The sequence below is a fragment of the Myxocyprinus asiaticus genome, chromosome 24 (assembly GCF_019703515.2).
Source record: "Myxocyprinus asiaticus isolate MX2 ecotype Aquarium Trade chromosome 24, UBuf_Myxa_2, whole genome shotgun sequence".
In the NCBI taxonomy this organism is placed as follows: Eukaryota; Metazoa; Chordata; class Actinopteri; order Cypriniformes; family Catostomidae; genus Myxocyprinus; species Myxocyprinus asiaticus.
In genome coordinates this window covers 13,780,119-13,924,297 of record NC_059367.1, presented here as the reverse complement: position 1 = coordinate 13,924,297, position 144,179 = coordinate 13,780,119, and the positions used below count along the sequence as shown (strand labels likewise).

Here is a 144,179-nt window from a genome sequence, read left to right as displayed (position 1 = left end):
CTCCCCATGCTCACTGGAATTAGAGACAGGTGTTACACATAATCTAGCTCAGGTGCAAGCACCCTTACCGCTTTCTCTCCGGACGGACGCTCGACCATGCCCCCGCTGCCACATAGGCGCTTTTGGTGGTGGACAGGGGTCAGCATGGGCACTCTGACCGGTCTGCGGCTACGCAGCCCCATATGCAGCAAGCTGCGATGCACTGTGTGTTCTGATACCTTTCTGTTATGGACAGCATTAAGTTTTTCAGCAATTTGTGCTACAGTAGATCTTCTGTGGGATCGGACCAGATGGGCTAGCCTTCGCCCCCCACGCACATCAATGATGCTCTGACCCAGTCGTCCAGCCATCACAATTTGGCCCTTGTCAAGTTGCTCAGATCCTTACGTTTGCCCATTTTTCCTGCTTCCAACACATGAAGTTCAAGAACTGACTGTTCACTTGTTGCCTAATATATCCCACCCCTTGACAGGTGCCAGTGTAATGAGATAATCGATGTTATTCACTTCACCTGTCAGTGGTTTTAATGTTGTGGCTGATCATTGTGTAATATATATATATATATATATATATATATATATATATATATATATATATATATATATTTATTTATTTATATACTCACTGAGAACTTTATTAGGAATACTGTGGTCCTTATAAAGTGCAAGACGTGGTCTTCTGCTGTTGTAGCCCATCTGCCTCAGGGTTCGACATGTTGTGCATTCTGAGATGCTATTCTGCTCTCTACAATTGTACAGTGTGGTTATTTGAGTTACGCTAGCCTTTCTGTCAGCTCAAACCAGTCTGGCCATTCTCCGTTGACCGTCTTTTTCTGAGTAAACTCTAAAGACTGTTGTGCATAAAAATCCCAGGAGATTTTTTAAAGACGTTTATATTAAGTTAACGAAAATATTTTTTAGCTGCTGGTTTTCGTCTTTGTAATAGTTCCACTAACCATAATAAGCTTGTTTAAGGTACAATGTGTCCCATTTCAATCAGTGCCGTTTGATCCTAGCAGATTATCTCAACATTTCAGTGAGTTTATGATCATTTCGTCACACATTCTGCGTGGAGAGGAGATGGTGCCGGACCCCGACAGAGAGAAAGAGATGTGTGGGAATAATCCCCTCCCACACGTCCGTGTAAAGATTCTCTGTGCATCTGGATGGGTGTGCATGTGTAATTGGTTTTCTGCTACAGAGACGAACTTTAGCATGTTCTGCCAGGCAAGCTGCAGCCAAACGTGTCACACCTCACTCTTTGGAGTCAGTTGCCCCGGGAATAAAAAACACACATGCAGAGCAACTGGGCACCAATTAACATCTCTTTTCCCCCTGTGTGTCGTCTTTAAACTCTCTTTTATGTCTCTCTTCACTTTTGTTTTGCCATTACACTGCAATCCATACGTTCACAAGACAGAGTGTATTGCTCTTGGGGAAAAGTGAACTGACGTAAATCTAAGAATGGCAGAAGAGTATTTGCAAAGGAGAGGAAAAGGGGGATGAGAGAAAAAAAAAAAGGAAATTGAGATGTCAAGTTGTGCATCACCAACACACAACCTCAAAAGCCAGCAAGATTTACACAGGCAATCGCATAAAATCTTGTTGCTTTTTCTCTTTGGCAAATCAACATAAGAGTCATGAATTAACAATCTAAACAGAGAGTCGACTATAGTGAAGCAGAGAAAAGGGGCCATCTGTTCGAGTGGAGTGGAACACAGCAGGATCAATACAGAGAGATAATGTTCGTGAGGCAAAGAGAGTCCACAACGTGAAAACAAACCTTATCTGACCTGTAGTGTTGACGACCACAGAATCTGTCCGTTCTGATGAGTGCATAAAATTATCTCAACCCATAATAAATATGGCTGTCCCTTTCTTACTTATATATATATTTCATGAAAATTCTTTCCCTACCCCTCGCCCCTTTGTTTTGTCTTATTTTCTTTTATGAAAAACACTCTGAGGCACTTCAGAACTCATACGGACTGAAGTGTCCCTCACACAAGGGCTGTTCACCCTCTTTCATAAGTGTTTTTAATGGCACAAGTAATGGAATATTAGTCATTACCGACCTTGAGAGATCATTTAAAAATCTCATCTGTCCTGCATTCTTTTATCTGTTTTTTTTTTTTCTTGAACACAATTGTCACAGTTCAGCAACCATTTACATACTGGCTTTGTTCCGAATCCTGATGACCTTCCTACAAGCAATTTAAGGCATCATAGGTGCATTACTGATGCAAAAGCTGTTCCAAAACATAGGCAGAAAAATTATGCTGCCTTCTAAGATACATCACATGTATCCTTGGAGGAGAAGGCTATCCCAGAATAGAAAAATTAACCCGAGATGAGTCGAAAGAAATGTTGACAATAAATAGCTTAATACTTTACATTTTGAGAAGAATTAATTAAAAGTTTAATATATTTATTTAATATATCTATTTTACCCAACATGTTGTGTGCATTTATCTTTAACAAAGCTATCAAAGTGAATATCAGGCACAACAACACCACCACAACATGGGCCGCAATCTTAAATGTTTTGGATTGAATGGATCACATGACTTTCACATGACAACAAATATGTCATCTTTTTCAGATATCTCAGTTTTCCCTGTCCAAACTACAACGTGAAGATGACGTTTTCAATTGTATACACTTGGGAGAGCGTTTTCCATTTTTCACTGGACAAAAACGCAGTCTCACTGTGGACGGAAGGCCAAAATGTAGAGAAAAAGATCAGTGTTTTACCCTCCTATGGCATTCAAAAATGGCACCTTCCTTTGGTATTCGCAGTCATTTTTGACCGGAAGGTTTAGATGTATAACCCTTTTTTTATGATGATAATGATACAATTTTGTCTTCCCTGAAGTAAGTTTTAAATTATGCTTTTCATTTGTGATTTTATGCTATTTTTATATTATTAACAACATTTCTATATGTTACCTTATACAAATAAGCACATTTTGGGAAAAAAATTAACATTTAGAACCTACAATTCTATAAGTTGAAACATGAAGAAAATATGAGAATGTGACATAAATTGGAGGCAGATTGTTGCTATCTTGTGAACAAAATATAAATAACATGACTTGAAAACCATGTCATGCCAATAACAGCCAGTAGATGACTGTAGCCACCTACTTTATAGTCTGATGCCTTGTTGTAACCTAATTTAATATTTTAAAACAAGATATACATTTGGATATATATTTAGAAATTATCAAACTATTATTTGTCAAAGTTTAGCATTTAAAAATTGATTTGAAGTGTCAGTTTTTGTAGTTTATGTCATTATGCTTGTCATCAAACCTGACCATGGTGTTACAAAGAGAAGACACAGAATAAGCATTTTTCTACAAATAATTAATTTCAGACATAAAAATGTAATAACTACTAATAATAAGTAAATGCATAATAACGTCATGAAAATGAACATAAAGAAACAGAAATAAGCTGCAAAATTCTGAAAATTCAATTGGAGTATAAAACAGAAAAATCAGAGTAAACATTTTGCAATTTCAAAATTTCTGTAGTAAAAATGTATATGTGTGTGTGTGAGAGAGAGAGAGAGAGAGAGAGAGTCAGATTGCTGTCATCAGCTGGAAAACAACAGATGTCTTGTAATGCTAACAATGATGGCAAAAGATGGCTGTAGAGCTCCACTTATTGATGCCCTGGTTCTGTGTGTGTGTGTGTGTGTGTGTGTGTGTTCTGCACTGTGAGCAGAGGTGGGTAGAGTAGCCAAAAACTGTACTCAAGTAAAAGTACAATTACTTTAAAAAATAATTAATCAAGTAGAAGTAAAAGTACTAACATATTACTTGAGGAAGAGTAAGAATCTATCCAATTAAAAGAGTACTCAAGTAGTGAGTAACTCGTTACTTTCACAAATGACATAATAGACGTTAACTCCCCTATATTTCATTACATAATACACATTTAACTTGTATTACAGAATTATTATTATTATTAATGGAAATTCTGTCATCATTCACCATCATGTTGTTCCAAACCCGTATGACTTTCTTTCTTCCATGCTACACGAAGTAGATATTAGACAGAATGTTTGCCTGAGTCACTATTTACTTTCAATGAATTTTTTTTCCTCCATATTTTGAAAGTGAATGGTGACCGAGACTGTCAGTCCCTAACATTCTGTCTAACATATTTTGTGTTCCACATAATGCAAAGCGTCACACTGGTTTGGAACAACATGAGGGTAGGGCAATGATGACAGAATATTAAATTATGGCTGAGCTATAACTTCAATGGAATAGTTCACCCAAAAATGAAAATTCTCTCATCATTTACTCACCCTCATACCATTCCAGATGTGTATGACTTCCTTTCTTCTGCAGAACATAAATTAAGATTTTTAGAAGAATATTTTAGCTCTGTAGGCCAAAATGTTGATGCTCCAAATAGCACATAAAGGCAGCATAAAACTCCAGTAGTTAAATCCATATCTTCTGAAGTGATATGATAGGTGTGGGTGAGAAACAGATATGCAGTGTTTTCTTTAATGCTGAATGTATTAAATTATTTTTTGACAAATTATTACTTGATTAAAATAACATAATAACATATAGAGAGGCAAAACATACAGATCCATTTTAAAATGTACTCTTTATTTGATCAAATGTGTTTACTCTTTATATTAACACGCAGTATATATTAAAAATGACAAACAGAATGAAGATTTATTGTATTAATATATTATTAAATCAGAATAATAAGTAAGGCCCAAGTATTTTAAAAGTTCATATGTGATGTTGTTTCTGTGACAGCCCCAGAGATCCGACGCTTTGTGTATATGTCAGTGTCCAATTCACTCACTCACTTCGTTCACTCACTGCTGAGATATAGTGCACTCACTGCCATTCACTATATAGGAAATAGTGAATGAGTGAACGATTTCGGACACAGCCACTCTCTTCGCCATATGATCGCCTCGCGCCCGCACATCTCTCACGCGCGTGCCCCACGCACCTCGCTGTGCATGCGCAGAAATGCTGTCTGTTCGCGCTCCAGTTGTCAATCACGCGAACAGCAGAGCCAAGGCATTTATTTACACTTAACTTGGATGTTTACATGGATTTATAGTTAATCCGCCTGAAGTAGCTGCGATAGTTTCCAGTACCCACGCGAGGGCACGGGATAAATGCGTAAATACAGCTCATGACATGCGGGACGTGGGACAAAGCGCACTGATATATTGCTGCACTGATTTAAAAATTTACACTTAAAAACTGATGTCATAAGAGCCCAGTTACAGAATCACCCTGAAAATTACCATCACATTTACACAGAAAAGCCTGTGTTAGGATTAGAGCCAAATCTTACCTCAGCGTGCTGCCTTAAATTGGAGCTGTGATTTTAATCTTGAAATATCCACTTGTCTTGGTGTTAAATGAAGGCATTGCATGATGAAACTATTCTTTTTTTCACTGTGCGGAGCGAAGAAAGTGTTTAACTTTGAAGAGTTTGATGCTGCAGCAGTGACTGAGTGACAGTCTATGACAGCAGTGCACGCCTCTGTGTGAACTTCCGCTGTTGTAAAAGTCCCATTCAGTAATCTCTTAATAAATTATGCATTAATTAAAATTAAACCCAGTAATGTAACGACAGGAATGCCACCCATTGTAAAGTAAAAGTAAAATTTAATTAGCAATTTACTTGAGTGAGAAGAAGTACCCACTTTTAACCCACTGTCTCGCCAGTTCATGTTTGCGTGTGTGTGTGTGTGTGTGTGTGTGTGTGTGTGTGTGTTTTTTCCTGCATTGTGGCTGATTTATTGATTGTATTTGACAGATCAAAAAAAATAAAATAAAGACATAATAGTTTCCACTAACCATAATAAGCTTCCTTAAGGTACATTGTGTCCCATTGCAATCAGTGCTGTTTGATTCTAGATTATCTCAACGTTTCAGCGAGTTTACGATCATTTCGTCACATATTCTGCATGGAGAGGAGATGATGCCGGACAGAGAGACTGGGACTGGGTCTATCCCATTCATTTTCAATGGTCAGTCAATTTTGGCCACGAATACCAAAGGTGCCGCTTTTTTTGTTTTAACGACCACTTATCGAATCATGCCCAATTTATTTTTTATTTTTATTTATTTTTTTTTAACGTTCAGATGACAAATGGAGGAAAAGTCACCAAGTCTTGTACTGCTCAGATAAAGGAAACCATTTTTATAAAAATGTTTCAATGTATTTTGGTCAAAAATGACCAAATACCATAGGAGGGTTAAATGAAAACGTATTAGTGTGGACGTGGCCTGAGATGTGGTGCAATGGTCAAAGATGTCCATCTAGCGCATGTTTACATAGAAAAGCTATTTAAAAACAGTGCAGACGGATTGAAAAAAGTGTTCTGTGTGAATGACCCCTTAGAGTTTGGAAAAGAGCTATAATCACTTACCTTGTATAGTTTAATCAATTGTATGTAATCTCTCCTGATCATGGGTATTGATATTGTAATGTTGAAGTGGATTGTGTACCAATTTTTTTTCACATTTCTCTTCCAGCTGGAACAAAAGCAGGTGACACCTCCATTCAAACCTCAGATCACAGACGACTACGGTTTAGACAACTTCGACACACAGTTCACCAACGAACCCGTGCAGCTCACGCCAGATGACGAGTAAGTATTAAACAAATGTATCCTTATGCCAGTGCTTGCAAGGCAGCAAAAAATATTGTTAAAGTTTTAGGTACAGTTGTGGCCAAAAATATTGGCACCCTCGGTAAATATGAGCAAAGAAGGCTGTGAAAAAAATGTCTTTATTGTTTATCCTTTTGATCTTTCATTCAAAATATTCACAAAAATCTAACCTATAATTGAAGTAAACTAATTGAAGGGGGGGGTCTCATATGAAGTATTTTTCTCCAAAACACATTTACCACAATTATTGGCACCCCTAGAAATTCTTATGAGTAAATATATCAGAAGTATATTGCCATTTATATTTTACATTTTTTAGTACACCTGGGTGACGAGGAACATGAAATGACCCACTTTATATTAGGTGGCCTTAACTACTATGTACTTAACCATTTGATACAGTGTACTTATTATGTACATACATGTTGTTGAATTGTAATTGCATTTAAAGTACCTGCATTTAATTACATTTGTAGTTACACAGTTAACTTTACCCCTAACCCAACCCTTACCCCAAAACCTAACTCTAACACCTTATCCTAACCCGAACCCTACCTTTACTCCTAAACCTACCCGTACCTCAACCTCAGTATCAGAAAATGTTGATATTTTGCAGAACAACATGTAGTTACACAGTAAATACATAGTCTTATATGTATTTAATGATAGTACATAGTAGTTAAGGCCACCTAATATAAAGTGTGACCCATGAAATTGTTCAGCCATAACTTACTGTTTGACAGGGGTATAAAAATGAGGTAACACACCAAATGCCAAATTCCCCTAGTCGTCCATCACAATGGGTAAGACCAAAGAATAAAGTTATGATGTGCAGCAAAAGGTTGTTTAGCTTCACAAAATGAGAAGTGGTTATAAGAAAACCCATTTCCACCATCAGGGCAATAACTAAGATGTTCCAATCAACTGGAGATGTTAAGAATCGGCCTGGAAGAAGACATGTGTCTATATTGTCTCCACACACGGTGAGGAGGATGGTTCGAGTGACCAAAAATTCCCCAAGGATCAGCTGGAGAAATGCAGAAACTAGTTGGTTCTTGGGTGTCAGAAAGTCTCCCAAACTACAGTCAGACGTCACCTACATCACCACAAGTTGTTTATGGGGGTTTCAAGAAAAAAACTCTGCTCTCATCCAACAACAAACTCAAGCGTCTTCAATTTGCCAGACACTACTGGAACTTCAAATGGGACCGGGTTCTATGGTCAGATAAAACAAAAATATAGCTTTTTGGCAGCAAACACCAGAGATGGGTTTGGCACACACAGATAGGTAGCCATATGGAAAAGTACCTCATGCCCACAGTTAAATATGATGGTGGATTTTTAACATTGTGGGGCTGTTTTTATGCCAGAGGTCCTGGACATCTTGTTCGGTTACATGGCATCAAATACCAACAGATAAAAACCTGACTGCCTCTGCCAGAAAGCTTAAAATGGGCCCTGGTTGGATCTTCCAGCAGGACAATGATCCAAAACACACATCAAAATCAACACAAAAATGGTTCACTGACCACAAAATCAAGGTTCTTTCATGGCCATCCCAGTCCCCTGACATGAACCCCATAGAAAACCTGTGGGGTGAACTAAAGAGGAGAGTCCACCAGCGTGGACCTCAGAATTTGATGTATCTGGAGAGATTCTGTATGGAGGAATGGTCTCAGATCACTTGCTATGTGTTTTTCCAAGCTTATTAGGCATTATAGTAGAAGACTCAGAGCTTTTATCTTGGCAAAGGGAGGTTGCACAAAGTATTGAATAAAAGAGTGCCAATAATTGTGCCACACATATATTTGACAAAAATATTTGTTGTTTTTTTTTTTTATAAAAATTTTGTTGCATTTTCAATTGTTTGATATCCATTAGAGGAACGATCAAAAGGATAAACAATTAGACATTTTTCATAGCCTTCTTTGCTCATATTTACCAAGGGTGCCATTATTTTTGGCCACAACTGTAAACATATGTTATAGGCTTTGGCTCAGTAAAACTGTTGCATCTGAATCGCTTTGCCACATCTTGTTTTCTGTTGGCTGTGTATGAGAATCAACACACAACGCAGCATCATCTTTGTGGTGTAAAGGCGCATATATGGTTAAATTTATACAGGAAAAAAAATACCATTCACAATTCAGTGTGCAAATACATGAAAGATAGAAGACCAATCCAAATTCAGTATGCAAATATTAAGATGAAGTCAACGCTGTCCATTAGGTTTTGAGTGCCGAACATTCTATCATGTAAGTGAATGAACAATTTGCAAATTATCTACAAACAGAGTTCATATTTAGGTTTAAGGGTTTATAAATATCCCTAAACAGAATGTTTGAGGTACTGTATATCAATACAGTGCTCTCTCGCAAGCACTGTAAATATGTTAGTTTTTTTAATGTGACATTTTTAAAGGATCATTAATCTGCGACAAAGGAATCACTTCACCTATTTTCCAGATATCTGTTCGGTTGTTAAAACCATGATGCGATTGGACTGTTGTTTGGTAAAATCAGTCCAGATTTATGAAAATACAAATTGGCATCTCCTTACACAGTGTAACATCTTCCAAATGGAAGTTAAAGTCAGTCATCACTTCTGCAGAATCCATCTTAAGAGTGATTGTGTAATCATTTAACGACTTCAAAGTTACACTACCAGAAGATTTAAGCATTTAATAACGGGGCTTTCCACTCAAACTCGATTCTGGTGGTCAGGATGGTGAGGTTTATGTCTAAGATACCCCTTCAGAAGTAAATGGTTTCACCATCTGGAGGCTATTGTCAAGAGGTGATGATGTCATATGGAAACTTTCCCTCCAGAGTTTCTGATTGCTTTACAGTATGAGGTGTGCCAAAAAGGGCCACACTGAAAGGAAGGACAGAAAACAGCTCTTAAATGGCTTAAACCTGATGCCAAAAGGCTTTGAAAACCACAGATTCAAATAGAAACTGGCTTTAATCAGTGTGAACTGAGTTCTAGGGGGTCTTGAAAGCATTTCAAGACCCATTGAAAAGCATTGAAAGTCTTTTCTTCAGTCCCTCATTCATAAACCCTGTCTTTTTGAATACCAAGAAGGTGATTAAAACAAGTGCTAAAAATAAGAGAAAGGCAAGTCAACTCTGTGCATAAAATGTTAATATATTTGATGGCTTATGGAAGGCAGAGGACTTGGATTAGGGATTGGGGGTTAATGCATTGCATGCCTGAATACATTAGGGTCAATTGTTGTGGCCTCACCCCAATTCTTTCAAGAGATTCTTCAGACATTCCAGTCATTCTGCGAGGGGAACAATCATGCCAGGCTTTGAGATGTATTGTTCTGTAGAGGTGTATTTTTCTGGAGAGGGACTCTGGTCTTCACAATGACTTTTGTATCTGGCAAAATTTGTTACTCTGATTTGATCCATAGAGACAGGCAGTACTCAAACAATAAAGCCAATTCCTGTTTTTACATTACATGCAACTTCGAAAATGCAGCTCAGAGAGAGAGACGAAAGAAAAAGAGGGCAGCATCTTTGATTAATGGTGTGATTTGGTACTGTGAATGATATTTATCCCTTAGTGCAAGAATTTGAAGGCCATGGGCATACCAAGATGCAATCTGCAGCCTTTTTTTAATTATTTTTATATTTTATTTCTGGACCTATATTGGTAATATTTTTTTAAATGAAACTGAGAGTACTATGCTCTCCTACTAATGCTTAATGCTATGTTTGCTTAAAGTATAATACAATTACACAAAATATTTATTCAAGAAACACGCAAGGAAAGATGATGAGGAATGATGGGCACTCCAATTTTGTGGAAATCGGCAGCACTTTCTGTGAAGTTCTGCGTGCGCAGATTCCTTTTGGGCCTGGCTATGGGTTAAAAACCTACCAGCATTATGAATGAGGCGATCTGATATCTTTGCTCGCTATGTATCAGAAGATGCACCTTACGTTGCATTTGTTCTCGTTGAAGACAGCCCTTGTTTCACAGCAAAAACAAAAAAAGTTGCATACACAATCAGTTTGGTCTAGAAGCCGATTGAAGTCAAATTGTTGGTAAACCTGCCATTCATAATTAGCAGAAAGCAAGTGGGCTGCAGTCTGATGAACTGACAGAGAGTAATCTATAGAGCCATGGCGGGTTCTTAGTTCAATACGAGATTTTCCAACCCGGCTTCAAAGGAACGCAGCAGCCAGACACTTCAAAAGCAGAACGAGCTCTGGAAAAGCCTGACGTCCCACACGATGGAGGAGAGGAGGGGAGGAAGTGATGGAAGCCTTTTTTGTGTGAGGGATCTGGCAGTCGAAAAAAGTGGGGGGTTGGGGGGTGAAATCCTTCCTTGTAAGAGACTTAGTCTTTTGGATTAAAGGAAAGTGCGTCCAGCATGGGCTGAGTCTTGGAGCTGAGCGGAAAAGGATGAACTGGAATCCACTGCGGCTAGAGACATTTCTTTTTTACACTGCACAAACGGCTTATAAAGGGAAATTTGTGTGCCCAGTAGATGCCAATTATTCTGATGTTTTTTTGTTTTTTGAAGATCTGACTATTAGTAGTCTGGTTTTAAAAGAATGTAAATGAACTCACAGGCCTTACATATTATATTCTAAATGGTTAAAATCTTAAATTTTTTTCTTTGTTCTCACCAGAGCTAAAACTTTCTAAGCTTAAGGTTTCAGTTATGTTCACTAATGTCATCCGAGGTTTTCATTGTCGTTCCAAAGTAAGCGGTAATAGAGAGCATTTTCGAGTCTCAGTTTTTGCTGGAGGACAACACAGTATAAATGTAGCAAAATCAATGCATTTTTTAAATGAAAACATATTAGTGTGGACGTGGCCTAGGTCTTAAGTTAAAAAATGACAAGTTCAATTTAAATCTATTCTAAAATCACATTGGTAACTAAACAGATAATATATTATAGAGGTAGGATGTTTCTGTAATGCAGCCCTGGGAGGGATGCTACTCTCTTAGGCCACGTCCACACTTATCTATTTTCCTTTAAAAACTCCCTTTTCAGTTTCCTAACATCATCGTTTTCCAATGTATGCTGTTACGGAAAGCTTTTTTGCAAGTCTCTGTCAGACTTTTCATGGAGGAAACATTGAAAAATCAATGCGTTCTCAAACAAAAACGTATTCTTGTGGATGTGGCTGTTCTATAGTAAAACTGCATTGCTCATACTAATAAATTCTGGTTCACTGAAGAGCATTTCAGATTGAAGTAGTACCTCCATCCACTAAATGTATACGTCTTTATATTTTTTTCAATCTGCCAGATTATAAATATTTCCTTAGTCGGGTTGCTCCAATACCAAAATTTTGGCTTCAGTTCGATACCTGCGTTGGTACCTCGGTATCGATACAAAATCGATACTTTGGCAACAAATAAATAGCCTCAGGCTTCTGATGAAATTACAGAGAAAATTACATATTTAAAAGATCTGCATAAAGTCTTGCAGTTAAAAATTCTGTTTTCCATTTTCATTTTTCTGGATTCCATGTTTTATGTTTTAATTATATGTTATCATATAAGTGTTATGTTTAATCAAATGAAAATATAATAATTAATTGTCAACAAAAATTGCTATTTTATTTTTGGTCAAATAAAATGTTGCACAACAGAGCTTCCCAGTGTTCATGTTTTTTAGTGTGCTGATATTCAGTACACTTGCTTTTGTGATATTGCTTACATATTATTATTATTATTGTTATTATTATACAACCTATACAACAATTACTATGCAGTGTGTGTTTAAAAAATTATTTTTATTAATTAGTAGTATTAATGCTACTATTTTTATAAAATAGTAATATTTTTCTTTCGCAATGTCTTTGATTTCATGCATTCAGTTGAATAGAGCTTTTATTTTCGCAGACATTTGAGTTCCGCTTGTTTTTGATGGTTGTTTTTAACAAGCTCCCTATTCCAAATTAAATTTTGAAATACTCGTGAGTTGAAATCTCAGAACTGCACTGGAAAAGGAGTTTATGTGAGTGTTCACATCCGCTTATACACTAAACACACATTATGAGCATCACGTGCATTCTCTGTTTGTTTGTCTGTGTGTGTGTGAAGTACATGACAGAGACAGCAGCACCTCTCATTCATTCTGAAATGTGCAGTGCATATTATTTAATGAAATGAAATCCTTTCACTGTTTAATGATCACACTTGGCCATTTCAAGATTTGAATTTGATTAATTGTCAAATTGTCGTTGATTTTATCTAAAAAATGTCACATCCCTTAAAATTTTGCTAATAGCAACATACTATAATGTGGCAACAAGATGATATCATAATGTTTTTCATTTTTTGGTATCACGATATTTTGTTAGTACCGGTATACAGCACAACCCTATCCCTTAGTATAATTTATATATTTACTTAGTATAATTTTTGTTATACTATTATTATACTTTATTATACATTCTACTGTTACTAAGGTAAATGCTGCCTTCAAGTAATGTTGTAATTATCATATTTATGTTGTTCTTTTTCTTATCCATCCTCTTTGAAATGAGCTGCATCTGGTCATTCTTTTTTTAAACAACATTTGTGCAATTAAGAGGATTGTTTATTTTGGTCAGTGCCCAAAATGTCCCTCTTTCTTTGTTTCTTCCTCTGTGGCATCACATATTCCCCCCTGCACTCCCTTTGAAACACGAGCTTGATATTACAGCATAGAGGTGTCATTCATGTTATTTTAGTCCCTCCCCACACACACACAGTAAAGTGGCACTCTGGGGACTTTAGTCAAATAGACAGCACAAACACAATTCAGCATTGAGCCCAGTTCTGGTGAAATATCAGTTCTTACAGAGCTTGTTGGAGAGGAGAATTGTCCTCTGCAGACCGTGCTTGACAGAAAGTGATAAATGAGTTTTGAATCGTCCCAACATTACACCATAGAAGAGGTGGTGCATTGCAGTAATGAGGTATCCTCAACAGGCTAATAAAATAGATCAATAGATTCTTGAGGCTCTTAAGGATTAGCCAGAAATGCAAGAGGTTTATGATTTCAACAAGACTGTTGCCATCTCCTTAGACCAGTGGTTCCCAACCCTGTTCCTGGAGGCCCCCAACACTACACAATTTGGATATCTCCCTAATCAAACACACCTGATTCAACTCATCAGCTCGTTAGTGGAGACTCCAAAACCTGAATTGGGTGTGTCAGAAAAGGGAGATACACTAAATGTGCAGTGTTGGGGGGCCTCCGGGAACAGGGTTGGGAACCACTGCCTTAGACATTTAAAGGATCATTGCTGCTGCAGAAAATAGCCAAAAGATGGAAGACACCACTAAAACTCTGAATTGGATTCTAGCGGAATCCTGTCTGCCCACTGCTGTAGTAAAGGCCCCTCTGTGGTTAACCAGCCCCTTGAAGCAGACAGGGAAAGGCTGTTGTTGTTTTTACTGGGCAGGCTGCATTGTGTTGCATTTATGCACACACCAGTTCTGATTTCACTGGCCACCTCAGTACACCTAGAGCTGATTACTCTGAAGGTGTTGCATATTTAATTATGAATGAGCTGGAATGGAAACACATTTAACACATTTAATGCATGGATTTGTATTGTACTTTAGTACAGTCTTCTACTGATGCTAAGTTATACACAAAAGAATAAAGCATGCTGGGTGGGAAGTTTCAGATTCTTTATCCCAATGAGAAAAATGAGACTAGGGGAGCATCACTATGCCTTGCATAGCCAAAGTTTGGCATAAATAAAGGCAAAAATACTGATCCACTTAGTAGCTTATTCTACACAATTAGTCAGGAAGGTTCCCAAACAGCTATTTTCTATGTGTGCAATAGGCATACAAGAACATATCCTATCTACTTGAATGGAGAAAGACCAAAATCTCCAAAACTGTTTGTCAAAATTACGTAAAGGATAACTTACAGTCAGTCGGTCATTATCGCAAATTAAACCCCAACAGGGTGGTCAGGACTCTGACAAAGCTGATTGTAACCCATGGTGCTTGGGCCCATCATTGCTGCTTGCAGCTATATTTGTTATTATTATTATTATTATTATTATTATTATTCTTTTGAAGGTTTTCAGTACTTTTGGGGTACTTAACATGTGTGAAAACTCTTGAGATTTTGCACACACATCAGAGTCGTCGGCCATTTGGGCTGGGCAAAGTTGCATGGGGGGCATGCAGGGGGGGCTCTGTAGCACCCCCATTTTCACCTACAGTCACCAAAATTGGTACATATATAGTTCTCATCAAGCCGAACAACTTTCATACTCAGTCATTAGCTCCGCCCATCAGGAAGTCATTTTGGATTTTCTGAAAATCACAGGCTCTGAACTTTTAAATACTCCTCCTAGGGGATTCATGTGACTGGCACTAAATTTGTGCAACATCATGCCAAGACATTGTAGATGCTAAATTGCAAACAGATTTTTAATATTTTGAATGGTGTTGCCATGGCAAAGCAATACATTTATGGCAAAAAATGGTAAACAGGAAGTGCCTTATATTGTCTGTGCATTTTGATGAAAATTCAGCTGTATGTTTGGTAATGGGGATGATTACATTGATGCAACTATTATGGGTCACGGTCATAATGCCACCAACTAGCAGCAGGAAGTATGGCAGTTTTAACAGACTTTGAAATAGCCCTCGTGTTTACATGAATTGCTTCAAAATTCTTTAGATTAATGTCAAGACACTACTGATGTAAAATTGAAAAGGAATGTATGATGTCTTAAATACTGTTGCCATGGCAACACATTAATTGTTATTATTCCTTTCTTCCTATATTTGGGTGTTTTTAAGGCACTTGGCATGCTTAAAATTTCATGAAATTTTGCAAACACATCAGAGTCATCGGCCATTAGGACTGGGCATAAGTTCACACATAGGCATGTAGGGGGGGCTCTGTAGTGCCCCCTTTAAAATGGGCATGCAATGGGGTCTCTAAAGCACCCCCATTTTCACCTAGAGTCACCAAACTTGGTACATATATTGTTCTCATGAAGCCGAACAACTTTCATACTTACAGTCATTAGCTCACCCAACAGAAAGTCAGACATTTTGTATTTTCTGAAAATCGCAGGCTCTGAACTTTTAAATACTCCTCCTAGGGGATTCATGTGGCTGGCACCAAATTTGTGCAACATCATGCCAAGACATTGAAGATGCTAGATTGTGAACAGATTTTTTATATTTTGAACGGTGTCGCTAGGGGTGTAACGGTTCTCAGTAAAAAAACGAACCGTACGGTTCGCCAACCATGGTTCGGTAAGCATTTGCTCCATGGTTCCTCTCTAGTTTAATAACGTATCTGGATCATACAGTTTGTTGAAGAAAATAAAGCGCAAAATAGACATGCGCAATTGTAACCTCCGCTAATGCACCTGTATGGCTCTGTAGATGGACACAATCTGCCGGTGTTTCACGTGGGTCAACTTTCTACAGTGAGAAGCTGTCCTATTAACTGTTAGTATGTTAAATAAGTTGATGACATCACAGTTCTGCACGCGTTAGTTGGCAAAATGGCAAGCGGAGAAAACAAGCCGCAAGAGAGAAGCCCCTGCATCACTTAAGTCTCCTGTCTGGGAACTTTTTCTTTATGCAGTCAATTACAACAGTGATGGTCAAAAAATGTGTACAACACAGGCACTGTTTGCAGACATTGCTCAACGTGAGTGCCGTATACTGGTAATACATAGATATTTGATTAGCTATTTATGCTGACATCACCCGAGGATGTATAGCGCGTGGTGCGTACAGAGCCGCTAGTGAGCCCGAAACTGCACACAGACACACTCCCTTCCGTCTTTAAACAGGCATTCGGTGCTAGTTCAGACAGACATGAAACAAGAACTAAAGCACTTGGGGTGTTCATAGCCAAAGTTATGTTGCCCTTACTCCGTTGAGGAAGATGTGGAATTTACGTGTATTATTAAAATACTTGAGTTGCGTTATGACATCCTTTCTCATATTCATTTTAATAGCAAGTTTATTTCTTCTATAGTGACATACAGATTCTGAATGTTGAATATACATTGAGTTGAGTTTGAAATGCACTTTATGTTGATGTATGTAGCATAATAATGCAGGTATTAATTTAAAATGCTGAGTTACTAATTAGAGAAAGGTTTTTTTAGTTAAAGACCCTAACAAAAATTAACCATGGTTGTACTATAGTAATATTGTAGTAACCATCACTGTAATAACAAGGACTGTTGTCACCATGGTTTTCTTAGCAGAAATTATGGTTTTGATAGAATTAACCATGGTTTTCATGTAGTAATACTGTAGTAGACGTATAGTAAACATGGTTTTACTATAGTAATATTGTAGTAGCCATGAATGAAGTAACAATGACTGCTGTCACCATTGTTTTTTTGGCAGAAATCATAGTTCTGATACAATTTACCATTGTTTTACAACAGTAATACTGTAGTTTCAATATAGTATCCTTGATTTTACTATAATATTGTAACTATGACAGTGACCATTTTAATTTTGTGGTTAGTATGATTTTACTACAAATACAATGTTTAAACTATGGTTACTGTAGTAAAACCATGGTGATTTGTAGTGAGGGCAAATCTCTTGAAGTGTCTGTTACCAAATAGAATATTTTTACTTTGGATTTGGCAGTAATATTATTTTCCCTGAACATAACAAATACCAAAGCGTACCGAAACCGTGACTCTAAAACCGTGATACAAACCGAACTGTAATAAATTTTAACAATTACACCCCTAGTGTCGCCATGGCGAAGCAATAAATTTATGGTGAAAAATAGGAAACAGGAAGTGTCTTATATCTTCTTTGTGCATTTTGTGATTTTGATGAAAATTCAGCTGTATGTTTGGTAATGGGGCCTGATCACATGGATGTGGCTATTATGGGTCATGGTCATAGTGCCACCAACTAGCAGCAAGAAGTATGGTACTTTTAACAGACTTTGAAATAGCTCTCTTATTTTTATATGAATTGCTTCAAAATTCTTTAGAATAATGTCAAGACACTGCTGATGTAAAATTGTCAAGGGATATTTGATATCTTCAGTAGTGTTGCCATGGCAACACATTAATTGTTATTATTCCTTTCTTCCTATATTTGGGAGATTTTGATGCACTTGGCATGCTTAAAATTTCATGAAATTTTGCACACACATCAGAGTCGTTGGCCATTAGGGCTCGGTAAAAGTTCACGCATGGGCGTGTAGGGGGGCTATGTAGCGCCCCCTTTAAAATGGGTCACCAAAATTGGTACGTATACAGTTCTCATCAAGCCGGACAACTTTAATAATTATAGTTATTAGCTCTGCCCAACAGGAAGTCGGCCATTTTGGATTTTTTGAATATTGCAGTCTCTGAACTTTTAAATCCTCCTCCTAGGAGACTGTCACCACATTTAGACAACATTATGCCAAGACACTGAAGATGCTAAATTGTGAACAGATTTTTTATATATAAAACGGTGTTGCCATGGCGAGGCATTAAATTAATGCCAATAAATGGGAAACAGAAAGTGTCTCATATTTTCTGTGTGCAATGTGTGATTTAGATCAAAATTTAGAGGTATGTTTAATCTTCGGGGCTAATCACATGGATGTGACTATTTTGGGTCACGGTCATAGTGCCACAACCTGGCAGCAGGAAGTGTGGCTCTTACAACAGACTTTAAAATAGTCCTCTTATATTTACCCAAATTGCTTCAAAATTGTTTAGAATAATGTCAAATGCATGTGTCCACCTAGCATTGTTTTCCGAAAACCACCGGGCCCGTGGGCCCTTCATCGCTGCTTGCAGCTATGTTTGGTGTTTATATTGCGAAAATGAATGCCTGACTGCTCATTATACCATTTATTATACAATTAATTGCCAAATAAATAAATAAATGAACATGAAATATTGATTTGAGTTTAAATTATTGTGTTAACTATTGAAGTAGGAGAGATGACTCACAATACCCAGTGAAATATCACTTTATCTCTTGATGAACAGCCATTATTCAGAAATATCAGACAGCTGGATGGCGTGATTGACCAATCAGAATCGAGTATTCCAAGAGCTGTGTAGAGTTTCAATAACATTTAAAAAAAATGTCAAATGTCAAAAAAAAAAAAAAAAAAGAAAAACATGACATCAATGGTATTATATATTTTGCTGCTTTAGCTTAAATCACAATAATAATAAAAAAATTTTGAGGCTGGTCCATTTAATGCATAAATATGCAGCTATATTTGTGGCTCTCAAGCCATCTTTTGCGGCCCGCGTTATGATTTCATCATCAAAAATATATTTATCAATAGCCTAAATGTGTATGAATTTTGATGTGTCCATTTTCAGGAGTATTTTACTGTAGTTCTCCGTATAGGTGAATCACAGCACAGCTAGAGAGGAAAATAAACTACAAAAGGATGCAATGAATTAAATAAACATCAAAGAATAATTGATGTAACATGAGAGCGGCGGCCAGTCTGCGCACGCATTCATAGAAACAGTCGCTGCGTCCGAATATCCTTTCCTACTATACAGTATAACAAAAAAAAGTATGCCAATGGAATAGTACTGTATGCCAGAATCCTCAGTATTCATGAAGCAGTATATGAGAAATACCCAGATGACCTACTATTTCTGGTTACATTCTGGGTGCGTCTCAATCAGCTCCTTAGCTTCTTATTTCATGAATCAGTATATTGTGAACACGAATTCAGGCACTGGCAAGGGTGTTCATCCACTGAACATTGGAACACTTATGACTTAATTACCTGATAATGAGCTTGCGCATTCAAGCACAGCTGTTATTAATCAACACCATCGCTGTATAAATGACACTATCGTTCATTTTCGTTGAAGATAATCATACGTACAGTGATATTATGAGAGATAAATGACATTAAATAAAGAAATACAAATATAAAGGAGTGTATTTTAAACCTACTTTTATGGATTATGGATTAAAGACATTAAACAACTCTTTTAAAGAGAAAATAAGTCTTTGGCATCATATTTACACTTGTGCTCATCTTCTAATGATATGAGAGACTTAAGAAGACATGACAACGTTTCCGGTAAGGGAACATATTGAGCAGTGATGCTCCCTGGCTTTTAAGGTGCAGTGTGGAATTTTTAGGGAGCCAAAATTTCAGTGCACTAGAACAATTTTGCGATTGAGACAGCCCTTCAAATGGCTGACTCCCTGATCAGTGCCCTGACTACTGAACTAGGGAGCAGATTGAGACGCACCCTCTGTCTTTCTAGCAAGTCAGTCCACTCGTCGGCCATCTTTGGAATGCTCTCAGGCAGCTATTTTTCTATGTAAATAAGTGGCATAAAAGAGCAGCTCTTATCTACTTGAATGGGGTAAGATGGAAATTTGCAAAATGGTTGGTCACGATGGTACGATCAAAGAACATATTTCAAATCAGCAGTAACATCTGACTACCCTGGAATCATAAATTGTGCTTCTTTACATCAGATTACACACACAAAAAAAAAAAAAACATTTTCTCGGCTTGTATAGCTAACGGACATGCGCATTCTCGAATTGATTGACAAGCGATGTCTGTATCTAAAAGGTGATTGGCTCTTTTACCTGTAAGGTGGGACTTCCTTTCAATACCCTTTGACGTTCCAATTTCTCCAATTAATTTTAATAGAAGTGGCCCATCTCTGGTGCTCATCATGATGACAGTCGTAATAGGAAAAACATCCTGCAATAAATGTGTTGAAATGCCTTCACGTAAATGCTTATTAGTGATCTGTGTTAAACGCAAAAGATGAAATTCTTTGCAAAATGCTTTGAGAGCAAAAAACTAACAAAAAATTAATGAAATTGTCCCCATATTCTGGAAATACACAGTTGCATTGTAACTCCAACATTAATAATGTTTGTTTTCTCTCCTCAGGGACGTGATAAAGAGAATAGACCAGTCTGAGTTTGAGGGATTTGAGTATATTAACCCTCTTCTGCTCTCCACTGAAGAAACCGTATGAGGGAAGAACACGGCCGATATTTATCTTCCTGCGACTCTACGAGACTACTGCAGCTGAGTTTACCTCAGACTATGTGTTTGCAAAGACAGCAGGATGCCCCTCTTTTCCTGTGTTAAAGACAAAAAGTAATACTAATACTTCAAGATTCCAATTCTCCCCGAGTTATTTTGGGGTTACACTGGAAGAATAAACAACTGGAGAAACTTTGCAGAAAACAAACTGAACTATTCCCCAAATTTCAGTCATTGATTGTCTTCCTGCTTCCCAGCATCCTCTTTGATTTTGATGCCCATGTTTGTGTGCGCACACTGTTGCCTGGACCTCAAGTAGGTTCCATCATTGTGTGCCTGCATCCATCAGAGACTACATTCCCCATCAACCCTAGCTAAATATGACAGTTCTAACTTATGTGCACTTTTATTTTCGGTTCAACTTGTGTTTTGATTCTCTTTAATCTTGTATGAGGTGCGACCTCAAGCAAAACAAGAATGTACAATGTTTAAAGGTAAAAAATAAATGTTAAAACTTGTATTATAGTGTAGGTAGCCAATCAAAGAATTTATGGTGCCTTCTATGATGCAAGTGGCACATTTTAATTCATGACCATGATGGCTTCATCCACAGTGGGTAGCTGTGCTTCAAACAGCTATGATGCTTTTAACCATTCATGTTGATTTTACTGAGTAAATGGAAGACAAAATGTTTTTGTTTTTTTTAAGAAGTGCCTCAAAGATACAAAATTTACTATGCTCCAAACTGCACCATGTTAGACCTGAGTTAATTTTTCAATGCATCATCCAATATGAATGTGGGCCGCAGGTGTGATTTTTGCATAACACAAATACATTGATACAAATTTTATGTTGAAACCTGCAATCCGTTAAACAATGCTGTACAAAATTTAGTACCACAAACATGAAGGTTGGCCACTGTATGATCTTAAAGCCCAAAAACCGACAGTTTATTTTATTACAACCACACACTAAATTACACAAATGGCTGTTCCTCACTGCGATGAGAGTGTTTTGTGTTGTTGTAATCATGTCAATAATTATCATGTGATCTGTCATTAGCGTGCTGTTGAGGGTTAAGAGTTCGTGTACATCATGTTGTCACTTATGTGGTGGTAAAATTGTGCAACAGAATCTCAAAAAAAGTGACAAAATGTCACATGACCTGAATACAGGATTCAAATTCCACCCAATACAATACTCAATAGGAAAAGACTGTTGGCATAGAAAGTCAACCTTTCCAAACCATTATATAATTTGATGACAAAGGCTATGTTCGGAATGGAATACTAGCTTACTGCTTAATGAATACTGTGACGTATACACTGTATTCTGCTTTCTTTTTTTCAATAGTAAGTGAAACAATGAGCCGAAGTAATTTGGATTGTTGTCACATATGAGTGGGATTCAGTTATCATCCTGGACATAATATGCAAGGCAATTGAAATATTGTGGATATTTATTTCAATTTTGTTTAAATATGCCTAATATAAATGAGTAGAAAACAGATCACAGCTGTAATTACTTTCGTTTCATTCATCACACTGGAAATGTGAGCTCATTGTATTGTGCTGTTATTCACTGCACATTTTTGTAAATGGAGCAGGTCATCCAAGTATCCCATGCATACTGTACACAGTATACATACTGCAAAGCTAGTAAGAGAGATTAAGTTATGCTATTGTATGCTATTCCGAACATAGCTATACATGCCTACACAGATCTTTTCCATCTGGAAAAAAAGAAGGGTATATTTAAATTCCAGGCCACACAAAAAAGGTCTTTATATTTAATTTGAAAACCTGTATTTTTCCTTTAAAGAATCAAAACAACCAATCACAGGCTAGCTTGACTGATTAAGCCCTCCAAGTGATAAGAAATTGTGTTATCAAACAACTAGATATGTTTTTTTAATTTTTTTATCTTCCATTGCACTTAATCTCCAAGGTTTTCTTTGTTTTATTTCCCCTTTTTCTTGGTGAGAGAAGAGGAAGACCACTCTAATGTGAATGCTTTGATGATATCAGACCTGTATGAAGAACCACTGCCATGTTAACAGGATTAATTAGCTTCTTTTGTGTCAAACAGTAGTGAGATTAGCAGGCGGGCGAGGAACAAAGAGCAGTCCAGGAGATAACAAGCGTGTCGAACGTAACGATAATGAGGCAGAGAGCAAAAAGCCAGATTATCCCACCGACGTAAATGAAAAGCTGGTACAAAAACAGGCACGAAATTTGTATAAGGGACACTCTTCTTTATGAATGATATATGGATGATTTTGACTGTTCATGACAAGAACTTGGATGCAAACTATGTTATTTTATGAACTGGCAACAAGTGGTATTCATATATAGGTTGACAGGCCCGATGCTGGTGTGAATTTTCAGGGTTTTTAATGTAAACATGGTCCTACATCATTGAAAAAAACATTAACATCACATTAGAAAGATGATGTGTGTAATATTTTCTATTTTTTCTGTGTGTAATTTATGCTATCCCAGTTTTGGACTCCTGACATACAGTAGTAACATTGGCTAAAACAATGGCCTAAGTTTGGCGCGGGACTATCAGTTTGGTTGACCAATGGAAACCTGTTTGAAAACACTCCCTTTTTTAAGCCCCTTGGTCGTTTCGCCATCCGATTAGGGGGGCCCAAGAAAAATCTAGCGGGGCCCCCCTAGCCCCCCCCTTAGACCCGGCCATGCTCTGATGTAATATGCATTTTCCAATTAGTGTGGGTAACTGATCAGATCTCTATCCAAGCACATTGGAGACGCATTTGACTGCAAGGTGTAAATGCAGTCCATCTAAAGAATAACCAGATACTATCCAGGCATGAAACGCATATTAATGCAAGGTGTAAATGGGGCCCTAGTCTTTCATTGGTCAGAAACAGAATTTATTTTTGCAATTCCATTTGGTGTAGCTTGTGGCAAAGAAATTATATCTTCACCTTTAAAATTTGCTTCATTTTAAATAAAACCTCATTATAATGCATTCATTCAAACAACCCCATGTTTGCAACTGTATGAGAACAGGTACTATAGTATTTTATAAAGGACCAAGTAATAAAACAACTGCATTAAATTTTCCACCAGCTCGAACTAATGTACAGAATCCACATAAAATGTGTCAGATGATTGTGCATTGTTCTTGATTTTATTCATGTTTATTTTTTAACAAGAATGAGTTTGGCATAGTTCATCTTTGTAAATATCTGTAATTTAACCCTTAATCATTTAAAAAAAAAACTAATAAATCTGTTTCTGCAGTGCACTATAATAAGAGATATCTTAAGTCTCCCAACCACTAGTCTCAAATTCAGAGCCAAAAACTGCAATAAAATACAACATCAGATCCCTAAAAGCATTTGTAGTTGCTTGTTTGAGCGACTACCAAAAATTTAACAACTTACCAAATACAAAAGCTGTTGCAAGCTGCTTTTCTTTGGTTCTTTCCTCATGTTGAGTCCAAAGCAAATTACGCTTTTATCAGTGTGCTACAGGGGAATACTTTTATATTTGAAGTGTGTTTTATATATTGTAAATGAAAGCTATAGTAGAGTGGGACAGAGATGTAAACATGTCTTTGGTTTATAAGGTTGTCTTAAGCATCTTACATAACTGTAAATCAAAACATTTTCATTGTAATGACTTTAGATTTCCTGTCTCATGATTTCTGGGTTTGGAAACACAATTTGTGAGTTAAAAAAACAAAGAAAAACAACATTGTTCTGTGAGAATCTGGAGAACACATCAGTTTGGTACTTTATTTGTCTTCTGGTTTGAGGCTCAGCATAAAGGAATTCCAAAATTGTATTCCAATTAAAGATCCAAAGGCATCCAAATTAAAGTTTTGTAGCTTTTAGTCCTTGTCTGTTAGTTTTGAGGTCATATAGTTTAGTGTACCCCTAAAAGTTGACAAAAATTATATATTTTAGCAGATGTAAACTAAAGGCTATTGGCTATTTTAATAATAAAGAAATAACCTTAAACTTCCTTTTTCAATATGAATTCCATCAAAAAAAGGAAAGAAAACTGCACTCGTACAGGCATCTCATGGGATCTTTATTTTAAATTCCAATTTTGTATATAATGTTCAGAATAATTATGTATAGAATCTCTGTACATATCCTTGGGATGCAATGTAAAGATCATATGGAAGATAACACAGGGATCCAGCAGACTGGTTTATATAACATGACTGTTATCACCAGACAATATCTTCATTCATCTCTGATAAACACTGTGCAAGATGACTATCACATTCCATTTGGGAGAACCTGAAAAAGACCCAAGAACTCTTTTAAGTCTTTAGGAAAACATGATATTGAGCAACACACACAGAACACTGGTGCTCCAATATAAAACAGTGCCACTGTCCTGTTGTAATTTTTCAGGGCTGATAAAAGTTTGGCCTGCCATGTATCAAACATCTTGCAGCTAGACCATAAAAATATCTAACTGCTTAATACATACTGTACAAACTGGACTTGCCAGTAAGCTGTGGTTTATAAACCTAAAACACGAGGGTGCTAATGCAATATCACTGATTTCTTGCACAATGAGTTTTGGAAAAATACTGTTTTTGAGTCCTGTTAAGTTATTGATCTCTCGTTTTCTTTCATAAAACATTTTGGAAGCAAAGCATGTTGACGTAAGGTTTGGAATGTAGAGAAAAGTTGTTTCTAAATATTTTACAGTTTAGCTTATCCCCCAGTGTTGCTCAAGAAACATTTATCTGGAAACATTTCAATAATTTAAGCTCCTTCTATTTCATTCCTCTTGCTATCCAACATTTCTACCTTCTTAACATGTACTCACTGAAAACATCTTTGTTAGAATTCATGCACTTTTCCAGAACTGACTTGTGCTGGTTTTAAGTTAGAGGAGACCAGGGCTAGTTGTCACTTTTTACTCCAGTGAGTAATTTTCAGGTTTATTTTTGAAAGTCATTTTCTGTATAGCAACATGCCTTAAAATCTTGGTTATAAAATTAGGCTGTATGGCTAATATCCTCCATTATTGCACAAGAAAAAAAATATTGTATGCAGGGGTAAGCTGACACAATGGGAACATGCCATTTAATGGCCTACTGTACACTTTTGATGAAGATTTAAACAGTTAAACAATTATGAAATGCAAAACGATTAATGCAACAGCATAAAATGGAAAAGGTAACAAAAATATAAAACCACTGTTTAGAAACAACAGATATTGTACTTATAAATATGTGAACCTTTTGGAATCAGCCGGTTTTCTGCATTAATTGGTCATAAAATGTGATCTCATCTTTATCAAAGTCGCAACACACGACTTCGACAAACACGATGGTGCTTAAGCTAACAACACACAAACAATTATAATCTTTTACATCTTTATTGAACACATCCCATTAAAGATTCACGGTGCAGTGGAAAAAATACGTGAACCCTTGAATTTAATAACTGGTCGATTGTTTAGAAGAAATTTTAGACCATTCTTCCTTGCAGAACTGCTTTATCTCAGCCATATTCTAACGATGTGTGGTGTGAACGGTTCTTTTGAGATCATTTCACAGCATCTCTATTGAGTTAAAGTCTGGGCTCTGACTGGGCCACTCCAAAAGGTGGTTTTTATTTTTTTGAAGCCATTCTGTAGTGGATTTACTTCGATGTTTAGGGTAATTGTCCTGCTGCATCACCCAACTTCTACTGAGCTTCAGCTAGCATACACCCTGACATTAATCTGCAGGATATCTTGATAAACTTGGGAATTAATTTTTCCTTAGATGATGGCAAACAGTCCTGGCCCTGAAACAGCCCCAAATCATGATGGTCCCTCCACCGTACTTCACCACTGGGATGATGTTTCTGATGTGTTCTTCCCAAACAATTCAACCTTAGTTTCATCAGTCCACAAAACATTTTCTCAGTAGCGTTGTGGAGTGTCAATGTGGTCTTTGGCAAACTTCAGGCATGCAGTTTTTGTTGGAAAGCAGCGGCTTCCTTCGTTGTGTCCTGCCATGGACACCATGCCTGTTTAATGTTTTCCATATTGTAGACTCATGAGCAGAGATGTTAACCAGTTTAAATGATTCCTTCAAGTCTTTAGCTGTCACTCTAGAGTTCTTTTTTACCTCACTGAGCATTCAGCTTTGTGCCCCGTGAGTCATCTTGGCTGGATGGCCACTTCTAGAGAGAGTAGCCACAGTACTAAACTGTCAATTGTCAATTTGTCTAACTGTGGACAGATGAATATCTAAGCTCTTTGAAATACATTTAGAACCCTTTCCAAAGGAACAATTCTTGATCATAGGTCTTCTGAGATCCCTTTTTTGCTAAGCATGGTCCATCTAAGCACATGCTTCTTGTGAATAGCAAACCCGAAATGTTTGAGTGCTTTTTATAAGTCCAAGTATCACTAACCCACACCTCCAATCTCAATCCATTAACTGGATGCCAGGTTTGCCAACTCCTGACTCAAATTAGCTTTTGTTAATGTTATTAGCCTAGGGGTTCACATACTTTTTACAACTTACACTGTAAATGTTTGAATAATGTATTCAATATATACAAGACCAATACAATAATTTGTGTTTTATTAAAACAGATTGTGGTTGTTCATTACTGTAACTTAGATAAAAAAAAAAACATACCAGATTTTAAGACAAATTTATACATAAATGCCTGTAATTCCAAAGGGTTCACATACTTTTTCTTGAACTGTAAATATAACATTTTAGAAATGTACAACATTTAAAAGACGTGACAACTTTGACATTTATTAAAAATACCCATCCTGAGAACAGTTTTCCTTTTCGGTTAAAATCTACCTTGATTGTACTGTATAGTTTGCCCCTGCCATAAATTATGGCAGCGTGGTTTTATTCTTTTTGCCTGTTTACCCAAAATCTATTACAAAAATACGATGATATTGAAATTATGATCATATTATTCAAATTTAGAATCATTCAAAAATATAATTTGAAAGAAGTTTGAAATAAACATTTGTATAATGGACTTTTGACTCAAAACCTTACAGCTACTGAGATATAGCCCCTGTGACAACTAGCCCCCTATTTGTTTTTGAACTTCTCCTACTTGTTTTCCTCACTATTGTAACGGCAGACACTGAAAACTATAACTGAATAAAAACAAAAACAACAACAAAAAATTCAATTTATTATAGTTTACTGATGTGGGGTGCATTACATACTGCAAAAATACAGTACTGAGCAATGGTTTCTTGTAGTATGTTGCAGGCTAAGAAGCACACACAGAAACTGAGAGGTCACCAGGTATAAAATGTAACTTTTTTTTTAAAAAAAAACCGTTTATAATACATTTCCTTTCTCACCCCAAAAATACCCTCATTTTCACTCACATTCATTTGTTTGTATTCCCTTTCCCTAATACTCTTTCCTTTCCTCTTTAATCCTTTTTCCAACCAAGACGGCTTGCTGCTTCCCAGCAGCAAACCTCAAAACCATTCTGTGAATCTACACGTGCCAACCCACCATGAAGTTCCTTCATTCCGTCCATCAAGATTTCCATCTCTTCACCCATTTTTTCCTCTTTGGCCCTCGGCTCATATCTATGCCCTGGGAAACTCACTCTCCCACTCTAGACAAGAGTCTTCATTGTGTCTCTCTCCTGGGGCTGCCTCTGTTCGGCTGTGCTCTACAGTCTAGCCAATGTACACAAGCGGGCAGAGAGCGGGCAGGGCGCACGCCATCCCTGCTCTCCCAACAAAGTCCTCCCTTGTTCTAGGACGTTCTGCGCTGCCCACCACACTGAAGCGCGCAGCGCTCCCGGACCTCGCAAGAATCTGGTGACTTTTTGACCGATTTTGATGAATAACTGTCCTTCTTAGAGTTCCTCTTCCTCCTCTGCAAAAGCACATTCACAGTCTGTCCTCTTTCTGAGAAGTGGTCTAAAGTTTACAAGCAGGAAAGTTCATAAACAGCCTGAAATTTTGAAGGGTTTTAAGTTTGCATCAAGGTAAAAATTATGACTACAAAAGCCTGTATCACTGGTAACTAACAAAAAAATGAAAACATCATTAATCATTAGTCATTAATTAATTAAATGTGAACACAGTTTGCAACCAATTTTACTTAAGTAAACTTAATAACTTATTGTATTTCTGAGAGCACACTGAATACATGGATATTCAAAGAGAGATAAAAGTAGGGTGAGATGATTTTATTCATAGTGAACTTGATTAGATCGTGAAGAGTGTGTGTTACATACCAGAATTCAGCCATGTGGTTGAAGGAGATTAAAAAGTGGGATTTATGATGTCATGCAAAAAGGAAAGTAATTTCAGAGTCCAAACAAGTTATTATATTTTGATAAAAGATTACAAAGACAAACATCTTTTTTTATTTGGAATAGCATGTACTGATGAATTGTGCACAGTAAGACAAAGAATATGTAAATACTCTTAATTTTCTATTTCATCTTGACATGAATCTAGTTTGTGTACATCTCAACAAAATAAAATAATAATAATAATAATGGATTAACATAGCTTTCAGCAGGGGCGGGTTTACGATTTCTGAGGCCCCAAGCAACCGACCAAGCTGGGGCCCCATTTCGAAAATGTTTGCTTAAATTACATAAAATGTATTTTAAATCATAATTTTAAATTCATCCCATCAACCACTGTAGCCAAGTACATTCAAAATGTTTAATGAAATAAAAATCTTGTTAAAGTTATTTAATGCATGTTTTCCAGTTTTTCCACAAGTAATTAAAAAAAAACAATATACCTACATATATTTTCTTACATATAAATCTTTTGTGTGTGTGTGTGTGTGTAAAACCTACCACTTCACCCAGTAACATTTTGGAATTCAGTTGTTATTTATTAATATTATAACCCAACAATTATTATTGTTTTCTAGTTTGTCATAATAATATGATACAGTATTATTATTACTTTGAGGATTTGTTGTATACAATAGTAATATATTCCTGTCTTATTACTTTACTTTCACCTGGAGTTTATATTCTGATGCTGAGGCTGTATTTTATGTAAGTATCGTAGGCAACGTTTGTATTATAACAATAAACATACAACTACAGGCACGGTGGCCCCTCAGCACACTAGAGCAGAAGGGAAAAAACATTGTCGTTTATCAAGCGCTGAAACTTTGCTTGTTGCAGAACCATCTGGAATAATGTTAAACATTGTAACAGTCCCCTCTTTGCAACCTGTTCTTGTTCAGAACGTTAAATCTTTGTGACACCTGTTCTAAAAAAAAATTATTTTTTAAATGTAAAAAAAAAATCTAGACAGTGCAACGACTGATACAGAACGCAGGTGTCTCGGCATGCATTTTTGAAACCTGAAGCTCTTATTAACTTGACACAGTGTCTAAAAATGTGTCAGTCCTCCGTGAGACACTGAAGAAACAGCGAGACGTGGTGCAGCATGTATGGACATTCATCCAGCGCGTTTACACAGGAAAACAATGACAAAACAGAGCAGAGGCAGGCAAAAACAGGTTCGGTGTGAACGGCCCCTAACTCATCCGTTCGCGCGTATCTGTGAGTGAGAGCGCGTGCGCGAAACAAGTTCGCACGGCCTATATATATATATATATAAAAAACTCACCTGTCCCGACCCCGGCGGCTTCTAACATGAAACGCTCTAAGAGCGCTGACAACAGCATATTTGCGCATGTACCCAGAACATCATGGCTGTGTCTCGTTTGGAAGGATGCGTCCTCCGGAGGTCGCATTTGTCGACCGCATACATCATCGAGGCTGTCTCATTTCAGAAAAGCGAGTAGGACACTTCAAATGCAGCCTTCGAATGCGACCTTCTTTCATGGGAATTCGGAGGATGCATGAGGTGTATCCTTCGTGGGCACTCATAACCCACAATGCTTTGCTTCAACGGAAATGTCTAAAAACAAATTATGCCAATTTGCCCATAAATATGATGTTCAAACGCAAGGAATGTTAATTCTCAAGTTGAAGTACCTCAGTAGATGGGTGCAGAGTACATGTATAATTATATTAATATATATTTAAAATAAAGTATTAGACTACAAGTACATCTGTAAAATCTATTTTCTTTTCTCTTTACATCATTATAACTCTTTATAATTAGAACTGCTGTCATAGCAACCATGTTACATTCCATTTCCGTTTGTCCTACGAAGGACATCTTGTTTAAACGAGGCTTGTTTAGAGGAGGACGCTCGGTATACCGCAGCCTTCAAAGGACACGTCCTACCTAGCATGCAGCCTTCCAAACGAGACACAGCCAATGTCACCCCTCAAGAATTTATTTTGTAGAGCTTTCCTACCCTGGCGGGGCCCCCCGACATCCGGGGCACCATGCGTGGTGGTTAAAACCGCTACTGGCTTTCAGCATGTTGTGCCATAATACCATGGAATTATCTGTACCATTTGTACTATTAAAATATGAAAATGTGTAAGGCAACAGACAAGTTGAAATTCTAGGTAACACCAACAAAAAGAACCAAAAAGTTCTATGGTATACTATACTGTATCGGTAGCCAATATTTATTGGCCAATTATTGACCAATCAGAACAAACCATCAGCATATCAGTAAAAAGCATAAAAAAAATGCAAAAAATAAAAATAAAAAGTTTCATTATCAGTTTACTGATAATTATGTAACTTAATTGCATTCTATAAAGTTTACAATACATTCACTGTGTGTAATATAAAGAAATCCCTACAAAAATTAATGAAATCTGAAAAAGAAAAATGGCGAAAATGTATATTTTTAATGTTCTATTATAATATGTAAAATGTTTAGAACTCAAAAAACAGAAGTGCAAAAATGTTTTAGAAGTGCAAAATAACCTATTTTATGTTGTCGTTTTTATTTTGTATTTTATCTTTCATTGTGGTCCTCCTAAAAATGTTGGCCTGTCATGTTATTGACAGGCCGAAATTATTTATTGTTAATACATTTGTATCTCTTTGCACATTTTTTTAAAGCATAATTATTAATCAAAACAGTGATCTGAAGACAAAATATGGTAAGTGGCAAAATATTGGTATCAGCCTTTAGGTTTTTTTTTTTGTTAAAATTGGAATCGGACAAAAAAAAAAAAGAAAGAAAAAAGAAAAAATGTATATTGGTGCATTCCTATATTTTACCATGTTTTATTTTATTTTTATTTATTTTTTTGGGATATGGTACCATAGTAATGCCATGTATATTCTAAACTTTGAGTATCATGTAAAAACAACTGTCCATGAATTTGGTAATAATTCAGTGATATATGATTCATGATATACTGTATATAAAAGTACGAGGGTATTACCATCTGATATCACCACTGTACACAAAGTACCAACACAGTATTTTTATGTAAGGAAAATGTCTCAGAAATCAATGATAAGTGTTGAATAATTCTTTGCATCTTGCATGATGTGTACACAATAACAGATGATTAATGTTGCAATGTTTGTCAAAGAGAAAGATTCATATAACTAAACAAATATAGATCCCATCTGAACCAAGTTCCTCTGCAGTGACGAGTTCACATCCAAGAGTAGGTTACATAACCATGGCTGCATTATCCATCCAGCACCCAAGGCGCAAACACTTAAAGCCATCTGATATAGGGAAAATAAAACGTCTTTCTCCAAAACATCACTAATTTTAATTCTTGGCCATTTGAAAGAGGTAATAAAATGCATGATCCTCTACACCATCACTTCATCTTACAACCTAGTCAAAATGCTTACTGACAATGAATGTTGGGCTTGAGTGAGCACATGTATGTTCTGGCTTTACCTTAAGGAACAGCTAAACATCTCTTACGCCAAAGATTACCTCAGTCTTGCCTCTAGAATGTGTGCCTACCCTTACAGACTCTCTTACTCCCCGCTAAAACCCTGAATGTGGTGGAGTGTTGTGCCTGTGTAATGGGGGATCTTTGAGCAAAGATAACTTTTATGAAGGACAGGTTAAGCTAAAACAACTCCATCAAATTCGAACAAAATCTTCTTCTCTGACTATTGCTCTGACAAAATAAGCTAAACGCAACACAAAACTGTTCATTTTATCGAGGAATGTAGGGATATCTTCAGTTTTCTGTAGACTATGATGTTGTAACCTAGGCATGGCTTATTAATATAAAAAAAATTATCAATCTTACCCTGCAGGAAACGGCTTTAGACACATAGGGCAGCACTCCAGTCCTGAACCAGGTCCACCTGCTTCTGATTTTGCTTCCAGCCCGGATCTAGATCCTGCTTCAGATCCTCCTGCTTTTGATTTGGTTCCCAGCTCTGATCCAGATCCTCCAGGTCCTAATTTTTCTCCCAACTCTGATCCACATCCTCCTGTTACTGATTTTATTCCCAGCCCTAATCGAAATCCTCCAGGTCCTGCTTTTGTTCCCAGCCCTGATCCAAATCCTCCTGCTCTATATTTTGTTTTCCGACTTATTCCAGATGCTCCTGATCCAGATTTTGTTCCCACCCTAATCTAAATCCTTCTGCTCCTGATTTTGTTTCCTGACTTAATCCAGACCCTCCTGGTCCTGATTTCTTTTTCAGCCCGGATCCAGACCCACCTGGTACTGATTTTGTTTCACGGTTTAATCCAGATCCTCCTGCTCCTGATTTTGCTCCCAGCCCTGATCCAGAACCTCCTGCTCCTGATTTTACTCTCAGTCCTGATCCATATGCTTCTGCTCTTGCTTTTGCTCCTAGCCCTGATCCAAATCCTCTTGCTCCTGATTCTACCTCCAGTCCTACTCCAGATCCTCCAGCACACACTTGCGTTTCTGACACACTCCCCTCCCCCACTTTTCCTTGCCATCCTGTCATGGCTGAACTGTCATGTCTGTACCTGTGCACAGAAGGTGTCTTTGTGTTCAGTTTAATTCCCTCAACTGCTTCACAGTTTGGGACTTTCTTTAACGAGCTGCACCTCTTTACGGCTGTCTTCCCATGATGCTCCATCTCACTACATTCAGAACCTTTTTCTGCCGGGCCGAGCTTGTTACTTTGTTTGTCTGACAATGCATTACCTTCACAATTAATTTTTCCATCTAACTGGTGCTGCTGAGAAATTTGAGATTCATGATTTTCTTGATTAGTGAGTGGTGATGGTCCAGATTCCCCCATGTTCTGTACTACTGGAGGGTGTGAAGATGGGTTAAAGTCATTCACCTGTGGTGAGTGAGTGAGGAAAGATGGAGCAGGCAGACCAGGAGGAGCATTAACGTCTTCATCTGGACTGTACCACCTCCAATCATTTACTTTTTTCTAAAGGAGCTCTCTGAGGGAACTTAGAGAAAATAACACTGCATTGGAACAATCAAATGTATGATGTAATGATAGCAAACATATTTAATCCCAAATTTACAAGTAACAAAGAGCCAAATGAAAATGCTACATTTTACAACATTTTCCATATAATTTCCTAAATAAATGTAAATTTATTAAATAAAAATGCAACTTTGGACTAGAACTGCAATGCTGAACAACCGATTTCAGTGCTGTCCATCATCTCATATCCATAGAAAATTAGATCAAGCCTACTTTTCCCATGTACAGAAGAAAACAAGGAAAATGTGAGAAGTCTCACAATTAGAGGGTGGAGTCCTGCTTCCAAAGACAATGATTTATTACTGGCTATTCATTAGTGACATTTTGGGTAAGGGAATGAAGTCTTCAGTGAACTAGCCTCATTATCACTGCTGACAGTATGAGATCACCTTTAGACCTTACAGTGTCTGTTTGCATGTGACATCCATTTCAGAACACAATACAGGAATGAACCTCTTATAAATCTCTCGGACAATATGAAATGAAGCTATATAATAGCTACCATCTACCATGTTAACCCAATTACACTGGCAGCCAAAACTTTGGAATAATGTACAGATTTTGCTGTTTCGGAATCAAATTGGTACTTTAATTAACCAAAGTGGCATTCAAATGATCACAAAGTATAGACAGGACATTACTGATGTACAAAAACAGCACCATCACTATTAGAAAAAAGGTCATTTTTGATCAAATCTAGACAGGCCCCATTTCCAGCAGCCATCCTTCCAACATCTTATCCTTGAATAATCATGCTAAATTGCTAATTTGGTACTAGAAAATCACTTGCCATTATATCAAACACTGCTGAAAGCTATTTGGTTCGTTAAATGAAGCTTAACATTGTCTTTGTGTTTGCTTTTGAGGTGCCACATTATACAATAGACTGGCATATCTTAAGGTCAATATTAGGTCAAAAATGGCAAAAAAGAAGCAGCTTTCTCTAGAAACTCATCAGACAATCATTGTTTTGAAAAATGAAGGCTATACAATGCTTGAAATTGCCAAAAAACTGAAGATTTCATACAAAGGTGTACACTACAGTCTTCAAAGACAAAGGACAACTGGCTCTAACAAGGACAGAAAGAGATGTGGAAGGCCAAGATGTTCAACTAAACAAGATGATAAGTACATCAGAGTCTCTAGTTTGAGAAATAGACACCTCACATGTCCTCAGCTGACAGCTTCATTGAATTCTACCCACTCAACACCAGTTTCATGTGCAACAGTAAAGTGAAGACTCAGGGGTGCAGGCCTTATGGGAAGAATTGCAAAGAAAAAGCCACTTTTGAAACAGAAAAAGAAAATGTTAGAGTAGGCAAAGAAACACAGACACTGGACAACAGATAACTGGAAAAGAGTGTTATGGATCTTAACCCCATTGAGCTTTTGTGGGATCAGCTAGACTGTAAGGTGAGTGAGAAGTGCCCGACAAGACAGCCACATCTATGGCAAGTGCTACAGAAAGTGTGGGGTGAAATGTCACCTAAGTATCTTGACAAACTGACAGCTAGAATGCCAAAGATCTGCAAAGCTGTCATTGCTGCACATGGAGGATTTTTTGATGAGAACTCTTTGAAGTAGTTTAAGTTCTGAACATTTTTTTCAAATTGTAATAGTAATTTTTCATGTTATTAATGTCCTGACTATACATTGTGATCAGTTGAATGCAACTTTGGTGAATAAAAGTACCAATTTTTTTTCAATAAGAGCAAAATCTGTACATTATTCCAAACTTTTGGCCGCCAGTGTATTATTAATATCCTAACAACTCCCAGCAGATGCAAAAGGAGATGTCCCAGCATAGAAGCCCCCCTCCATACATCCAGCGTCCTGTCATTGATAAATTATGATAACCTGGTGTCATACCATGGATGAGGATGGAGGCAGCTGTGGAACACATTCTTCCTGGTCTGGCTGCAGGGTTGGGCAAAGGGCCCACCAGGTAAGAGCCCAGATTCTCTCCACATCACTTAATTCAGATCTCTCCAACCATGACACAGCATCAGCAGTAGAACTGGACAATATAGTACACAGAACAGGAATAAGACACAGTAATTGCATATAATGTAAACCATTATAATTGTACTCGATTTTTATCATTTTTATATAATATTATATTATAATAAAGTACTGTTGTGGTACCATGGTACATTAATGGTAGAGCTGCACAATATATCGCAAGTAAACTTATCACAGTCAGCATATCACCAGGGTTGGGATATGCAATGCAATATTATTTTAATGCATTCATCTGTAAAGTTTATGGATATGCAGAGATATGCTCATCTTGAGATGACATTTTGCACTGTAAATTTGTAATTTAGCCTACCCTTTGTTTAAATTTCCATTTGATTTCCATTGCTGGATAATACTTTTAACAGAATGACACTCCATGTTTCTTAGATACAGCATTGTTTTCTGGCTTTAAATCTACTTGAAAATAATTCAATTGGATTTTGACACATTAATTATATGTTTATCGCATTGCATAATATAGCATTATCCAACAAGTTTTTTTGCATTTTTCCATCATATCCTGCAGCCCTAATTGATCATATTAGATGGCAATACTTCGATATGCACTACCAGTCAAACATGTGGACACACCCGCTTTTTATTACTTTTTCACATTTTAGAATAATAACCTACACTACAAAATTTCACAAATGTTAAAAATTCACTTGGAGATTATACATTAATAAGCTTTTTTTTTTTTTTAAATAAGTTTGGAGGCAAAAAATAAACATTCTTATATATATATATATATATACACACACACACACACTATACAGGTGCTGGTCATATAATTAGAATATCATCAAAAAGTTGATTTCACTAATTCCATTCAAAAAGTGAAACTTGTATATTATATTCATTCATTACACACAGACTGATATATTTCAAATGTTTATTTCTTTTAATTTTAATGATTATAACTGACAACTAAGGAAAAGCCCAAATTCAGTATCTCAGAAAATTAGAATATTACTTAAGACCAATACAAAGAAAGGATTTTTAGAAATCTTGGCCAACTGAAAAGTATGAACATGAAAAGTATGAGCATGTACAGCACTCAATACTTAGTTGGGGCTCCTTTTGCCTGAATTACTGCAGCAATGCGGCGTGGCATGGAGTCGATCAGTCTGTGGCACTGCTCAGGTGTTATGAGAGCCCAGGTTGCTCTGATAGTGGCCTTCAGCTCTTCTGCATTGTTGGGTCTGGCATATCGCATCTTCCTCTTCACAGTAGCCCATAGATTTTCTATGGAGTTAAGGTCAGGCGAGTTTTCTGGCCAATTAAGAACAGGGATACCATGGTCCTTAAACCAGATACTGGTTGCTTTGGCACTGTGTGCAGGTGCCAAGTCCTGTTGGAAAATGAAATCTGCATCTCCATAAAGTTGGTCAGCAGCAGGAAGCATGAACTGCTCTAAAACTTCCTGGTATACGGCTGCGTTGACCTTGGACCTCAGAAAACAAAGTGGACCAACACCAGCAGATGACATGGCACCCCAAACCATCACTGACTGTGGAAACTTTACACTGGACCTCAAGCAACGCGGATTGTGTGCCTCTCCTCTCTTCCTCCAGACTCTGGGACCCTGATTTCCAAAGGAAATGCAAAATTTACTTTCATCAGAGAACATAACTTTGGACCACTCAGCAGCAGTCCAGTCCTTTTTGTCTTTAGCCCAGGCGAGACGCTTCAGACGCTGTCTGTTGTTCAAGAGTGGCTTGACACAGGAATGCGACAGCTGAAACCCATGTCTTGCATACGTCTGTGTGTAGTGGTTCTCCCCCACATTTTTGAATGGGTTTTGTTTCACAATCCTCTCCAGGGTGCGGTTATCCCTATTGCTTGTACACTTTTTTCTACCACATCTTTTCCTTCCCTTCGCCTCTCTATTAATGTGCTTGGACACAGAGCTCTGTGAACAGCCAGCCTCTTTTGCAATGACCTTTTGTGTCTTGCCCTCCTTGTGCAACGTGTCAATGGTCGTCTTTTGGACAACTGTCAAGTCAGCAGTCTTCCCCATGATTGTGTAGCATACAGAACTAGACTGAGAGACCATTTAAAGGCCTTTGCAGGTGTTTTGAGTTAATTAGCTGATTAGAGTGTGGCACCAGGTGTCTTCAATATTGAACCTTTTCACAATATTCTAATTTTCTGAGATACTGAATTTGGGATTTTCCTTAGTTGTCAGTTATAATCATCAAAATTAAAAGAAATAAACATTTGAAATATATCAGTCTGTGTATAATGAATGAATATAATATACAAGTTTCACTTTTTGAATGGAATTAGTGAAATAAATCAACATTTTGATGATATTCTAATTATATGACCAGCACCTGCATATATATATATATATATATATATATATATATATATATATATATATATATATTCTTTTTTTATTATTATTATTCCGCAAAAATAACCAAACATCAACAGAGGGAACTTTTCAAGCCAGTCAGCTTTCAGTATCAATTGAGAGACTCATCAAGCATTCGCGACAGGTAAAGCGATAAATTCAGCCAAAATATTGATGAAATCCAAATTACTGAAGGACCTAAAAACAAGTTAAAGACTCACATGAGCGGAGGACTGAGTTGCTTCTCAAAGGTCAGTAGATGCTAGACGAAATGGGGCCCTCCATTCATTTGTTTTGGTCCTAGTCTGTAGATGGCACTGCATGATTGATTATTCCGTTTGTTTACTATAGACGAATGTTGGGTGGGTGATCGGAAATAAGCTTAACCGTTAATTATCAAGACGACTTCAAGATATCAGGGAGAGATGGCCTGTGCACAGAAGCATAATTATAAGCCAAACGATATATGAAAATAAAATGTACTGCAATCTTTTATTGGTTTGATCAATCAATACTGATTTACATATACATATTTGCCTTCACAGACAATTTCCACTGCATTTTAACATTAGCTTATTTATTTATTTATTTATTTGAGAAACATAAATTCAGTTGTGTCTCAACATTTTGTTGGTATAATCTGAACCATTACCATATTCATATACCATGGTATTTACATGGTACTTTTCTATACTGCATGGGAAATTATATACTGTAAGGGAAACATGTATCTTATTCAAAACCACACAAATACACTCCATTCATATCAATATAAATCAGTGTAAACAGACTTCCTACCTGCCCGTAGATGTTTTAATGCAACTACTTTCAATGGATTACTCTCATTTGTCTTTTCCTCAACAGATTGATTTTCCTCTTTAGTTTTGACATGTTGGTCATTCGCTTGTTAACATAAGCATATCTAGCAGACGCACATGGCTTTTCCAAACACCACAAATTACGCGGGAATTTCTTTGAACTACTTCCGTGTTGGGTCTCAAAAATTTTGGGGGTTAAAGCTGCGCGCGAATTGCGCAGTATAAGTGACATGATAGCTACAGTATTTCGTTGGTCAAAATATTCAACATAGGGTTTCTATATCAATACAAATACAATACTAATTCTGCTTTTATTTGTATTAATATGTAAAACCAGTGCATAATTGTTTATTTTTTTAGAAATAAAAATGTTTAAGTTCTTTAACCAGAACAACCAAAAATAAAAAAATAAACATATTTTATTTTGTAAAATAGAATAAAAGCAAAACAGTAGCATTCACTGGTTTTCTATAACTTTTAAGGATAAAAACTACTCCAGAACTATAGTTGGAATTGGCCTAGGCTACACCAAAAATATCAACTAAATAGCTTTCCAGTGGTCATGGCATGGATGAAACACACACACACACACACACACACACACACACACACACACACACACACACACACACACACTATTAACATCAGCATAAACATCATGATTACATTATAAGGAAACGTGGTGGTAAAACAAAAACAAAAAAAATGTAAACACATTTCTGAGCTCTGGAGAGGCTGAGGAAAGGATTGAAACCATCTCTTCTCTGGATGAGAATTCCAAAAGGTTCTAATGCTGACACTGATGGTTCCATAGCCACACAGTGAGAGAGTACAATAGCAGACGAGTTTGAGTAAGACTGGGCCGTCTGTTTGGGGATGGAGCCGGGGAGACTGCGTCCAGGAAAGAGCGCTTATGTCGTTAGGATTGTGTGAGGCAATGTTGTGATCCGTCGCCATGGTTGCCTGATGAACAAAGAAAAATGTAAAGTCCTTCAAAACGCACGTTTCCTCAATGCACTGTGGTTGAAGTGTGAGATGGAAAGCAAGAGCATGAGTAGATTAATGGTGTAGTTCACCCTAAAATTTAATTTCTGTCCTCATTTACTCAGCCTTCTGCTGTTCCAAACCTGTGTATCTTTCTTTTTCTGGGGACACATAATGAGATGTTGGCAGAATGTTAGTCTCAGTCAGCATTCTTTGTCAATGTATGGGGGGAAATGCAGTGAAAGCAATTGGTGATGACTGAGGCTAACATTCTGTATAACATATTTTCCATTCCACGGAACCAAGAAAAGTAATATGTCTATGGAACAACTTGATCGCGGTTATTTGATCTAACCGCGGTTATTTCAAATATAATTATTACAAATAGATTGTTGTGCACTTTAAATTCATATCACATTTTACTGTCCAAATAATGGAATGAATGGTGAATTTGAGTGTCGTCTCATGAGCCGCACCGTGGACCGCACTAATGCAGCTCCTGAAGAGCGCGTGAAGATTAACCGCTCCTGAACCGGACTTTGATGCACGTGCTGGCTGCGGAGCCAGCACGTGCCTTCAATAAACAAGGATTTTAGTAAATGCAAAGCGCTCTGGTTTCACTTTAATTTAACGATTGTGTACTGACAAATGTCAATTGTTGTTGTTTGCGAAATACACGCAGTGTATATGTCTCGCATTGACACAGAGAAGCCCTGTGTCATGCCCGAGATGATATAAGAAACACAGAATTTTAAAGGTCTTTCTTCATGTTAAATAAGGACTCGTGGGTTTAATCAGAGAGCCTTAAAGTTATGTGTAAAAGTGTAGAATTTTGGATAGAAATGTTTTACTATTGCACTGCCTGGCCAAAAAAAAAATTAAAAAAAAAAAATTAAAAAAAAATGCTGTTTGGATTTAAATAAGCATATACTTAAGAGCCTATGATTGGATCATTATTGCATTGATTAATATGTTTCAGCTGGCAACAATTCTTTAAACCCTAACTGATGCTGTGTGTAGCTTCTTATTTCTTAAACAACCATGTCAGAAGATGTATCCCGTGGTCGTGGAAAAGATGTTACTGTGTTTCAGAAGGGGCAAATTCTTGGCCTGCATCAAGCAAAGAAAACATCTAAGGAGATTGCTGAAATCACTGGAATTGGTTAAGAACTGTCCAACGCACTATTAAAACCTGGAAGGATCGTGGTGAACCATTAGCTTCACGGAAGAAATCTTGAATGATCGTGATCGGAGATCACCCCACGCTTGGTGAAGTCACATCGTAAAACATCAACAGTAGAACTCACAGCTATGTTTAATAGTGAAAGTAAGAGCATTTCCACATGCACAATGCAACGAGAACTTACAGGATTAGGACTAAACAGCTGTGTGGCCACAAGAAAGCCACTTGTTAGTGAGACTATTCGGAAAAAACTACTTCAGTTTGCTAGGGAGCATAAAATTGGACTGTGGAGTAATGGAAAAGGTCACGTAGTCTGATGAGTCCAGATTTACCCTCTTCCAAAGTGATGGTGCGTCAGGCTAAGAAGGGAAGTGCATGAAGTGATGCAACCATCATGCATTGTGCCCACTGTACAAGTCTCTGGAGGCAGTGTAATGATCTGGGGCTGCTTCAGTTGGTCAGGTCTAGGCTCAGCAACATTATGCGGGCATATTCCAGGACGACAATGCTAAGATTAATCGGGCTCAAATTGTGAAAGAGTGGTTCAGGGAGCATGAGGAATAATTTTCACACATGAATTGGCCACCACAGAGTCCTGACCTTAACACCATTGAAAGTCTTTGGGATGTACTGGAGAAGACTTTACGGAGTGATTCGACTCTCCCGTTATCAATACAAGATCTCGGCCAAAAATTAATGCAACTCTGGATGAAAATAAATGTTGTGACGTTGCATAAGGTTGTCGAAACAATGCCACGATGAATGTGCGCCGGAATCAAAGCTCAAGGCAGTCCAACGAAATATTTGAGTATGCAACTTTTTTTGGCCAGGCAGTATTTTTAAATATTTTGATATTTAAAATATTATTTTTAATGTCATTCATAAGTTTTTAAAGCCTGGAAGGAAATCATGTATAAGTAACACATGAATAAATTACTTCTTAAGGTTTATGTAGCACACATACACCAATGACAAAAGCATGACAATTTGTATGACAATTAATCGTGAAAGTCCTAAAACAGACAATCAACATAATCGTGAGAGCCCTAAAACAGACAATTAATCATCATAATCGCACTTATTCGTTTGACATATAATTGTAAGAAAATGTATTCGTGACAGCCCTATTTCTTTAAGAGACTGTCCACAAGATGAGTCTGACAGGCTGCACTGCATGCAGAGCTCTTCTCTGCCTGTATCTGTTACCAAACCTCTGCCCCTATTAAGCTGTCAGCATGTAACCAGAGGAGCCTGAGTTGGGTCTCCTCCAGAGAGAGAAACGTGGACACGGCCTCTTACTAGACTGATTAAGCCGCAGGTTTGCCCTTCTTCAGAAAGGTCGCGGCTCTAACAGGTTTGACTTGTCAGTCAGCTGGCACAATGGAGGTTACACAGCCAGTGCTAGGAAAGTGAGACTTTATGCTTAACTCTAATCCATGTGTTTACAAAACATCAATATGTATCACTGCTTATACTGTAATTCTCCTTCTTTAATAGCAGTAATGCAGCACTTATCTTTGGTTTCTTTTTATCTAGGCTTGCGTGATATATGTTGATCCGGTTTGTTAAGAGCGTGGTGATGTAACTTGGGCATAGATGTCTAAAAAGAAACTGGCTGTCAACAACAACAACACATCAATCCTCTCTTAAACCTCTCTTAATGTAGTTCATAACCTTTTAATTACAACCTACTGGATCAATTTTTATTTTTCACAATACTTTATTACTGCTTTTTTCAAAAGTAAATAAACAAATTAATGAGTCTGATTCACTGATTCCCACACTGTTAATAGCACACAAAAGCAAACATGTGTATTGCTTCTGCCATTTAAAATACTGCTGCATAAATTTGAATAGGTAATTGATCTTCTACAGTGTAATTATTGTAGGTATGTCATGACACCTTTCACAAAAGGCAACCAATCTGAATGCCTATGCTTTTTATGAGCTTTAAACAAACCTGTTTTTTTCTAGCAAATAGTCACAAAATGGATCTTTATCTCAGGATCATAATCCAAGATATCAATAGATTTCTTCTAGAGTTGCTTAGCATCTGCTATTTACAGCTATCTAAATAAAGCTTTATCTGTGTTAATCTGACTCTAACCCGTCTAATCAGTGTCAGTATCCAACAAAGAACTTTTTTTTTCCAAGGACAAATATAGAAACATGTAATGCGAGAAGCTTTAATTGGATTTTTAAAAAAAGACTCATGAGAAAAGGTGTATAGTATTTTTTTTTATTATTTTATTTATTTATTTTTTGTATGTAGTTATTGCATTTGTTTATAATACAGTGCTTGCTTGAGGACTGCACTTCAATTACATGAGTAATATTTGACATTTTAAAGTAGGCAATAAAATAAAATCAAATAAAATAAAAAGCTGTTTCCATTCACACCACACATTTTAATACATTTCCATATTTGTGCAAAAATGTCTTTATGATCATATTTTGGTCAAACTCACAAGGCTTTTCCAAAAATCCATTATGTACATAAATCCAAATAAAGGTTTAAAAAGAATCAAAGACGCTGTTAAAGAGGATTTCTTTTTCTCAGCATGTTATCACCAAGTGGTAAAACCATACCAGATATTGACTTTTTGTGGAATAACTAAAGCTTTTGAAATCACAGATGGTCAAAATAATGGATTAAAGACTAAGATTGATTTACACATCTAGGCTCAGATTCAGTTAAAATATCATAATTCTACGATATCATTTCTATGTTCTGTTTTCCATCACATTTTCTGTATCCCCTTTTTACATTAAAGATGGATATCAAAGAATTAGATCACCCAAACAAGGAAAGTCTGCCATAATTTACTCACCCTCTTGTTGTTCCAAACCCCTAAAACTTTCATTCGCTTTCCTTACATCTTTTTTCCATACAAGAAGAGTGAATGGTGACCGAGGCTAGCATTATTCCTGACATATCCTTTTGTGTTCCATGGAAGTTAGTAATTCATGGGGGTTTGGAACAACAAGAGGGTGAATAAATTATGTCAGAGTTGTTATTTTTAGTTGAACTATCCCTTTAAAATATGACATGTACATCTATATCTTACCTTAAATCAGTGGCATACACTGCTTTTTTTGTAACATAGCACCTTTGCTTCAAATGGTAGTAGCAGCTGGTAAATTGAAGCTTGTGCATCAAGGCCATTTGTCTCATTGTAGTAATCAGACTGAAGTAGCATCTTCTTGGGGCTAGAGGGAGCTACTGCAACAGATTACCTGTGTCTCATGCTTAAAGTTGGACTTACTCTATTTAGAATGATTAATAAGTCACAGGGAAATGTACTGCACTGTAGTGTCCGAAGAAAGGTGTTGGCCATTGCTGAAATGAGCCCCATAATCATCCACGGATAGCCATAACATCCACACAAAGACTTTACTGATTTAGACCATGTGTTAGATAAATATAGGTCACAGACATTACCTATGACTATTCACAGACAGGGAAAATGTCCATCAGTACAAACCCTCTGTCATTCGTTAAAATGATGTTGTAGTTCCAGTTCTTTCCCAGTTCAGTCTGCTGTACTCAGCTCAGTCAAGAGTTCTCAGGAAAACCAAAGCATACAAATTCAGACCGCAGTCAGTCTAAATTAGAGCATCTGTTTTAGACTCCACCCATCAACCCACTGAACATACTGACCTGCTTGCCTTCTTGCCGTATTCCCTCCTCCTTGAAAAACGTTCAATGTACAAATGTACAATGTTCAAATTTTACAAACCATTTGTGTACATAACATGACCTATAATGGATAGCCTCTACCCTTATTGATTGTATATGTATGTATGTAATGTTTGTAATGTATGTAAATTATTAATTTTTAATGCTTTGGCAATTTAAAGGTTTTTTACTATGCCAATATGGAATTGTAATGTAAAATTCAATATGTTTAACTGGCATGGCAAAATGTAAAAAAAAAAAAAAAAAAATTAAAGCCTTTTCAGCTTAGCTGTCAAGAAAATGTCATGGTCCTATTTTACTACACAATCAAAAGAAACAAATAAGACATTATATTTTGCATATAGGAAATTAGAATAGTAAAATGTCCGGATGAAAATAATGTCATAATTCATAAATGAAAACTTGATTTCATGTCTAAAAATTGAGTAAAAACAACAACAACAACGAATAAACTGAATAAATAACATGAGATAATTAAAGGTGCTCTCAGTAATGTTTGTCTTTGTGTCATCTTGGACTTACACTGAACTTAATGCGAGTTGTCATGATTCCCTATATATATTGCAAAATTACAATTCATGTCTTTAGGAGGTTAACGTTTAAATAAATAACATGAAAGAATACAAAGAATAAAGTAAATATTAAAAAAATAAGACTAAGTACAACAATAATAAAAAGTAGTTGTCAGTGATGATAATAAGTATAGTGACTTCCCTATAGCCTTCCCTCTCTACAACATAGGGGAGTGAAGGCTGTTTCTTGGAAGAGCCACAGCCTGCGGAGTCAGTCACATTCTTGGCTGGGATTCAATGACTGAGCCAGACACACACAAACACGAGAGAGAGAGAGAGAGAGAGAGAGAGAGAGAGAGAGAGAGAGAGAGAGAGAGAGAGAGAGAGAGAGAGAGAGAGAGAGAGAGAGAGAGAGAGAGAGAGAGAGAGAGAGAGAGAGAGAGAGAGAGAGAGAGAGAGAGAGAGAGAGCTCACTGACTCAGTCATACTGAATAGCAGGGGCAGAGGAGCGGAGGCGACGCGCCGTGTCCGGCTGCACCGATCTCTACTCTCGCAAAAAATACGGATTTAATGTGCGTGGATTGTGTATTTCACTGCTGAATTTGAAGTGGGGGATGTTCGGCTTCCCGTGGAATACTTTTGTTACAACTTGCGCGCTTGTGTTTCTGTTAGCCTACATTTGAGTTTTCTGTCCGCGCCTGTCTGTGGATATGGACAGAAGAGAGCGCGCTGCTGAAGGCAAGCCGGTCTGATTTGGGGAATCGGGGGGGTGGGAAACATATAGAATTAATGGATGTTTGATGAAGCCCTTTGCGCCTTATTGTGCTTATTTTCAGAGACTTGGAATTAGAGACGAGGAACGAGGACCTTTGAGTTGTTTCTCTAACCAGACTCTCAGTTGTACTTTTAAAACGGTGCGTAAAACATGGAAACGGTAACGCGACAGAGTTTCCAGCCTCACCCGGGACTGCAACAAACTCTCAAACAGTTCCACCTGAGTTCCATGAGCTCTCTCGGAGGACCGGCCGCTTTTTCGGCCAGATGGCAACACGATCTGCTCTTCAAGAAGGACGGGAAAGACCTTCCGGAGTCCGTGCTGCACCCCCCGCCTATGCAGCCTCCTCCGGTGATGTCGGGGCCGCTCTTCATCCCGTCCGACCGCTCCACCGAGAGGTGCGAGACGGTCCTGGAGGGCGAGACCATCTCGTGCTTCGCGGTAGGCGGCGAGAAGCGCCTGTGCCTGCCGCAGATTCTGAACACGGTGCTGCGGGACTTCTCGCTCCAGCAGATCAACTCGGTGTGCGACGACCTGCACATCTACTGCTCCCGGTGCACCGCCGACCAGCTAGAGATCTTAAAAGTGATGGGCATCCTGCCGTTTTCCGCGCCGTCATGCGGACTCATCACCAAGACGGACGCGGAGCGCCTGTGCAACGCGCTCATCTACGGGGGAACGTATCCTCCACAGTGCAAGAAGCATATCTACGGCGGCTCCATAGAGCTGGAACTCACCGAGAAGAGCTTCAAGATCTACCACGAGTGCTTCGGGAAGTGTAAGGGGCTGTTCGTCCCAGAGCTCTACACGAGTCCCACCGCGCCCTGTATCCAGTGCATGGACTGCAGACTCATGTACCCGACCCATAAATACGTGGTGCACAGTCACAAATCGCTGGAGAACAGGACTTGCCATTGGGGCTTTGACTCGGCCAACTGGAGGGCATATGTTCTTCTGAGTCCGGATTACACGGGGAAAGAGGAGAAAGCGCGTCTGGAGCAGCTGCTTGATGACATTAAGGAGAAATTTGATTTCGCCAATAAATATAAGCGGAAAGCATCAAGGGTGAGCCAGTTTTATCTTTTTTTTTTTTTTTTTTTTTTGCTAAAAGAGGGGGGAAATTGTAGTGTATCCAAGTGTCAACTTTGGAAAAAGGCCAAGATTTTCCATATTTTTAGTGACAAACTTAAGACTCATCAGTAAGTAGTCCTTTGGCAGACTTACAGTATACTTATTATAGGGACAGTCCCTATGGAGCAACATGAGGTTAAGTGCTCAAGAGCACATTGTTGATGTTCATGAGTAATTTCTGTGGGGGTTCGAACCAACAATCTTTAAATTGTCAGACTAGATCTTTTAACCACTAAGCCACACCATCCCAAAGTCTGTAGCAGTGTGTGATTTGTGTGTCTTTAGTATTGCATTGATATATTCCAAGAAGTATTATTTGTCATTCTCAGAAGAGTGCTTGAAAAAGGGCCAAGAATGCCAGTGCTTTGGTGACCAAGTCTTCAGACTCGAAAGACTATCACGATATTGGTTTCCCAGTCCGAATGTTACAACCTGATATCCAGGCATGAGATGTGGATTCTGTGTGTGGATATAGAGATATAATAGTCATCACTGAGCCTAAATTTAATGCCATAAAATATTTAACTTGAGCAGACCAACATAAAAATTGCAGAGAGGATTTCTAGGTGGGTCTGGGGTTTCACATAAAACATTGAATTGACCACCAACCAGCCTTCCATAGGTGTCGTGACCTCCGTCCCATTGGCCTTTACTGTAGATACAGTGCTGACTGTATAAACAAACAATCATTCAGGGCCATTAAAAGCCAAAGTGGTTGCAGTCTCTTTAAGGGCTTGGGCAGCATTCATGTCTAGTGCTTGTTCCTTATCATTTTGTTCCTCCATCTGTCTCTCTCAAGCCCAGCATGACTTCAACATGTCCCACAGCAACGGTGTCATGTTATGGTAATTCTGAAAAGGGTTGTTTAGTTATCAGGTACTTGACAGTGGATGTGTTTGTAATGATCGGGCCATTGAGGGTTTAATCACTGGGCTGTTGAGTTGAACCACTATAGTTTCGTGGGAGGGAAACATGTTCTCCAAACTGCACTCCAAGCTATCATTGTGTTTGCTTATAGTTTGCTGTTTATATATGCATCATAAAGCTCATTTATGTAGATCTTTCTCTACAGCAGACAGGTTCCTGTTTATGAGGTAGAGGATTAGAGGGGAAAACATTTTTTTTAGTGTGCCGCCCTCTGCAACACACACACACACACACACAAACACTCTGTGAATGGCAGGCCTGGTCATTTGCATGAACTGTTCCCCTTGAATGGAGCTGATGATGCAGGGATTGGAGTATTGTGGTGGAAACAGAATATGAACCAACAAAGAGGTGCATTCACCAACATCTCCTCCCTCCCATCTCTCTCTCTTTCTCTCTCTGATCAGCCTTTCTCCACCCCCACTCACCCACCCGTACACACATACAGTCGCTCCTTCACCCAGTTACTTTTCATGTACAGAGCTAGAGAATGCAAAACAAGGCCGTTTCAGAAACAGGGAGAGTGTGCTTACACACATTGATGTGTGTCATATGTGCTTACAGACTTGAACAGGCCACACGGTGAATGGCATTGCCTCGTTAACATCGAGCTGTTTCCCTCAGACTCAAGTGAGACCAAAATGTCCTGGAGCGCTCTGCATTATCACATTATCAGACCCCCCACTGCAGGCTTTTATCCATCTCAAGAGCTTTGCTGCCTCTCAGGACACACAAGAGGTAACACTCGAAAATCATCTGGATACATAGAGAGGAGGTGGAATATATCTGTAGATCTATCTAGAAAGGGAGAGAGGAAGAGATTTGGTGTATTTTTACATATGCCTGGTCACCCCTTTGCCAGGAAGAGTCGGAATTTGATACTGATGATTTCATAATGGCTTCTCGCACAAATGCAACCAAACAATTTCATTATCCAGTCAGATATTTGTATCAAAAGGCTCAGGCTTTCATATACAAGCTTTCTAGAGTGATGTAGACATAACAATTTGTATATTGTTTGAGTGTGTGGTTTATTCTGAAGCTCTGTTCCAAAACTTGTGAGCTGCCTTCCAAGGAAGCATCCATGGAACCTCAAAATTGACTGATTTGGAACACTATACATAGGTAGCAACTTGGCATGCCACACAAATAATGAAGCACTCAGGACACACAACTCAAAATTTTGTCCAATAGCGTTTAACATTAGCATGTTGCTAAGCTAATGGCACCATACTGTAATAAGTTTGAAAATATGTAGCACACAAATATTAAAATATATAAAATAGTTCATTTTCAATTAGTTTTTTCTGGACTTTTCAGTACTGAATTAGATGTAAGTAGCTATTATTACTCTGTGTGTGCAATTGTGACAGAGAGGTTGTGTTTTTTTTTTTTTTTTTTTTTTTGCTGAGTTATTTACAGAGCTTACTGAGACGTTCCTCATCTATGAAAAGTAGTCTGGCAGTCTCTCTCTCGCTCTTTCTCACACTCTCTCTTGCTTTCTCTGGGTGGGGTGAAGGAACTTCCTCTTTCATTGCTGCTTGCTCAGAGAAGGTCACAGACTGTTGTTACTCAACCCATCTCGACATATATGTGTGTTTGTGAGTATGTCTGTCTGGTGCTTTCAGTCTGCAGCCGGAAGACGCAACAAGACAGGATGTTCTGTGCTTCTGTGTCCCAAACACACACACACACACACACACACACACACACACACACACACACATTCATGCTGCCGCACTGTTAATTAAGAGTAAAATGTTCCTAGCCATTATGTTCTGTCAAGTTGTCTTAGGTCCAAATGCGCTGTCTTTTAACTTTCTACAGGAACTACTAGTGTTACGCTTGTTTGTTGAGACGAATACGGTTATTGCTACGAATCTAATTTCGAGGGTTCAAATGAGTTTGTATGTCTGACCATTTGGCAAACAAGGTTTGAGTTTACTGAACTCTAGAATACAGGTTCAAAGTGCAAGCATAGGTGTGGACTTCATGAGCAATCATGATTTTTTTTTAAAACTATAACAACATCTGGATCTGATTATCAGGAATGTTTATATGGATTAAACATAAAAATAGCTACTATATGACTTGACACTTAAAAAGCCATTGTAAGCTTACAATAGCCTAAGTGCTGTTGGTGACTAAAAGGCTTTTAAATAAATTAAAAGAGGTGACTAATATGCTTTAAAATAAATCAAATCAAAAGGATGTTACTTAGTTATTGAACTTATTGGAATGTTGGTTTATATACTATATCAATTTATTGTCTTTTTTCTTAATTTAAAAAACTTGATGTCTTGATGTCTTCTTGGGCAAAAGTATAGAATTAAAGACAGTAAAATTGTTTTACCCATTTTTTGTGATAAATGTTTTTACATTGATAAATTGACTCAACAAAATATTTGGCATTTCCATGCACTTTTCAGGCCCCTAAGCAAAAGCAAGCCCATATCATGACCACTTCCCACTTAGTCATCCATTTGATTTCCCCCTCCGAGTTTCCTGTTAAATGTGGAGGCGTTTTATCAGGGGTTATTTAGAGAGTTTTGGCAGACGGCGCATTCTTGCCGCCAGTGCAGGAAAACCGCAGCTCAGTGACGGGAAGGGAGAGTTGCGACAGCCGCATTCCAGGGCCGCCACTCCCAAAGCGCAGCAAGAACTGACTGATTAGGCAAACAAGAGTGTGAATGAGCATGAATGAAGCGTGCCCTCTTTCTCTCGCATTGTCTGTGCATCTGCCTCCGAAGCACTTAGAAACGCACACATCTGCACGCCTGCTCGGTATCAAAACTCTACCCCTGCCAACGTCTTGTCTCCTCCACAATCAAGTGTTTTTTCTTTTTCTTGGTCTTTAATTCCCTCCAGGTGCTGGAAGTGGGTAGTGAACTTCCGTAACCATCCAGTCATTAAGGCAGTTAAGTTATTTTCTAGCTTAATTGTTTGCTCTTTGGCAAAAAAGCTACATAATTTCATCTAAATCACTCCCTTTGATAAACACCTTGCATGTTCAATTTTTTTGTTTCGTTCTCTGCATACGGTTTGTCTGAATTGTGTTTTTTATTTTGGAGAGAGCATAGCATCTTTCCAATGTCTTCTGAGACAAGAGACCCCCCCCCCCCCCCCCTTAGTTCTACACCAGAATTCTCAGTGGGTGCAAGAGTTTTGGAAGAGGAAGCCAGTTCCCTGAGGGGATATTAGGTATGTCCCGTCTTATTCTCCAGGCATATCGCTCTTAAGCCCCCCACACACATTCACACCAGACAGCTCAACTCAGCTAATCTGCAGCTGGCCCCTGGGGCCTGTTGCATAAAACTGGTTTAGACTAGTCTTACTAGTTAGTCGTCTAAAATACAATTTTCAGTCAGTTGCATAAAAACTTAGATCAGTCTAATTTAAGACAAAAATGTAAGACAGCACACCTCAAGGCTAACTTTTGTTTACATTCCATGTTGCCATGGAAAATAACTGTCAGCTGAGCCAGTGGGGGCTTCAATTGAGAGCTGAAAGGGGCTTGAGTTGAGACTTTGTAGATGACTTTGACTTCATGTGTTTTTTTATTATTTGTGTTAAAATTAGGGATGCACCGATCCGATACCTGGATCGGTATCGGCTCCGATACTGAAGCTTTTAGACGGACCGGGTATCGGTCCGACGAGCCTGATCCAAATCTGCTACTGTGTGTTAGTCATATTCGTTACTGTCAAGCTCCAAAATTGACACAAAAGAACCATAAAAACACCATTAAAGCAGTTCATATGACTCGTGCATTTTATTCAAAGCCACTTGAAGACGTGCGATAGCTCTGTGAATCACAAAAGGCTGTGTTTAATAAGTAAATATATAGTGTGCGCAGCACCAGCACATTAATGAATGGTGCTGCTCTGTTGACACAAACTCACGCACAAGCTGGTAATGCACTCGTGGCTATTTTTAGCCTTCACAGCGGTGCGAAATATTTGAGTGCTACTCAAGAACAGCATCTCAGATGTAGATGCTCAATAGTTCAGTTCACTTATAATATGCATTTAGAATGGCACCTGAGGTGCATTTGACCAGAATTTGAATAAGAAGCAAATTAAACTGCTGTGAACTTGCCAACAAACAGACACATACAGGACTTCTTGGAGAGTTTAGAATGTCAAAATAAAAGCGTGAGGGTTTAAAAAGTGCACAATTTAAATATATTACTGTTGTTTTTAAAATTAAAAATCAATAATAATATTAATAGCAATGTATTATTATTATTATTATTATTATTGTCATCATTACTATTTGTTTACAATTTATAACAATATTTAAGTTGAATGGGTTCCAAAAAAGAACTGTGTGAATGAAAAGTGGACTGATGTCTTACAACTAAATTGAACAAAAAAGAGATCTGAATCCTTTAAAGTCCAGATGCAAGTTGAAACAATTAAAAAAAAAAAGAAAAAAAAAAAAGGAAAAAATAAAACATTGGTTTCTTTTCTACTGAAGACTGGAATTACTGTTAATTTTGCTGCTACATTATCCAGTATACTAGTTAATAATAAAGTGTTTCTTAATAAGCTATACATTTATATTGAAATAATGTGTAGTTAGAGGTTTGTGTTTCTTTACATATTAAAGAGTACTCCCAATTAGCTCCACACAATAATGTACAGATATTCTAAACTGATTATGCAAAAAAACAAGACTGGTATCGGCTTGGGATTGGTATCGGCCGATACTGAGATTCCCGATATCGGAATTGGATCGGAAGAGAAAAAGTGGTATTGGTGCATCCCTAGTTAAAATCACTATATTTGTTCATTAGAATCAATTTGGAAGCACTGTAGTCCTCTAATAAGCAAATATTTTCAGCAAATGAAAACTGTATTGAGTGTCCACTGTCGGCCATTTTTTTTAAAGCTGTTCAGTGTATTACTTTTCCCATAATGCTTTTCTTACTAAAGACAACTGTGTGCTTGTTTTATGCAACAGGCATTCTATGCCATCTTTAGCTAGTCAAACTAATTGTTTGACACAGTTTAAGTTAATGGCTATGTTTATGCAACCGGCCCCTGGTATGCATATCAATGGCTAAATCACGTAGAGCTGCATTTGCGCATTTCTCTGCCTGCCCTTCAGAATGCGAGGGGCTCCACTGCATCTGCTGACTATATAAACCAGAAGATCAGAGAACCGAGCTGAACTGCTTTTTAAAGTCCGTACAGTTCAAACTCATCATAAATAGGCTATGTTCCAGAACTTGGACTCGTGACAGAGAAAGGGATTCAATGTTTTTCAGTCAGTTATTGATATGAACAGGCTTTTGTTTGCATGTCCGCAAGGGATATTGTTGTGCAAGAGCACCAGACAAGAAACCCGAACAGTTTTACTCAATATGTAACTTGCAGAAAAACAGTAATCGGTTTCATTCATAACAAAGCTCATTCTTTACACTGACCCCGAATAAAATCCCTTCGCTAGGTGCTTATTAAATTAGACGTAATTTTTTTCGGAAGTGAGCATCTGCCGAGTGCTAAATAAGATTTTTCAAAGAGTCCGTCATTACAAGCCTGGACTGATTAATTAGGCAGAGAGAGAGAATATGTGGCTTTGTTTTAAAGATAAGACGGGGATATCTCCCTGGAACTATTCAAAACCTAATTTGCTTTTGTGGATCTAATAGAATGCAAATGCAAGTCGATTCATTAGATTTTTTTGTAGTTCAAGCATTTCAGTTCATGTGTGAAGATTCACACTCTGCTTATTTGCCACATTCTTGCTAATTTGATCAGTTTTTCACCTCTCAAGCTGAATTTCAAATCAAAATGGCACTTATGCAGCACTTATTTAACATTATTTAGCAACTTCAGAAGGGAGCGGGACTTTCCTTATCTTCAGCAGGATGACTTCCAATTATGCTTAAGGGATCACATATATTTAAGAAATAGACTTTAGTGAAAGTAGACGCCACGAATGTGAGGCTGTAAGGGCGGATGTACATCTTGTTCAAAATGTCTTGAGGTCATAGGGCAAGTTATTAAAACTTTTTTGTTTTACAGAGTTTTTTGTCAACTGGAAATTTGTGGAAGGTTGTATTTTCAATATTGCGTCGGCTTAATCATCGAAACCTTGGAACACGACAATCCGAAATATTGATATCTTCACCCTCTTTTTAATTCACATAAAATGACATTTGCCATCTATTCTCTTAATATCGATTCTTAAAATAACAAGATCGATCTTTTACTTTTACTTCAGTTTTGGCTGTGTTGATTTATTATATCTATTAGGGCTGGGCGATAAAACGGTATCGGTATTTATCGACGGTACACCTTTATCGATAACGATATAAAAAATGTTCGATATACCGCTCGATAGATTCACTTAAATGCATTAAAATGTAAATAGACATGAAGTTTGGTTACATGAACAACCCTCAAGCGTGCGCCGTCCCCGGATCATAAACAGCCTATCATATGGCTTGATAAAGGAGCGTGCTACGAGTGACAAGCAAACAGCCAATAACAAGTTGCATTGCTGTGGGGTTCGGTTGCGCCATCAGAACACATGAACACATGCGAAAATGAGTGCCGTGCCTGCCGGCGATGAGGAGATTGTGAATGAAAAGGACATGTCAGCTCGCCAGTGTGGCAGTTTTTTGGTTTCCCTGTGTCTGACCAAATCAGAACACCGCTGTGTGTAAGCTTTGCAAAAAAAAAAAAAAATGTCCCGGCCAAGTACGGAAACACAAGCAACTTATTTCATCACCTTAACCGCTTCCACCCTTTGGAATATGCAGCATGTCTACACCAGATCCACCACGATCTACAACTACCTCACCTCAAGAAACAACCCACAAGCAGTCCACGATGGAGAGGTACTCGGCAACAAAGCCTTATGAGAAATCCTCCAAACGATACAATGATATAACACTTATTTATTTAATCTTCATACAAGATAAAAGAAAGAAGATATTTGTTTAATTTTTTGTTTTGTTTTTGACTGTTAAAACTCAAATTATTTTTTTGTTTGCCTTAATAGAGTGGGTAAATAAAAAATACAGTGGTTAAATTCAAACCTTTTTTCTACTGGTCTTTGTTTAAAAAAGGTTATTAAAATGTATCAATAATTATCGATACTGAATGATATGAAACATTATACCGTGATACATTTTTTAGCTGTATCACCCAGCCCTAATATCTATTAAATAAATAGCAGTTGAACTGCATAATTGTGGCCCTGTTGTTAATTTTTTTAAATCCTTTTTTTTTCAATGTAACATCCTAGAAGGTTCCCTGTATAATTTACAGTATTATCTCAAGGAGAATTTCTTTCATATCATCAGCACACTCTTTTCAGTCTGCATCAAATGAAATATGCCATCTACTCTAACTAGGGCTGGGTAAAATTATAGAATTTCCGATTAATCGCAATCTTCATTTGAACAATCCTGATACTGATTCTTAAAATCCCAAGATCGATCTTTTACTTTCAGTTTAAAGTTTACTTTTTTTTGGTTGTGTTGATTATCACATCTGTTAAATAAATAGCAGTTGAACTGCAAAATTTAAGCCCTATTTTAAATTTTTTGCAATATACCAAGATAGAAGGTTGCCTGGATAATTTAAAGCATTAGCTAAGACAAAATATCTTTCATATGGAAGTAAAATTAATGTTATAATTGAAATATACCCACATGAATCCGAATCAAATCAAATTGTATCGAAATTGGAATCGAATCGAGTGCTTGTGAATCAAAATCAAATGAAAATGAGAAATCTGTATCAATATCCAACCATAACTCTCACTAAATTCTTCAACAGTGTTTTAACTTAAGTGATCTAACCCAAGCCCTACACTGGGATTCTTGAGATTCGTCATGTGATGACAAAACATGTTTAGATTTCAAAGGCTACAAGATTTCTCAAAATCCATTGAGTTTTATGGCAAAAGCAAACAAGACGGTATATTTTTGCTATTTATTCCTTCTTGCGTAATTGTCCTTCATCATAGCTAGACTGCGTTGTGACATTATATTCATGCCGCAAGCACACGCACTCACACACACACAGTTAAGCCTTCTAGCTTGTCCACCCCCTCCCTCTTGGGTTGCAGTAGCAATCTCATTAATGTCAGATGGAGATAAACACAGATAAAAGAGAGAGGTTCATCACGGGGCTTCCTTTCTTTCACACTCCTTCCACCCAACCCCCGCACATCATTCAACCCAGTCTACGTTTGTGTGTTTGTATTGGCTGGCCATTGGGAAGGCATTCATATACCTGAGAGAAAGATGTGTCTGGGGGAGGTGAGGAAGATGGGATGGGGGTGGCAGACAGAAGAGTGTGGGACTTTTTTTTTTTCTATGTCTGGCATTAAAAGGGAGGAGGGGTGGGAAAATAGATGCATGTTGGGGGGGGGGGGGGTGTTTCCGCAGATACTGTGATTGTCTGTGTGAGACTAGAAGTGCTAATATGTGACAAAGTGTGAGGTCAGTTTTTGATTTGGTGAAAACACTGACCAGACATTGTAAATATTAAATGTTAGGCAGACTGTTAGGATGAGATCACATGTCTTGGGCGCACCAGAATAACAAGTCTAATGAAAGATTGAATGAATTAACAAAACAAGGAACTCAATCCAACATTCTGTCTGACAGCTTATTTCTGTAACGTGTGCACTTTGCTTTAAATAAATAAAACATTAATATCATTCATTCCTTCTTTTTGCATTCATTCACTGTGACTGTAGAGATGTATTATTAATGGAAGTTAAGCACAGGCAAAGAGAAACACTGTTTACTGAATGAGTTCCGCTTTGAAAAATTCATCACATACGCCTCTGCGATCTGTGCAACTCACCTTCCGTTCCATCCTTTGCCCGTATATCAACATATAGATCATATAGATCCAAATTGTAATCCTTCTTTTATGAAGTGTTGTTAAGTTTGACCATATTTACTTTCTTAATAAATGTCCCTGATCTTATTGCAAACGATTGCGAATTTTTTTTTGCTTTCTGTTGCCGAAACCAAGGCCGTTTGGGCGGGGACAGATAGTATTCACCAATAATATCATAGCCTACTTTTCACAATCCAATCAAATACAGATAGATAAAATCCAGTCCTGCTCGATTTACAACTAAATGTTCAGTTGAACTTTAAAGAAGTACGTTACAATATGGGAGTGAAATGCATTGCAAATGTAAAAGTTCACTATTTGTAATCAATTTGTAACTATTGATTGCACATTATACCTTATCTTTAGTTATTTGTCAATATGACAAGCTGTTTTCTTATGTCTGTGAGTATATATGAGAGTATATCCAACACACGAAATTGTCAGGATTCATATGACTTTTCTAAATTTGGCTAATTCATATTATATATCGTGCGACACTGGCATGTCGATGCATCCACATTCAAACACAAAAGAATACAGGGTTAGGACCACCTCTGTTCTCAGGGCCACACATATACAACCTCACAAAATGCATCCTGTATGAATTTTGATTCCTATTCTTTTGATCGATACTATGATTGTAGATTGTTGAGCTAAAATGTGTGTGTGCATTGGATTTTCTGCTGTGTCAGCCGAACCCCATTCTCTTTGTGTGACGGAGTATGCCTCTTGCTGGTGGTGTGTGTGTGTGTATGTGTGTATTTGTGTGTGTGTTTAAGAGCAGTCTGACACATGACCCTTCTCATCAAACCCCTCTCTATTCAGACCGACTGACCAATCGGGGGCCTCTGTTCAGCTTCCACTGGACACATGGCTGTCTGACAGAGACAGCATGACAGTTGAACACATACACACACACATGCAGAGAGAGTGACACTTCTTCATTCAAACTGAAATGAATTTTTTTGGAGACAATCTGCCCCTATAGCAGCTATCTATATATATGTATGCCATAGCTTGACATAACAAAGTTTTAAAGGAAAATAGACACTATAATACTGTAACAATATGTATAAGCTAGTACATCAACATAGCATGTTACCCTACCATATAGGTGAATCACATTAAAAATGTCTAGAAAGGTCCAGGTCATATTTCGCCACCAAAATCCAAACAAATCTGTAATTTGACAACTAAAAAGAGATATTTGGCTCCTAAATGTAAATAGAGGGGTTGTGTTTAATTGCTTAGACGTGCTTAAAATAATGTTGCAATGCAAACAAATCTTAACGGCACTTAAAACAGGCTTTATTTCCTTAATGAAAAATTCAATTACTTATATATATATATGTATATATATATACCAAGACATGTTTTCTTTATTTTTTTTACTGTATAGCTTTGTACCCAGACACGAAAAGAAAGATATAGTCTCACAAATAACTAAGCATTCTTCCTCACCCTATTCTAAATGAAGCCCTCATCTGTTCCCTGTGGCATTTGGTTTAAGATGCACCATAATTTGGTTTGGTTAGTCAGACTTGTATAACTGCAGTTCTTTGAAGCGTGCCCTGCACAGAGGGATCCTACTTTATAATGTGTAATTTGACATTGAAATGAGTAGACAGATATACTATTACTGTACATGGCTGGACAAAAATGTAACTCAAATCCTTTAGTTATGTTTGCTGTGAGTGGAATTGCAGGACAGCATGAAATATGCTGCTGTCTGGGCTCTTGGCAACATCTACAGTGGAGACAGAGAGAGAGAGAGAAACAGATGATGGGTTTACAATCTTGACTGCTGTACTGATGTCACTGCCAGACAGGCAGCAGGGTATGGATGCGATGAATTGCACAATTTAGTGTGAATTTGCATTAAGAGGTAAATACATTTACTTACTCGTAATAACTCCATCTGTCTGTCACTCACCCAAATGGTTCATCACTGAATCAGAACATCCACACATTCTCACACCCACACGTTTACTTAATAATCTAATTGGGGACATAACTATAGACTTCTATGGTTTTTACACAAAGCTAATAATTAAAACAATTTAATAACCCTAGTTTGGATGTCCCCGAAATGTCCCACACTATAGTTTGCTACAAGACATAAGGATTCCACTGTGACACCACTCAGGTGAGACTCTGACCACATAAGGCACAGTAATCCCTTTTTAACGATAACCTTCAAGATTACAGGCCACATAACTGGGGCAGAGGGCGAGTGTGTGCTTGTGTGTGTGGATGTTAGTCAGTGCTCACACCCTATCTAAATGATCAACCACACACTGCTGTCTGCAACACAGCATGGCTCTGCCATTGATGTGTCCTGCGTGTTGCATTTCATTGGGAGGCAAATAAGAGGGTCTTTTTTGTCTGCCGTTTGTGCGTGTGCAAGTGTGTTTGTGTCTCGCAAGAGTATTGAATATTAAAGAATGGGAGGGTGCAGACCCAGTGTCAAGGGACACTCCTGGCCACAAGAAGGGTTTTGTGTTCGGGTGATGGAGAGCACACCAAGGTCTCATCTCCCGTTCCTGGGGTACGACTGAGCTCCTTTTGTCCTTCAAATGTCTGAAAAGGATAAGATAGAGTTTAGGAATGGGACTAAGACTAGAAGACAAAGCCCAGGCCTGAGTCTATTGTTTTGGCTGTGGTCTTCACAAGCCCTGCACTCAAGTCAGATGACTTTTGTTGTGTTTCATTTGCCCTGGGTTTTCATTAACATTATCAAATTTTTTATTGTCCTATTCTTTTCAGAGTGAGGCTAGCATAGCTAACAATTTGATGTTATGGTGTAGCGTGCAGGACAGAAAGAGAAACTCAACATATGGACCGCCATTACAGATATTTACGAAAGAATGTTTCATCTGAAAACATTGCATTGTGTTTTAATGTCATATTTGTCTATAACCCTCTTTAAAAGAGCGAATGTATGCACATTCTAGTTAATTCTTAAATGTAATGTAAATACATTCACTGAACATGGTTCTAACATTCACATATTTTCTGAATTGTAAATGTTGTGAAATTGTTTGCTGAATATATTTCTAAAATGCATACATTCTGATTCATAAATGTTAAGGATACATTCACTCCATAGTAGGCCTAGTCTTTTTTATTTTGTACTTTCTGATGATCATCTGCTCCATTTACACAGGGAACAGAAAAGGGTTTGAGTGATTCATGATCATTATCATCTACCTGCATGATTTTATGTCCATCTACTGTATTTGTATTGCTTATTGTGGATGCTCTTGTGTGTTTTTAAGAGCTTTCTTTCTAGAAAATGATCTTTAAGGAAAAGTGTCAGCACCATTTGAAATAAAAAGGGAAAAAGTCCAAACTGAAACATCAATCAAATTAACACAATTGTCTGTTCTCATTTTATTTTTGCCATTTATGACGGAGGTCAGATTATCTTTCAATGGACTGTTGTAACGATGTAATTGTAATGTGACACTGCCAAAGACTAAAACAATAAATAAAGGGATCCAGCACAGTGTCATGCAAATGTCTTTCTGACTTTTTATAACATTGAAGATGTGGTAGATAATTCTAGAATTTTAATTGATGTTTCAGTTTGCGGTGACAGGACGCATGTAACTTTGCGACCAAGAGGTCTGTTATTTCATGACACAATTTTAGAACCTGATAGTATGTCTCAATTAGGGGTTGCGTGACTACTGATTTTTAATAGTCAACTCATGATGTAGCATCATTGACGTCATTCTTTTGTGTCATCTTTATCAAAGTACATTTGAGCCACTTCGCTCTTTCAATGCAGAGCCATCAGAATCCACACATGCTGGCAAGTTTCCAAGACGTAGGATGGCAGGGCAAGATTAATTTATATTCATGAGTAAAGCGATAACTGATTGGACGATTCAGTAATATTCATCAGGAAAGCGCTACTTCATTGGTCAGAGAAACTATAACCCAACCCCTAAACCTAACCTTAACAAATCAGATAGAGCTTTCCTCATTTATATGAATGAGTCTTCCCTTGCCATCCTACAATTTGGAAATCCGCCACCCACTGAATTTCCTACAGACGTTTTGTAAATCATGTGGAAAGTGACAAGTCGACTTCAGGCTGACAGTGTAGACTATATTAGTTCTAGTTGACTAGTTGACTAGTCTATGCAACCCCTAGTCTCAATATTTGCTCACTCTTTTGCGACACACTCAAAAGTGTGTACTTTTCCATAACAAAAAAAGTAGACACTTTAAGGGCGCAGTATAGGTAGATGAATCGAGACGCAGGACTTGCCATTTTGTTCTTTGATTAAGAGACGCGGCGTATCAGTTCCAGCCTTAAGCCTGCAGGCTATTTTGATTTTGCTGAACAGGTAACAAAAGATTGTCTGTCTCTGTTCAACAATACCCCTCCCCCGCTCTTAGTTTTGCTAGAGCCTTTGCTGTCAAATGCTAACAATATTGCACAAGTTGCTGGCCCTCGAAGTGAATAATGTTGTGGTTTTTAAATGATTTCACGTTGTGGTTAGCAAATGACTTTTTGAATCATAATTTGTTCAGCTGCATTGTGAAAGAAATGTTTGAGTGGTGATTTTGGTGAATAGTGAGCCTAGCGTTCTGATTGAATAGTTTTTTCCCATTTTTTTTTCTTCTGAAACTGAAATTGTACTAAAATAAAATAGTAAAATAGCACATAGTCCTCTAAAGTTTAGGAGCACATAGGTGTTTGAATTCACAAACTGCATTAGAGAGGACAATTGTGTTTATTTACAACAGGTTTTTCCTGCATAGAGAATTATGAGGCGGCCACCTCCATCAAATTTCGTGCCGCCTCCAACTGTCAGGGTAAGTATAATGTTTGCTCTAAACTTTGTGTTTGCCACTGCTGTGAAATTAAACCACTATAAAAAAATCTCCATAGAGCCAGCAGAACTTAGGCAATAGCCCTCCATTAAGCTTAACAACAAGCAAGCTAATCAGGCGTTGGCTCAAAATAGCGTCGTGCAGGGTCAGAAATGCCATCAAAATTCAGTATTTTAATTTAATTTGCGCCGGTGCAATCACCTGACTTTCCCTGATAACAGCAGAAAGAAATACTCCATCATTTTTGGTCATACAGATAAGAGGAAGACATCATTCGAAACTATAAAGGGTTTATTTTACAGCAAAATGTTGTGGTTTTGTAAAATAAAGAAATCATACAGGATGCACTTTCTGCCATCTCGGTCTCCGTGAACTTCTGTCAGGAGCGCGTCACGAAAATGAACCGAAACTCAGCGTATGCTTGCCACAGACATGAAAAATATGTCTGTAGAAAGCTTGAATTGTCTACTTTTAAATGAACCAATTTAAATCGAAAACAAATATTCTCTGATTGTGTAATCTGTATGAAACCAACGAGAGGTACAGTCTTTCCCGTTTGAGCTCATTATCGTTTTTGGAAGAAGACACGCTGTGAATTTACCTCAGAAGAAGAGCGTGATCCGATACGGCCTTTCTAACACAAAAAGTGTCTCACAAAATTTAATTTTGTGAGCGAAAACTGGAGTCTACAAAATCTATTAAGTGTTTCATGGCCTTATTTCAGTGACATTGATTTTCTCAAAAATGCAAACATGTACATCTCATGTTTGGAGTCTCTTATGTTACAACACTGCTGAGAAAGTGATGCAGTTTATTTATTCATTTAGTTAATTATTCATGCTTGACATGATGGCTACAATCATGTCATCTGTATCTGGGCAAAATTTTGTATCGTTATCTCAAAGCAAGTTATGGCATTTGGAACCAAGGTAGCCTTTTTTATCAAAAGTCCAAAAAACTCTCCAAACAAGTGTTCTGAGGGTTTTACTGAACCTAAGAACTACTTACATTTGTTAATGCCACAATAAACCAGAAACATAATTACATAGAATAAGTAACAAGTAATTAGATCCAGCATTGTTTCAGTTGTGCGTATGGTAAATCAAGACCTGTCAATCTAAGCGATCAGTCCAATCCAAGCTGTAAAACAGTGGCCGATTGGTCTCTACACATCGTCCCTTTCCACCATACCCACCCACATACCTGAGATCAGAGATGATCTTATTATCGGTTTAAGAGGTTAATCAAGTTTGCTGTTTGTTAACTATAAATGAACACATTAGCTGTTATGTTGTATTTAATTAATTTAATGTTGAACAGGTTAGCTTTTTTAATTAAATAAGTTGATAATTGTCATTTTCTTCAATCATCTATTTATTAGAATACCTAAAATATGTTGCTTGTAAGTGTTTGCTTCAGCCAGGGGAAGGCATGGTACATGTGTATGTGTGCACATGATCAGGATGGTACCACCTCTGCCTCATCTTGAGCCAGGAAAAACCTTGTACAATTAGGCTATTTGCGAGAGATATGTTTACATAGGCCAGTGGTTTAGCTATTTTATCTTTGGTGAATTGAATTTAGGCTTCCATATCCTAAATCTATTATTTAAATACAGAATGGGTGAATTTCCAAATGGCTGAAGGGTGAGAACACCGTCTCTGTTTTGGAACTATGTTAGTCCACCTCATCAGGTTTGGTCAATTTATTTGATACGGTTTAAAGGGATAGTTCACCCAAAAATGAAAATATGGTAATAATTTACTCACCCTCATCTTGTTCCAAACCCAGATATGACTGTTGTTTTCTATGGAACACAAAAGGAGATGTTAGTCAGAATGTTAGCCTCACTCACCATTTACTTTCATGGCATCTTTTTTCCATACAATAAAATTGAATGGTGACTGAGGCCAAATTCCTCCTAATATCTCTTTTTTGTGCTCCTTTGAAAAAAAGAAAGAACATGAGGGTGAACGATCCCTGTAATTTGGCAGGATTTTGCTGACAGATCTTTAAGAAAGTGGAGGAATTATTTATTTTTGACTCCTATCCTGGCCATCATAGAGTGGTTAGAGCTCTTAACTAGTCAGAAGAAGTTTGGAAAGGCCATGAGGTTTGGGGGAGGAAGGAGTGTGTATGTATGCTCTCAGTTTACTCCAGGTGAATTAAAGTGCTGGAAACAATGGTTTATAATACCATTAGCATCCGGTCTGGTGTGGTGCCTCAGGTTAGCGATTGTGAGTCATTGATCCCTCACAATTAATACTATTTCAACCCGGTACCACTCCTCCAAATGAGCTGACAATGGACATGCTAAATAAAACACTGTGTGTGAAACCAGAGCTCTGTGTGTGTGTGCCTGTGAAGCGAGGTAAGGGCTCAGGTTAAAGCTGTGCTGCTCCCCCTGTGCTCTGTGCTAACATGCAGACGTTCTACACCACCACTACAGTGGAATCCATTGATTTACTGTCTGAAACCACTCCTCGCCTGCCCACACATGTAATCTCGTACTGAAAAGGACTGTCACACACACTCACATGCAAACACAAGCTTGCACAGAGACACAGAGAGATAGTCGAACAAAATCTCTCCCAGGCCTTTTTTTTTCCATGAGGAAATTGAAGATAATTGTACCCTCTTAGTCTCCGACTAGCCCGCCAGGTTTTAAAGAGGCATCTTATATCTGACAATACGTCTTTGTTTCCTTTCTGTACGGCTGTCTCGATGAAGTAGAACGTCTGACACATATAGCGTTGCAGTTGTGGTATCTAATTACAGGTCACTACTATTTACATTTGTCCTGCACAGACTTTTGTAATAGTGGTCTGATATTTTGCTTCTCTCTCGCTCTCTATACTTTGACCTTCATCTCACTATTAGGCGAATCAGTCTGTTTAATTATCTCTTTACCTTGGCTTCTAACAATCCATGCCTTTAGTGGATCAATGTTCTAACTGTATTTTGCAGCTTTGAGCTGATCAGCAAGTTCCTCTGTACTGAGGTCAAGACATTATATTATGTTATATTATATTATAATCTGTGCTCATATTGAATTAAATTTAACTCTTTTTACATGGAAGGAACCTAGCAAACACATATTTATGGGTTACACCTTAAAATAAACCTGACATAATTTACTCTGTTTCATTGCATTTCAAACCTGAATGACATATTTTTTATTTTTTTATTTTATTTTGATGACTGTTGACACTGCCCATGAGAGAATTTTTATTTGATGAGGGGTGAACTATCCCTCTGGCTTAGTCACACAAAGTGCTGGAGATTTAAGAAAACGTCAATGTTTTGTAAATTTTGTGGCTTTTAACTACGTGTCCACACACCTTAGGTTGGAGAGCCATTATATTCTTTATTTTGTCAGTGATAAAAATGTTTAAGCTGTGGAAAAGTGATTTCATAAGATGGAGAATGTGGCGGCTCTGTGGCTGGAGTGTTATTCAGAAACACACTGAGCTATAGCCTGTTATTGTGGGCAAGCGAGACAGAAGTCTGTGTCATTGGAGAGATGTTGTGTCTTTAAGGAAGGACAGAGGTTGAGCTGTTTTGTCTGTGTATGAGGGGAGGTAAAAATACATACACACACACACACACACACACACACACACACACACACACTGTCAAAATGCATTCGCATACAAGGTCTAAGGAGATGGCATCAAATTCAGGAAGCCCAGTGTAACATCAGAATGCGCTTCCTGCAGTAATCAATAGATCTCAGGGCCATACACACACCCACACGTACACACAGACTTTAACAAGGGCGTGAGCGGATAAACAAATTGCCCTTGCACTTTAATCAGACTCGGAGAGAAACAAGTCTTTTGCAAAAATTTTGTAATTGATGCTTGAAGAATAGCTTTGCTATTACATGCTTTAAAAGCCGCTTTGCAATCGGAAAAAAATAATGACACTAAAACAGCACCCACCAAGCCAAATCGCAGTCAACCAATAGAAATATTACCAGCGCATCCAAACTTATCCTATATATCTTCACTTGCTTGATTGTAATGAAGTGACTGTATAAATATGCTCGTACTTTTAATATACAAGCTCTACTGTGTGTCGGCCAGGTCTGTTTGAAATTGTTCAGGAGATCTATTGAGTCGTAAATCAATGCGGCTCTTCACGGCCAAGGAGAGACAGTGTAAAACTGATGCAAATTGAGACAGAAGTGAATTGATAAGGCCTGGGCTGCATAATAAGCTCACTTGAAGCTAACACAGGCTAAAGTGTCCATTCTGAGAAGAGATGGATGGAGGAATGGATGGTAAAATGGAAGGGGGAAGAAGATGAAGCAAGCAAGCAGAATGAGAGAAGACACAATTTGCCATATCAAACAGTCCTGGATATAAGTATTTAAATTAATCATTCAATTGATACATCAAATCTGTGTAAAGTTATAGGCCTTTCCAATATTACAATGTTGTTGTCATGATGACGTAACACCAGTAAACGCAGTTATCTGGTATATGTTGTAACTCTGATAAATCCCTTATTTTGTCACACTAAAATCATCTTAACATTTATAATGTTAATGTCTTGTGGCTATACAGTGCATCCGGAAAGTATTCACAGCGCTTCACTTTTTCCACATTTTGTTATGTTACAGCCTTATTCCAAAATGGATTAAATTCATTATTTTCCTCAAAATTCTACAAACAATACCCCATAATGACAACGTGAAAGAAGTTTGTTTGAAATCTTTGCAAATGTATTAAAAATAAAAAACGAAAAAAATCACATGTACATAAGTATTCACAGCCTTTGCCATGACACTCAAAATTGAGCTCAGGTGCATCCTGTTTCCACTGATCATCCTTGAGATGTTTCTACAACTTGATTGGAGTCCACCTGTGGTAAATTCAGTTGATTGGACATGATTTGGAAAGGCACACACCTGTCTATATAAGGTCCCACAGTTAACAGTGCATGTCAGAGCACAAACCAAGCCATGAAGTCCAAGGAATTGTCTGTAGACCTCCAAGACAGGATTGTATCGAGGCACAGATCTGGGGAAGGGTACAGAAAAATGTCTGCAGCATTGAAGGTCCCAATGAGCACAGTGGCCTCCATCATCCATAAATGGAAGAAGTTTGGAACCACCAGGACTCTTCCTAGAGCTGGCCGCCTGGCCAAACTGAGCGATCGGGGGAGAAGGACCTTAGTCAGGGAGGTGACCAAGAACCCAATGGTCACTCTGACAGAGCTCCAGCATTTCTCTGTGGAGAGAGGAGAACCTTCCAGAAGAACAACCATCTCTGCAGCACTCCACCAAATAGGCCTGTATGGTAGAGTGGCCTCAGACTGGGGCAAAGGTTCATCTTCCAACAGGCCAACGACCCTTAGCACACAGCCAAGATAACAAAGGAGTGGCTCCGGGACAACTCTGTGAATGTCCATGAGTGGCCCAGCCAGAGCCCAGACTTGAACCCGATTGAACATCTTGGAGAGATCTGAAAATGGCTGTGCACCGACGCATTTAAGTTCTTAGGGCGAGTTGGCTAGTTGATATGGCAACAAACAAGAGCAACTGCATTAATATTGGAAATTAACATTTATTAAGTGAGAGAAAGTCTGAAAGAGAGCGAAAAGGAAAGAAGAGGGTATCTAAGCTAGCAGGTTCTATTCTTGAGTGTGTAGTTTTTGGCAGCAATGACAAAAGAACACACACTCTCTGTGTCCCCATGTGCAGGGACCCTCTTCCAGCTCTGCTTGCTTATCAGATGAAATTGGACCCGTCTTTTTTCAACTGCTCAAACTGTCTCCTGAGGAGGCTTAGATCTCTCCTCTGCCTGGGTGTAGTCGCTCTTGCTGGGCCTCAGCCAGTTCTTCCACTTCGTGGGGCTCTCCATTTACCTAAGGTCTATTCAGTTTGTTGGATCTGCTCTAGATGAACTAAATAGTGACCATAAACAGTGATCTTGAATGTTGTATTCACTGCACCCTAATTTGACACTGGTTGAAGACAATGGTTTTTTCAGCAATGTGAAGTTTCGAGTGGTCCAGCATTTGGCCGTACCCAGACAAAGAACCAAACCAAACTGTCTTATGTGGGGTCTCAAAGGCAATTTACACTTAGTACGTTTACATGCACTGTTATAATGAAGCTACATAATCTTTTTTTTTTTTTTTTTTGCATTGTCAAGCTACAGTATTTATCTGTCTGTCCAAGAATACATGACACAACATGTAATGGAATTTGAAGGAAGGGCATCAAGGACTTAGCAAAAAAAACTGATGATTTCAGTCGGACTAAAGCATTAACATGACATTTACAAAAGACAAATTATTGGTTTAGTCCAACTAAAATCGAACTGCAATGTGAATGTAAATGTACCGACAGTGATTTGCAGTGACAAAATGACCAGAAGTCATTCATTTTCAATGGAAGTTGGCAATTTTTCGGCCCACCAACTTTTCCCGGTGGGCCGGTCAAATAGTAGGCCACTCAAAATACTCAAAGTGTGAGGAAACGGCGCTACCCCGATTCAACTGCACAGCGTATCCCCCACCGGCCGCAGTGCAAGAGCAAAGCAGGACCCATCTCTCTCACCCACACAGTGCTGACTAAAAAAGGGATTTGATACTTGACTTGGACTCCAGAACATGGGGAACGCCTACTTGTAACCAGTAATACTGAAACTTGGAAACTTCCAGCAATTTAATCACTGTGAGTGTGAATGTACCTTTAGACTTTTACAGCAGTCTACTTTGTTAGTTCACCTTTTCAAAGTCCCAAACTATCTTCTGAGTTTGGGACCCCCAAGTCAACCCCAAGACAAGGCAAAACCACAGAACAAGTACTGTTATGTTATATGTTCTAAACTTTTATCCCTCACTTCCTCTTTGCCTCATTCTCATTCTAGATAGATCTCTCCTGTCCCCGTTCACAGGACCCACCCCCTCTCCCCTCTTTCATTCCTGTAACAGTAAGCCTTGTGATTGTGCCCCAGAGCGAAGGCTCTCCCCGAGCTGAACTCATTTGGAACAGAATGTTGGCGGCTTTGAGGGAAACAGCCAGCATGTTCTAGTCAACCTGCTGAGCATTCAGCTGAGGCCAACATCACACATACACACTCAGACACACAGATGTCAGCACAAATCTAACAAACACACACTCCAATCAAAGCTCTTTTGTATTCTCCTCTTCCAAAGACAAGGGCTGCCAAACAACAACAGCAGCACCACCAACAAGCACAGCAATTCGCCATCTACAAAGCCCTCACCAAAAGCATGAAATGTTGAATTTGCTCAGGAGCCAGTTGTTGGAACATTTCAACAATATTAACCAATTTGAAAGAAAACAAAAGAGCAGATTGTAAAGCAAACTCATTCAGTTAAAGGCATGTGGTTGTGTTTTTCTTTCTTTTTTCTTCCCTTCTTATTTTAAAAGCCCCAGCGAAGAAAAAGCCCCATATGAAAAGTGTTCAATTTCACATCGACACTTGTGTAAACAAGCTATCCTCTCAGCTAAAGGTGACCAGTTTTAAGAAATCATTGTGTGAAAACTGGCAAACGATAGTGGCCAAACCCTGCTGTGTACCGGCTCATTGTGCATAATTGACAGCTCCAAGCATTGACTGAGCAAGATCACAGTCATTCACTCCTGCTTGTATTTAATAGCAACCGAGTTCAGGATTTGTTTGGCGAGTAAATTGTGTGGCTGAACTTGAGACCGGAGTTGGCGCCCAGATGCAGAGACAGGGAAGGGATTGGGCCAAGCAGAGCAAACATGCTGATAAATGTTTATTTAGTTTTCGATAACATATCGGACGGCCTCTTCAGCTTCTGTTGAGTGGAACTGGCTCAACTTCCTGTCAACTCCCAACCCCCCCCCCCATTAATCTCCTGTATCCTCTGTGATAGAAACATCAATCAGTCGATCGGAGCCAAAGACCTCATAGACTGGGTCTATCTCTAAGTTACAGGGCAGTGTTCTTATGGCTGAACGACTCAGGGTTTTGAACCCTGCTGGAAAAACACAGCTTAAACCAACCTAAGCTGATTTGCCAATCTCCCAGCCTGTTTAGACTGGTCTGTTTGCTGGGTTTAGATGGGTTCTGGGAATTTTTTTAACTGGTCATGCTAGGAGACCAACTGGCAACTAGCTAAACCAGCTGAGCACCAGCTTGACCAACATAGCTAAGACCACCAAACCATCTTAGGCTGGTGTAAGCTATTTTTTTAATCTTTTTTTTTTTTTCAGCATGGAAATTATACCAACTAAGATGAGCAAACTATCTTAGGTTGGTTAAAGCTGTTTAGTTTCCAGCAGGGAAGTTGTACTGAATCTGAGCTTTGATTGGTAGTCAATGTAGATGTAAACAAAAATGTAGTTTATGAATGACACATTGTGGAATTCATTGAAGGGAAAGTACCAACAAACCATCTTAGGCTGGTTTAAGCTGGATTTTTTTTTTAGCATGGAAATTAGACCAACTAAGACCAGCAAACCAGCTTAGGTTGGTTAAAGCTGTCTTTATTTCAGCAGGGATGTTGGATAGAATCTGAGCTTTGATTGCCTATCTAGAAGTAAATAAAAACTTAGTTTATGAATGGAACATAGTGGAATTTGCGGAAGGGAAAGTACCAGGTTTGTGCCAGTGTGTGTGTTCACAGCAGTCTGTGGCGGCCCACGTAAACCTTTTTCTGCCTCCCGAGTGTCTCGGGAGTGGTATTTCCTCTGTGAGTTCAAATATCAGGAAAATGTGCATTTGTGTGTGTATGTGTGTGAGTGTGTATAATATGAACACCTGGCTGTCATTGAAAGGGAAGGGAGAGTTAATATGGTTGCTAAGCAAATCTGCACTTCCTGTACTAAACAAGAGTTAGACTGACTGCTTCCTGGCTGGTGGGCTGGAAAAACATGCTCTCTCTCTCTCTCTCTCTCTCTCTCTCACACACACACACACACACACACACAGAGAGTTGTTCCCCTGCTGCAGACGTGAGTGCTTTGCTCATGCATAGAATAATTACATTACTGAGGGGGTTGCCCAACTCATTGTTTTCCTTACTGCAGCCATGCTTTGCAGACATGTAATGAATGCTTTCCCAATTAAATGGTCACAATAATCATATGACACTGGGTCATCTATTAAAAAATATCTTTCCTTTAACATGTTTTATTTTATTTTTTTTATATCAAGATAAAATTTGGACTAAGGATATCAGAAGTACCAAGGAACCAAGTCGATTAAAAAATAATAATAATAATTTAACATCACTTGTATTGGTTTCGATTATTTAAATTGTAGAATTGTGACAACCCTAATTTGGACCCATTGACCATTCACTTTTGACCTTTAAGGTTGAGACGCTACTCTCCTTTAAGTAGCCAACGCTAAAGATCACGCTAGTCATTACAGCATGTGGTTATGTAGGCATGTGTAACCCTGTAAGGTTACACTACAGTTGTGCCATACAGCCATGCAGATATGTAAACCGTATGTGTGTAATGGTCTCTCACACTCAAGACGGCTAGCCGGTCATTCCGTGAAAGCCAGTCCCGATGGAGCTGGTCAACTGTTCATCATACAGGAGTAAAAGTTCTTTAATTACAAAAGTGTGGCAGTGGATCCAGACCAAAGATCAGGGTGTAGCTATAGTATGCAGCATGGTATTAGCATGTTATCAGGATATCTGAGCTAGCTGGCTAAGTAATAAATGTCAAAAAGTCTTATTTTTCTTTGTTGAGTGGAAACGTGGTTAATATTGAATTTCCTTTTTGATTATTTGATTTAGATAAGTTTGGTAGGGCAAGTTCACCTCTATGTGGGTGAATCTCACAAAACCTATCAAGATCATGTCCAAGTCATATTTCAAACCAAAATCAAAAGAACAAACTAAGAAATATATTTTGCATAAAGACAATAAAGCCTCATTGTAGGACCATTAAGATTTTTTGCATTGTGACATTATTTTATTTTAAAATGTTTATTTTAATAAAAATTAATTTCCACTCTAAATCTCATGACTGTAATGTGAAAAGATATGATATATTAAAATATATTATTTACATTATAAAGTATTTAAATATCATAGTAGTATTTGTTATAGTAAATTTAGTTAATGCTGATTAAAAAAAAATCTGTACAAGATTTTACTTGATTTACTTATTTTTTGTTTTTGTTTATTACAGTAACAAAAAAGAGATTTGTTTTGCCTTACAATAATGAGATTTTGGAGGAAAATGTCCTTAATTGTCATGAAAAATCATAATGGTCTTAAAAATAGGCTTAATTTTAATTTAAACTTTTTATATTTACTAATTTCCAAATCTTGATTTCATCTTGACATCGTGATTTTTATTGTCTTATCTTATCAATAATGTCATATTTTTAGAGTAAGGAAGTATTGTGCAAGTATTCTCAAAGGGTTTGAAGACTATGATTTTTTAGATATTTTTAATTCAGGCAGTGTTTAAGAGTGAAAATGTCATTAATTGAAAGTATGTGTGTGTGAGTATGGGTAGGCAGGATCTGTGAGCTGCATCTGTGTGCTTGCTAGTGTGTGACCTGATTCAGCTAAGTGTGGCGAACTCTCTCTCTCTATTATGGATCAGAATGCATTACAGTGCGCCTGACAGGCTCTGCAGTGCCATGCAAAGTAGTTGTGCCTAGTTTAGCTTAATGCTTTTACGCATGGTTGCATTTACTCCCACTTCCCAGTGACTGGCCCGGGCAGGGTGGCCCCTCAGAGACCACAGCCAGGACCTTTTATAGACTGATATAATCTGTGATATTTATGGGCAGATGTGGAGAGATTACACTTGATCTGAGTTTGAGAGAGAGAGAGCGAGAGAGAGAGAGAGAGATGTTGACTATTCCCAGCAGGAGGATTCAGGGATGCAATGCTGCCTTTGATCACAGGTCTCCTCTAAATGGCTGCTCTCTCCTGGCAACTTCAAAAGGCAGGGCTCAACAATAAGGATTTTTTCTTTTATTTAGGTCTAAATTTATGTTCCGATTTTTACTCGCACTGCCATCATTTCCACCGGCACGACTACAAAAAAAGAGCTAATTTTTATTTTTAGTGAGATATTTTATGTCGAATTATATATATATATATATATATATATATATAATATTTTTATTTTCTATTGAAATGTATACAACTTTTACCATAAACAGTTTTCTACAAATATATATATATATTTTAAGTTATTAGGTATTTTTCCTGAAAAAACAACAAAAACATTGTTTACATTTGCAAGACATAACAGCACATATACATGATGAACAAGCATAAGATGATAGTGGCAATGCAGCATTTCCATCAACTGGCCCTAATCTCTCTCACTGGCTACCTGGCCTCAAAGCCATCCTTATTGTTGAGTCCTTTTTTACTGAACATCGAAAGTTTTTTCTCTTTTTCTCTCTCTTGTTTCTTTTCTGTCTCTTACTCACTCAACCCTGTTGTTTGAAGACCTGACACACCACCACAGGCTTGTCTCTCCCAATTACTCAACCCTCTTTTTTCAATCCCTCTATTCTCGTTTGCATTTTTTTCTCTTTCACCCATTTGTTTCTCCATGCCAGAAGATAGCCCTTGTTCAGTCTCTTTACCAATTCTTGGCCTCCTTTCTCATCTTCTCTATGTACAAACCACTTCTTTACCTTCACAAGTGTGACATTAGCCTGCACCATAAGGCGCATCTCACCATGTGCCTCTCTGTATCAGCGAATGAGGGATATTTTCTGAGAAGAGGAGGAGATGGAGGGGTGGGAGGCCTCTGTTGTCATTGAGATAGGGCCGAAATGGTTTTCTTCAGCTTAAAAAAGGGCCCTCACCACTACAGCTATCTTATCACTCTACTAGCAAAGTACATTTGGCCTCTGTGGTGATGTTTGTGCCTGTGTGGCTGCCTGCTCATGTGGTGGGAATGGTGGTTAAGGAAGTCTGGGCCTATTTTTACAGCAGTCATTTTACATGAGTGGGTTGGAAGAGTACATACTTTTGAATATGTAGTAAGAGAGTAAGGTAGTATCATGCTATCACATAATAAAATTCACAGCCTTATTACATTACTACTTAAAGGCGCTGTTTGTTGTTGTTGTTGTTGTTGTTGTTTTTGGAATAGCATGTATAAAATGTCATTATTTCCAGACATATCACTGAAATAGGTGTCCTGAAATATCTTACTTGTCTCTGTGATAGCCCTAAGCACTGTAAACAGAAAGAAAAAATGTGGGGGAGTGGCCTTCCCTTTTTTTAGCCAATCTGTAATGCTCTCTGACGTTTATGTGCTCGGGTTTGCCGACATTAGGAATGCTGATATGTTTTCGACAACTGAAAGACAACCATCAGAAACTATTTGCTTTGATAGCGATATAAGTCCAAAAAACAAGCATTGGTGCACACAATGCACCATTAATAGTATACCATCTGTTTACCTTTGGCATACTTTTTTCAACAAATTATAATTTGAGATGCACTAATCCTAATCTCGCATAATATTTAGGGTTGGTAGTATGCACATTGGGTTGCATCCATTATCTTCATATGAATTTGTAGGCTACATTCCCTCTCTGCAACAATGAGCTAGTGTCTCAATCACCAATTCCACACGCTCATCATGTAGAGGGCGTGTTATTCTCAGAAAAGGGGCAGAACTCCAGAGAGAGTTTAAATTACAATCTGAAGAAGATTAGATAATCAATAAATTGAATCAACCCTCATATCTAATCCATCTGAGTTGAGGTCTACCAGTGATATCACCTCCAGTCAGAGAGACCTTTCTCCAGGTCGCGGCAGCAGCCGGTTCTCCGCATCTATAAACCCCCTAAAGCTGCTTTTCAGATTATCGTCAACAACAGGTAATCAGCACCTCGTGTTGGCACAAAAGGCTTATCAACCGCAAAGTGCACACAATTAACTTTAAACTGCCTTCTCTACTGTGAAATCTTTGTTTCACTTACACTGGAAGAGCGTCAGTCTTTGCTTTTACCACAGGCCCCTAGGGCTCACCTCAGCTTAGCATGCTTTGCTTTAGCATCAAAGTTTTATTTCTGTTCCCAAGAGTCATACAAGTTATATCAGGAATTTGTATTCGCAGCTCTTTGTCTGTGTTATACGGGTTTACCACATTGGCCTGTGTTGCAGACCATGGGGATGTTTTTCTGTTTCATTATGCAGGCTTATTTGACTAGTGTGTTATGATTTCACCCCCACCACCACTTTAATATCTTAAGCTAATAGCATTATCCAGCTGTTACATGCATCCAAACTTTTCGGAGATGGAGTGGCGGGCTCAGACAATTCACAAAGCTGTTGTTTGTCCTTTCAAAACACCCAAATTATTGATTTGAGATAATGTGGTCCCAGCATCTGAGCTTATTATAATATTACCATGCAAGTCATTCTATGCCAGCCCACAGTTGTAAGGCTTGACCCCATGACATTTTATGAATGGTAAACAGGGGTTAAATTGTGATTTTGGAGGTTGGGGTACCCTAAGCTCTGGTGTTTATCCTGGTGACCAAAAAAGCAACATAGTGCAACATAATTACCTTTGTTGAGACTTGAGACCCTTTTGTGGTAGTAATATATATATAATATATAATTGCAAACAGATAATAAATATTAATAAAAGTTATAAACAGAAATGTCTAAACATATTTTGGTAGCTGAGAGGCAATAATTGCCCCTTAGGAGTACCCAATGCTCTATCGTTCTTCTTGTCTTTTTCACTCTCCTTTTAAGCATGAATTCCTGAATCATACTCTTTTGTGATGAATGGCATATGGACATGATGACTGAGAAGTCACTTTCCCTTTTCCTCAGGCAGGTGTCTGTGCATGGGTCTACGTGCGAGGGAAGAGTTAGGGAGGAGAAGAGAAAAGCCGTCTCACTAAAAAGAGGACAGACTCTCTAATTGGTGATAATGGTAGAGAGAGTGATTCTCGCTTGGGGACAAAGCGGCCTTCATTGCCTCTGTGCATCTGACCCTTTCTCTCACACTGCAGAAACTAGTAAAGAGTGAGAAACTGCAGATATTTCAAGTCATTCTACTGTACTAGATTTATATCGTAGAGATATTAGGGTTTCATGTGCAAGGAATTCATTGAAAGGTTATGTTACATTTGAAGTCTTTTTATCTATTTTATCCTTTTTTTTTATGAAAGAAGTTCTTTTTTAAGCTTATAAATTACTAAATGAATGCATAGATCTTGCAGGTTTACCTTCAGTTCCTGTATCTAGTTCTAAAACTGGTTCCATATGTTTACTGTAAACCTCAAAAGCAGCATTTGGGATAGAAAATATTCGTTATTCATTGCAGAAGTAACAGTTAACTAAAATTGTAAGAGCACAGACCTGTAGAGTTACCATCAGCTGTAGAATCTAGCGGATAAGTGGGTTTTTCTGGGGGAAAATAGTTACATGTCCAACTCCAACCCATCCAATTCTACATCAACTGAACCCTCATGTGCTATTAATCAGGCCAGAGAATGAAGGTGACGTCAGTCGAAAGTGAAGGAAACAGAGAGATGGTGGTCATGGCTTCAGCCCTGTTCTCCAGATGTGTAATAGAACTAGAGAGGGGAATAAAACCATGCAGTATAAAGGATCTTGTAAAACAAAATGGATGCATTCTCTTTCCTGTACTGTTCTTTTTTTCTTTCTTTTTTTATACCCTTTTCTCCCCAATTTGGAATGCCCAATTCCCACTACTTAGTAGGTCCTCGTGGTGGCACGATTACTCACTTCAATCCGGGTGGTGGAGGACAAGTCTCAGTTGCCTCTGCTTCTGAGACAGTCAATCCGCGCATCTTATTAGGTGGCTCGTTGTGCATGACACCGCGAAGACTCCCAGCATGTGGAGGCTCATGCTATTCTACACGATCCATGCACAACTTAACGTGACCACAAGGAGGTTACCCCATGTAGCTCTACCCTCCCTAGCAACCGGGCCAATTTTGTTGCTTAGGAGACCTGGCTGGAGTCACTCAGCACTGGATTCTAACTTGCAACTCCAGGGGTGGTAGTCAGCGTCAATACTCGCTAAGCTACCCAGGCCCCTCCTGTACTGTTCTTAACCATCTCAAATTTCCTCTTTCTCTCTAACAGAGAAGAGGGCCTCCTTAGCAGGGCTTTGAAAATGCTTACAGTTATAATTTTACTGCATTCCCCGCTTTTGTTAGTCAACATGTGGAAAGCTCTAACTGATTTTTAAGAGTTAGGTTAAGGGGTTGGGTTTTAGTTTCTTTGACCAATCAGGTAGCGCTTTCCTTGTGAATACTACTAAATCATCCAATCAGTTATCGCTTTACTCATGAATATAAATTAATTTCCTTGCCATTCTACATTTCGTAAACTTTCGAGCGGGTGTGGAGACTGATGGCTCTGCACTGAAATAGTGAAGTGAAGTATAGTGGGCCAATGTACTTTCAGAATCAGCCTCTCTAAACAATTAAATCTTCTTTCATGTTCCCTTTGTCGGTCTAGAAGATCTGTAAAAAAGACATTTTCTGATTTTCCAGATCTTTTTCATTCTTCTCAGACTTTCAAACTGTCTATGCGCTCCACTTCACACTTCATTTAGTCCCACTGTGGCTCCTGTGGTTAGGTAGGAAGGTCTAAAGTTGACGCCCTGTGTTTCAACCTGACCTGAGACTGACCTGGGCCAGGGGCTGTTAGCAAGCCCACGCTCATTAGGCTGCATTTGGCATCATTAAGCTGATTTGTCTATGCTGATCACTTTTGAAGATAGCACTTAAAGTGCCTGGCTGTTATTCTTAAAAGGGTTCCAGACTTGCCCCTCCTAAACTTTACAGTGCGAAGGGTTATAAACCCACACGGGTGTGAGTCGTTACTTCAAGTGGTTGTGGGTTCGCGACCTCGCCAAGACAAGCACAGGTTTCTCAGCTGTACTTGTTGAATGGTTTCTTCTCTGAAGAATTCTGGTCATCTTAAGTCCTTCGATTCTTGGACTATCCTGGAAATGACAGAATTGTGAGAATTTCTTTAGATTTGACAATGCAACCAAACAAACCCAGCTTAAATTTCCTTGCTGGTCCAGGCTGGTTTATGCTGGTTTGGTGCAGGTCTAACTGGTGGACCAGCATAGCCAAGCTGTTCATGCTATAAGGCTTTTCTCTGTTGATGCCTTGAGGTTCTAGAAGCCAGGTTTATGTAACCAGGGTCAAGCGGTCACTCTTAACAGAGGCTCGGGCTAGTTCACAGGCATAACATGTATTCCATAACATCTGGCAACCATAAAATGGCATGGCAACCTAACCTTTGGTCTTAATAGGGGTGATGGGGGTAAAGAGGTGACCCCTCATTCTCAACTTCTAAACGTATAGCCATCATCTCAAGGTCAAAAGTCCATTGTGTTTAATATTAAACAACACTCTGGTGTTCATGTCTGTCCTTAAGATATCACCCAGTAGGAACTTTTGTGTTTCGCATGGGCAAGCATTTTAAAGTGTTGATGCATTGACCTACAGAGCAATTGGTGAAAGTGTCAAAAATGACAACTACAAATTGTTAACCATGTTTCAGAAAGTCATTTCGGAAATTGAGAAGAGTAAATACAAAAGTGAGGGTGAAGGTTCTCAGTTTTATATATTTTATATATATATATTTTATATTTTATATATACTATATATACTATTTTTATTGTATAATGTGTATTCTATATTGTATGTTTTGTATACTGTACATTGTTTGTTATTATTTGTATATTGTGTTGTGTGTAATTATGTGTATATTAGATTTTAAATTGTGTTGTGTAAATCTGATGTTTATTGTAAATTGGTATATGTCTCATCACTGTCACGACTGCTATATTGATCGGAACTGCACCCAAGAATTTCATACACTATTGCACTCGTGTATATGGTTGTGTGACAATAAAAGTTATTTGATTTTGATTTGGAGTTCAAGTGAGAGTTTTGTTGGTTGACGTTTTCGACAGATGCTTCACGAGAACAACGTTTTGGCCTGCTGTATGAACTCGCATCTTCCTCTTTCATTCTCACTTCTTAGTAGTCTAGTTTTTTGTTGTCTTCTGTCCCCTCAAAAATGTTACTTTTACAGAACTAGACTCAGAATGGGCTTTCAGATGCGGCCCGGCTGATAAGGTAGTGAGAAAGGAAATGTTCTTACTCTCTCAGCCGGGCTTTTGCTAAACCGGGCGTTCACAGTTAGCGACTGGGGTTTAAAGGTTAAAAACAGATAAACACAACGGAGCCCCCTATCAACACTCCCCGACTACGTTTCAAGCATGCGGGCAATGCGTCCCACCAGGGACAGTCAGTTGGAGTGGAAGCAGAAATGAAAAGAATAGAACTGAGGGTCTCTATACAGTTATAAGTGTCTTGGCTATAAAAGGTAAAAAAGTAGGTGTAAATGTGTGAAGTTTACACGCACTGAAAGAGAGAAAAGAACATGTAGCCCCCCTGCTAGCACCAAGTCCTCCTGGCAGACAACTTAGCCTGCTGAGAAACAGATAGAAGAGCACAGGGGAAAGAAAGTGAAATTGAAAAAGAACTATCATCTCTCGCTCTTTGTCTCAGGTTGATCCCCCTTTCAGATGAAAATGTGCCACTTTTCAGTCAGTCTGGTATATTTTAAATAAGGAACGTTAGCCAAAGCAATCCTGTTAACAGCATCAGTATTGAAAAAAAGGGGGAAGACAATCTTCTTAAGTGATTAATCTCCTTGTGAAGGTGGCGTCTTTGAAGAGAGTCATCCACCTTAAAATTTCAGCTGATGTGTCTGCACTTCATACATCAACACATATTTACTGTTTATCCTCAAAGAGAGAATTTCTCTCTTGGCGATCAGAGCAAAGATCTCTTTCATTTTGAAGACGTAAAATACAAATTGATACAGTATAATTCTTCCTTGACCCATTTTAATTTGCACGGATTTATCCTCCAACAGCACAAGATGAGGAATTAGCTAAAAAGTAGGGAGAATACAGGTAAAATTGGACACTTTCAGAAAATTTGTCTTTGACATTGTTTAACAGTGTGATGGCAAATTTATGCCCCTTCTGCAATAATGTTTTAGATTATAAGATCTTCACTACACTATACAGCTCAAAAATGAATGAATAAATACAAAAAACATTGTTAATTTTTAAATCACCAATCTCGAACTTCTTTGCCAAAGCATTTAGCGGTTAGCATACATTCCCTCCTTCTCCCTCTTCTACTTTTTTCTCTCTTTTCTGTTGAATAACTGTGAATGATGATCGTTTGTGGGTGTCTGAAGTAGGACATAATGAGAGGGTGAGGTGAAAAAAGCAAACAGATTTGCTAAGTCTTCAATTCATTAACAGAACAAGTGTGCGCTAGTGTGTGCATATGCATTTCTTACGCGTGAGCATGTGAACAAGTGTGTCAATTTATAAAGCAAAAGGTCCCACTTGAGTCCCACTCAAACCATGAGGTTCTCGTTAGCTGAGCATTAGCGAAGTATTTTGCCTACGATGTAAAGAAAACATGCAGATTTGCTCAAAGAAAGCTTTGCTATAGTCAAGGTTTCTCACTTTGAAGATTAGCAAAGCGGTTTTGCTATCAGGAATATTTTTGCTCTTATCTGACCACACTAAATACACATCACTCATGAGGCTAACAAGCCTGGACTTGTAGAATGATTGAATTATGGTTGTGTGGGGATTTGTGGAATAATAAATTAGATATTGTGACACAAAATTAAATTAATTCGTTTTTTTGTCTGTTATTTCAACAAATCTATGAAGGCAAACTATAAATGCAACTTAACAGAGGCTGTGTGTATTTTTGAGTTTCTGTGAGTAACATGTAAAACTGTGCGTGTGTGTGTGTGTGTGTGTGAGAGAGAGAGAGAGAGAGAGAGAGAGAGAGATAATTGGAGGGTTTTCTGAAGGAGGGGGGAACAGACGGCAGGTTTTATGGGCTGAAATTCTCTAAGCTATAACTACCTCTAATGAGCTATGCTGCATCGCCCTCCGCCACTTACACAGAGGTTACAGAAAACAGAAAGAGAGAGACAAAGAGAGAGACAGAAAGAAAGATCGAGCAAGATCAGCAAACAGATGCATAAAGACTTGCAAAGGTCTTCCTTTTCACAAGCGCTGCACGTCTGTGTGTTTTGTGTGTTTATGTGGCACTATGCAGCCTTGTGGTTTTGTGTGGGTGGAATTTGTTTTCTTTTTTCCCCCAGTTTTTTATTTTATTTTATTGCAAACTAAAATACGTGCTTTATAGAGACAGGCTTGAGGCTGTCTTCCTTCTCTTGAACTTCAGATATGTTCCCTTTTCCATAAAACATCCATAGGATCAAACCATTTTTCATAAAAATGTACATGTTTTGCAGTTTGATCTGTTATTTGGGTTATTTTTGCTATCTTTAACCAATTCTCTCTCTCTCTCTCTCTCTCTCTCTCTCTCTCTCTCTCTCTCTCTGTTTTTTTTTTTTTTTTTTTGCATGTTTTTGGACCTGCTTCCATTTTTAGGTAAGTGTCAATGTTTTTATCTCTTATACACTATCTAAACATAAATCTGGTTAGTTGTGAATATGGAAATGCATGTGGGTGTGTGTTTGACATAAGCCAGGGAGGATCTGGGTAAAATGGTTTTGTGGTAGTGGCTTTTGCAGTACGCACACATACACAAACTTAGAATCGTAGTGAAACTGAAGTGTAGGCCAGCATGGCTTTAAGATACGGCGAGACACACACCACACTGACAGTTACAGTGGCTGGGACGGTTTACCACCCTAGTCTAACACACACGTATATAAACACACAGTCTTATTGGTAAGGTAGAGAGTAGTACACCTCCCTATAGTTTTGGTTTTTGATTTTTAATTTTTTTTTGGTCCCTGAAGTACTGGAGGAAGTAAACCACTTTCCATAAGACAACAAGATTGATAATTTTTATCCAGATTCTATCATCCAAACTTTACCCAAAACAAGTTTGATGACTGTAGGAATTGGTATGTATTAAAGACCCTATTAAAATTGTGAGTCATCAGTATTTTTCTTAGACTGTAAATTGAAATGTGTTTATCTTAATTAATTTCATTTTGTCAACTTTAACTTACAAATAAGCCTGCTGAACATTTAAAGGCAGAATGTGAAAGATGGAAAAAAGAGAGAGGGTGGACAGCGCACTACTAAGTGGTCATCTGATAAGGCCACTTTTCCTTTAATAAAACTATTTCCCCTGAAAAGGCTCTGGACTTAATGTGCAGGGCTAAATCATGTGAATCATTGTTGCATGTAGGTCAGGAGCCACAGATTGCTCTTACCACAATATCACACAATCTCTCTTTAACTCTCTATATCCTTCTTTTTCTCACATTTTTCTTCCTTCATCACCGTTCAGCTAGTGTAGAGTAGAGTTGACTTCTGTAGTGATGATGATGTGGGGAATGTTAAGAAAGAGAAAAGAGCTGACAGTAGTTTGTGGAGGAGTGGGTATGCAAGCATGTGTGTGTGTATGTGTGTGTGTGTGTGTGTGAAGGAGGTAGGCACACCCTTGCGGGTTTCTATATCTCTCAGCTCTCATTAAACTTTAATGGCTTCCTCTCCTCGCTGGCACGAGGCTCCACTTTTCACTCAGCAAGAAGGAAAAAACCCTGAAAGAGAGAGTTGCAAGTATGCATACTGAGCAGGTAGTTCAGAGGGGAGGACAGGAAGGACTAATGCTGACAGTCTCACCACAGCCTTCAGCAGAACTCAGCGAGACGCGTGCTAACATCTGGCAGTGTCTGCTTCTCCATAGCAAGACTACGGATTCAGCTGCAAAATGTTTTTTAGTAGATACCACCTATTGTTCTGCCACTTACAGCAAACTCCTGATAGTGATGTATGTGAGCATAGTGATCACTGTTTTCCCATCTGAAATGTGTTTAAAGGCTAGGGTATACTTATATTTTCTGTGTGCCATTCAGTCTCATGCACGGTCGAGCGCTCAGCCTTTCAAAGTATACTCTTTTGACTGCGACTTCAACTGCTTTTTGAAACTCCTTTAGCATAGTCTGTGGCAGGCGTATGCCCAGACAATGCACAAAGACATGGACTGTCCGCCTGTCTTGAGACATGCTTGCTGCAATTCCATTTGTTTCTCTTGTACCATTTCCCCCACATTTTTATAGCAGAACTTCTAAAGACTTCTTGGTTTCGTGCCCCCTGAAAAACTCACAGTTTTTTCACCTCTGCCCAGTTCTCCTCAGACTTATGTTCAGCCAGTCATTCAGTTTAAAGAAAGGGATGAAAGAGGGGGAAAACAAGTGAGGAAAAAGAGGGTGAGAAGAATGGCACTCTGTTAGTGGTGGACATAACTGAATAGAATGGAGACCAGAAATATGCCTGCCACTTTAAGAGCAAAAACTGCAGTATGCATCAACTCTGCAGAGAGAGAGAGAGAGAGAGAGAGAGAGAGAGAGAGAGAGAGAGAGAGAGAGAAAAGGGGTGGGAAAGAAGAAAAGAAGATGAAACAGCTGCAGTCTGGGCCTGTAGTCTTCTGGCTAGACTGCTAAAACTTATTATTGAGTTCCTGTTAGAGAGAGACAGAGAGAGAGTGAGGGGTAGAGAAAGACGTATGGCGTAATTCCATGCCCTTTTTTCAGCGACCTTGCTTGCAAATAGCAGAGAGACCTGTATGAATGAAAACTTCACAGAAATGAGACAATTTTACACTGTTCGAAACCAATTGTTTTAATATACTACACATGATATTGAGTCAGTGTTATAAGGTAGTTGTGTTAACAGCTGTGTAAAGCAAGTAAAGCTATGATTACACTGTAAGTATACTGAAAGTACACATACTGTAAAATAAAATGCAACCATGAAAATAATCCTTATGGCCCTAAAGTAGGCTTAGTTTTCTTTATGCGAGATGTAAATTCTCATTTGTTTGTTTTGATTTTGACGTAAAATTGGACCAGGACATTTTCTTGACCAGTTTTGTGAGAATCACCCAAATACAGACCAAAGCCAATCTCAAACTCTTCCCCTAAAAGAAAACCTTTTGCATTTTCTTTTTAGAATTTAAAGCAAAACAGCATTATTTACTTTATTTATTAATAATTTTTACCTTTAATGATGCCCCCAAATGGAGGACAATTTTGTAAAAAAAATACACACAAAGACACATCATTTCGATTTGTAACAGATCCTAATTACCTTTCACCATAATTTACCATATCTCCCTTTGCATATAAGTGTCCTCCATGAAGTAACTTATTAATAAATCAACACTCTCATCATTCTCAAATGCTTATGTACTGTTGTAAGAAGTCGCCTTGAGAATGTGTCCAATGAGACCTGATTGCTCTCTGTTTATCCAGTAATTCCGAAATGAATTACTTTGTTGTCAGGAACAGATTTTGCCTGCTCACACACACACACACACACACACACACACACACACACACACACGCAGCTATCCTTATGAGGACTCTCTATAGACATAATGATTTTTATACTGTACGAACTATAGATTCTATCCCCTAATCCTAACCCTACCCCTAAACCTAACCCTCACAATAAAGCTTTCTGCAGTTTTACATTTTAAAATTTTTTAAGCGATTTGAATTATGGGAACACTAGAAATGTCCTCATAAACCACATTTAATACCCTTGTAATTACCAGTTTGTAACCTAAATTTTTTTTCCTCGTAAACCACCCAAACCTGCCCACACACACACACACACACACACACGCACGCACACAGATTTAGTCTTACTCACTGACCCTGCTGATTGCTAAATAGATTTGTGTGTGTGTGTGTGTGTGTGTGTGTGTGTATGTGTGCGAGGGGCTTTTTATACCCCTGTTGAGCTTTTCTTTTGCTCAAAGCTTCAGTGGGTCATTTGAGCATGGGATATTACTGCCCGACTCAGATCAGGGTGTAAAATAAAATAAAAATGTCTTTGGGCTATACAAACACATACGATTCACATGTGCTGCAGGCTCACAGGCACACAGACACACAGGTACTTGTTTTGAAGCATGTGCAGTATGATGGCATGTGGAGCGTAAATGGCAGGGAAGTCTGGCATTACCCACAATCCCCCACACCCCACACTCGCCCCCAGCTGAGCACCACCTGCTCATCTGTCTGTCCTCACACTGCAGTCAAAATGCATACAGACCCCCCACTGCATGGTTGGCATGTGCTCTCTTTCTCACATACACGCACACACAAACGTACTGTCCTCCTACACTACAGTCACAACACATTGTGACCCTCTGCACTTCCCTTTGCATGGAGATATTCAAACAAACACACACACACACACACACACACATACACATGCACGCACGCACACACACACACACACACACACACACACACACACACACACACACACATGTTGGTGCAGCTATCATTATGAGGACTCTCCATAGACATAATGATTTTTATACTGTACAAACTATACATTCTATCCCCTAACCCTAACCCTACCCCTAAACCTAACCCTCACCAAAAACTTTCTGTATTTTTACATTTTCAATAAAACATCGTTTAGAATTTTTTTTTTCTAAGCGATTTGAATTATGGGGACACTAGAAATGTCCTCATAAACCACATTTATAGCATAGTACCCTTGTAATTACCAGTTTATAACCTAAAAAAAAAAGTCTTCGTAAACCACTTAAACCTGCCCACACACACACACACACACTTTTCTGTCTCTGACCCAAATAACTGATAAAAATGCAAGCCAAATGCACATGGTAAATCTACATCACTACTTTAGACCGACCAATGAGATTGGTCCATTCTCTTATGAATCACCATCTTGCATGAAGTGATTTCAAGAAACCTTCATTTGACACATCCATATTTATATATTAAAAATGGTGAGAAAATTAAAACGAGAAAAAAAAATTTCAGGAAAAAATTCTAAAAGTTGCTAAAAGGTATAGTTCACCTTCCTGCTCTTTTATTCCATACAGTCAAAGTGAATGGTGACTGAGGCTGCCGGTCCTTAACATTCAGCGAAATATCTCCTTTTGTGTTCCACATAAGAAAGTAAGTCATATGGGTTTGGAACAACAAGAAGTTTACATTTTGGGTGAATTATCCCTTTAATGTGTCCATCCACTCATCATTTTGGGATGGTAGCGGCATATCAGTAACTGTCCTTATCGAAACTCAAGTGGCTGCTTTTTCTTTTGCCATGAGTGCGTTTCCAGCATTAAAGTAACAAAGTCAGAAAACACCCCTTTAAACCGAAGGCCAAGTTAATTAAAATGCTGTTTGCCGAGAGAGAACTTGTAAAAAAAAAAAAAAGATAGAGGTGACGCTAAAAGAGCAAAGAAGCCATCAGGAAAGCTTTACAGGCTCTTATCCTTTCACATCCTACTTTAAACAGGAAATGGCTTAGTCAAAATGGCTTGATGTTTCTCTCACTGCCATACTGGGTGTTGATAGATGTTTCCTTCATTCTGCTGATCTCAGAGGCCAGTTTTCCAGAAAAGGTTTTAATGTGATGTAAGTGAATAGATGGATGGAAAAACAAAATAGGGCTGAGAACATGAGTGTACAAACCCAAATTAAAACACTGCAACAAAATCATTTTCTTTGTCATTTTTTTGTCTTGTTTTACAGTAAAAAAAAAAAAAAAACCCAAACATCCTTAAAACAAGACACATTTACTTGAAAGGCAATTTTTTTTTTTTTTTGCAGTGCAAAAGCTGCAGTTGTTCCATTTTACATGTATCTTAATCATATTTCAGTGTTGACAAATTAATGTCTTTTAAAATGTAGATTTGTTTGTAACAGCCCTTATTTTGAAAAGATGGAGCACGAGTTCAGGCTACATGAGTGACACGGTTGAAAACAGATGCAAAAGAATGAGCACATTGTTTATGGTTGAAACATGATGCAAATCTTTCCCCCAAAACGCTCACAGCTGCCCAACTGCTGTTCAGAGTGTTTGGCACAAGAATGCTTCAACCAATGCCTTGAGAGTTTAAGATGTCTGCCTTTAGAGTACAGGCAATCTTCTGCACTGATAGCATGTGTTCATGTTGTGCATTTGCTCTGACTGGTTGACTTTAGCAGCAGTTTGTTTTTGAACTTAGTTTTGTTGAATTAGCCTCTATAGGTGACCACACATGTTGATCCATAATATACCTATGTGAAGAAGACAAAGAGTCTGTGGTAACTGGATGAGCCAGTGCAGAATCTTTGTGTAACCAAAACACACACCACAGAGACCAAAACATCCTGTCGAACAAGGTTATTAGAATGCAGCCCTGCAGGTGAAAATGCACAAGTTAAAACATTTTGAAGTATAAAGACAATGTGTATGCTGAAGACAGAAAGAGAGAGAGGAGAATTGTTTAACTTCCAACTATGAATTGATAATAACTCATAAGCAGGCCCATACGGAATGTGCAACCACAAAACTTTGAACGTCCGATATTCACAAAGTTCTACACATTCACCACATCTCGAGAGTTGGTTTATTAAATATCTGAGCTCTTCCCCCCAAATCAGTGCAGAAATGTGAAAAAAGTCAGCAGATTCTGTCTGGACCCATAAACTGATGTCACACAGTGTTCTAATCAGGCTCAATGCTTCTTTCAAGTGAATTGTTTCTGGCAACAACAAAAGAAAATGCATGCTGCACGACGTGACACAATCACAGGCAATCAGAAGATATTTAATGTGCATTATAAGGGTGTGGGAATTTTGACCTATGAGATGTCAAAGTGGGCAGGGCTACAAATGCCTTAATTGTTTTTTTTTTGTTTTTTTTATCGGGGTAAGGTTGTAAATGGTTTAAGCAAAAAACAATTGACACAGGTAGATTTTTGTCCATTACCCCCATTTCGCGTTGCATATATAAACACCTCTACTGCCATTTTTACTGGTTTATCAAATGTGCGCAAGTATTTTGCTCATGCATTTGTGGACATTTTATCAGTCCGCTCAGTTTTACAGTTAGCAATGTTTTGCATTTACAGTCACAGGAAATCAAAAGAGGTCTACACAAAGGACTACATCTTGCAAAAGAGAAAGTTCTTGCAATACACACTTCTATAAGACAGTTAAATGGCGATTTCATTCCATTTTGTCCTTTTATTTTATTATTTTCTTTCCTTCAACCTTCCCCACCTCCTCTCTTCTCTTACACCATCTCTTTCCTGGTATGGAAAACACACGCCTCCCTTGGCGAGCCAAGATACAGGCGATGAGAACAGCAGGAAACACGCCCCTCTTCCCCCTGCTCAGAGAGTGTGAACACTGACCCACTCATAGAGGAAGAGAGACAGTGAGAGTGTGAGAGTGAGAGAGAGCGAGCGTCCGAGAGTGGAAAAGACAGAGGAACCTTAGGGGAGGCATGTCAGTGGAAAATCCTAAGTCTTGCCAACTCATGCTGGTACATCCTACTCCCCCCCCCCCCCTTTTCTCTCTCTCTCTTTCCTGAGAGGCAGCTCCACTATTTTTTTTCTCTCTGGATTTTACTGAGCACAAACTGCAACACAGGCTGGCGGGGGAAATATAAAAAGCGGAAGTCTCAGCCAAGCCAAGGAACGCATTCTTGAGTCGTATGTGGAAAATTATGCAAAGCTTTTTCAAATGCTTTCCTTATGCGTGATTGTGAATGACAGTTTATGTTGCAGTAAGCCTTTTTGTCATTGAAAAGTTGTGATTCTGTTGCTTTGAGAAGCAATTCTGAATCAGAGAAAGGATGAGAGCGGTAAATCTGGACAATTATGGCTCCATTCATAATAAAACCTCATTAATGGAGCCATAATTGTCCAGATTTATCGCTGTATCGCTATACTGCAGTGTCTGTAATTTCCATATGTTTCCTTATGCTTTGCTCTCAAACAAAGGAAAAGAAAGGAATTGACAGAAAAAAAAAGCCAGGGAGAGGGTGATAAATATGTTCCTTGGTGTATCTAAAAGGTTGGTTCACCCAAAAATGGAAATTCTGTCATACTTGTTAGCAGTATGTTGTTAGTCAACATTCACTTTCATTACATCTTTTTTTCCATATACATTCTGCCTAACATCTTTTTTTTTTGTGTGTGTGTTCCATGAAAGAAAAAAGTAATATGGGTTTAGAGTGTGAGGGAGAGGGAGAGTAAACAATGGCATAATTTTCAATTTGAGGTGAACTATCCCTTTAAAATAACAACAGGGTGCAAATGCATCCTGGAAAACCTGGAATTTTGCAGTGCAGTTTTCCAGTTATGGAAAAGTCATGGAAAATGAGGAAAGTACCCAAATAACTTGTTACATGTACAAAAACATGGTAACGATCAGGACTTGGTATATTGCTGTTTTTTGAACTACAAAAACACTAAAGCTGAATTTTAACCAGAAATGCGAAGGCGAGCAACCGCACACACACACACACCTCACAAATCTCTTTGCATGCGAAGGTTAATATGTAGAAGCCAGTGAGTTAATTGTCTGTATTGGTATTTTTAAGCTTCTTAAGGGTGCATGACCTTTCACCTTGTAGTATGTTGAGAAGGGATTCAACTTAGCTGCAAATACTCATACACACATGGACACACTTAGTGAAATAAGAAAAATAAATACCCTCTACCCTTTAGAAGGGAAAATGCCTGCTCTGGATATATGGTATGCATAGAGGAATATTCATATAGTCATGCTTATACAGCCACGTACTGAACTAGAAGGTTTGTTAGCATGGGAAAGATTCAAGACAAACTAAGACCTTTTTCACCTCAACCATTAGTGTCCTTCAAATGCATTCATCAAATTCAGTAAGAACAATGTGTTTCATAATGTGTTTCACTGGGAAAGCCTTTGGAAACATTGTACCCCTTGACATTCATCATCTTTTCCATCTGTGTGCACAACCCTTATGTAACCAAGACAAATATACAGGTTCAGTGGTGATTTTGTCATTAAAACGATTCAAAACAGTAAAGCCAGTTTTCTGGTTGAATGCACGCTTAAAATTGGGTTAGCATTCAAGAAGGTTAACCACAGCGTTGGACTGAATTTTCACCCTCGCGTGGCATCGATGATCTTTTATATTTCTTATATTTTGAATGCGCTCTCATTTCTCGCACAACCTCATCTTACAAATATTAACGATCCCCAGGAGTTTGGGAATGACGTCTGTGTTCGGAACTGTATCCCTCAGAACTGGCTTAGTTGAGGGAGAGAGAATAAAAGAGAGAGAGAGAGCACAGAAGAGAACGACTGGATGATAGATTTGATTTGGTTCTGTTTGTAGAGCTGGAGTTTAGCTTAGGCAGACTGTTATGTCGGTTTCCATGGAGAAAAACACTCACCCTGCCAGACACCAAAGAGTACAAGAATGAAAGAAAGACTGAGAGAAGTAGAGAGAAAGAAAAAGCACATCGGGGAAAAAAATGAAACCCTATCCAAGAATTTTTAAGGGTGTGGAGACATACGGTGTATCTCACAGTATTGAATGATTAATAATGCGCTCACGAGCGCACGCACATTCTTTTTATGTGACAGCCCGAAAATATGGCAATATAAAATGATAACGAAACAAGATGAAAGAATTTAAAAAGCCTATTTTCCTCCTCTCCCCCTGTTTTTTTCTTCTGCACTTCTCTCATGATGCATATGGCTGTGTATGACACGCTATCTGTCTCTTTTATGAGGTGAGTTACAACTCGCTCCTGTCTGTCTTCTTGAATGAGGGATGAGACCCATTAGCAGAAAGAGAATGAGAGGCATGATTGATGCTTTGCATTTTATTCGACAGATTGAAGATTGAACTAAGGCAAAGGTCAATTTTTTAAGAGTGCACGGCTCTAGAACCCAAGGCACTTTCATAATTACTGTGCTCTTTAATGTGTGTGTGTGTGTGTGTGTGTGTGTGTGTGTGTCAAGTCACTCATCTCCTAGAGTAGGAAATTTGTTTTAGTATAGGTTTTTTCAATTTAGAGGGAATTTGGTGTTTGTGTGTGAGCTTTTCACCATCATTGTCGTTAACAAAAACTGAAACAAAAGCGAAATTCTTTTTTTTAATTTATTTTTTATTTTTACTGAAATAAAAATAATATAGTTAGAAAAACTATGTAAATTAATTAAAGTTTTCTTATGTAATATACAGAATATTTTAAAATGCACAACTTTTGCAAGTTGCCTTCAGTAAAAATTAATCTTGCTAAATATCAATCACTCTAGACGGCCATGATAAACAGCCTTATTTAAACAACATCAGTTAACGAGGGATGGAAATTGTAAGGCATTTAACGATTCTGGTTCTTATTACTCTTGACGATTCTGGTTCCTTAACAGTTCAATTAACTATTCTTTTTGTACTTTTGAGGAGGAAATATTTGAAAATAAGAAATGCCATTTTTATTGCATTTACTGCCTTCAGCAGCCAGTTACCAAATGATGAAGTCATTCAGATTTCAACAGAGCAGATATAATACATCAGAATTTAATGTAATACTTATAAATAACAGACTAATCTAATTACTGTTAAAGGTGTTTACACAGACTTTTAAGAGGCATAAATGCAATACAGTAACAGTAAATCCTAACTATATTTGAAATAAAAATTTTAAACAATCAAAAAATATTTGATAACATATTTCATTCATTCATTTATTCTTTTATAAAATTCCACTGATTACAACAGAACTCGTGAATGAACAGCCAGTCAGTATTTGCACCGCCTGACTTAAAGGGATAGTTCTGTCATGTGTATTTTGTTGGGTCATGTTTTTCATGTCTTTTATTTTGAAATTCTAGTTTCTGTTTCATGTCATGTGGTTCCCTTGTCATGTGATTTCATGTTTCCCTCCATGTTCTTGTGTCTTGTTTTTCATTGGTTGATTGTCTTGTTATCTTGTTAGAGTTCTTTGTGTTTACTGGTTATCCTTGTCATGTGTTCTCCCATGTTCATGTATTTAATCCTCATGTTTTCCATTGTCCATGGTCAGGTATTGTTGAATGTAACTTTGGTTGTGTAGTCAAGTTAAAGTCAAGTTAAAGTCAAGTTAAAGTCAAGTTAAAGTCAAGTTAAAGTCAAGTTAAAGTGAAGTTCATGTTTTTGGATTTCACGTTTGGAATAAATTTGCACTTGGGTTATTGCCAGCGCCAGCAACAACGTTACAGAATACCTGACCGACGCAATATGAACCCAGCAGTCCAGCTTCTTCGACTTCACCAGGGGAATCGTCCCCTGGAGTATTATGTGGAGGAATTCTACACTCTGGCCTGCAGGGTGGATTTTAATGAGGTGTTCCTCAAGGACTGTTTCCGATTTGGACTGAATGAGCCCATCTCTTCTCTGATGCCAGGCGGTCAGAGTACCCACAGCCTGGCTCAATATATCGACCTCGCCCTGCAGATTATTGGTTCCACGTTCACTGTGGGGGAGGCGGTTGCCGAGCCAGAGTTCCACGTCGTGGCCGCCGAGCCAGAGTTCCACGTCGTGGCCGCCGAGCCAGAGTTCCACGTCGTGGCCGCTGAGCTCGCACCATCTTTTGCCCCGGATCCTCAGCCTGCTCCATGCCATGTCACAGCCACACCTGAGCCTGCTCCATGTCATGTCACAGCCATGCCTGAGCCTGCTCCATGCCATGTCACAGCCACGCCTGAGTCTGTTACACGCCATGTAATAGCCACATCTGAGCTATTGGACCTGGAGATGGTTCCTGTCCTGGTACCCACCCTATGCCATCCCAGATGTATATGACTTCCTTTCTGCAGTTGGTCCTTATAATGGAAGTGGATGGTAACATGATTTTTGATGCTCCAAAAAGCACAGACAATCAGCATTAACGTCATCCATATGACTCCAGTGGTTGAATGTATTATAAAGTGATACGATTGCTTTTGGTGCGAAAAAGATCAATATTTAAGTACTTTTTAACTAAAAATCATCACTTCCGGAAAGCAGCAGTATGTGCATTCATGAGAAGGATGAGGTCATGCGGTCTTTCCAGCGATGGCATGGCAACGTTCCATTCGTTGCATCAGACGCTCTCTACCTCTGTTGGCATTACCTGGCATTGCCTACATGTGCACCACCATGTCTCCTGAGCTCTCTGTCTCTCTGAGGATTGTTGGTCCAACCTCCTCCATCTCCCTGTGCTCCTGATCAGAGTACTCAGGTTCAAATAAATATGGCTTGGATCTTCTCTTCTCCTCTTAAATCAAAATCTTTGTTTAAATTTGCTTCAATTTGTTTACGGTGTTTGGTCTGTACAGTGTTCCTCCTACTCACTTGTAAACAGCACTGCTCCTCCGGGTATGACACTCATGCGTACTTAAATATTGATCTTTTTCGCACCAAAAGCGATCATATCGCTTTAGAAGACATTCATTTAAACACTGGAGTCGTATGGATGACGTTAATGCTAATTGTCTGTGCTTTTTGGGGCATCAAAAATCGTGTTACCATCCACTTGCTTTATAAAGACCATCTGAGCTGAGATATTTTTCTATTTTTCTTCAAATGTGTTCTGCTGAAGAAAGGAAGTCATATACATCTGGGATGGCATGAGGGTGAGTAAATGATGTGAGAATTTTCATTTTTGGTTGAACTAAAAAAAGAACCGGCTTGTAAGAGTCTTGTTCGGAAATCGGACTACACTGGTCATGCTGTATGTTTCATGCTGTAGATTCAAAAGAAATGGCTTATAAGAGTAATTTGTTCGGGAATTGGGCTACACTGATAGTGCTGTATGTTCTCGGTTCCCAACACAATAGTTAACATATTATCTTGGCAAAATACCCAAACTTAATACTAAAACGTATAAAAACACTACATATACTTAAAACACTAAACTAAAACTAGAAAGCACTGAAAAAACTAAACTAAAATTATTAATCATAGGGTTAAAAATGAAAACTTACAATTGAAGATAAAAAAGAAATTAAAATGAAAAGCTAGATTAAAACTATAATAACCCTGTCAACATGAATTCGGTCGGATGTGTGTGAATGTTGTGTGGGTGGGTGTGTGCAGGCTGGTGATTTTGTAAGGGTGTCTTTTTGTTTCTTTCTCAGTCAGAGTCTTAGCTTTTGTTCTGCCTCGCCGGAGACTTTCGAAAGGCAGATTTAAATTAAACAAACATGCAGATAACAGCACACAGACACGCAGATATACAGTCGGACATGCCTCACTACTTCAGAGAAAGAAAGGCCTTTCCGTACTTTTTCTGGTAGAGTTTGTGAAGGAGGGAAAAGAATTTCCAGCTTCATGTCTGTACGTGCACGCCTGCTATATCATCTTATCTTCTTGAGGTTCAGGTGTGCTCAGGTATGCAGTGGACCTGTGTGAGACCTGAGCAATGCCAACATGACTGTGACCACCTGTAGAGGCAGATGTACACGTACAAAGTTGGTGAATCAATCCCCCCCCCCCCCCCCCACAAATATTAAAGGGGCATTCAGTAGTTCTCTAGCTAGCGTTAGCATTGCTCTTCTTCGTGTACTTTAAGTACCAATGTTTCAGTGGTGTTAGACGCTGTACTGCCATCTTTCGACGTGGATCAGCATGATCGTCTCTGCTGCTCCCATCAGCTTTGGAATATCATTTGCATCTGGAAAATGTCAGCGTTTAAAGTAATTTCTAAAGTTATTTATTACTCCTATAATATAATTGCTTTGCCTAAAAACAAACGTCAGAAGTCAGTTGAACATGCTTCTACTGTTAAGGACAGATTATTATTGTCCCTCATATCAATAATCTTAGGAGACTGTCTACGTTTCACGTTATTTCTAAAGACAGTTATTACCTTTATTAGAGAACTGCTTAGCGTAAAATAAACCTCAATTATCTAGCGATACAGAATGTTATGGTAAAGAAAAGATTAGAATTGATTTTGATGATCAAATTTAGCATGTCCATGAATACTGTATTTGAAGAACTCATTTTATTTCCAAGCAACCAACGTCATGGCTTACACAAAATCCACAACAATCGCTGTACCAAGCTACTTTGCACTAAACGAATGAAGATGTAGATGCCTTACCGTTACCGATGTTTATTCTAGTTTTTTGCCTTTGCTGGTCTTTCTGTCTTCTTGCTTGAAGCAAGTTGCTTCATACCTTTTTTGCTCCTTCTGCAGTACAGCTACTGGATCTCCCATTGTCTCCGCTGCTAAAGCACGATAAATAAGTATGTTCCATTGTGTTCTGACACCATGACAAATTCCTTGTGTGTGTGTAAGCATACTTGGCAATAAAGCTCATTCTGATTCATTCTGATTGTTTGGTGATGCAAAACAACAATGTTCTAAGTATAACCAAGAGTATCTACACAGGCAGCTGCCAATGAGCATGAGGATTCTCTTCTTCGACATTTAGTGAAACACCACGGGTCATGTGATTTCAACATGGCGAAACACATTGAAGGGGATGACCTGCGCCATGTGCAATAAAACACTTTTTATAGAAAACTATTATGAGTGCAGTCTTCATCTCATGTGAGTGTACACTATTCGATCAAACTTCACAAAAACACAATTAATTAGTTAATGTGTAAAACATTTTAAATTGGCTCCAAACTACTGAAGGCACCTTTAATATTAAAAATGTAAGTAAAGATCTTCTTTACTTCTTGCTGTTAGAATATCAATACAGTATCGTGAGGTAACATTTTGCAGTACTTTGAAATATTGATTGTTTTTCCTCAACTCTAATACACATGCATGAATGCTTCCTCACATCTATGCTTGTATGCACACAAACACACACTCACTCATGCCTGCACCAGACAAGCTCTCGCACATCCATGCAAACACACACACACACACACACACACACACACACACACACACACAGACAGGCTGGCACTCCCTTTAACTGTACTGGTAACTTGGACTGCTACTACAAACATGGCATAAATCTCTTTGTATACATACAAACATGATATTATGACCGATGTTTGGATTGTGCTGTGTTGGGCATTGCTATAGTAACATCAGTGGCACAGTAGATTTGGCAGGATTTTGTTTGCTCGGACACATGGTAGAATTGCTCTTAAAATACACTTGTGGATGAACCCCTATGTTTATGGACACTGGATTAAGATCACATCCTGGATAACGTTGCCATTTCTGGCTTTACTTAGAAGTTATAGTTTAGTCTAGCATATGTTTGTGTATGTGTGTGTAATGGAAGTTTTGAATAGTTTAGTCTGGAAAGAAGAATGATAAATATCTTCTTTAGATTGGTGAGGAGTCTTTGTTCAACGTTTCTTAAGAAGCATCTTGCTGGCAGGGTGGTTTCTCCGAATATAGGTTTGCAGGTTTAGTTAAAAGTGGTGTGCAATTTTTTACTGCCCTCTATAAAGCCAGAAACACACTTTGAGCAACTATGCAAACGCATATGCGAATGCTTTGTGAATTGCGTTCAAAGTAACACACAGGGATGCAAATTCATGAGAGGTGAAAAATGTGAGAAAGTTATAGCAGATGTTCTAGGAGTAAATTTTCAGTTCATTTGTTTGTTGTGTTGTGCTAAGTGTTCAAGCTTACCACTTTCAAGTGATTTCAGAACAGAAAATTGTACCAAAAAAGTTTGGGCTAATAAGCTTAAAAAAAGGTGAGTAGTTTGCATCCCTGAACATATTTCGGAACACAGCAACGCACAAAACCGAGCATGCCTAGTTAGAAGCGTTGCCTTTCGTGTAGAAAAGGTGCTTTATGAATTGCGCTGACACATTTCAAAATGCAACAACAGACAAAACCAAAATTGCATTGCTAGAAGCATTGTCATTCATGTAGAAAAGTTGCTTTGTGAATTGAACTGACAGATTTTGAAATGCAGAAACACACAAAATTGAGCTTGTGTAGCTAGAAGCGTTGACGTTCGTGCAGAAAAGTTGCTTTATGAATTGCGCTGACACATTTCAAAACACAACAATGGCCAAATTTAAGCATACATGGATAGAAGGGGTGGCATTTGTTTAGATCAGTTGCTTTATGAATTGCGCTGACACATTTCGAAACACAACAATGTCTACACTAAAAGCAAAAATGCTACATGATGCAACACAATTACAGCCAATCAGAACATATTTAATGTTTAATATATATATCCATGTGGAGCAGAATTTTGGATCAATGATATTTCACTGGGTGTGGCTACCCAGAATGGCATGTCAAAATTTACAGTCGCTTGTCGTAATGGCGACTGGGTAGGACAAAAACTAATTTACATGCAAGATATGGCTTTTAGCACTTGTTGCTTTATTACGTTGTGACTAGTTATGATAAAGTGTATTTGGATACTGCAGGCAGTGTTAAAAGTGCTTTCATACCTTTTCACATACCTCTTTTGTGTTGATTTTTCTTTGGATCAACCATTCCGCATTCAGATCTTTTCAACCAAATACATAGCAATTTACGTGCTTCCAGGGAAATTAACTGAACTGATCTGAAAAGATTGTGATGCTTTTAAATTGACTTGTTCTGTGATTGAGGAATGCAAGGTGGATAGAGTGAATAAATAACTAAAGTGTGTATTTGATAGGGGTGAGTACGAGGTCAGCACTTCCTTATTATCTGCCGTTATAGTGTCAGACAGACTTTCCTGCATTTAGACATTCTTGAGCAAAATTGCTCATTCTGCCACCACTGTTGGTACATACACAGCCAAATACACACAAAAAAGATGAGGAAAGTGAGATTGTTCTATAGCTTGTTCACGCTGAGGATATAGTCATCTTCCTGTCTGCACGCCAAATGGTTAGCAAGAAACCCGAGTGTGTCTTCAGAATTGTGGTGCAATAGCACACTTGCAATAGCTCTACTTGGGTTTGTCCTAGACATCATTTTAACCAGGTCAAATATGGGTGTGAAGACAAGTAGACTTGGGATGGTGATGCATCTGTAATTGAAATGATGTGCACGAGTGATCATTAATAATCATTTGTAGAATTGATGACTGTTAGGTTTGTTATAAGTGTTTGTGAACGCAGCACTTAAAAAAGGAAGTGTCATTTCTGAACCACTAGCACCACCAAACAGTTTACAAATAGTTTCTCCATCACTTCTGTCTTCCATTGGTCAAAAAACAGATAGTCCCATCCCAAACTAACACCATTGGTCCAGTGGTTGAGCCAATGTTGCTATGTCCAGCTGGTCAGGATTCTAGAACAAACTGGTTGATTAAAGTGCCACAGAGTTTACACTTTTCGGGTGAATCAACCTATGAGTGGCTTACTTGTTTGTCTTATGCAGATTTTTTTTATTTTACTGATTTAGATCTGGAGGATTGATCCTTACAGACTAATCCAAGACTAAATTTAGACTAGCACTATTATTACCGGCTATTATAAACCCATAAAAACCAAAACTGTAGTAAACCTGAGCCATAATGAAAACTTTCTACATGCAAAAGATAATTTCTGACCGAACTTTGTGGCTGCCTCTAAATTTGCCTATATAAAACATGTTAATTCAGTTTCAATGACCAGCGATAAACTTGAGATTAAGCAGAAACACCCAAACAGAGATATTTTTCCCCTCTCTCTCTGACTCTCTTTTTCACTCTGTCTGAGCATGTTTGCAGTAAATTGTCTCTCCTCTCCAGAGTCACATAAAACCAATCCTTTTTAATTAAGACCAACTCCAGTGAGGAAAGTGCCAAGCTTTTTTCTTTTCCTATTTTTTTCCCTTTTCAACCACAACATCCTGTCTGTTGGGCCCCCCTCTTTCTCTTCCTCCTCCTCATTTTCATTGTTGTAATTTCTTTGACACCTGCCCTCATCAAGGATGAGAACATTAGTGTATATCTCTCACCCTTCATGTTTGTTTTGATACAGACCAGCTGGAATCAAGATCTTCCGTGACCCCCGGACAATTCTGCTCTCTATTTTGCTTTCCATCTCTTCGTTTTATCCCCTCCTCTTCCTTTTTTCCCTGTTAGCCAAATATCCGAAGTACCGTTTATTTATTTATTTAACGCTGAAGTGTGTAATTTCTGCGGCAATAGCGTCACCTAAAAGATAATGATTGTTTTCAAACTGGTTTCTCGTCTTCTATTAGTGAAACATGATAATTAGTAACAAAAAAATGTAGGTCGATACTTTATTTGATAGAGCCAAACAGAATGAGAGTTTGCTAAAACAGTGCCGAAATAGCTATTTGGCTATTAGTTGTTAACATTATCTGATACACAACACAGCCTAAGGGAGGTTATTAAATTAAAAAAATTAAAACATTTAATTTTAAAATAAATAAAAAGTTATTACATTTTGATTCAAGATTACAAACAGGTTTTTTCATTAGAAAAACATGCACCAATTTTGGTATGAACATTTTTTTATTTGAAAAATACACATTCTTTTCATTCAAAATATTCAATTTTACGAGGGCAATGAAACAGTTCAGTTTAATTTACCTTGTGAAACCAAAAATAAGTAAAGCTACTTTTCTGATCTCCTACCGGTCTCAGCCCTGGACAGTTGAACTCTGCTTGCCCCCTCAGGCTTGCCCTGACCTGGCTTTGGCGAGCAGTTGTCCCCCTCTCTGCGTGAAGTTTATAGCAGCTAGGCTTTCTTCAGCCTGATTAGGGAGATTGGGTTGGTCGGGGCACAACAACTGGAATGATGGCTGTAAACTTCAGACTGTTTATGACTCAGGACTGGTCACTCACCTCTGAGTGAACCCAGCTAAAACAGAGAGAGAGCTCAACCCCAACTTCACCCTCTGGTTTGTACAGGCCCTGTTCTTTTACAGCCCTCTTAGGCCCTTTGCACTTATCTTTCACACCCCTCAGTGTTCTTCCCCCTCTCTTTTTTACCACTTTATTTCAGTTTTCACTGTTTATCAGTTTAACACCTGGTGCTTCCATCAGCACTGTGGTCACTCTGTTTTAAGAAGTGATGCCATCAGTGAAACGGTCTATTTCCCATAAATACTCATGGGAAAACATGATAATGTTGCATTACCTGGATATTTTTTAATTGTTTGTCTATGTATACATACATCAGAGGGATTGGCTTTTACACATATTTAGGGCTTTCTCATTGCATTGCTAAATGAGCATTAGATTTTTTAAATGCTACTGTATGTCATATTAAAAATAGTTGAACTTTTTAGGGGGAAAAGCCTGACGTTGCATTTCCTGATCTTCACAATAAAAAGGACAAGCATATTGAATGTTTGTATTAGCAACTGTATTATTTGTCTGCTACAATGTCTTATGTCTTAGTAATCTCTTATAGGGATAGTTTACCCAAAATTTTTAATTCTTTTATCATTTACTCAACCTCATGTTGTTCCAAACCCCTATAACTTTGTTTGTTTTGTTTTTCTGTGGAACCCTTTCAATTTCATTGTATGGAGAATTTGTTTTTAATGAAAGTGAATGGTGACTGAGACTAACATTCTGCCTAACATCTCCTTTTGTGTTCCATGGAACAATGAAAGTCATATGGATTAGGATCAACATGAGATTGCATAAATGATGATAGAATTTTCAATTTTGGTTGAAATGTCCCTTTCAAGTAAGAGATAATGTACAATCAATCGGTTATTATCACAAAATAAACCCCAAAAGAGTAATCAGGATCTTGATTCGCAATTTTATTCCGCAAGTTTATTTTGCAATAATGACTGGCTGATTGTACATATACCACTTAATATACAGCTATTTAATAAATAAGTAAAAATAAATAAATAAATAAATAAAAATCAGATAAATGAAATTATTGATTTGAGTTTATTTTATTATGTGAGAAGAAGACTCATGAATCATAAAACTAGCACTGCTGACATGGTTGCCGACATTCAGTTATACAGTTAGCAGTCATACAAAAATATTTGACTGTTCAGTGCAGCGATTGACCAATCAGCATCAAGAATTACAGAGGTTTGTGAAATAATTATGGATAACGGGACTGGGCATTAAAAATGCATCTCGAGACCCCTGCATCTGTTGCACACCGTCAAGCTGTTTTTGATCGCTAGATCACGTCCTGTGTGCATGCCCCCTACAGTCATCATTGTTTTTTGCTGTCTATAACTGTACCTCGTTTATTTCTTTTTGATGTATCCTGTTATCAACTACTCCATTATTATGACCCAGTGAATATAACAAACCTTGCCTAGTAGAAGCAGTTGTTGCGTTAAGATTGAGTGTGTTAATGTGTAGGCGGGTCTGTGGTGCATGTGTGCGCATCTGCCCCGTCTCAAGTTGCAGGCCTGTAATGTGCTAGTTAAAGAGCAGCAGGTGCCAGTTTTGACTTTAGCCCCATAACATGAGCACACACACACACAGAGTTGCCTGAGCCGCACTGGACACCCGCCAAGACACCCAGTTCTCATGTGTCCTGCCCTTGCTCTGGCTAGACTGATAATTGATTGCTGGTTTGAAGAGAGCCAAAGTGTGAACTCAGCAGTGCAGGACAGAGTGTGTTAAAGTCACAGTCCACTTATAGTTTGTGTATGTGTGTGTGTATGCTAACAGCTATATGTCACACTTCCAGCTCTAAGCAAATCTATAAATCACCATTACTGCATTACAACTAAGCTAAGAAGAATACTCAGCCTGAACGGTTTTGTGTCAGCCTGTATGTCGATATTGTCTGATTATTTTCACTGCAATGAAAATGGTGCAGTATTAATATATGGAGTTACAGTTGCTACAATCAATATGCTCATGATGCTTGCCCTGTCCCTGACTTCATCTAATGGGTCCATCAGTTTAAAATCTGTTGATTGGCTGCTGTTTGTTGTTTTTGTTTTTTAACAAGACACAGCGTCTTAAAAAAGCTATGCTCATGTCATGAAACACTGAAAAAACTGTGAGACATATTGTATTAGCCAAAGATGTTCCAAATATCCAAGACTGGGTGGGACCAAATGTAATAATTTAAGAATCAACCATTGGAAAACAAATTGATTGACCACTAATCTGAATATTGGGAGAGACGTGCCCTTCTCAGTGCCTTATGTGTTTACGGCCCTTTCTGATGCATATGCATATAGACCAACAATTTAAAAAATACAAGAACCCTTGGCGATTAATTTTGCGACAGCAGTAGGCTGACTGGCATTAGAGTTGTTTGACAGAAGTAGGACAGGGCATTTGGGCACATTACAGTCTTTTTTCCCATGCCCCCTTTTCTTTCTCTTCCTCTCTTTCACATTCTCTCTCTATCACTCTTTCTCTCCTTCTGGCACACTTTTCAAATCTTCTTTTGCTCAGAGGAGAAAGACCTCCTGCCCTGGGATGCAGATATCACGTGGGCCTCTTGCAGCTCTGTGTATTTCTGTGTGTGTGTCTTTAAGCAGCAATGCAGATGAGCAGATCAGTGCTGGTGAAGGGTTAAAGCTCCTTCAAAACTCGCTCTGTAGTTGCTCACCTGGTAGCACAGGGTCAGAGCAAAGCAATGGGGTTTTAGCCTTCAATGATCCAGGGACCAAATCAAGGATTCATAATATAAAAAAGCTCTGTAACACTTTATAACTTTCATAAGAACTTGAACTACCATTATAACATAATATAATGATTATCCAGTTTTTAGGTAATGTTCATTGAACTAGATAAAAATTTTATGAAAACATTTTTTAAGTAAATTTTAGATGATTTATACTGTATATCTTCAACTTGGACCCCCTGCAGTATCTCTACAATCCCCTGGGGTCCACAGACCGTGGTTGTAGTACTAACGGGCAATCTACATTACATGCACAAGAGGTGAACTACCACGACAGTGGTCATTATATTTTCATACAATGAAGTTAAACAAAACGCCATCAAACAAAGACTTGTTTCAAAGAGCTGCATTATAATGAAGTCTCGTGGGTGATGCTAAGGATCTGGATTATGGTCTTAAAATCACATTTAAAAGGCTGTCTGTTTGGGTTGGAAGGACTAATACGAGCGGATTATAATCCCATCTGCCCGTCACTGGAAGACGTACTTCATGGATTAGGAGCCGATCCGGCAACACACACGCAATTCAACCAGCATTGCATGTGTGATTTTTGTCTGATACTATTTTGCTGTAGAGCCACCAGGAATTGTAGTGTTTAGTGCTTCACTTGCACACACATATTCTGCACCATCATCATCTGCTGGGCATCTTCAAGTTGACCTGGTTTTCCTCTGCTCTGTTAATCAGCCTGTCAATGTAAAGATGAAATCAATGCTAACGACTCAGTTTCTGATCAATTAGGATCAGCTTGTTTAGTGGGCAGAGACAATTCTTTATTGATTTGTTACACACACACCAATACACCTAGAGACACACTTCCACAAACATGCTTTTTCTGCTTTGTTTGCTGTGAAATAAGCTTTCCTTTTCCTGAGTCACTATGTAATATGCAGTAATAATCAAGCTACAGCAGGTTTTTGCGTAGTCGATCTAGTCTTCATCTGTCTATCCAAATACATTACACCTGATTATTTGAAAGAAGGAGGTCAGCTGAAGACATGTAACATGTTGCATGTAACCTATGACTTTCAGAGCATATGCAAAACTTCAAGGCGAATTGTGGTCCAGTTAACTTGCACAAATGCTTGACTAAGCTGAGTCACATTATCTGGGTCTGTTAGTGTAACTTCACAAAAATCGGACTAAATCGTTTACATGACATTTTAAAAAGACAAATGATTGTTTTAGTGCCACTGAAATCAAACTTTAAAAGTGCATGTAAAAATACTGACTGTCTACAGGAGGCCATTTCCTCATTTCCACCCATAATGATGACCAATTTCCTCTAAGACAGGAAAGCGTTTTGTCTGGTCTGGCTGTGTATGTGTGTGTTTGAACTGCTTTCTAGCTTCCACAACCAGACTAGGGTGATATGAAGCCATGCTGTGAAAAATCTCTTTAGCATGGCTCTTTTAAAGAGGATCTGTCTGTCTGTTTGAGAGCAGAGCATGCCATGACTGTTAGTTTTGGGATTTAGAGTTGTAATTTAAGCACTTACTTTCTTGAAATGGTGATCTTGGTGAGCAGCGCTTACACTAGCGCTTTTGCTAGTATAAAGATACAACAGATACATTACAATTTTTTTTTTCTAAATCAGTATTTTTGTCTTGTTTGACAGTAGAAATATCAAAACATTCTTAAAATGATCCATTTACTCAAGAAGCAAAACTATATAAGATATTAATTCTTGTTTTCAGAGAAATCTAAAAAAAAATTGTGCGTTTTCTTGTAATAAAACAAGAAAAAGCTACTTGCCAATGTGAAAAGAAAAAAGAAAACTTTTTTCCCCTTAGAAATGTACGCACAAGCGTAGTTCTAGCAGGAAGATCTGACATCCCATCCTATCACAATACAGCCTCTGCAGCTCCACTTTATAAGCCCTCTCTGCTGTCTCCCATTGTTGGCATACTTCCGTTGTTTTCACCCTCCACTACCTGATCACCCCCAGTTTTGGTGCCGTCCTGGGCGGCGGTAAGTTCCGCTTCCCTAACATCATCGCTTCTGGCAGGATCTGACGGTTCAAGCAAGTATCCGTGCGCTGAACCGTAGAACGGGGCTTACGCCAAATTATATAAATATCTCTACGTTCCCGAGTCTTTCTGATAGAATTATGGTGCATTGATCCTGCCATGGAATAAAAAAATAAAAAGATAATTTATATATTACAATTGGGATTTTATTTCTATTTCTTGTAATTGTGAGTTTATATCTCGCAGTTGCGACTTTATGTCTTTTAATTGTGAGTTAATGTCTCGTAATTGAGACTATATCATGCAGTTGCAACTATTTCTCATAGTTGCAAGTTTATATATCGCAATTATGACAATATCTTGCAATTGCGACTTTCTTGTGATTGCAACTTTAAGTATATTTGGACATTCTTACTGGAAAGCAAGTTCAAAATACGTATTTAGAAAATGATTTTTTGCAGTGCAGTTGCACATCACTGCTGCACTAAATGTTAACAAAGGTGAAAACTAAAAGCATGTGTGTGTGTGCAGCTATGCATGTGAGGCACAAAGCCAGAAGAGAGTGAGAATGAGAGGTCTGCATTAGTGAAGCGTTGTCTGGGTCAGCTGTGATTGTGTTAGACTGAGGCCATCTCCCATTAATTTGCCACAGACTGGAGCCTGGCTGTAAATTAACTTGGCATTAACATGCTAAATCAGCCAGGCCTGTTGGTACCATCCGATTGGTCGACGTCTCCACCCCCCTGTCCGGGTCAGGATCCCATGTTCACGCCACCGTGTGACCTCAATCCAGCACTGGCACCCTGTTCACCTCTCACAAAGCAGGTGTCTGTGCTTTTTTTCCCATTACAGATTCCCCTCCGCCTGTATATGCAAAGCATATAGAACATTCTCACTGATGCACTCAACTAACAGGCATGTCAAATCAAGAACAGTGCAAATAAAACATGTTCCAGAGGTCATGAATCTGTCCTCACCTGACATTTTCTACACTATTAGTCAAGTATGGAGAAGATGAAATAAAAGATTACTCATTGAATGTACTTAAGTCAACCTGAAACTGCATTGGTAATGTGACATATTAGTGAATTGCTGAATTACTGAATCAAACACAATAATATCAGGAATAAATATTAAGAAAGTAAGTAGTGTCAGTTTGAATTTTCGGGTTGACTATAAAGGTTTTAGACACATCTGGATCTTAAAGCTTTATTCAGAGCTGCGAGAAGAAGGAAAGAGGTAGATAAAGAAGAAAGGAAAGACGTCTTTGTTCTGTTATTCAGATACAGCTTTGCAGTTGCTATGGGAGACAGTGGAAAAAGAAGAACAGAATATTCTAATGGAAAGTGCAGCTCCTGAAGAGAGAGTGATTTGGTCCGGAATGGTCATCTCTCACTCTATAACAGCTGTATTTTCCAGAAGAAATCTCCACTTTTCTTTTTCCAACCCTGTTCAGAAGACTGCTGGGTGCTGTGCAGGCCGGTTTTGTGGCGGCTCAATGGTGCTATATTCAGGCCTGCTTTTAATAGCTCCCTCTCTATTTCAGTCTCTCCTTCCTGCCGCTGCGGAACGAGAGCGCTCAGGCTAATTAAAACTGGCTCGCACCCCTGAGCCGCATCCAGTATCTGTGGCGCTCAGGTCCGGACAGGTTAGAGACAGGAACAGGGGCCAGGCATTGTAACCAGTGTTCCCCAGTGATCTCCCACTTTCCATAATGGTCCAGGGTTTCCATAACACTCCTGAATCCTTTCATGACTCTCAGTCGGTAATGATCGAAGTGTCCCTGTGTGTTCCGACCAGACGCTGCATGCTGGGAGGACACAGCACACCCATACAAATTTACGAGAGGTGGGGTCAATTGAGTTTGTCCTGTTGTATCCCGTTCCTTATGTGTGCTTTTTTTAACCCCCACTTCCGAATATATATTTTATTAATAACGCAATTGTTTCTTCAGGCACCAAGCCGGAAACATGGGGCCATATATTTTTTTAATTTGATCTTTTGTGTACCCCAAATCGGATGTAAACTAACTATTGATTTCTCAATTCGTGAATATTTCATATACTTCTTGCTCACAGTAAATGACCAATCACAAATGAGAGTTAAATATATATATATATATATATATATATATATATATATATATATATATATATATATATATATATATATATATTATTTATTTTTTGTTGTTGTCTTGCAACATTCTCTAAAATGTACAAAAAAAATGTAAGAGAGTGTGACAAGACAGATTCCTGCATTCTTCTGGAAACAAATAGGTCTAATGTTATATAAGTGTTGCATTAGCATTTCTGCTAAGTGTCTGTTAAAAAAGTGCTGTAAGCAATTTTATTTGGAATTTTTATTTTTATTTGTGCAGGATTACTAACATTGGGTTTGCTGTGGGGTCTTTGGAGGACAAGGTTTTGGAGAGAGGTGGTGTGGTTAAAGTTAGCAAAATGGTGGATGGTAGCAAAGCAGAAACTGCTTACAGCTTCTTTAAGTGTCTTCTTAACACTATATGCTGAAATGTTCAAGAAAGCTCAGACAAAGAGAGAAAGGAAAAAAGAGGGGGATTGACACGGAGAGAGTGAAAAATTATGGGGTTAGCTAAAATAATAGCTGGATTTCCTAGTCAAAAAGATGATCCACACATATTCTTGTCTGAACTGGCTAGTTAAGTGTCAGATCAGTCAGTGGCACACACACTTGTCGTCATCTCTTGAATTAATCACTCTTTCATTTCCTTTCTCTTTCATTTTCCTTCCATTTCTTTCAGGAGTTTGTCTCAGCCACCTCATAATCTGCCAGAATGAGTGTATGTGTAGGCTTTGAGCATGTTTCCTTTTTTGAGTTTGTGTTTGTTTTGGCGCTTCTCTCGGCCCATCACATGTAAAGACATGTGCGTTACACTCTACAGAGACTACCGAAATACCTTGCAGCGTTCCACTGCCCCCAAGTAATACTGAGCACCAAAATGTATGTGTGTGTTTGACCCCCATCCCAGGCCAGCTGTCTGGAAACTGGAATATAGATTTATACATGCACACATATAGACCAATCCACATTGATTGATACAGTATGTGTTCTAGCTGGCAGCTCTTTCAAGAACTAAAGAGGCCCATCACCTAACCCAACTTGCCATCTCTCTCACTCTGTCTCTCTGTCTGTCTTTCCTCCATTCTTGCCTCCTTCTTGTGAGGAATGAGAGAAATCTCTCTCTGACTCTTTGTATCTCACCATGGTTGACTTTATGAGGTCATAAATGCTGGAATTCAGTGAGGTTCTCTTGACTATTTTCATGAACATACTCACGATGGCGGCTCCTTTGACAGGGCTGAAAGGCAGTCATTAAAAGAGAGCAAGAAAACAAGGCAAAGGGGAAAAAATTTGTCCTGGCTGAAAGAGGCTTCTCTCCTGAGGGGGTTTAAACTGTCACTGCATTTGAACTTTGCTAGAAACTATTGGCATTTACAGTGCCAATAGTTGGCATTAAGTCAGAAAGCAGTTCCGCCACTTAGAGGAGATCAGTGACACTCAGAAGAAAGAACCATCACATTCATTTAGTGATGCACGATTTATCTATATTTGACTATATCGGTATTGTCCAATATTTGCGTTTTTGGTTTATCAGTATCGGTCTGATTTGGCCGATATTGGGGCTTGTTATACGGGCTTATTTTTTCCAGTTGAAACAGAATAATCTTTTTTTATGCTAGGTTACATAAGTACTAAACTGTTTGATTTTTTTTTATTGTACATTAAAGTTAGTAGCCAACTGATATGTATTTTTTTTTATTTTTTATGGCCGATACCGATATCTAGAGAGCAGAGAGCGATATCTAGTAGGCATGGTTATCAGCTGATTCTAATAATCTAATAATAAATAATAATTCTAATAATAAAAATGGCCAAATATTGGCTGATTAAATAGGTCTGGCTGATATATTGGCCCACACTTATTAAAATGTTTTAATATCAGATTTTACTTGAAGCATATAAAATTCTAGACTGGAGATACCATTCTAAACACTGCTGAATTCCAAACAACAGACAAAGCTATATAGATTTATAATATCAGTCATCATATAGGTTCTAGTCCATAATAAAAATAATTATCAGCTGTCAGTGTCTGTCAAAATTTCTATACTGTGTATCCTACAAGTTGGAGATGTCATTGTGAATGTAAAACTATAGATTTAAAAAATTGGTCATTATATCGGTTATCAGCCATAATAAAAATAATTATCAGCTTTTATTGTGAAGTATCCAATGCTCAGACAGAAAAGCATCTGATTCTAACAAGAGATTATAGAAGTGGCACATGATAGACATGAGGTAATACATGGTAGAAAGCAACAATTATACACACACAACAACACTCCTAGATCAATAAGTGTCCATTAGGGTCCAGCCTCAGCAATTTCAACAACTTTTGAAAAACATTGAAATGTGATTATCTTGCTCTTAGATGCTTTTAACTTTTAGAGTAAATGAGTCATAGATTTATCCCCCTCTCTGGATTTCTTTCTTTCCTCCCCTCGTCTGCATGCACCCCGAGGGCTCTCTTTCTCTCCATCATTTTTTATCTTTACATCTCCATTTCTTTATATCCATGACATCTACTCTGCTTTTCCGTTGTTGTACATTATTGGTTGCATTGGCAGGTCTAATTTTAAAGAAAGCTGCAGCTTTGCAGATCAAGGCTTGGAGATATGAAAGGGATTCAATGTTTGTGTTTTTGACTACAATAAGGTGTGTGATGATGAGTTAGTCATGCAAAAGCAGGACGTGTACTGTCTTTCCTGAGCTATGGACTTGCCCCCTCTATGTCCAAGGGGAACAGAGTCTACTGCATTCCCACACAAGCTGTTGCCAAAGCAAATTTGGGAGAGGAAGTGGAACCCTATCCCTCCTCTCTGGTGTGACCAAGTTTAGACAACACCAGGTTTATGTGTGTATGTGTGTGTGTGTTTGTGTGTAGTTGAATATGCAAGCAAGCAGCTGCACAGAGTGCTTCACTTTTGATGTGTTGCCATGTGTACGGCTGTGTATGTGTGTTACTCTGTGGTTTTGAGTGTGTAAATGTGTGTTTGTGAGTCCACACTGGACTGCATGTGTGTGATTGAAGGAGATGGTCCTTTTTTAGCTCTTATTGTGGTTTACTTGTGAGTGTTGTGCGGCTTTGTTACGTCTGGAGTCACTGGACTCTTCCTGGAATCTCAACCTCAACACACACACACCACAGATGCTAATGACAGGCTTAAGTCCTCTGTCGAGACATTTGTCCCACTGTGTACATTGAAAGACTTTGAACGACTTTTACCTACCATGGAATCTGGGTACTAAAAATAGCCAAAAGAATTATGTGCCAACCTACTGTGATGATAGGTGAAGTATTTCACCTACCTTACCATATTCTGTGTGAACACTTTAAAAACGACACTGCCTGGCCTAAAAAAAGTTGCATAATCTAATATTTCGTTGGACTCCCTTTAGCTTTGATTACGGTGCACATTTGTTGTGGGATTGTTTCGATAATCAGGGAAGAAAAAATCCATTGATGGGATAACCTGGTCATTCAGTACATTTAGGTAGTCAGCTGACTTTATTGTATTGCTGCATAACATTGCTGCTCCTAGACCTCACCAATTGAAGCAACCCCAGATCATAACAGAGGCTTGTACATTGGGCACAATGCATGACGGCTGCATCACTTCATGCACTTCCCTTCTTGCCCTGACACACCCATCGCTTTGGAATAGGGTAAATCTGGACTCATCAGACCACATAACCTTTTTCCATTGCTCCACAGTCCAATCTTCAGGTTGTTTTTTCCGATTAGCCACACTAACAAGTGACTTTCTTGTGGCCACACAGCTGTTTAGTCCCAAATCCTGTAAGTTCTCGTTGCATTGTGCATGTGGAAATGCTCTTACTTTCACTATTAAACATGAGTTCTACTGTCGATGTTTTACAATGAGACTTCACCATACATTTTAGTGATCTCCGATCATGATCATTCAAGATTTTTTTCCGACCACATTTCTTCCGTGAAGCTGACGGTTCACCACTATCCTTCCAGGTTTTAATAATGCATTGGACAGTTCTTAAACCAATTCCAGTGATTTCGGCAATCTTCTTAGTTGTTTTCTTGCTTGATGCAGGCCAATAATTTGCCCCTTCTGAAACACAGTAACATCTTTTCCACGACCACGGGATACGTTTTCCAACATGGTTGTTTAAGAAATGAGAATCTACACACTGCATCAGTTAGGGTTTAAAGAATTGATGCCAGCTGAAACATATTAATCACTGCAATAATGATCCAATCATAGGCTCTTAAGTATCTGCTTATTTAAATCCAAACAGCAACTTTTTTTGGCTAGGCAGTGTAATTCTGAATACGTTTAATCCTCAAAACAAAATTACTTTTATAAAATAGATAATTCCAAATGTTGATAAACACCTGTGACCGCACCACATTCTACATTGGTGATCATAATTTCCCATGCAATTTTCAGGTAAATCTGCAGGTAAAATACAATGTGTTGTGATTAAACATAATCAAGGGTCACAAGACATGTTTAAAGTGAAAACGAGAAAAATGCCTTAATTTTTATCAACATCTGTATGTGTGTGTTGGAATAGTTAGGGAGGTGTTATGTCTAGCAGGCTGCGGTACAGACACTACGTTCCTAATGAGCTGGTTGATAGAGAAATTGTGATAGACATCAATGATAGAAAGATAGAAAGACGACAGTGATAGAAAATCGATCTTTTTTGCTCTAGCACTAATGTACGCACACAAACGCGTCATTGTGGATCATGTAAATTGCGCAGTCTGACACCTGCATGCTAAAAACTGACACAGACCCTGGTAGACTGGGTTTCTGTGGTCACTGCCTGGTGAGAGATTTGACAACCCATTTGAAGACAGCAAGAGAAGGAAGGAGAGAGCAGTGCTCTGCTAGTTTTACAGGAAGTTCCTCCCTTCCGGCTTGAGGCTTGTAGCTTAGCTCAAGGCGGAGGCCATGTTCAGGTCACACAGAGGGTGGCGTATCGCTAACATACACTGATGCTCACACAAACAAAAAGTTGGTTTGCTCTTTTTGCAATTACATTAGCGTGGTTAAAGGTTGCTATGCAATGTTCTTAAAAACCTGTCTCAGGGTGTCCCTCATGCTTAAATTGCAAGATTCATCAATCAGATGTGTCTGGGGAAACTAGAAAATCTTCAGTTTGCAAAAAAAATTTTTTTTTATCTGAATACGATTCATAACGAGTTCAAAAGTTCTTTTATAAATTGGATAGTTCCAACTAAATATTCTGATTGAATGAGCCATATTCAAAGCAAAAACAGCCTACAGGCTAATGAACTATATTACATGCCGGAAGAAATGTTTAATCCAGTTATTATTAATATTAATAATCTTGAACATTCGTAAGTTTTACAATATCTCCGTTGCCGATATTTTTTTCTTTGGCTTCACGTTGTGCTTAAGAATGCTTATTAACAGTGGTAAAATCCCTGTCACGCACAGCCTGTTGTGGCTTATTGCTTTATTTTTTAAAAGTTTGTAATATCGGGGGTCTGGGTAGCTCAGCAAGTAAAGACTCTGACTACCACACCTGGAGTCGCAAGTTCGAATCCAGGGCGTGTTGAGTGACTCCAGTCAGGCTTCCTAAGCAACCAATTGGCCCGGTTGCTAGGGTGGGTAGAGTCATGCTGGGTTAACCTCCTCGTGGTAGTTATAATGTGGTTCTCGCTCTCGGTGGGGCACGTGATGAGTTGTGAGTGGATGCCGTGGTGAATAGCGTGAGCCTCCACACACGCTATGTCTCCGCTGTAACGGGCTAAATAAGCCATGTGATAAGATGTGTGGATTGACGTCACTATGCCACGATGAGGACTTAGAGCACATTGGGAATTGGGCATTCCAAATTGGGGAGAAAAGGGGAGAAAAAAAAAGAAAAAAAAAGTTTGTAATATCACAGAGACTTTAGGACGATGTTTACATTACCAGGGTCACAACGGGACATTTCTGTCAGTTATATACTGAATGAGCATGTGCGATTTGGAGCGGGATTGCTTGTTTAGGAGGGAAATCCTGAAATCTGTGCCACCGGAAATGCAGGACTAGAGGGTGGGTGGCATTATGGGGACAGCAAGACAGGAGAGGTGATTTAGCAACTCTATTGGCTTGTTTAGTAGGTTAATTGTGTGTAATGTGTAACGGTTGTGTGGGTGTTCAGCCCTTCAAAACACATTTCCTCTGTCATCCCTCAAGCAAGCGACAAAAACCCTCGAGCGAACTAATGAAACCTTTATTCCACCATTCTCACACCTACGTGCAAAGCAAAGTTTGAGTGTGTGTGTGTGTGTGTTAACAGTTCACCCTGCCCTTCTTAGACACCTGCAGTTCCAAACAGCTTTGCAGAAACTTGTCCGTGCTGTACACTCCTTTTTTTGGTGTGTGTGTGTGTCATATTTAGTCAACCCTTACTTTTAAGGCATCTATACGGTCTATCCATGCCAAAGATAGCTTGACGAGAGAGGTATGAGATTCCTCAGAAAGACAAAAAAGACAGAGAATTTATATATTTGTGTGTGTTTCAGAACTGAACTCATGTCTAAGTATGTCTCTTGCATGCTGCTTGGTCCGGCTTATTGAGAGGTGTGATATCCTGTCTGCCAGTCTCACATTGCTTTGGACTATCTGCAGCATCCTTTTTGTCACAAACATACAAACACACATACACACATGCTGCACAGGCTGCCAATGAAATAAATATATAAAATATGTAATAATATGCACCCTCAGCACATTGATTAATTTAAGAATGGAACCTGGGGAGAAATTTAAAGGGCCCCTTTACCACCCATCAGATGAAGGAAAGAGGAAGCAATGAATGTGAAAAAGACAGACCTGATAGATAGAGACACTGATAGACAAACTCAGACATGGAAAAAGGAACTAGATAACCTTTAGAAATATTAAAAGATACAGTATCTCTTTCTCTTGCCCTCTCCCAAATTCTGAGATCAGCCCTCTGGGTCTACACTTACGGCACCAAAAGCACCATTGTACTACAAAGTTACTGGGACACTGTACCATGGAACTGCCATGGTTATTTGGGCATATACCATAGGACTACCATGGTTATTGTTTATTTGGACATGTACCATGGTACTACCATGGTTTTTGAACACTGTACCATGGTACTACCGTGGCTTTTGGACATATACCATGGTACTGCCATTGTTTTTAGACACTGTACATGGTATAACTGGTTTTGGACACTGTTTCATGGTACTACCATGTTTTTTGGGACACTGTACCATGGTACTACTATTGTTTTTGGACACTGTGACTGTGCCATGGCACTACCATGGTTTTTGGACACTGTAGCATGGTACTACCATGTTTTTGGACATGTATCATGGTAGTACCATGTATTTGGACATGTACCATGGTACAACCATGTTTTTTTTGGACATTGTACCATAGTACTACCATGTTTTTGACATTGTACTATGGTACTGCCATTTTTTTTTACATGTACCATGATAGTACCACTCTATCCTTGAAGGTACCTTGGAGTACCACATAAATATAATTGTTCATGAATTTCAGTACCACATGTCAGAGTACCAGGGTACAATAAGTGCACTCTACCATACTGTACCAGTACTTTTTTTTATAAGGGTACACTTTGGAGTATAGGCTGGTGGGTAAAAGTATGCTGTGGAGTCCGTTAATGATAAATAGGACATGCTCTGGTCTCTTTGACTTCACAAGTCATTTGGGAAAAGGGCTCATTCTCTACTTCTTTTGCTCATTACTTTTTTGACTATCCATCTTGTTCTCTCCTTGTCTGTCTTTCATTTTGTTCTCTTTTTCCATCTGTTTGCCCCATCTTGTCAACTCCCAATGAACCCGGGAGCGGTCCTCCCTGCAGGCTGACGAATCAAGCCAAGAGTAAGAGAGAGAGCCTAGAGTGATGTAGTGACCTGACCCCACATGCTGTTCAATAAATGTCAGACTGCTGGTGTGGGCTGATGTGCTTTAGAGGGACCTTAGAGGGTCCAACTGGATGACACAGAATAAGGAAGAGCTTAAACCATTTACTAACTAACTGCTACAGGGATGTTATTCAGAGGTCAATTCTCTCCTGCACGGTGGACTTTAAGGTCAGATAACACACATGTTCTGATCTTATAAGTTACATCAGATAACACTGCAAATCCAGTGATTACATTGGGAATGGTACATGGCAAGGGCGTAGAGGAAAAACATTAGGTTTGCAAAAACAACGTTCCATCATGTGAACAAAAGTACAAAAATGTTTTGTGTTTTTTTTTTTTTAGAATATTAACTTGCTAGCTGCAATGTACTCTGACATAGGCATCCATTAGCAAATGAAAATTTCAGACAGGCAGGTCCAGTTTGGTTTTTGTACATCTAATTCATTATGTCAGCAGTCTGATCCATGAACAAACACAGGCAAGTGGCTGCATTCGGGGTCAGATAATCATGCTCTGATGCTGTAAATTTAACACACCCAATAGACCAGCCTGCCAAATGAGGTCATAGGTGATGCAATCATTTATGTATGCAAGCACCATTGGGCTGATTCCATGCACAGCCTGTTCTTTTGCATGAATTACTCTCTTCTCACTCTGAGACTAAAGTAATTGATTTCTTCACTGAATTTCTTTCTTTTTGCCACTGTGAAACTTCCTTAAAATTGCTGCCTTAGATGTCTTGTGTCTACAGTAACTAACTTGCAAGGAAATAGTTTGTCGCATAGATCATTTTATCTGTCTCAGCTGATGATTGGTTAACTGTGTCAAATCTGTTTGACGCAATCCAACCCAGTTGGAAGCATCTTACCCAGAAGCCCATGATGGGCCAGTTAGGGCACCAGGCAGGATTGCTGCAGTGAAACAGGCTGCAGTTTGTCAGTTAGGTTTCTCTCACCGAAGAATAGTTCTCACAAGCTCTCAAAGTCCTCCAGACGAAGTGGGCACTGGCTTACAACCAATGGGTGATACTGTTTGTCCACTACTGTATACTTTTTTACAGGCTTCAGTCGTGCATTATTTTATGGTCTGGGATTGCATTCGGCCCCACCTTTTCATTTCTCCATCTTGTGTTAATAGACTTGAAATGTTTCTGGAGCAAGTGGGTACATAGAAAAGAAAATTCAGTATTGTTTTTTTTTTTTTATTTTATTTTTTTTTATAAATGTTTGAGGATTTTAGACCATGCACACTGCAGTCAGTATAGAATCCAGCAAAAGTGAGGTAATCTCACAACCATTAGTGACTGAGCAAAACTAATACTGCCTCGACGTGTATTATTGAGTGCATGTGCTTGTATGTGTGTTCTTGCTTGCTCACGTGGCAACGTCAGATGGCACTGTCAACATATTAAGCATTTAAACAATACTTTGGACCTTTTCCTCAGTCATACACATGTACATGGTCTCACACACTGTCAACACTCATACTAAATTTAACGGTCACAGTTTGAGCCTTCAGATACCTTCCCTTTGCACATGTGTCCTACGGTTCATGGTTCTGTCTAAGGTGATAGACACCCTCTGGCTCAACTCTCATTTAATGTGGCCAACTGCTTGCATCGATTCTGCTATTACTGTACTGTACTATGCTGAGGACTGTAGGCTATGAGAACGCCCGACTGGGCAGCACAATGTGTACTGAACTGAAGCTGCAGTTTAAAACCACAAAAACATGATATGTAACAAATCAGCTTTGAATGGTAATGAGTTCATGTGTGTTGCTGATACATTTTCTTCCTATTGAGAGCAACACTCATCCTTTCGCTCTCTTTCACTTTCTGTTCCTCTCTCTCTAGGCGTCTGATCCCATTCCTGCCAAGAAGTCCAAACACAATGACTTTCCAGCACAGTTGCCCTCAGGAGACAAAGACAAGCAACCTGATTGGCTACGGTCCCTGTCTGCATCAGCCAATAAGGTTACAAAGCATTTTATTTTTTCATAAGATACAAGTGATTAGTTGTACGAGAGTTCGGAGTTCAGTTTATTCTATTTTATTTATGGATTAATAATACAAAAGCCTATTTGGCATTTGGCCATTTATAAGAGGATTTTTGGAGCCAGGCAACTGTTTTCTTGCCAACACGGAGAATCAGGTTCTTCTGAAATGAGATCTCAACCCAAAATAACTGATGATTTTTTTTTTTTCAAAAATCAATTCTCCTAAAATGAAGAGAGCCTGGAAATAGGCTAGCTTCTCCGATTTCAAATATACCCCACAACCTCAAAGTACTCATACTGCTCGATCATTCTTCTAGCGGGACTTTCAGCAAGCATTTCATAAAATAATATTTTTGATGCCTTCAGTTCAGATGGCCTGTGTTCTCTGTGTGCAACAAAAATTGTTCATCTGGTCTTTTTAAAGAACGTAAGAATGTGCATGTGTCATTGTGATGCTTAAAGACGTCACCTAACAACTATTTATTTTGCTTCAGGGGATCAACTGTATCCAGCCCAGGCAGAGACCCTCTGCATTCAGGCCATGGTCTCCGAACATCTCTGTAAGCGACAAGGAGGGAGTCAGCAGACATGCGAACATGTTACGTGACAGGTAAACGATATTAACAATATTAAATGCCACAGACAGTGGTCAGAAGTCATTGACAACATAATTTGTTTACATCAGCTGAAAACATCAACACACTGCAAGATAATAGACTTAAACATTTATTTTCTTTAGATATTCGACAAGTTATTTTACATAATTATTTCAACGATTGTGCATCCATTACCAGTTATGAAGGATGATGTAGCCCACAACATTTTTAAAAGTAACCTAAATCTGTTTACCTAGCATATTACATGACAAATAAACAATAACAATGAAAATTAAATATTGTTCTTCAATATACGAGTCTGACTGGTGAATACTGCTCAAATATTTTTTTTATAATGACGACTAAACAGTATACTTGTCCACTTACATAAGCAGCACCAACAACAGTTAAATCAGTTGAAACTAATTACGAAATCAAAGAATTCTAGTATGTTTTCTTTAGAGAGTTATTTTGCTTTATTTCAACAGTTGTGCAACCATTATGTTCTAAAAGATGATGTAGATTAGATTGTAACAGTAACCTTAAGTCAGGATGTGTAAATGTTAAATTGTGTAAAAGTGAAAGTGTGCACAATACCAGCTTGTTACTCATGCTTGGGTGTGGTTAGTCTAAAGCGATTCAGCAAAAGGTTTGGAGGCTCTTCATTACAGAGCATCATGATACAGGCTTGTTGACCATTGTTTGCTTAGATATATGTGGTTTAAACTATGCTATCTTAACTGGAAATGGTTTGGGTGAGTCACCGCTTCGAGGCTCAGCTCGGCGGTTTCTCCGAAACCGCTTGAAATGGTCGTTGTTCTCTCCCCACCCTTTGTTTTTGGGCTGAAGCGATGCTTTTTTTCTGTCATCCTGCCATTTGGTTTGGATTATTCACTTCTAAATCACCCATACTCTTTAAGATGTTAGGTAACACCATTACACAAGCACAGCAATACAACAGTCCATGCCAGTGTGCTCTAATATATCTGTGTATCATTTATGAACGGTCACTTAAAATGGTCTGCTCACTCACTCAACATCATTTCCCATAGCATCTACAACTACAAAAGTCTGGAGAGTGCCGTGGCCCCCAATGTAGCTTTAACACCTCTCCAGAAAAGGGGACAGGCATCTCCTTCTGCCCCCAGCACCTCACACCCGAAAGGGGCAGAGAGCGAAGGTGCCAGCCATGGGAGGAAGAGGAAGCTGACTGGAGAGACGCACCTTAGCCCACAGCCCTGCCCCTCGGCCACGGCCAGCAAGCCCCTGCCGCTCCCTCAGGAGGAGCGGGAATCAGACGTGGAGGTGGAAGTGGACAGCCGTGAAGAATGTGAGCAAAGCGATTGTTGAGAAAAAGATTGTTTACCTTAAAATGGAAGTTCTGCCATTTACTCACCCTCTTGTCATTTTTGTGTGAACTATCTTTTAAAGCTTTAACAACAGCATTTGTGCATGCTGTTGATTACCACAGAAAATAATTTTGACTCATCCCTCAGTTTCCCTCACCCCTGATCAAAAGGAAAAAAAAATAGCATTTAGGTCTAAGGGGCAAGGCATTGCACTGGAATGAATGTAAAAATACACACTGAATTTTCACATCAAGGATATCAGAATGGTACTGTTGACTTAGAGGAATAATACACTCTGTATGTCAGTAGCGCATAACCATAAATTCATCCGAGTAGATTAGTAGTCCTAACACTAAAAGAACAATTTAGACAACTTCACAGCATAAATAACACACATTCTCTTACAAAGAAATTAATATATGCACTTTAACAAAAAATATAAACTGCACATTTCTGCTTTCAAACCTCTGAGATTGTCTTGCCCTTAAAATTCCATTTTAGTGTATTACATGTACCATTTTATGCTTGTTTTCACAAACTGAGGAATAAGACTAAATAATTAGCAGTGGAAATCAATCGCATGCTACAGATGTGGTTGATAAGGCTTTTCTTGAAACCGGAACATTCCTTCGACTTGTCTGAGGAGTATTTTGTATATTTTCACGTTTTAGAGTGTACTATTGAGGGAACTGAAACACCTGATTATGACTCTGTGTTGTGCAACAAAAGGCCTCATTTAAATACATTAAGATTACATTCACACTTCATTTTGCACTCTGTTCATTTTCAGTCAACCTTGAGCGCTCTGGAGAGACGTGGAATAAAACTGTAAAAGCTTGTGGGAATGTGGCAGAAAATGAATGAGGGGTTTGTTCCCCATCCTTTACATGCTTATTTTAAAACAGAGAAAAGAATAGGAGAGGAAAAAAAGAGTGATCCTATTGCCAGGGATGTGCGATATCGCTTATTTTTTGTCTTGATCCGAAACCAAGTACTATCAAGGCCAATATCACAGATATCGGTACAAATACCTATAGTAGATGGAACGTTTTTTGTAATGTTTTTGAGGATAAAAAGCTATTATTAACTTTTAAAAAGGCCTTAACTGCCAATTAACTGCCAGACTCCTATTTTATTCTCCATTAATTATCATAAATTTTGCTTATGTTCAGATGATCGGAAGGAGAAATAGTTGACAAATCATGGCAAAGTTCATTTTTTCACTTTGTAACTTATGAAATGCATACATTTTCATGATAATATTCATGATCAATATTTTTATTTGAGTATGGGAAGTATCAAAATTCAGTATTTCATGATAAATGTCATATAGCATTGATCCGCCCATCTCTAACTATTGCTGTCAGAATACAAACCCATAAAGTCTACGTACTCTGTTCCTACATTCAAAACCTTAAATAACCGTTGACTCTTTTGTCTCTTCCCTTTCTTTTCAGTGACATCATCACTTTCCTCCCTCTCCTCCCCATCTTTTACATCCTCGAGCTCTGCTAAAGACTTGAGCTCTCCCTCTGGCCCTGGTGCCCCCGTATCAGCAGTGCTGACGCCAGCCAGTGGGGCCCCTGAAGGCCCCCTGGTGTCTGGTGTGGAGGGGCACGCCATGATGAACCTGGAGTCAGAGCTGGAGACGCTAAGACAGGCACTGGACAGCGGCCTGGACTCAAAAGAGTCAAAGGAGAAGTTTCTGCATGAAATAGTGAAGATGAGGGTTAAACAGGAAGAGAAGCTTGGATCCGCCCTGCAGGCCAAACGGAGCCTCCAGCAGGTACACACAGAGATACACACTTTCTTGCATTATGTGTGTTTCAGGGTTCCCACAGTCATGGGAAACCTGGAAATGTGAGGGATTTCTAAATGTATGTTTTCCAGGCCTGGAAAAGTAATGGAAAGTAATGAAATCTAGAAGACAGAGTGAGGAATTATCAGTTCTCTTGCCCTCCACAGGAGCTGGAGTTTTTACGTGTTGCTAAGAAAGAGAAGCTACGCGAGGCGACCGAGGCAAAGAGAAACCTGCGGAAGGAGATTGAACGTCTGCGTGCCGAATGCGAGAGGAAAATGAGGGAGGCCAACGAGTCACGTATACGGCTGAAGAGAGAACTTGAGCAGGCCAGACAGTTGCGAGTGTGCGACAAGGGCTGTGAAGCTGGCCGCCTGCGAGCCAAGTACTCCACTCAGGTTAGTTCACAAACATATACAGATACATGCACATTCACTATGTGAGTGGGTGGTGTAGCTTAGTGCCTAAAGATCTGGGATGGTAACCATAAGACTGTAGGTTCAAACCCTTGAATATGTGATTAATATACCACTATTATGCCCTTGAACAAGGCTTTTAGCCCAGGTTGCTGCAGAGGAAGTGACTGTCCTTGTCCTAGAAATGTTATGGAAGTGGCTTTGGATAAACAAATGAATATATAATGAGTTATCAAAAGTATGTTTACACACATGTAACATGACACACCACCCACAACAACACACATTTAACTGAACCCTCAGACTGGGTGTGGCCCTGCAAGTCTCATGTGAGATACGTTTAATTTCTCAGGAGGAAATAGGGTTACTTCCTGTCAGGGATGTGTGCTTCAGACTAAACAAGAAGATAGAGACGACACTGAGATGTTTGTCTGGCTGTGTGTGTGTGTGTGTGTGTGTATGGGTGTATCAGCGCTAGAGAAGCTACTTTGAAACTGTAGCTTCACAAACAACAAGCTACTCAATGAAAAGTAATTAAAGGAATGTCCCAGGTTCAATACAAATTAAGCACAATCAACAGCATTTGTGGCATAATGTTGATTACCTATATGTATATATATATATATATATATATATATATATTTCAAAGTCGTCCCTTGCTTATATAGAATAAAAACATGTTTACAGTGAGGCACTTACAATGGAAGTGAATGGGGCCAGTCTTAAAATACACACTGTTTCAAAAGTATAACCTCAAGACGTTAACATGATACTTGTTAACATAATTTTAGTGGGATAAAATCACGTACTAAACTTATCTGTGCTAAATTATATCTAATATAACTACTTAGTTGTCTGTAAACCCTGTAATCCCAGTATTGGAAATAACTTTACACAGATAAGGTTGGCAAGCGATTTTTATCACACTAAATTCATGTTATTGTTTAAATAAAATCATGTTTTAAATGAAATCGTATGATGTTTACATCTTGTGGCTAGACTTTTGAAGCAGTGTATTTTAATGTTTATGAACTGGTCCCTTTCATTTTCATTGTAACTGTGATTTTTGCTTATTATAAATAAACAAGGGACAATTAATTTTTGTGTTAATCAACATTATGCCACAAATGCTGTCGATTGAGCTTAACTTCTATTAAACTCAGAACATTACTTTAAACTACATTTGGAAACAATTAGCTGCAGAACAATCAAACTACATTGACATTAATGGAGCAATATCTTAATAAATATACTGTATAACTATCAGTGTCAGATGATTTCCTTCATATTTACAACAGAGCAGTATTTATCTGGCACAGAAACAATGAGGATCTAAAATAGGGTGACAGCATTAAAGTTGAACTTATCCATTTACTGGTACATTGAATACCACTAATAAAACTAGAAAACAGTGTAATTTATATAACTGAGTCAAAGACATAGTGATGAACAGCAGCATTTAGCAAAATATTTCACTATATAAAAATAAAAAAAAGATGTAGAATGTCACACAGGGTCAAATGAATTGGTGAATATTTCTTCGAACGATAACAAAATGAAAAATCACACTTTCCAACTTGTCCTAGCTTGTTCGCTGGCAAAGCTGTGTGTGCGATACAATGTGACAAAAGACAACGATGTAGTGTTTTGTCATGCTATACACTGTACTTGTTGGAAAAAGTAGCTTATTACTGGGAACTCATCTTAATCCTATCTTTTCAGATTGAGGACCTGCAGGTTAAGCTGCAGCATGCAGAAACCGACCGAGAGCAGCTGAGAGCCGAACTGATGCAGGAACGGGACGCACGGGAGCACCTGGAAAGAGTGGTAAAGGAGCTACAGGAACAACTCTGGCCTAAAAGCTCCAGCAAGAATGGCACAGATGCAGCACCCCCACCTGCCAAAGACTCCAACAACTAACCTTGTCTTTATCTCTTGACCCCGCCCAATCCACATCAACACCGCCCTGATCAACAGCACCTACCGCCCAATCACGTCAACCAGCATGCGGGTAAGCACCACCCATCTGCTCCAAGCCAGCACAAAATTGGAGCCAATCGGAGGTATCCTGAACTTAACACATAAAAAATGTGTTGCTCTAAGAGCACTGAAATGCACCTCGTCTCCAATCGAAAATAACAAGTATAAAATGCAAAAAGTCGATTATGGAAAGGAAGAATACAATAGCACAAATGCTAACTGTGCCTGAAACTGAATATGTTTTAAAACAAAGACTTTTCTACGACATAAAATTCCATAAATTGGTGATAGCGGTTAAACATTTTACACAGCAGTTTTTAAGATGACCTTTAAAGGATGCTCTCTGCCCTATGTTGTTGTCTGAGAGAAAAGGACTCGTCATCCCATCTGAAATTCCTGTTTCCTTTTGTCCCCTCACTCGCCTTGGGGAAGTACGTTACAAAAAAATTAACTTTGTAATAAGCTATTTAAGAGACTTCATAGTGAGTGCGTATGAAACTAAAAAACTTTCTTCTGCAAACTATCAGAGCCTCAAATTTCTCTTCTTTTACAAGTCAAGAAAAAGAAAAAAGAATTCTCTCTTATGTCATGCTGGTTAAAGAAGCCATTGTTTGATATGGAGACAAATAGTTACACAAAACCACACACTTATCTATGTAAGAGAAATACTGGGTAGGAGAATGCTGAAGGGCCAAGGAGTAATTTTTCGGGGAGAGATATTTGTATTCAAGTGAGTGTTATGATCAAGCTATGAGCACTTTCTTTAAATGACTAACAAATTCTCCCCCTCACAAGCTATAGTGTGTGTGTGTACAGACGACTAGACAGATACGCCACGCACATTAACACACATGTGCACACCCAAACATAAACACATGCTTGATGTTACTGTTTGTGTGCGTTGTGGGTCATTTAATGAGTTTGGGGTCTGTGTGGCATTGGCGGTTTGTGGCTCTGTAAGGGTTGTGAGGGTTTGGGTTTGTTCTTGCTATGACCACAGCTCAAACACAAACACTCATACAGTGCTTATCTGTGGGCTTAGGTGATGAGAATTGGCCCGGCTCAAGATCATGGATAAAAAAAAAAATGTAAAAAAATAATATATATATATATATATATATATATATATATATATATATATATATATATATATATATATATATATATATATATACTATATATGGCTTCTAGGGCAGGAGGTGTCATGTGATCAAGAATTACAAAATGTTCTTTTAAGTAAATTATAATATGTAAATATGAAAATGTTTCTCTTTTCTTTTGTTTTGTTTTCGCTTTGTTTTTTACTTTACAATAATGAATCGCACTTTGTCATTACAAAATACTGTCTAAACGCATTATGCTCCCACACTCTCCCACGCATTTATCTCAGAGAGTTTAGTATTCCTAAGTATAAAGTTGGAATAAACATTTTTGTTAATTATATGCAGTTTCAATAAATGCAATGTAATCATGTGTTTAAGATAAACTATTGTAAATAAATAAAACCGCAAGAATTAAAAAAAGGATCTACATGCTTGCTTGCTCAGATGTGGACAGCGCACACAGAACTGTCCCCTCAATCCGACTTTAACTAAAAATGTATCATAGCTATCGAAATACGATTATAATCGTTGCAAAAGTGTTATTGTTACTCTTCTAGATTCCTACGTGTTTTGAACGGTTCAGAATCAAATATAAAATCGTTCGGAACGAATAGGAGTCAGACACATGTATGTCCAGCATGGGTAAAGGGATTTTAAAAAACAATGCAGGTGCTCCTCTTGGCTAAAATATGTTTGCTGTGAGCAAGAGCGTATTACTGTGTACAAACCAGACAAGAATGGATGAATGAAAGTTTAGATGGTTTAATCTTTAAATGCTCTCAAACTTAGCTGAAATAGATTTTGTTGAAAATACATATATTTTATAAGTGATTTATATACATTGGGTACAATGCAATCAGAATGTATGTAATGTTTTGGCTCTTTTCATTTTGTCGTTCTTGTTGATGTTATAACGGATGTTTTTTCAGATTGTGTGAATATTTTATTGCTTGTCTTATGTTCCTTCTTTCAATAGCAAGCTTATGTAATTTCTTTCATATGCATGGAATTTAAAGAAAAGATAAAGTCTGCCATTCGTATATTCATTATTGGGCATTAAAAACTGTATATGTAATTTTTTGTGTTATGCAATATACAGCGATTTTAATCTTTTTTTTTTTTTTATTAACTACAAAGGAAAGCAAAACCCTCTCAACAATAAATTTCATGATAAGAGCTCTTAACAATCACACACGCAAACATACACACATGAACGCCATTACTCTTGGGCTAAATATAGAACTTATGTGCATATGCAATGCTGGAGACCCTCAAGTGCCTGTCTTTGGCCCCTTGGGGTTCCAGAAGAGGAACAATTGTTCAGACAGCGGTGAGCTGACAAGAGCGGGCCATCCCATTTGCACTCTCATGTGTGTGTGGGGGGGGGGCCCTCTGGTGCATTTTTTACGCTTTTTGGCTCACCCCATTTTGCCAGAATGAACTTGACTATCATTGCTTAAGAGCAAGCCGCAGCTTATTTGATAGGTTTTAATGCCATTTTGTCAGTATTCCTTTAATGTTTTCTTCAAAAATGAATAAATAAAAGAGAAATGCATAGCAAAATGTAATGCACCAATTGCCACTGGTACAGAATTTAAATCTTATACTAAGATAGCTTTTAAATGTACAACAGAATAAATAAACTCTTTTCTTTCTCTGTTTTTAAGGAATAAACAGAATATATTTAAGAGGTTACATTTGCTATAGATGTAAAAAGAGCCTTTGAAATGATGTGATATCCTGACCTGTACAATGCAGGATATGGCAAAGATATTAAACAGTGGTCTAAAAAGGACGCTCAGTGTGTTAAAGAACAGTAGCAAGAGACTGTGCATTTTTTCAGACCAAAAAAAAAAAAAAAAACAACACGTAAAAAAATTATTCTTTCAGATGAGGTTGTTTTGTAGTTCTTTTTAAATGTAAATTGATATGTGTAATTTACTTCGTTTATGGTTTTCTATGAAAAAGGGAGAAATTGATCAGAAAGGCTCCTTGCTTCCATATAATACTAAAAATGTGGATTTTTTTTTCTAAAACAGCAATTTTGGCTAACAAATAATGCTACAACACAGCAATAATGACATAACATCATTTATTAATGAACAGAAATAGCCAGTCGGACAATAAAAGTACAAATTCATCTATGTAAATGGCTGTTTTCATTTTACAAAAAAAATGTATCATAAATGTATATTGTGTTTGTTTTTATTTTATTTTTTTCAGAATGAGAAAAACCTTGCATAATATTTTAGTTGTGTTTTTAAAAAGAAAGAAAATGTTTGAAAAACAATTTCAAAGGTTGTAATCCCAACGCAAGCATATTCAGTATTTTTTATTTTTTTGTAATGCTACAAAGCAATGTTCAGTAGAATCTTTATGGTAAATGCCTTTTTTTCCAGTTATCAATAGTTTTGTTATGTTCAACTGAATATCAAATACATAAATTCTGGTTGAATCAGACATCCACATACTTTTGTACTTGTTTTAACAATTTGTTTCTTTGTTTCCCATACCGATATATCTTCTTAGCCCTTCACTGCTGCTATAACAATATACTATAAACTTTGCAACTCTTGAAATTATTTTTATGTAAGAGATTAATGTATGCTTTCTTCTTCTACTGATGCCGCTTATACAGTCTGATCTGGCCAATATCTCCCTCTAAGACTGGTCCCTCTCCCTTCACATGGACTATAATGTAAGATAGAGAGCTCTATGAGATTAGAGTTGAGAGTAGTTCGGCTTATATACTGCAATGTCAGGATGTACAGTGTATAGACCCATAATCAAAAATAAAGTTGTTTGTCCAGATGTCTTTTGTTGCATTTGTTTGTCTTCAGTCTCAGTTGAACAGAATACAAATTAAGCAAAATTGTGTATTTGCATAATTTGTGTTGGAGTACATATGACTGCAGTATTGCAATGATAATTGTAAATCTTTGCATTCTTTTTAACTCTTACCTTTTGCTTAATTTGATGTCTTAATCCTGCTAGTTTGTGTTGCTTCTGATTAACAGGTGAAATGATCACCTAAGACAGAGCTTTTGTCACCATTTAAAGTAACATACCTTCAGTTCTTCAGCAAACTGTTGCCAGATCAATGGAGCATGCTGATTAATAATTCAAGAGACACATCAAACATGAAATTAAATCTTCCTTTAAGGGGTGAATAGATTACAAGTTTCCATATTGTGTCTAAATGTAATTTAGTTATATTAACTTTGTTTTTGTATAAAAGCAATATCACGCTTGCAGTCGTGCTGATATTCAGTACAACAGCCTTTTTGCTCATGTGAGCTCTTGCTACTGCTTAAATAACTTATCAACTTTTTGCTTCTTATAAGAGGAGACAAAATGGCTAGACAGTCATTTTGACTAGGCAGTTGTTTCTTGTTGAAATGAAAAATGGTGCTATCAGACAGCTGGGAGAAGCAATGTCATTGAACTGTAATGGCATTATTGAATCAGTGTACCACTGGGGAAGAGCATCTGTCGATTCCAGTTGACCCTGTGTGTGACTGGACGTCTAGGCAGACAGACTGGATTCTGATGAAGACTTGAGTGATGTTATGGGAAATGTAGTTCCTTTAATCTCTCAGGGGAATGACCACAAGCATGGATTTGGATTATTGGTTCTTCTCTCAGTCCAGATGCTCCTGGGCCAAGGGACAGATGAATGACGAACACAAACAACTCATACCCACCCACACATGCAAAGAGTCAACTATTAGTTTTACACACAAAGGTTCGCCTCCTATTTTCCTTTCTAATGAAAAGACAGAGAACTACATACCAACATTTTGAATAATATGGACCCTTTCACACTTCCGCATTTGCGAAGCGGATGTCGTCATAGTTGGGTAAACGATGGCAGCGATCGAGAAGAACAGTAATTACCAGTGCCACTACAGTGTTCCTATTTGCGCAAATTCTAAAAGAAAACGTCAGGATTTGTGTTTCCATGAATTTCCAAAAGATGTTGAACTTTGTATGAGCTCGGTGGTTCAGGCAATTATACGCAAAGATAACTTCATTATTAAATGAGGAAGCACTTTCGTCTGTGGAAAGTATTTTCAAGATGAGGACTTACAGCAGTCGCTCATATATTGACTTGTGAAACGCTTTGAAATATGAGCTGTACCATCATGGTTTCAGTGGAAGGATTACACATCACAACCGACACAAGAGCGTGTGTTTGACAGGGTTAGAAGTCAGATGGAGCAGGACGTGGGTCTCTCCACTCCTTCACATCCTGCATTGCCCCCATCAGGTATTAGTTTCACCAAGTACAACTCACATATTTGTTAACTGTGCCCTCTTTTTTGCATTTTTACCATTTATGGAGACAGATTTGTAGATCGTTCCTTTAATACATAAATATTTGCCTGCTGATTTAATGCACAACCTCTCAATAATAATTTATTTTCATCGACTTACCTTCGTATTCGTGCAGATAACTCTCGAAAAACAACTTGTAACCTTTGTTGAGTTTAGATTTAACCGTTGATACACGATGCAGTCAAAGTCTCCAAACGTAAATGCAGCCAAAACTTTTAAGGACTGTGAAAACACATAGGCTTGCCTATAGTTCGGAATGCCATACTACCCATACTACTGTTACTACTTTAGGCATATGTGTCTAAGGCAGAAATAGTATGAATATGGTAGCACGCAGTTCCGAGCTCAGCCATACACCTCGGAGCGGCCATAGTTGCGTTTAACGAACTATGACAACTTCCGGTGTTCTCCAGTGGTTCCATCACAAGCTCTGTGCATGAAGGGCTAGCGCCCCTGTCACCCGGGCTCCTGGTCAGGGTGAGCGCTGGGCTGTGATTTGTCCCTTAGGAGAGATGTAAATCTGCAAGAATAGATTTAGTCAGGAGTCAGGAGACAGGTCTTTTTCTAACAGAAGACTAACAGTTCACTGTCATTACAGTGTTTTCCTTTGTACACATGCTACAGACGGACGTCTTTGACCGTTATGCTGTTTTTTTTCAGCATCACACAAAGAACCGGCGTGTTTTTTAAACATAGTGTCAAGTTAAAAGTGTTGTAAGTGATTTTTTCTGTTTTAGATTTTCCACAAAATGAGCTGTTGGATTAGCCATGCCCCCTCCCCGTGCTCCAAAAATACCAAATGAGCAACTTGGCATAAAAATGGCATTAATGCTGCCTTCAAGTGTTATCGGAATTATCATTAATAGGAGTTTCCCAATCGGAAGCTGCACATGAAAGACCCCTCAAGTCATAATTAGGACTGGGAAACTCAGAGATCATTTTGATACCTGAGTTTCCGAGATCGGAGGAGTCGTAAACTTTCAACATGGCGGAGGAGACTACGATTTCTGTAGTGAGTGACAGGTTTTATTTATTTTTCTAAATACAGTTATTTGTAAGCGCTTACTGTTTTAGTCATATTCATTTTTGTATATCAGCAACCATTTGATACATGTTGTAGATTTTTACACCGTAAAAATAGCTCGTATTTGACCAAAATTCCATCATCGTCAGCAAGCTGAGTAATATTTTTTATGGTGTCAAAATAAAATATTCCTCAAGAAATATATATGAATTAATGTGTTTTTTTGTTGTTTTTTTTTCAGCAACAAAGCTCTTGAATGCGACGTACTCATAATTACCACTTCCGATAATTCCGATAGCACATGAAGGCAGCATAAGCCTCAATAATGCGCAAAATGATTGACAGCCAGAAAGCGTAAAGAGACCGCGGCACGCGGACACATTTTTGCTTGCTGTTTACAGAGTCTAGAGCTGTCATAGAGACAGTTGAGATATCTCACGGCACTTATTTCATTAATATCTTTCAGGAAGTAGGAACATTTTGTGCTTTCATTGCCTGGCGTACTTAAGGGATCGTCTGAAAATTCCACCCACTATGCTATCGGAGGTGTCCAAGCATTCAATCAACTGCCTATTATATATATATATATATATATATATATATATATATATATATATATATATATATATATATATAAAATACAGATTTTGCTCTTATGGAAAGAAATTGATACTTTTATTCACCAAAGCGGCATTCAACGTACGCCAGGCATTTAAGTGCCTTATTACGTGGCGGGAAACGTCTTCTATAGGCATGAGGGTGAGTAAATGATGATAGAATTTTCATTTTTGGGTGAACTAACTCTTTAAGCAAATATTCTATTTCGAACATAGCCAATGACTTGAAATTTTTGATATAGAGATATTTATTTTATTTTATCAGAAGTAGGGAAATCACATGGAGGACATAACTAAGTTTCCCACAGTTGGAGATTCCTCAGCAGTAACTCTTTCCTGAAGCATCCTACAGCATGCAGGGTGCGGCCCTGCTGGGCTACGTTTGGAGCCCTTAAACTCCCACTGTGGTTGTGAGTGGATGAACATGTTAGCTGTGAGCCTGCATGTAGTAGGGATACAGAGATACTGTGGGCTTTCTTGCTGAGGGATTTCACAGGATAAAGATAGCAAGCCTGTAAGTACTCTTAAAGGATGGTTGGTTTGGAAGCAGGTTTTAAATAGAGTTTTTGTAGCTGAGAATGAGAGACATGTAAAAGTTGAGTTGGATTTGGCCACACGCAAACAAAAAGCATTCATGAGGGTTTTAGCTGTCAAGCTATATTATATTCAAATAAAGGCTACTGCGAGGCACCATTTGTTTCTCAGGGTTAAAGGAGTAGTTCACCCCAAATCAAGGGATTGTAATCACAAGGACTTTAAAGGAATAGTTCACCCAAAAATTAAAATTTACTGATAATTTACTCACCCTCAGGCCATCCAAGATGTTTCTTTCTTCATCAAAACAGAATTTAAGACTTTTAGGATTTAATTTCAGGCCTCCTCCTCTAAACAATGCAAGTGAATGTCCTCCATTTTTTGACGGTCCAAAATGCATATTCAGGGTGCATCAAAATAATCCACACGGCTCCAGTCGACAAATAAAGGTCTTCTGAACCCAAACGGTTGATTATTTTTAGAATCAAAACAATACTTATATACTTTTTAACTACAAATATTTGCTTCGGTACATCTCTGTGACCTGAGCTCATGAGAGGGATGACGTAAGCTCGTTGGTAAGGTCACACATCACGTGGAGGAGGAGTCAGGAAGCGCGTCATTGTTTTTTTGTTTTTTTTTATTATTATTTTGAAATGATTTTATATATATATATATATATATATATATATATATATATATATATATATATATATATATATAGTTTTTATATTGTTCTGGACTGTTTTGGTTTGTGAACAGCACAAGTTTCTCTTGTAAACAATGATGCGCTTCCTGCTTCCTCCTCTACGTGACGCGTGACCTTACCGATGAGCTTACGTCATCCCTCTCATGAGTGCACATCACAGAGATGTACAGAAGCGAACATTTGTAGTTAAAAAGTATATAAGTATTGTTTTGTTTCTCAAAATAATCAATCGTTTGGGTTCAGAAGAACTTTATTTGTCGACTGGAGTCATGTGGATTATTTTGATGCACCCTGAATATGCATTTTGGACTGTCAAAAAATGGAGTACATTCACTTGCATTATTTAGAGGAGGAGGCCTGAAATTAAATCCTAAAAGTCTTAAATTCTGTTTTGATGAAGAAAGAAACTCAGATACATCTTGGATGGCCTAAAAGTAAATTATCAGCGAATTTTCATTTTTGGGTGAACTATTCCTTTAACGATTCCCATTCTTGAATTTTAGTACAGTGTTCTTCCCGCATCGGTGGAAAATTGCACATGCGAGGACCATTAACGGAACGGAAAGTCATGAAAACCATATGAAAACAGAATCAGTTCTGAACAAGAACAGGTTCTCGGTTCCCAACCTTACCCAAAATTGATAATTCTCTCATCATTTACTCACCCTTATGCCGCTGTCATAATCAAATGAGTCCGCCAGTGAAATAGAGTCCCCAGGGGGTGACTGTTATCACAAGTCGTGACGGCTTTGAAGCGGTGAAAAGCACAATAGATACGACAATAACTTGACTGGCTTCACATAATTCATGAACATGTTTATTTAAAAAAATAAAAACAATCATGCATTAAAGACATGTTTTAGGAAAGTTGGTTTTAGCTAAATGTTCTTAAATTTACTCAAACCAGCTCAGGACACAATTCTTTTCTATCATAATTGCTGGTGTATATATATGATTGTTAGGAGTGTAAATATGTGAAATATTTTGTAATATTGTGGTTCAGTAAGTCTGTGGCACATAGCTTGCCAAATTTAAGCTAACTGAAAAACAAACAGAACAAGAAAATGTTTAATTTCACAATCAATAGCTGTGGTAATATACATTATGTGTAACATATGATTGAAAAGTCATTAAATGTCGTATTTACAAAGTTATACTGACATAAATCATAAAAGGATTTTGTAGGACCCCCCCATTGGTCAAACAAAGAGAGAGTCCTGCCCCCAACTCCCGCCATAGGTTCAGTAAAGTTGTTGGGGCGGATCTAATGGGGTCGCTCAAAACAAACAGAGCAATTTTCATAGTGCCACAGAGACATAGTGTTTTCAGTTTTCGAGAAAATTAACCTAATGGCTTACTAATAGTTGTCCCTGCATATTAAGCTGGGATAGAAGAAACTATTTTAACACAGAAAAAGTTACATACTACAGCTTTAAACTCATATGACTTTCCTCTGTGGAACACAAACAAAGATATTTTGATGGAGATATGATATGAATATATCCATACAATGCAAATCAATGGTGTTCAACACTTACAAGCTCCAAAAAGGACATAAAGGCAGCATAAATGTAGCCTAACCATGTCTTCTGAAGTGATACAATCGGTTTTGGGTGAGGACAGACCAAAATGTAACTCTTTGACATCAGCAGTCTCCTTTGTGCATGATTTGAAGCTCAAATTACACTTCCTCACGCTTGACACATGATTGACGTGCTGTACTTTTATGTTTCTTTGTCATTTTTGAAGCTTGAAAGTTTGGACCCCATCGACTTGCATTGTATGAATATATTCATATCAAATCTCCATCAAAATATCTTTGTTTGTGTTCTGCAGAGGAAAGAAAATCATGTGAGTTTGGGACAACATAAGGGTGAGTAAATGATGAGAGAATTATAATGTTTGGGTGAACTACTCCTTTTAAGTAATTCCTTTAACTACTCCATTCTCTGTTTGGGCTTTTGCCATTTTTCTTGATAGAGACAGAAAGGAAATGGTACATGATTCCAGTAAAATTAGAACCTGCATCGCCCACATGAGCACCATGGATCTATGTGCCTAGTGCACATGTGCCAACTGCTGGGCCATGGTTACGATTTTAAAAAAGGCAGGTTTCTATTGTTTTTCCCATTGAAGGGCTGGTGAACCAGCTCTTTGGCATGTGAGACTGCTAGACATCAGGTGGAGAGGAATAACAGAGCGGCTAAAAGAGATGCTAAAATGTCAGTGTCAGGGCGATTATGCCAATGTCCGCTGGTAAGACAGAGATGAAAGAGCCACCCACTGGCACCAAAAAGCAAGAGCCGAGCTCACAGGAGGAAGGCACAGCAGGGGGGGGCCTCGTGGGCGTCAGACGGACTGGAATGGGGGTGGTGTGTCTGTATGTCAGTATTTGTGTGTGTGTGGGATTTACAAAGCTTCTCTCTCTTTATTTAACATGCACATCAATGGGAAGCATAAAGTTTACACTAATATGATTAAAATTAAATCACTATGTAGCCTGATTCGCCTTATGTGTGTTGAGCTCATCTCTATCAAATAAATGATAAAACCGCCTCGCCAAACCACATTCATGCATATTTTCACTTCTATTCAGAGGGAGTTGTGCTTCTTTTCTCCGTTATTAAAAGAATGGTTCACCTAAAAATTTAAATTCTGTTATAATTTACTCACCCTCATGTTAATCCAAATCCGTAGAACTTTCTTTCTTTCGTAGAACAAAAAAGGTGACTATCTGAACAAAATCCTGGTCACTATTTTCTTTAAAATGAAAGTAAATAAGGACTGGGTCGGTCAAGCTCCAAAACAACAAAAATGGCCATAAAAATGGCTTGCGCTATATTTCAAGTCTTCTAAAGTCATACATATTGTATCTTTGTGTGAAGAACAGACTGAAATTTAAGTTGATATTCACTGACAATCTTTGCCTCTTGCGGGCTGTTAACCATTGTGACCAGATCATTGAGTCAGTGAGTTGAATTTGAATCAGATTCTTAAACAAATAAGTCAGACCAGTTTTATGAACTAGATAAACCAATTCATTTAAAACAGGGGTGTCAAACTCAATTTCAGCCCAGGCCATATCTGCATTCTGTTTGCCCTCAAAGGGCCTGCTGAAAATTTGGCACCATGCAGCACCTGATTTGGTAGCATCCATGCAATTACCAATAATATTGCATATTTCAATTAACACTTAATTTATATAGGATTAAACTGAAATCTGACAGTTTGACCAAGTTGGGTCTCCCTTACAGATTCCTTTTATCAGGCTCTGATTAAAATAATTTCTTGGAATTTCTGAAGCCAAAAAAAAAAAAAAGTAACATTTTCCTACAACCAGAGAGCATTAGAAGAGAACAGATTTTACAATTTACCATATTCTTCCATAGTATCCATAGTTCTTAAATGGTAGTTCTACCATGGCTAGTAACTATGTACAGTAACTATGTTTCTATATACAGTATGTGTGTGTGTGTGTGTGTGTGTGTGTGTGTGTGTGTGTGTGTGTGTATATATATACACACTGGCAGCCAAAATTTGGAATAATGTACAGATTTTGCTATTTCGGAAAGAAATTGGTACTTTAATTCACCAAAGTGGCATTCAACTGATCACAAAGTATAGGACATTACAGATGTAAAAAACAGCACCATCACTATTTGAAAAAAGTCATTTTTAATCAAATCTAGACAGGCCCCATTTCCAGCAGCCATAACTCCAACACATTATCCTTGAGTAATCTTGCTAAATTGCTAATTTGGTACTAGAAAATCACTTGCCATTATATCAAACACAGCTGAAAGCTATCTGGTTCGTTAAATTAAGCTTAACATTATCTTTGTGTTTGTTTTTGAGTTGCCACAGTATGCAATAGACTGGCATGTCTAAGCTCAATATTAGGTCAAAAATGACAAAAAAGAAACAGCTTTCTCTAGAAACTCAACAGTCCATCATTGTTTTGAGGAATAAAGGCTATACAGTGCTTGAAATTGCCAAAAAACTGAAGATTTCATACAAAGGTGTACACTACAGTCTTCAAAGACAAAGGACAACTGGCTCTAACAAGGATGGAAATTATGTGGAAGGCCAGATGTACAACTAAACAAGAGGATAAGTACATCAGAGTCTCTAGTATGAGAAATAGATGCCTCACATGTCCTCAGCTGACAGCTTCATTGAATTCTACCTGCACAACACCAGTTTCATATATACAGTAAAGAGAAGACTCAGGGGTGCAGGCCTTATGGGAAGAATTGCAAAGAAAAAGCCACTTTTGAAACAGAAAACCAAAAAGAAAAGGTTAGAGTGGGCAAAGAAACACATACATTGGACAACAGATAATTGGAAAAGAGTGTTATGGATCTTAATCCCATTGAGCTTTTGTGGGATCAGCTAGACTGTAAGGTGCGTGATAAGTACCCGACAAGACAGCCACATCTATGGCAAGTGCTACAGGAAGCGTGGGGTGAAAGGTCACCTGAGTATCTGGACAAACTGACAGCTAGAATGCCAAGGATCTGCATTTCAAATTGTAATAGTAATTTTTCACGTTATTAATGACTATACATTGTGATCAGTTGAATGGCACTTTGGTGAATAAAAGTACCAATTTCTTTCTATAAGAGCAAAATATATATATATATATATATATATGTAATGAAAAACAGTAGTCTAAATACATTTAGAAACAATTTCTGCCAAAACATCATAGTTAATGCAGTTAGTGTTAATACAGTAAATCCATGGTAATTTTTTGTAAGATTTGTGTTGTGTGGATGAAAAAGCCTTCTAAATTATGTCTATACATGGCATAGAGTTTTCTCCTGTTTTTTTTATCAGTGCTTTTTAGAATGAAAATATGGTTTTAAACTAGTTAATCACTGAGACATTTGGAGTTTTGCAACAGACAATTTTGTGCCGCATTCAAACGGGTTTTGCGATCCACGCTGCGCTTCTCACTGGTTCGCAAGCACGTTTATAATGGTCTGCGCTGCACGGTCGAGACTAGTCCATGAGTAAACTCATCTGCTCTGCATTCACGCACCTCTTTTCATTCTGTTGTGTTGATAATTGGTCAGGGTTGCGGCTATAATGCTGTTGATAATGATCTGTGCTGCTTGGCTGAGACAGGTCCGCAAGTAAACACACCTGCTCTATCCATTGAGCCGTGCCGATAATTGATCCGGGTAGTGCTGCTTTGTTCTGCTTTTGGTCAGTGATTGGTCAGTGAGTCATGCCGATCACCTGCCATCCTAAGTTTTTAGAAATTAGCTCTAGGGCCTTATGAAATGAGGTGTCGGACCAGATTTGACACCTGTGATTTTAAAGACCCGACTCAAAAGAAAGATTCATCCACAAATTAAACACTGCTATTTCTCTCATTAACGCTCACGAATGTGTCAAGGAGAGCTAGGCCAGATGACAAGATTTTCAGTGAATAACGACTTTTGTTCTGTTCCTCAGACAAAGAATTGAAGGGAAAAATCAGTAGACTAGCTTCAGAAGGCTTGGAATGTACAACACACAAGTCATATGAGCCATGATTTATGATAATTTTTGGAGCTAATTCTGGAGCTTGATGGCCTTAGTCCTTATTCATTTTCACTATATGGAAAATAATGACATAAATGCATACTCCTATGAAGACACAAGATTTGTCCTGCAAATTTGAAAAAGGAAAATCTTGTTGTCTGCCGTTCCGTGCATCACATGGGATGTACCACATGCTGCGCTCATCTCTTCTCCATCTCGCTCTGTTTCTCCACGTGTGGGATGCACAGACTCTATGAGTTAGAAAAGTGAACGTGGGCTGCACACTCTCGAGAGGGAATATGAAGAGCGAAAGAGAGTTGAGATCAGGAGAAACACTCAAAATACAAAAAAGAGTGGATTAATTAGGAAGGACAAGAATTGAAGGGAAAAATCACTGTGCTCTCTGAATATGATGCAGAGACCTATTACAAAATGTATCAAAGCGAGCGAGATGTATGTGTAGGGCAAATTAAGAGGCTCTTCTGTGCCTCTCTCTCTCTCTCCCACACACACACACACACACACACACACACACACACACACACACACACACACACACACAGACTATGGTAATGAGAGAGGTTATCAGTGATGCTGTGGACCCCTGTCGTACTCACACGCAGTGACAGTGTTACACGCTAATTAACCCTTAGACTGACACGTTCATTACTCCTTCACATTTATTCTCCTATCCTTCAAGCATTCACTGTTCATACAGACATGAAATGCATTTATTTAATCAGATCTGTAGCTGATACTGGAGAATGTGTGTGTGTCTGTGTTCCCTATCTGTCACTCACTTGACATTGTGTTGATGTAGTGACACTAGGGGTCACTCTTGGGAGCCCCAAATACTTCTGATTTTGAAAAAAGGCCAATGGGAATTGGCGAGTGGAATTTGCATGCCACTACCCCTAAACATACGGGTATAAAAGGAGCTGGCTCGCAACCACTCATTCAGATTTTCTCTTTGGAGCCGAGCGGTTGTGTTTAGCGAGCTGAATTACTCTGCTGGTCCATTCACCTCAAAAAGCTGTTGGATTTACGGCGCATTACAGCAGCTACAGCATATTTTCCCTTCTAAAAGAGTGGCATTAACGGAGAGTGTCTTTTTAAAGATGCCTCTCATTTTGTGTGTATTTCCTTGTTGCGGTCGTTACCTCTCCGCCTCCGATGGCCATGATCGCGGTCTTACGTGCTTGGGCGCTGCCCACGCGGAGACAGCGTTCGTGGACGGGTCATGTTCTCACTGCGAAAGCGTGACCATGGCAACGTTGTGGTTGCAATTTTTCCTACGTTAGAGGGAAAGTCCACCCCAGCGGCTCCCTGCCTCGGTCCTTCTACCTACGAGTTTGAGGCTGCGTCGGTTAGCACTGGGGGCGATTTGGGGACCCCAATGGGAGCCACTCCGCCGGGTAACTCCCCACGGACCTCTCATTCCCCAGTACGCTCATTTGCCCCGTTGGGATGAGACCGCCGCCTCGTCTCAGGGCGAGTTCACGATCTCGTTTCGGGGCTCACAAAGTGGATGAGCTCTCGATTGCAGCATTGGAGAGCGGGCTGTCCAGTCTGACTCTGAGGACTCGACTGGACTCCCACCTTTGGGTGCGGTCGCCCAGTCGCAGCCTGACACGCAGCTGGCAGCCATGCTTGCCCGGGCGGCTACGTGTGTCAGGCTGGAGTGGAACCCTCCACCCCCCCTGAACCCTCGCAGCCTGATGATTGGTTCCTGGGCCCTTTCTTCCTGGAGGTGCATGAGGAGACCATGAGGTCATGGCGGGCACCTTTCACTGCCCGGACCCAGTCTCTGAGCACCTCCACTCTCACTACCCTCGATGGTGGGGCTGCCAGGGGGTACTCAGCGATTCCCCAGGTGGATAAGTTGGTTACGGTGCACCTGTGCTCGCAAAATGGTGCCAACTGGCGGGGCCGCCTGAGACCCCCGTCCAGTGCCTGTAGGGTTACATCGTCTCTGGTGACTAAGGCCTGTGGTGCCGCTGGACAGGCCACCTCCGCCCTGCACGCCATGGCTCTTTCTGCAAGTGCACCAAGCCAAGGCGCTAATAGAAATGCATGAGGGTAGTTCTGACCCGGGATTGATGCAGGAGCTGCGCTCGGCGACTAACCTTGCTCTCCGGGTGACGAAGGTCATGGCGCGGACTCTCGGGCATGTCCACCCTGGTGGTCCAGGAGCGCCACCTATGGCTCAACTTGGTCGAGATGTGGGAAGCTGCTAAGGTACAGTTCCCTGATGCCCCTGTCTCCCAGGTAAGCCTGTTCTGTGACACATCGAGGAATTAGCCCAGCAGTTCTCGGCGGTGAAACAGCAGATGGAGGCTATTCAGCACATCCTGCATCGGTGCGGTTCAAGACCTCACACATCATCTGCTCGTCGCCAAGGGCATCCTTCTGCCGCAACAACACCGGCTCTGCCGCAGCCTGCCCCCATGGCCCGGCCCCGGCGTGGAGCCATCCGCAGGAAGCAGACGCCAATGGTCTCACGGCCGGCCGCCAAGAACCCGAGGAAGTCTTCGAAGCGCCCCTGAGACGAGCGACCCAGGCACGTTGAGATCTGCTGCAGGCCTAGAGATGGTAAGCAGACCACTCCATCCCCCAGTGGAGGGCCGGGAGGAGAATCCTTTGCCTTTTCGTTGATGCGCCACATGCCTGAAGGGGCCCCTGCACGCCCAGCTGTGGCACAAATACGCCCACACCAGGTTGGTTCCAACGGTCTGCGGGGACGATATTTCTCCTCCCCCCTCCCCAGCCGATCCAATGATGGGTATCAGGAGCCAGGTAAGTGCTCGTTTCGGCACATTACGATGCAGTAGATGGTAAGTGTTTGTGGAAACACGACTTGATCATCAGGTTCCTGAGTGGTGCTAGGAGGTTGAATCCCTCCAGACCGTGCCTCATCCCCTCGTGGGACCTCTCTATAGTCCTTCGGGGTCTACGGGGAGGTCCCTTCGAGCCCCTAGAGTCAGTTGAGCTTAAGGCACTCTCTTTGAAGACTGCCCTCCTGACTGCGCTCACTTCCATCGAGAGGGTAGGGGACCTGCAGGCATTCTCTGTCAGCAAAACGTGCCTGGAGTTCGGTCCGGCAGGTTCTCACGTGATCCTGAGACCCCGACCAGGCTATGTACCCAAGGTTCCCATGACCCCCTTCATGGATCAGGTGGTGAACCTGCAAGCGCTGCCCCGGGAGGAGGCAGACCCAGCCTTGGCGTTGTTGTGTCCGGTATGTGCTTTACGCATCTTTTTGGATTGCACGCAAGCTTTAGAAGTTCCGAGCAGCTCTTTGTCTGCTTTGGCGGACAGCGGAAAGGGAGCGCTGTCTCCAAACAGAGGATCGCCCACTGGGTCATTGACGCCATCGTGATGGCATATCACGCTCAGAACATGCCGCCCCCTGTGGGGCTACGAGCCCACTCTACTAGGAGTGTGGCAGCCTCCTGGGCCCTGACCAATGGCGCCTCTTTGGCAGACATCTGCAGAGCAGCGGGCTGGGCAACATCCAACACCTTTGCGAGGTTCTATAATCTCTGGCTTGAGCCAGTCTCGTCCCGTGTATTGTCAGGTAGGGGTGTGGTATCCGCTGTGTCTCCCCCCTCGACATAGACACTTATGGCCCCCAGCCGGTAAACAAAATTCCACTCTTTTTGGGGAGAAAAAGAGGAAAAGAGGCCACGACTGGGCTAGCCTGTCTCTATCTTTTGGGTAGTCGACTTGTCCTCAAAGGGCCGTTCGACACTCGTAACTGTGTTGGGGGATGTTACGTGTCGACCTGGTGTGCTGGCTACGAGGCACACAGCGGTCTGCCCGTCTCGCACCGCCAGTCCACGTAACACAGTTCAGCTTATTGTGGCGTTTCGTATAGGGACCCCTTGTGTCACTACATCGACACAGCATCGAGTGAGTGACAGATAGGGAACGTCCTGGTTACTTTCGTAACCTCCATGTCCCTCTTGCCAAAATACTGAACTACCCGCTGAAATGGCTGGGACCTTGTCTCGGCTCCTCAGTACAAAACCTGAATGAGTGGTTGCGAGCCAGCTTCTTTTAGACCCGTATGTCCGGGTGGAGTGGCATGCAAATTCCATTTGCCAATTACCATTGGCCTTTTTTCAAAATCAGAGGTGTTTGGGGCTCCCAAGAGTGACCCCTAGTATCACTACATCGACACAATGTCTTATTCCCTCCATCAGGGAACGAAGGTTACGAAAGTAACCAGGACATTTTAACTGCTCATGAAATTCATCTGCCTGTGATATAAACTCTGACCTCTGAATTGATGGAGTGTCTGGAGGCTGTCAGCACATCATTATAAAAAAATACCACAATTCCTAATAAAAGTCAAGATGTACCAGTGTTAATTTAATAAAAAATGTAATTGAGATAAAGAAGCAGAACTATAGTGGTACAAAGCAGAACTATAGTAGTACCATGATGGTATCAGATGGTAATGCCATGGTATTTCATTTATGCTACAGTACTGGATGTTTACCATATTCATATACCAAGGTATTTACATGGTACTCCACAGAACTTCAAAGAATTCCATGATTTTACCATGGTACGTCCAAAAAACAAAGTTTTACCATGGTACATGTCCCTACAACCATGGAATAATTGCGCTACATGTCCCAAAAAACATTGCATTAGCATAGTACATGTCCACACAACCATGGTATTGCCATGGTACATGTCCAAAAATATGATATTTACCATAGTACATGTCCAAACAACCATGGCATTACCACGATAAATGTCCAAAAAACATGGCTTGACAATGGGACATGTCCACACAAGCATGACACTACCATGGTACATATCCAAATGCATGGTATTACCATAGTACAAGTCCAAACAACCATAGTATTACCATGGTACATGTCCAAAAAATTATATTACCCTAGTACTGGGCCAAAAAAAAAAATAAAAAAAAATAAATAAAAAGGTATTACCTTAGTACACGTCCCAAAAAAAAAAAAAAAATCCCAACAAAAAACCTGTATTAACATGGTACTGGTCCAAAAAAAACCCCATGATATTATATTACCATGTACAAACAACCATGGTATTACCATGGTACACATCCAAAAAAAAAAAAAAAAAAAAAACATGGTATTTCCATGGTACGTGTCAAAATGACCATGGTATTACCATGGTATGTGTCAAAATGACCATGGTATTACCATTGTACTTTTTCTTTAGTGAAAGGAGACTTGCAAATGGAAAATTATGAGACTATTGCAGTATTTTTGTTAGAAAACTGTATCTTGGAAATGGATTCTACGGCTATATTTTGTATGTCTAAATAGTGTGTCTGAATTCCCTCTGGCTGCTGGTGTGATCGATATTTCAGAAAGCAGAACAGAGCACCACATAGACACCAGTATTCTGGAGGTCTGCCAATAGATCCTGCATTAACAGAGCAACCCACACACACACACACACACGACTGTAACCCACTAACCTTCCCTCCCCCCCATACACCCAAACACACACACTCATGACCTACACCCACTTGCAAACACCCACAAAACCAAAATCCACTCACCTACACCCACATATACATACATAAACACCAAACATACATTCATGCTCTGTCTCTACCAGCTCTCTCTATGACACACACAAACAAACAAAGTTTGCAATGAGCAACATCTACGCTAATCATTAACAATTTAATAAGCTACTGGCAAATTGATTGCAAAAATATGTTAAAACTAGATTTAAACATTTTCTGAAGAAAATGTGAGGGATGCTACCCAAAAGAACATGCTCCCGTCCCCAACCCTACCCAACTCTAAGTATCTGATATTCTGGTTTACAGTTCACCCGACGAAAATGCATATGTCAAATAGACTGCTTAAAAAACTCTAGCAGACTTCTCCTCAATAAGGTGAATGATTTGAGTTATCAGTCATGCCCGTAGCACAAATGAAGTTGGTTTGTTTAAATCCCTAAACATAACCATAAACATGAGCAATATACTGTAATATTGATGCTTGCCTTAGCAACCACCACTAATTACAGTTATGAAATTTTCTGATGTACAAATAAAATGAACAGTCAGCATGTTCATATGTATATTGACATACTTCAGTAAGTGATTTGTGATAATTAGAAGGCAATTCTGTTTTTTTTTTTTTTTATGAGTGTATTTTTGTATATCTTCAGTCAAAATGTATACAGTATATGTCTTACAGTGTTCTGTAAACATTGCCAATGGGCTCTGCAGCTGTGGAATTCACAAATCCAGGGTCAGAAAGGTTGTTCTTGGCTGTCAATCACTGAGAAGGTATGCGGTTCTTTCTATTCATTATTCCACATGACACAGTCTTGTTTATTTTCCAGTCTCCATATACAGAATGCCACAAGTCACAAATGCAGTGACTCTGTTAATAACAGTGGCTGTCCTGCCAGGGAACCAGGTCAGCATGTGTGTGTAAGGTACATTTGAAGACAGGAAGTGTGGATTCTAATGGATAATAGACTGACAGGACGCATCATTAGCCACAATACTATAATGTCTGACACCAGTTACATACACACTGTATACCCACCATTAGCAATGATTGTCACGTCTGTCTCACTGTCTGTCTGTCATCCTCTCTTTGTCTCAGGCTGTCTCTGTCTCTTTCTCCCCTTTCCATACTCTCTCCAACAACTCTCGAGGATTGTCTGTCTGTCTGTCTGTCACACACACACACACACACACACACACACACACACACACACACACACACACACACACTGCTGCTATTCTTCTCCAGATGAGTGTCAGTAGGCATTACCGGTGTCAGTCTGTGCCCTCAGCCGCTTCCACAGAAAATATAGAAACCAGCTCAGTCTCCACACTCCACTCCTCATTACCGCCACTGTGCCAGGAACACGTACACTCATGATGATGATCTACAGACAGGATCTCTCAAATACGCAAATAAGTTCTGGAATTAGAAAAGGATTTTCTGCTAAAAAAGTTTTTCTGTACTGATAAATCATGTTGTAAGATGAACTACTGACTTTAAGTTTTAGTTTTAGATGACACACTCATGAATATTGCACCTAAAAATGGCTAGAGCTGGCTGAATTTGTCACTTTTAATCTAAATGACTGACATAAACAGGGCTGAGCTGCAACGGAATACATGTAATGCCGTTACATATTTAAAATACAAAAATGAAGTATATGTATTCAGCCCTCCTTACGTTTTCAAGCATACTGTGCATACTGTATGTTGACAAGGCACAGAGCTGTTACAATAAGCAGTTCTTGTTTGAATTAGATGCTGGATTTGCCAAAAAAAATTTAATTCATGACATTGAATCTTTGACAAATAATAACTGAATCATTACTGAATCATACTGTTCTGTACTGTTCTGGGCTCGTTGACACAATTACATTTCTTTTTCCATTGTGTGTACCGTACCGAACCGTGTTCTAATGGAAACGCTACTGGAACCATTACTCACTGTGCTTAGAATTGCTTGGCCTGATGATGGAAATGCATGCTGGCATAACCTTTCTTGACCAGTAGACAAAATCTCAAATGAGATCTCAGAGCACACTTTCATATTTTGCATTGTTCTCAGAGCTAAATCCAATTTCAGATCTACCCCCTTCCTGTCTAACTGGGCAGTTTTTGGCTGGGAAACGCTGCAGTGTGTGCCAGATTTTATGTAAATACTTTGTCAAAACTCTGGCTCTGCAAGATTAAATG

General features: G+C 38.7%; 2 protein-coding genes and 1 long non-coding RNA gene across 10 annotated transcripts in view; 2 read left to right on the top strand and 1 right to left on the bottom strand.

Annotated features, from left to right (window-relative positions):
* The window catches only part of LOC127414530 (protein kinase C zeta type-like), a 190,045-nt gene extending 168,538 nt beyond the window's left edge, over window positions 1-21,507 (top strand). For all 6 annotated transcript variants that reach the window (XM_051652617.1, XM_051652616.1, XM_051652622.1 and 3 more), the window contains 2 exons: window positions 6,539-6,654; window positions 20,559-21,507. In XM_051652617.1, the coding sequence (XP_051508577.1) occupies window positions 6,539-6,654; window positions 20,559-20,646 (204 nt within the window). In that variant the 3' untranslated portion in view covers window positions 20,647-21,507. The remainder of the gene's footprint in view (window positions 1-6,538; window positions 6,655-20,558) is intronic.
* A 3,204-nt stretch (window positions 21,508-24,711) lies between these two features.
* On the bottom strand, window positions 24,712-39,297 carry LOC127414535 (uncharacterized). Of its 3 annotated transcripts, XR_007892812.1 has the most exons (6): window positions 39,150-39,297; window positions 38,573-38,781; window positions 35,843-35,990; window positions 32,794-33,932; window positions 28,155-28,570; window positions 24,712-24,939 (listed from the first exon to the last, which is right to left on the bottom strand). It is a non-coding gene; the product is annotated as an uncharacterized LOC127414535 (long non-coding RNA). The 3 variants fall into 3 exon arrangements; XR_007892811.1 differs by having other exon boundaries at window positions 24,712-28,570; XR_007892813.1 differs by lacking the exon at window positions 38,573-38,781 and having other exon boundaries at window positions 24,712-28,570; window positions 39,150-39,268.
* Window positions 39,298-46,030: 6,733 nt separating this feature from the next.
* On the top strand, window positions 46,031-123,677 carry LOC127415073 (ski oncogene-like). The gene is made up of 7 exons (XM_051653562.1): window positions 46,031-47,388; window positions 116,315-116,434; window positions 116,952-117,067; window positions 118,106-118,383; window positions 119,860-120,188; window positions 120,368-120,598; window positions 122,339-123,677. Exons 1-7 carry the CDS (start codon window positions 46,474-46,476, stop codon window positions 122,534-122,536), a joined length of 2,187 nt encoding a protein of 728 aa, XP_051509522.1. The 5' UTR covers window positions 46,031-46,473; the 3' UTR covers window positions 122,537-123,677.
* The last annotated feature ends 20,502 nt before the right edge of the window (window positions 123,678-144,179 follow it).

What these genes read in the sequence shown, in the direction of transcription:
- LOC127415073 (XM_051653562.1), top strand. Translation starts at nt 46,474, where the DNA reads ATGGAAACGGTAACGCGACAGAGTTTCCAGCCTCACCCGGGACTGCAA. An exon ending in TGTCTGCATCAGCCAATAAG is followed by an intron (nt 116,435 to 116,951) that starts GTTACAAAGCAT and finishes ATTTTGCTTCAG; the next exon opens with GGGATCAACTGTATCCAGCC. An exon ending in GAGCCAAGTACTCCACTCAG is followed by an intron (nt 120,599 to 122,338) that starts GTTAGTTCACAA and finishes CTATCTTTTCAG; the next exon opens with ATTGAGGACCTGCAGGTTAA.